This window comes from Schistocerca nitens, chromosome 6 (genome assembly GCF_023898315.1).
Source record: "Schistocerca nitens isolate TAMUIC-IGC-003100 chromosome 6, iqSchNite1.1, whole genome shotgun sequence".
In the NCBI taxonomy this organism is placed as follows: domain Eukaryota; kingdom Metazoa; phylum Arthropoda; class Insecta; order Orthoptera; family Acrididae; genus Schistocerca; species Schistocerca nitens.
This window is the reverse complement of record NC_064619.1, coordinates 315,999,745-316,143,923: the sequence shown is the minus strand read 5'-3', so window position 1 is coordinate 316,143,923 and position 144,179 is coordinate 315,999,745. Positions and strand designations below refer to the sequence as shown.

General features: G+C 40.3%; 1 protein-coding gene across 2 annotated transcripts; it reads right to left on the bottom strand.

The window, feature by feature from the left end:
• Nucleotides 1–44,283: 44,283 nt before the first annotated feature.
• On the bottom strand, nucleotides 44,284–123,471 carry LOC126262449 (aspartate aminotransferase, mitochondrial). Of its 2 annotated transcripts, none has more exons than XR_007546732.1 (10): nucleotides 123,288–123,471; nucleotides 82,055–82,211; nucleotides 81,764–81,892; nucleotides 77,231–77,452; nucleotides 76,862–77,018; nucleotides 68,085–68,183; nucleotides 67,254–67,419; nucleotides 57,926–58,076; nucleotides 45,001–45,182; nucleotides 44,284–44,912 (listed from the first exon to the last, which is right to left on the bottom strand). XR_007546732.1 is itself a non-coding variant. In XM_049959102.1 (10 exons), exons 1-9 carry the CDS (start codon nucleotides 123,374–123,376, stop codon nucleotides 45,060–45,062), a joined length of 1,293 nt encoding a protein of 430 aa, XP_049815059.1. In that variant the 5' UTR covers nucleotides 123,377–123,470; the 3' UTR covers nucleotides 44,284–44,912; nucleotides 45,027–45,059. The 2 variants fall into 2 exon arrangements, 1 of the variants encoding a protein (XP_049815059.1); XM_049959102.1 differs by having other exon boundaries at nucleotides 45,027–45,182; nucleotides 123,288–123,470.
• Nucleotides 123,472–144,179: the final 20,708 nt, after the last annotated feature.

Sequence of the window (144,179 nt, the reverse complement as noted above, 5' to 3'; positions counted from 1 at the left end):
TTACGTGAAATCAGCCTAGTAGAATCTCTGGTGGAGCCCTTCATCTTAATATTCAGCGGCTGGCTTGCTGGAAAAGATCTTTACATTTGTTATTATTATTAAGCGCTGCATTCAGTTGGGAAAATCGATCGTTTGAACAATTCGTTCAGTTTACGACAGATTTAGAATTTCAGATGTGGACGAAGCCTTTTTGGACGATTTATAAAAACTCGGAGATTGCAGGCTCTCTTCGTCACAGCTGAAACTTCCCCACTAATTACAGGGCCAAGACAATCATCAATGATTCAGGCAGAGAACTCATTCGTCATTCACTCTAGAATAAAATGGTCACAAACCTTATTTCTGAGGAAAATTGTATATTGAATCCATCTCCGTACATGTTCCGTTTTCTGTTGATTCCAAGTCTCATGTAATTTGCTTTTACAGTTTTTTTTCTTTCTCTTTACCTATCACACTAGTGGCACAAACGTTAATAGCTCGCTTTAGCGAGAAGAAGGGTAAATATGTCTCTTTTAGCAACCCGACAATCTTCCAACCGATACTTCCGAAGCTGTTCCCTTATCCCTCTATAATAACCATGGAGAATACATCTCTGTATCTCTGTTATTCCAAAGAATAAACGTACTAGAAAAATACCTTGGCGTCGACGAGCTGTCGGCGCATATATTACTAAAAAATCCAATCAGATACTTTTCAAAAGTGAATAATTGTGGATGATTTGATTGACCATTATTAATTATTGCGTGGTAGAGGGTAATTTTCCGTGGGGAGATTACAACTATTTTTGTAATCTGTTTTGTTTCATAAATAAATTGGTTGCTATAGTTTCAAGTTGACTGTTGAAATAATAATTTTAAAACAATTCTTGATCAGTTAAGAAATTAAATTTTAATGAAATGAAAGATACTTTGATAAAATTTGAGACTGAATTGAGAAACTTGAGATGCTTCGATGCACTGAAGAAATTCTGACTTGGTTTCAGATAAGCCATATTGTTGAGAATATGTTATACTGTTTTAAAAAAAGCTTTCCTTGCTAATTGTATGAGAGCCTCCACAAAACAAATTGTGTACATAAAATAAAATAAAATAAAAAGAAAGAAAACAAATGAATGTTTTATAGAATTTATGAAAAACATGAGCCATTGTAAGGCCATCTTCAATGAATTAGACCCCACCCCCTCCCCATTTTGACAAAATCCTGGTAATGTCCTTGATGTGGGAGCAGCCATTTTAATCAGAGAAGGGAAAGGTGAGAATTGGGTAGAGCAATCAGCATATATTTTCAGATGTCACCCTCATTAACCTGTACATTTCTTCGAGAACCTCCAATAAAATGGACAGGTAAAGGCTTTTTAAAGAAGGAATTATTTATTATGGACAATTTCACAACACCTTTTAACTGGGGATGATTTTAACTGTGCTTCAAACAAGAAAGATCAGAGTCCCAATTTAAATGTCTCTAAGGAATTAAAAACATGTAGTTAACAATTTAAAACTTAAAGACAAATTAAATGTCCTACATTTGTTCAGTTCACATCTGTCACTCCACAATCATGTAGCAGAACCAACAGAATCTGCATCTGGGGCAAATCTTTGATCAAAGTTGAAACAGTGCCCACATATTTCACTGACCACTGCAGCATGTTGGCTTACATCAATCTCACGCTACACTCAACTGACAGTTCAAAAACCAGTTGAACTTAAACATATCCTTATTACAAGAAAATGACTTATAAGACAGACTGAAAGAAGTGTGAGCAATGTGTCTTTGCCTACCTGATAGGCAAACAACAGTGATAGACCAAAACTGAGTAAAGTTGTTATTTAGTAGTCAACAATGATCTAGAGACAGGAAAAACAACAGAGAATTTTACTACACAATGTTGAGGAATTTATGTGATCAGGCAGACATGTCCAACATTCACTGGGAAGATATTAAGAAATCAAAACCAAATTACTAAGCACGAAGAGAAAGCAATTGCATCAGGACACATTCAAGGAGTCTTAAGAGAATATCTAAACCTTGATATAAACTATGTTCAGAGAATAAAATTAATTACAATAGCACTCTCTCAGAAGTTGAGTAAATGGTGCAACTGTTTTCACTACCAAAAATGATAGCCAGGAAGATTATGTCAACTGTCACCAACTACCTGTAGGAAGGAAAAGTATTCAGAGTAGACAAGAACAGTCACTCCAGATTTTTAACAAAAAAAAAAAAAAAAAAAAAAAAAAAAACAAGGCTTCTCCATTTTTAAAATAAAGATCCGCTGCTATTCTAGAAGGAAGTGCAGGCTGCTTTACTTATATTTTGAAATTCTTAGACAGAAAGTCTCCAAGTAATGGTAGATGAGCAGAAAATGAATTGCCGGCTATAGAATGTATGGACATTTTCTTGCAGATAAGTTACCTCATTAATGAGATCACTGCTTCATAACAGATAATGGCCAGAGACAATATACTTCCCAGAAAGAAACACGAAGAGAGAAACGAAATAGATAGGAAATACCTAAATATCCAGTGTGATGCTGTAAGGAATAATATCAACATGGGCAAACGGCCATCTTAAATAGTAACAACATGGTATAAAACTGAATAACAAAGTTGGCACAAATGAATGGCTTAACACACATTGCACTCAGTCCAATGAACCTTTGCCTCAGATGTAATTTCACTGGTACAGTAGTACAGAGATTTGCCTGTGGAATCAATACAGAGTGTTACAAAAAGGTACGGCCAAACTTTCAGGAAACATTCCTCACATGCAAAGAAAGAAAATATGTTATGTTGACATGTGTCCGGAAATGCTTAATTTGCATGTTAAAGCTCATTTTATTACTTCTCTTCAAATCACATTAATCATGGAATTGAAACACACAGAAACAGAATGTACCAGCGTGACTTCAAACACTTTGTTACAGGAAATGTTCAAAATGTCCTCCATTAGTGAGGATACATGCATCCACCCTCCATCGCATGGAATCCCTGATGCGCTGATGCAGCCCTGGAGATTGGCGTATTGTATCACAGCCATCCACAATACAAGCACGAAGAGTCTCTACATTTGGTACCGGGGTTGTGTAGACAAGAGCTTTCAAATGCCCCCATAAATGAAAGTCAAGAGGGTTGAGGTCAGGAGAGCATGGAGGCCATGGAATTGGTCCGCCTCTACCAATCCATCGGTCACCAAATCTGTTGTTGAGAAGCATACGAACACTTCGACTGAAATGTGCAGTAGCTCCATCGTGCATGAACCACATGTTGTGTCGTACTTGTAAAGGCACATGTTCTAGCAGCACAGGTAGAGTATCCTGTATGAAATCATGATAAAATCATGATAACGTGCTCCATTGAGCGTAGGTGGAAGAACATGGGGCCCAATCAAGACATTACCAACAATGCCTGCCCAAACGTTCACATAAAATCTGTGTTGATGAAGTGATTGCACAATTGCATGCGGATTCTCGTCAGCCCACACATGTTGATTGTGAAAATTTACAATTTGATCACATTGGAATGAAGCCTCATCCGTAAAGAGAACATTTGCACTGAAATGAGGACTGACATATTGTTGGATGAACCATTCACAGAAGTGTACCCGTGGAGGCCAATCAGCTGCTGATAGTGCCTGCACACACTGTACATGGTATGGAAACAACTGGTTCTCCCATAGCACTCTCCATACAGTGATGTGGTCAACCTTAACTTGTACAGCAGCAACTTCTCTGACGCTGACATTAGGGTTATCGTCAACTGCACGAAGAATTGCCTCATCCATTGCAGGTGTCCTCGCCATTCTAGGTCTTTCCTAGTCACGAGTCATAGGCTGGAATGTTCCGTGCTCCCTAAGACGCCGATCAATTGCTTCGAACGTCTTCCTGTCGGGGCACCTTCGTTCTGGAAATCTATCTCGATACAAACGTACCGCATCACAGCTATTGCTCTGTGCTAATCCATACATCAAATGGGCATCTGCCAACTCCGCATTTGAAAACCTTGCACTGAATGAAAAACCACGTTCGTGATGAACACTATCCTGTTGATGCTACGTACTAATGTGCTTGATGCTAGTACTGTAGAGCAATGAGTCGCATGTCAACATAAGCACCGAAGTCAACATTACCTTCCTTCAATTGAGCCAACTGGTGGCAAATCGAGGAAGTACAGTACATACTGACGAAACTAAAATGAGCTCTAACATGGAAATTAAGCGTTTCCGGACACATGTCCACATAACATCTTTTCTTTATTTGTGTGTGAGGAATGTTTCCTGAAAGTTTGGCCGTACCTTTTTGTAACACCCTGTATATTAAACTGAAAGTGGCCCAGAGATCAATTAGCTATTGTCAGAAGCTCTTCAACAGACAATCTTGTGCCAGTAATATTCTGTAAGCCGCAGGCTCAATACTTTCCTGTATTAAAAAAGCAATGCCAATCTTTTGTTACTGGAAAAGTACGCGATTTACATAACTTTAATGAACTGGAAGCTCACAACACAACCGAATCCTACATGTATATAAAGTGCAAATTACACAAAATTATCATGTACTCAGACCACAAAAGGAAGTACCATAACATAACAACAATAGGGTGAAAAAAATTGTGTAACAAATTTCTGTGGCCATTGTTAAATTTCTGCTCTTGAATTTATATTTAAATATAGCTCAAGCAACACATCAGCACAGCACAGGAGAAATGTTTTGCAAGAATTTACAATCAGTTCATACTGATATTGACTGATATTGCCTCCTTTCTTATCCTTCATTCATTTTTTTTACATTAATTTCTCAAATTAAAGTACTAATTTGAAGAATGGTTTGGCATCAGTCAAGTTTGTATCGAATTTTGTGTAACATCATAATTCATTGAATTACAGTACAACAAGAGATTAAGGGAAAAAAAGAAAAGAAAAAAATTATGGATGGATGTGGCAAACTTGCAATGTCCTATTGGAAGTCAAGTCTTCCTTTCTCAAAATATTTTTTACTAATCTTCTCATTTTATAAAAGAGTCTAGGACTTTCTTATTAATTTAACAGAAATATGTGCTATAATACTAGATGTTATGTACATCAGAGTTCATTCTCCCTCAGAAGTGAGTTCGTTCCATTGTGTAAACATGACAGCGAATATGGACCAACAAATTGCAAGATTACTTTCTACATCACTGCCTGACTCTATCACAGTTCAGTATTTACTTATTTATTCAGCCAAAAATCATTATAACAGCATAAGACCCATGACATCACAGAAACATCACTGTTTTGTCACACAAATTCACAAATAGCACAGATTGAACTCACACAAAACATTAAACTTCTCAAGTTTAGAACTGAAAACCTGGAAACCAAAAAGTATGGAGGGAAGCTAAAATACACAAGATCTCTCCAAAACGTGTCTTTTAGAATGGCCTCTTGTGATGAAGTGTCAGAAATATGATGTTGGTGGATAAATATGCTACCTTTAGATCTTTTCTTGGAGTTAGCTTTTGGGGATGTTCAGTTGTTGATTATGAAACAGAAAGAAGATACAGCACATAAACTCTTCACTAGAATGTGATATACATGGCAGTGTCACTCACCACTGTGTTGCCCTGAGCTGCTCAATTAAATCAGCCACTACATTAAATACATTTCTCTCTTCTTGTAAGCTTTAAGAGCAGCTGTTCACACAAACAACTGTCCATTGTCAGAATCCTTATTTGTTGACACATAGGAGACATTATCTCAAGATTTACTCAAAATTTTATCTCTTAGTTCTTTTTCTGTAAAGAACTGACTTATGGGATTTCCCAGAGTGTGAGGTTTTTGGCTGAGGAACACATTTCTTTATTGCTGCCTTTTTCACCAGAACCCTGCTTTCTGTTCCTTGCTTCACCATCTCAGCCTTACCATTTCTCTCTTGTTTGTTGTAGATTTCTGGTTGCAAACTAATTATTGTTAAAGATTTTATTAAGAAATGTTACAGTAACTAAGGTATCATCATTTGCATGGTAAGATAGTGACAGTGTTCTTTCTTGACACTTGATGTAATACGTTTTGAAATGTCCTCTGCATACAGTGCACTGACAACCGTTGATGTGGTTGTGGTATTGCTTGGTTGAGCATATTCTGTGGTGTAGTCCCAGGGCTGCCACTATTGTGTACTGGTGACTGTGTACTTTGCTTCCTTCCATTTGTAATTTGTCATGATAGGGGTGCTGAGGAATAAATTATCTATGTCTCTTGCTTATTGTCACCTGACTTTCAAGAGTCTTGTGATTTTTGGGGTTGACATGAGGTTATGAGCTTCCATCAGGTCTTCTACGACAAAGGTTGTCTCTGTCAAGATGTACGTTAATCTATTTTGAGTGTATTTTGAGGTGCATAGAATTCTTTTCAGGTAGGCTGACTTGGCTCCCTCTCATCATTTGAGTACATGAGGTGTCTAAATGTAAATCATATGCTGTATTGGGCATGACCTTTATGATGAACAGTGTCAGGGCTGTTTTTATAGATACTATATACAGTTTCTTTATATCAAAAGTTGCCTTCTATTATTAATCTGTCTTTAATGCACTTCCTACCCCCATGAACCATGGACCTTGCCGTTGGTGGGGAGGCTTGCATGCCTCAGCGATACAGATGGCCGTACCGTAGGTGCAACCACAATGGAGGGGTATCTGTTGAGAGGCCAGACAAACGTGTGGTTCCTGAAGAGCCTTTTCGGCAGTTGCAGGGGCAACAGTCTGGATGATTGACTGATCTCGCTTTGTAACACTAACCAAAACAGCCTTGCTGTGCTGGTACTGTGAACGGCTCAAAGCAGGGGGAAACTACAGCCGTAATTTTTACTGTGGCCATGCAGCTTTACTGTATAGTTAAATGATGATGGCGTCCTCTTCGGTAAAATATTCCGGAGGTAAAATAGTCCCCCATTCGGATCTCCGGGCGGGAACTACTCAAGAGGACGTCGTTATCAGGAGAAAGAAAACTGGCGTTCTACGGATCGGAGCGTGGAATGTCAGATCCCTTAATCGGGCTTGTAGGTTAGAAAATTTAAAAAGGGAAATGGATAGGTTAAAGTTAGATATAGTGGGAATTAGTGAAGTTCGGTGGCAGGAGGAACAAGACTTTTGGTCAGGTGAATACAGGGTTATAAATACAAAATGAAATAGGCATAATGCAGGAGTAGGTTTAATAATGAATAAAAAAAATAGGAGTGTGGGTAAGCTACTCCAACAGCATAGTGAACGCATTATTGTGGCCAAGATAGACACGAAGCCGATGCCTACTACAGTAGTACAAGTTTATATGCCAACTAGTGCTGCAGATGATGAAGAAATTGATGTAATGTATGATGAGATAAAAGAAATTATTCAGAGAGTCAAGGGAGACGAAAATTTAATAGTCATGGGTGACTGGAATTCGAGAGTAGGAAAAGGAGAGAAGGAAACATAGTGGGTGAATATGGATTGGGGGTGAGAAATGAAAGAGGAAGCTGTCTGCTAGAAATTTGCACAGAGCATAACTTAATCATAGCTAACACTTGGTTCAAGAATCATAAAAGAAGGTTGTATACATGGAAAAATCTTGGAGGTACTAGAAGGTATCAGATAGATTATATAATAGTAAGACAGAGATTTAGGAACCAGGTTTTAAATTGTAAGACATTTCCAGGGGCACATGTGGGCTCTGACCACAATCTATTGGTTATTAACTGTAGATTAAAACTGAAGAAACTGCAAAAGGTTGGGATCTAAGGAGATGGGACCTGGATAAACTGACTAAACCATAGGTTGTACAGAGTTTCAGAGAGAGCATAAAGGAACAATTGACAGAAATGAGGGAAAGAAATACAGTAGAAGAGGAATGGGTAGCTCTGAGGGATGAAGTATAAAGGCAGCAGAGGATCAAGTAGGTACAAAGATGAGGGCTAGTAGAAATCCTTGGGTAACAGAATAAATATTGAATTTAATTGATGAAAAGAGAAAATATAAAAATGCAGTAAATGAAGCAGGCAAAAAGGAATACAAACGTCTCAAAAATGAGATCGACAGGAAGTGCAAAATGGCTAAGCAGGGATGGCTAGAGGACAAATGTGAGGATGTAGACGCTTATCTCACTAGGGGTAAGATTGATACTGCCTACAGGAAAATTAAAGAGACCATTGGAGAAAAGAGAGCCACTTGTATGAATATCAAGAGCTCAGATGGAAACCCAGTTCTAAGCAAAGAAGGGAAAGCAGAAAGGTGGAAGGAGTATATAGAGGGTCTATACAAGGGTGATGTACTTGAGGACAATATTACAGAAATGTATGTAGATGAAGATGAAATGGGAGATACAATACTGTATGAAGAGTTTGACAGACCACTGAAAGACCTGAGTCGAAACAAGGCCCCGGGAGTAGACAACATTCCATTGGAACTACTGACGGCCTTGGGAGAGCCAGTCCTGACAAAACTCTACCATCTGGTGATCAAGATGTATGAGACAGTCAAAATACCCTCAGACTTCAAGAAGAATATAATAATTCCAATCCCAGAGAAAGCAGGTGTTGACAGATGTGAAAATTACCGAACTATCAGTTTAATAAGTCACAGCTGCAAAATACTACGCGAATTCTTTATAGATGAATGGAAAAACTGGTAGAAGCCGACCTCGGGGAATATCAGTTTGGATTCTGTAGAAATGTTGGAACACGTGAGGCAATACTAACCTTACGACGTATCTTAGAAAATAGATTAAGGAAAGGCAAACCTACATTTCTAGCATTTGTAGACTCAGAGAAAGCTTTTGACAATGTTGACTGGAATACTCTCTTTCCAATTCTAAAGGTGGCAGGGGTAAAATACAGGGAGCGAAAGGCTATTTACAATTTGTACAGAAACCAAATGACAGTTATAAGAGTTGAGGGGCATGAAAGGGAAGCAGCGGCTGGGAAGGGAGTGAGACAGGGTTGCAACCTGTCCCTGATGTTATTCAATCTGTATATTGAGCAAGCAGTAAATGAAACAAAAGAAAAATTCGGAGTAGGTATTAAAATCCATGGAGAAGGAATAAAAACATTGAGGTTCACCGATGACATTGTAATTCTGTCAGAGACAGCAAAGGAGTTGGAAGAGCAGTTGAATGGAATGGACAGTGTCTTGAAAGGAGGATATAAGATGAACATCAACAAAAGCAAAACGAGGATAATGGAATGTAGTCCAATTAAGTCAGGTGATGCTGAGGGAATTAGCTTTGGAAATGAGATACTTAAAGTAGTAAAGGAGTTTTGCTATTTTGGGAGCAAAGTAACTGATGATGGTTGAAGTAGAGAGGATATAAAATGTAGACTGGCAATGGCAGGGAAAGCATTTCTGAAGAAGAGAAATTTGTTAACATCGTGTATAGATTTAAGTGTCAGGAAGTCGTATCTGAAAGAATTTGTATGGAGTGTAGCCATGTATGGAAGTGAAACATGGACAAGAAGAGGATAGAAGCTTTTGAAATGTGGTGGTACAGAAGAATGCTAAAGATTAGATGGGTAGATCACATAACTAATGAGGAGGTATTGAATAGAATTGGGGAGAAGAGAACTTTGTGACACAACTTGACAAGAAGAAGGGACCGGTTGGTACATGTTCTGAGGCATCAAGAATCACCAATTTAGTATTGGAGGGCAGTGTGGAGGGTAAAAATCATAGAGGGAGGCCAAGAGATGAATACACTAAGCAGATTCAGAAGGATGTAGATTGTAGTACGAACTTGGAGATGAAGAAGCTTGCCCAGGATAGAGTAGCATGGAGAGCTGCATCAAACCAGTCTCAGGACTGAAGACCACAACAACAACATTAATGCACTTGGAAAAGGTATGGCCTGTAACCTGCAGTGTCATTCCTAGGTATTTGTAGCTTCTGACCATTTCCAGTTCTTGTTGCCCATAGGTGAATTTGTCATAGTTTGCCAGAGTTCCTCCATTCCTGAATTTCATTGCTTTTGTCTTATCCCTATTTATGACAACATCACTTTCCTGGGACTTCTTGTAGAGGCTCTTTTCTTTCTGACAATATGATCATGTCATTGGCATACATTCATATTTTCATTTCTTCTTATATCCTTTGGATCACATCGGTGGTAAGTACACCAGATATAGAGGGACTTGGGTCTTCCTGCAGTACTCCATTTGTTTGCTGGAAACCCTGGGACTGTGTTAATACATTGCATATTCTGATTGAATTTCTCAGAGGATGCTTGCTACAAATTTTATGATCCCAATTCCTGCATCTAGTATTGGATATAGTTTTTACCAATACTGTATTCCTGTTTACCCCATTGAAAACTTGTTTGTAGTCAATAAAGATTGCATATGCATGATCTTTTGTCTAAGAGAGGGTTTCACTTATGAATCATAGAATATGTCCCACCGCTTGGATGGCTGACCTTCCAGGACTGAAGACATGCTGTTTCCACAGTATCACAATCATTATGCTGTCACGGATCTTTAAATATGATGATGATGAACATTATCTTGAGCAGTGCACATTCCAAGACAATCCCCCTATAGGAATCCGGTGCGTTCTATAATCCTTTATGTTTGTACATCACTAATTGTCAGTTCTCACCATAATTTCAGGGCGTCCACAATTTCTAAGCATTTTTTGAATAGGGCTGTCCAGAGTTTCACAGTATGCAGCATTGCTCCTTTCATTAGTTTCTACAAGATATGTCTGGGCTGTCTGCCTTACTGGGTTTGCTTTTTTCAGTTGCTTACCATAACTCTATTATTCTTCTGTTTTCAGTTAAGGGGGTGCTGGCCTCAGTGCGTTAATGTGAGCTCTCCTCCTGGTGTGGGTTTATGAAATGGTTTTCACATACTGATGTGGAGATGGAGGGTTTAGTCTTTGTTGTCCATGGTTCCATTCTGCTTCCTGAAGTAATTCTTTTTCTTTGATCTGGGTGTATTGTTTGTTTTGTTTTAGAGGTGAGTTATATTTTGTCTTTGTATGCATATATCTGTGTCTCAGATTTTCATAGCTGCATTTGTCTTTTTCAGTGCCTTTAGTTTTTCCATGACCATATATCTTCTTATAAAGAATTCACTCTCAAACCATGGTTTCCTTTTCCTCTTTGTTGGTTGAGGAGACACTGGCTGAATCAGGGATTCAGTTAAGTTCCACAGTGTCATCAATGTTGCCTCTTTCTATTCTGTTTAGTATTTCTTCAGCACTTAACGTTATGCACTAGTAGGTAGGACTGGCTTTAGAATGTGTGACAATTGTTAAATTTTGGAGTTTCATTTCATTTCTGTGATAAAATATAATGTGTTTGGTACTAGAGCTGTTGTGTGAGATATGGATTTTATTCTGAGCTTCATTTATGAGGGTAAAGTCTTCCTCTTCCATGAACTCCACAAGAGACTGTTTTACTGTTTGGCTTATCTGTTCAGCACTTAATATCTTTAGATGAAGGCTTCTACCACTTCAGCTGCTGAGCATTGAAGTCTTGTATAGGTACCAATAATTTACAGTTTTTTTAAACTGTACTATCATAGCATTCTCTCTCGTCTGTGGTTTGTTTGCCCGAGAGCTGACTTGTTGTAACATGTCACCACTCCTGATGATCTTGCTTCTGCCACAACTTCAACCAGTGTGAGTATTGTACAGAAATAATTTGTATATCAGCATTCTTGGAGAAAGATTTCGCAGGAGACAAGAGTGTCACTATTGTGCACTCTTTCATCTGGTAAAATATTGAGTAGGGATTTTAATCCTTGTACATCCCATAGTGAAATTTGAACATTACTCTTTTTTTATGGCAGTCAACTACAAAAAAATAAAGTGATGGAAGACTACTCTCTGTGGCCATAATTCCTCTCTTTCTTTACATTTTTGATGTCTTTGCTGACTACCAGTTTGAAGTATTTGTTTCTCCCCCTAGTGCCTAACTGAGTGAATTTCTATACATCCACAATACTTTCCTCATTTAGGTGCCCCATGATGTCTTCAGGTGTTGTCTTTCCACCCAGGTGGCCCAAAAATAGCCAATACAGTTCTGTCGCTGAATTTAACTTGCTAGTCTTTCCTCCTTTTCCTACTTTCAAGATTGGACAGTGCATTGTGCTGGTGGCTTGTAGGTTTCTGGGATGTGGTTTGTCTGGTTTGGTTGGATTTGTTGGTAATCTGTTCCCTTGTGCTCCCATCCCTCTGCCTTCATGGAGTTTTCATCTGTGAAGCTTATCTTAATATTTTGTATCTTTGGCTCTCTGTGTTATTCCCTTTCAGTTGCATGCGGTCTTCAAGCTATATTGTCATGATTCAGTGGTTTAATTCTAGGCACAAGTGCATTGCATTGTTTAACTTTTTCTTCCTGTCTTTCATTGAATTCAATACCTTTTCCATAATATTTTGCATCTGGATACTTACTTTCTCTGTAATCTGTTCATCAACTTCTGTGCTTGGATATATCTTCTATGTTCGGCCAGCAGGTATAACTAGGCTCAGGCTGCTTTCTCTTCTCTGTTGCATTTCTACTGGTTGGCCAGCAGGTGTTGTGTCTGTCTGCAACTTTCTGTACTGTGTCAACAGACGGTGCCATCTATTCAATGGGACTGCTGAGTCCTTTCTTACCCAGGAGTTCTGTTCTGCCCTTCCTAGCCTTGATCTGAATTTTGTCTTTCCTTGTTTTAATGCCTAATGTGAGCTTTTTTAGTTCTGTAAAGCAGATTCTGATGTCACTCTCCACTTTCTCCATATCTTCTTTCATTTAGCCACCTGTGCCTACAATGATTGTCAGTGCTTTGAGGGCATTCTCTAACCAGTTTTCTATTGTGTCCACCATATCAACTCAGGTCACACTTTAGAAACAATTACTCTCACTGCCTTATATACACTTATGAAGCTGATACGGCGCAACCAAGCCAGCAGCCATTTTCGATTAGGATCAACTCAGAAATTTAGTTTGTGAGTTGTGCTGATTGCATGCTTACCTTAGATGGATGGATGGATAGATGGATTTATCAATTAATGGGTGGATAGATGAAGATGATGAGTGCTTTTCTATTCATCTACATCCACATCACACTCCACAAGACACCTAATGGTGTGTGGCAGAGATTACATTCAGTACCACTAACTGATCCCCCCCTCCCCTGTTGCACTCACAAATGTCCCATGGGAAATGACTGTCAGTAAGGTTCTGTATTAGCTTTCAATTTCTTGAATTCTCTTGTTGTGGTCTTTATGCGGGATGTATGTGAGAGGCAGTAACACGCCCCACTCTTGCCATCAAGCTCTCTCTCAAAATTTCAATAGCAAACCTCTCCATGATGCAGAATATCTGTTTTCTATTTCACGCACACAACACATTTTCGGTAGAAATAAAGGAAATACCAGACAGCCGACAGAATTACAGTGTCATAGGCAAACCTCAAAGTTTTTATTTCTTCTCCATGGATTTTAATTCCTACTCCAAATTTTTCTTCGTTTCCTTTACTGCTTGCTCAATATATAGATTGAATAACATTGGGGATAGGCTACAACCCTGTCTCACTCCCTTCCCAACCACTGCTTCCCTTTCATGCCACTTGACTCTTATAACCGCCATCTTCTTTCTGTACAAATCGCAAACAGCCTTTTGCTCCCTGTATTTTACCCTGCCCCCTTTAGAATTTGAAAGAGAGTACTCCAGTCAACATTGTCAAAAGCTTTCTCTAAGTCTACAAATGCTAGAAACGTAGGTTTGCCTTTCCTTCATCTATCTTCTAAGATAATATGTAGGGTCACTATTGCCTCAGGTGTTCCAACATTTCTAGGGAATCCAAACTGATCTTCCCTGAGGTCAGCTTCTACCAGTTTTTCCATTCATCTGTATAGAATTCATGTCAGTATTTTGCAGCCATGACTTATTAAACTGATAGTTTGGTAATTTTTACACCTGCTTTCTTTGGGATTGGAATTATTATATTTTTCTTGAAGTCTGAAGGTATTTCACCAGTCGCATACATCTTGCTCACCAGATGGTAGAGTTTTGTCAGGGCTGGCTCTCCCAAGGCTATCAGTAGTTCTAATGGAATGTTGTCTACTCCCGGAGCCTTGTTTTGACTTAGGTCTTTCAGTGCTCTGTCAAATTGTTCACACAGTGTCATATCTCCCATTTCATCTTCATCTACTTCCTCGTCCATTTCCATAATATTGCACTCAAGTACATTGCCCTTGTACAGACCCTCTCTCCTTCTGCCTTTCTGTTTTCCCTTCTTTGCTTAGAACTGGGTTTCCATCTGAGCTCTTGATATTCATACAAGTGGTTCTCTTTTCTCCTAAGGTCTCTTTAATTTTCCCATAGACAGTATCTATCTTACCCCTAATGATATATGCCTCTACATCCTTACATTTGTCCTCTAGCCAGCCCTGCTTAGCCATTTTGCACTTCTTGTTGATCTCATTTTTGACATGTTTGTATTCTCTTTTGCCTGCTTCATTTACTGCATTTTTATATTTTCTCCTTTCATCGTTTAAATTCAATATCTCTTCTGTTACCCAAGGATTTCTACTAGCCCTCATCTTTTTACCTACTTGATCCTCTGTTGCCTTCACTATTTCATCTCTCAAAGCTACCCATTCATCTTCTATTGTATTTCTTTCCCCTGTCCTTGTCAATTGTTTCCTAATGCTCTCTGTGAAACTCTCTACAACCTCTGCTTTGTCAGTTTATCTAGGTCCCATACCCTTAAATTCCCACCTTTTTGCAGTTTCTTCAGTTTTAATCTACAGTTCATAACCAATAGATTGTGGTTAGAGTCCACATCTGCCCCTGGAAATTTAAAACCTGGTTCCTAAATCCCTGTCTTACTATTACATAATCTATCTGAAACCTTCCAGTGTCTCCAGGCCTCTTCCAAGTATATAACCTTCTTTCAACAAGGAAGACTGGACATCAGGGACTGATGAATAAAAATTGGGAGGAGGTCCCAAAGACCCCACTTATGGAGTGGAACGAGGAAGTGATGGTGCCCAGCTGTGTTGCAGGCCTTATGAAAATCAAAGAAAACTGTGATAAGATGGAGGCACTGAGAGAAGGCTTGCTAAAGTGTGGTTTCCGATTGAAGCAGATAATCGATCAGAGACTGTAGAGACCGTCCCCCCCAAAATTGCACTGGTAAGGAGATGAAAGGTCCTGATATTCCAGGATCCAATTGATCTTACATGCCACCATCCATTCTAGTAAGAAGGTATGACAGATCCTTACCAGACTTAAGGACAAGAAGCACATTACTGTCCCTCCATTAAGAGAGGAAAATGCCTTGGAGCCAAATACAGTTGAACACCTGGAGGAGATACCATCATCTTGGAGGACTGAGGTCTTGAAGCAATTTGTTATGGATGGAATCAGGATCATGAGCTGAACTGTGGGAAGAAGAGAGGACAAGAAGTAGCTCCCATTCAGTGAAAGATTCATTGTAGGATTCCGCCTGACAAGAAGTAAAACCTGGGTTCATACTGAATTTAAAAATAAAAATTAAGGACTTTTAAGCACCTTTTCTTAACTGGCAGTAGTTTCATGCAATGCTGTAGTGAGGCAAAGAATAAAAGAAACATGCACAAACAGATAACTTCAGTATAGTGTCACTATAATAAAATTCAACAATATCATCTTAATGGAAATAAGGCACATTCTTTTAAAGCTTACCAACAATATCCTTCATTGCATGTCTGCGTGATATTCAAATGTTTTTCTTATAAATGCAGTTAAACTGAGCATGTCACATTCTCTAGTACACTCTGCAATTTCCATCATACAATAACACATACAAGTAATTCCAAATATCTGAATTTTAATTAAATTGGGAATGAATTGTCAAAAAAATTATAAGCACTAAAAAAATTAATTAATTTAAAAAGCCACAGTACAGATAAAAAACAGTAAATCATAATATGTTTTTAAGTCTGCCAGTTTTTTCATTGATCTGGCTGTCTAATGCTTGAACCTTTTCTTTCTTTTCATGAGCCTTTTTTCTTAGTGCATTAGTTTGTGAGCAGAAAGAAATGATCCTTTTCTTTTTCACAATCTCTGGAAGTTCATCAGCTGATTTGTGCAATGAAGAAATGTAGAATCAAGGTGCATTATATTCTGCTTTAAACCTTCCAATTCCTGTTGCAATTTGTGCTTCCTTTCTGATAGTGTCTTGTCTTCAGCACTTGTTTTTCTTCCTCAAGGTAAGCCATGCATTTATTTTCTTGCAGAAGATGCAAATGCCAACAAAGCCTTAGTAATTTGTACATTTTGCTCTCCCACACAAAATTTAAGGTGATCATCAACTTTCCACATAGCAGCAGAGTATCTTTCTTTCAAATTCTCTATTTCCTGAGCCTTGTTGATTGAGAATGCACTCTGTACTGTTGCCTGACCATGTGAACAAATTAAAATCTTCTTGCAAATGTTCCAGAATTCTTTGTAACCTCTTGAATATTTATTCTTGAACAGGAAGTCATCTAATCTTGAAATTCTAACATCAAAATCTCTACATTCTTGATATGGAATGTACTGTACAAAATGTCCAAACTTCAATAGGAGGGAATCAGCATTTTCTGCCAAAACATGGCCACTTTCAACCATACTACGAGGGTTGTTTTTTAAGTAAGGGCCGTTCGCGCGTATAGTCCCGTAGTTCACGCGGACGCCGCAACAAGCCACCGTGCCACTTGCTGGCATGCTTCCCGTTGACACTGATGCAAGTTGCAGCTCTGTAGCTGACATGTACGCATCGCTGTGCTACTTTATAATGTTTACAATTATTGAATCGCCTGCCGCGTGTGAGATACGGTCAGTGATATGTTTTTTGACCGCGAGAAGCCTATCAGCTGCAGAAATTCATCGTCAGTTAACAGAAGTTTATGGCTTGAATGCAATGAGTGAAGGTAAAGTGCATCAATGGGTTAGAGAGTTTAAAAATGGCCGTCAAAACGTCCATGACAAAGAACGCTCAGGCCGGCCCTCTGTGATCACTGATGATTTGGTGGCTGCAGTCGAAACAAAGATTCATGAGGACAGAAGATTCACAATTTCCACTCTTTCTTTGGAATTTCCACAAGTTTCAAGATCGGTTTTGTACAAAATTGTGTCTGAAAACCTAAACTTTAAGAAACTGTGTTCTCGGTGGTTACCCAGACTCCTCACAGAGGACCACAAAGGGAAGAGATTTGCCACTTCATTGGACTTTTTGATTCGTTACGAGGAAGAAGGGGATGACATGTTGAGTCAAATTGTCACTGGAGATGAAACATGGGTATCCCATATCACTCCCGAAAACAAGCGACAATCGATGGAATGGTGACACACAACCTCACCCATCAAGGTCAAAGCCAAACAGGCGCTGTCAAACCGCAAGATTATGGCAACTGTGTTCTGGGACCGGCGCGGTGTTTTGCTAGTGGACTTTATGCCACGAGGAACGACAATCAACTCAGATGCCTACTGTGCAACTCTAAAGAAGCTCCGCAGAGCAATTCAAAACAAAAGGCGCGGCATGCTGACAAAAGGCGTTTTGCTCCTGCACCATAACGCTAGGCCTCACACCTCTCAAAAGACTCGGGATTTGATTGATTCTTTTGGCTGGGAAGTTTTGGACCATGCACCATACAGCCCCGACCTTGCTCCTAGCAATTTTCACCTTTTCTGGTACCTGAAACACCATCTAGGCGGGCAGCGCTTCAATGACGACGATGAAGTGAAAGCGGCCGTGAACTCTTGGCTGTCGGAGCAGGCGGCCGAATTCTTTGAAGAGGGAATTAAAAACTTAGTTGTACGGTATGACAAGTGCTTAAATAAACAAGGCAACTATGTAGAAAATAGGTAAAAGTGTGTAGAATCAGAAAATAAAAGTTTTTTTACAAAAGTATTTGTATCTTTTTTTAAAAAATAAAAACGGCTCTTACTTAAAAGACAACCCTCAAATTTGTATTAATTTCATCTTTTTCTTGCAACCACCTTCATTTTCGAATATAACTTGTGGATCAAGACAGGCTGAACTACGCACAAAGGAATATTGTAATGAAGGTTTTTCAAGAATACTTTTAACCATTTTCATGATAAATGACTTACCTTTGTGTTTTAAGGTTAGAACATCTTTCCTGGTAGCCTTTTCCTCCTTAATCATGCTATACAACATTTTGTCTCCAATAAAGCTTACTTTACTTAATTCATTGAGTGAAGATTGTTCCACTTCACAAGTAACAAGCTTATATGAGGAATCAATTTTCTTATATGTTTGTATCCTGTAGCATTCCAGTTTCAGGTTTGATCTGCTGTTCTCTAGTCACGTGACCCAGCTCCATCCCTATTGGGTCTTGACAGTTGCCAAGAAACAATCCAACATATGCCACACTGAATTTGAATTATTTGGTCTGTAATTTACACTTTTAAGTCAAAATCATCCTGCTATGAGAATTCTACAAAGTCAAAATCATCCTGCTATGAGAATTCTACAGCTTTGTGCCTCCTATATAAGGAAAGTGCTTGCAGAATTAAGAGTTTTGCAATATAATTTGTGGGCGTAGCAACCTGTTCACGGCAGCCAAGTAATTTAGCTTTACCTCTGTTACTTTTACTGTTATTCTTTTGATTGCAAAGTACCTCATCTTTCATAATTTCAAGAAATCATGACTGCACACTAATCTTTTACTGTTTGGTTTATTGTTAATCATTTGTTTCATTTATGTGTCACCCTTCTGATAAATTTTATCACTCTCTTCCTCAAATACTTAACAATAATTATTTACCAAGTCGGTACAGATGAAGTGTATTAATTACTCATTCACAATTTAATACGTAACACACGTAATTTAAGCACATCAAGTCAATTCATTCTAATGCAGTTACACACAACACAAAATAACACTTACGTTCCATATGAGCTTTTAATGCCACTTCTCCCGTCATGACTACATCAACGTCTCTTCGCAAATCTTAAACTTTTCTTCATGAATGTCTTTCAGTGGCACTAGCCATTGTTTATATTGTCACACACACTGTTGGCTAAATGCACACTTTCTGACATTTTAATCACAATTTTAATTATACACCTGTTCTGTAGTGTTTCCATCAAACATGTGTTACAGGTAGGGATGGCCAGTAAATTGCAGGTTGCTACTTTGCCACAGATATTTTCTTGTCACAGGTGTACTATTTAGTTAAGGTCTCTGTACACCTTACCATTTCTGCCAACTACCACTACCGGAACTGCAGTAACGAGATTACATACAGCAAACAGTGTCAGTTACCAACACTACATGTAACCGTACCTCCACTATATTTACGCGGGTTGGAACTTAAATAGGGGCAACTATTTATTCACAACCGATACAAAGGAGTTACATGTCTGCACCTGTTATTGTCCTTCGAAGTAGTCACCGGCGTTGTGTAGAAACCGTTGCCAGTGATGTGGAAGCCATAGTATACCATTAGCAGAACATGTTCTGTTGATGGTGTGAATGGAACGGTCTACAGTTATGGTGATTCTTGTGTAAGACTGTGGTGGTGTTATCCTAATGCATTACATTCTTCCATGGCAGACCATCAATGCACAGCATTACTGTTCATTTTTGGAACATCACCTGCAATCAGCTTTGCGAAAGAAGCAGCGACACTTTCTGCGCAACCCATCCATCATTTTGCATGACAATGTGTGGGCATTGGCCTGGGAAACATGACGTGGGAGGTATACAGAGGCTAATATCATGATGGAAAGCCCAGGATAGTAGCCTGGTCATTGGGAGATAAGCTGTGACTGCTCTGTTTGGTCGATGGGACTGGGAAGTACTGTACCATCCACCACACTCCCCAGACGTAAGTCCTTGTGACTTTGATTTGATTCTGAAGATGAAGGAACCACTTCATGGCATTCACTTCAGAACTGTTTCAGGGATTCGACAGGCAGTAGATTGCTACATTCGCACCATCAGCAGAATAGGCTCTGCTAACGGTATACTACACCTTCCACATCGCTGGCAACAGGTTCTACACAACACTGGTAACTACTTTGAAGGACGGTAACAAGTGCAAATATGTAACTCTTTTGTATCGGTTGTGAATAAATAGTTCCACCCCTCGTACATGCCTGAGACAGGGATAGCTTACCCCTCTCACCCGGCACGTCATGCAGCCGAGTGACCCTCATAACTGCTTTGGCCTTTGACCTATACATTCAGTCTTTTTCCCCCAACTTTTTAACTTCAGCAAGTTGATTGATTTTTAAATTTGAAAATAACTGCCAAGACAACAATAAGAACTTATAAGGGCCATAATTTTAAAAGGACCAAATAAGCACTTATAAGGTCTTTTATCGCACAGGGAATTTAAGGAGATGGGACCTGAATAAAATGAAAGAACCAGAGGTTGTACAGAGTTTCAGGGAGAGCATAAGGGAACAATTGACAAGAATGGGGGAAAGAAATACAGTAGAAGAAGAATGGGTAGCTTTGAGGGATGAAGTAGTGAAGGCAGCAGAGGATCAAGTAGGTAAAAAGACTAGGGCTAGTAGAAATCCTTGGGTAACAGAAGAAATATTGAATTTAATTGATGAAAGGAGAAAATATAAAAATGCAGTAAATGAAGCAGGCAAAAAGGAATACAAACGTCTCAAAAATGAGATCGACAGGAAGTGCAAAATGGTTAAGCAGGGATGGCTAGAGGACAAATGTAAGGATGTAGAGGCTTATCTCACTAGGGGTAAGATAGATACTGCCTACAGGAAAATTAAAGAGACCTTTGGAGATAAGAGAACCACTTGTATGAACATCAAGAGCTCAGATGGAAACCCAGTTCTAAGCAAAGAAGGGAAAGCAGAAAGGTGGAAGGAGTATATAGAGGGTCTATACAAGGGCGATGTACTTGAGGACAATATTATGGAAATGGAAGAGGATGTAGATGAAGATGAAATGGGAGATACGATACTGCGTGAAGAGTTTGACAGAGCACTGAAAGACCTGAATTGAAACAAGGCCCCCGGAGTAGACAACATTCCATTGGAACTACTGGCGGCCTTGGGAGAGCCAGTCCTGACAAAACTCTACCATCTGGGGAGCAAGATGTATGAAACAGGCGAAATACCCTCAGACTTCAAGAAGAATATAATAATTCCAATCCCAAAGAAAGCAGGTGTTGACAGATGTGAAAATTACCGAACTATCAGTTTAATAAGTCACAGCTGCAAAATACTACGCGAATTCTTTATAGATGAATGGAAAAACTGGTAGAAGCCGACCTCGGGGAATATCAGTTTGGATTCTGTAGAAATGTTGGAACACGTGAGGCAATACTAACCTTACGACATATCTTAGAAAATAGATTAAGGAAAGGCAAACCTACATTTCTAGCATTTGTAGACTCAGAGAAAGCTTTTGACAATGTTGACTGGAATACTCTCTTTCCAATTCTAAAGGTGGCAGGGGTAAAATACAGGGAGCGAAAGGCTATTTACAATTTGTACAGAAACCAAATGACAGTTATAAGAGTTGAGGGGCATGAAAGGGAAGCAGCGGCTGGGAAGGGAGTGAGACAGGGTTGCAACCTGTCCCTGATGTTATTCAATCTGTATATTGAGCAAGCAGTAAAGGAAACAAAAGAAAAATTCGGAGTAGGTATTAAAATCCATGGGGAAGAAATAAAAACTTTGAGGTTTGCCGATGACATTGTAATTCTGTCAGAGACAGCAAAGGACTTGGAAGAGCAGTTGAACGGAATGGATGGTGTCTTGAAGGGAGGATATAAGATGAACATCAACAAAAGCAAAACGAGGATAATGGAATGTAGTCGAATTAAGTCGGGTGATGTTGAGGGTATTAGATTAGGAAATGAGACACTTAAAGTAGTAAAGGAGTTTTGCTATTTGGGGAGCAAAATAACTGATGATGGTCGAAGTAGAGAGGATATAAAATGTAGACTGGCAATGGCAAGGAAAGCGTTTCTGAAGAAGAGAAATTTGTTAACATCGAGTATAGATTTAAGTGTCAGGAAGTCGTTTCTGAAAGTATTTGTATGGAGTGTAGCCATGTATGGAAGTGAAACATGGACGGTAAATAGTTTGGACAAGAAGAGAATAGAAGCTTTTGAAATGTGGTGCTACAGAAGAATGCTGAAGATTAGATGGGTAGATCACATAACTAATGAGGAGGTACTGAATAGGATTGGGGAGAAGAGGAGTTTGTGGCACAACTTGACCAGAAGAAGGGATCGGTTGGTAGGACATGTTCTGAGGCATCAAGGGATCACCAATTTAGTATTGGAGGTAGCGTGGAGGTTAAAAATCGTAGGGGGAGACCAAGAGATGAATACACTAAGCAGAGTCAGAAGGATGTAGGTTGCAGTAAGTACTGGGAGATGAAGAAGCTTGCACAGGATAGAGTAGCATGGAGAGCTACATCAAACCAGTCTCAGGACTGAAGACCACAACAACAACAACTTTTAACTACTTTTAAGAAATGTATGAACCCTGTAAAACATATGTGGGAAGCTTCAGCCCTCTGTTTCTGGAGGAGAAAGGTGGCTGGATAGCAGGCTGACACCAATGCCATCACAAAATGGGTCACAAAGTGTTCCACGAGAATTGATGGATTTATACAAAAGTCACCTTGAAGGACAAGGCCCAAAATGAAGACTGCCGATGACAACTTTGGAGGGTGTGGAGTGTGGCCCACACCCATGACAAGGGACAAAAGACCCTAGAAAGAAGATAAAGCATTCTCAACACACCCACTTGCTCCGTTTCATTAAATAACGGCCTTTGGCATAAAGACGTTTAAAGGTAATAGAATGGTGGAGGACAGGTTCCACTTAACATGTTGCAAGGCGTGGCGAGGATCATGGATAGCGGTGGCAATGGCCATGCTATCCCACAGAACTGGCCGATGGAGAACAGGGCATGTCAAGTGGGGAATGGCAATGCCAGCAGTGTTGATTATCTTATCGGACAGATAACAGATGACTTCATCAATACAACCTGACAAAGGAGGTGGAAACAGGACCTGGGAGGTATACAGAGGCTAATATCATGATGGAAAGCCCAGTATAGTAGCCTGGTCATTGGAAGGTAAGAAGGGAATGAGAGAATCAACGGGAAGTGGTCACTACCACAGAGGCCATCATTTGGTGACCAGCATAAGGAAGGAAGAAGGGGAGGGGAAGTGAGTGAAACATCAATGGCAGAGAAAGTGCCATATGCACCATTAAAATGATTCCCCTGCTCATTGTGAAAAAGGAACAGGTCTTGGTCTGCAAGAAATTGGTCAATGAAGAGCCCGACTAGACAAAAAGGTACTGCCCCACAAAAGGCCATGGGCATTAAAATCCCCAAGGAGAAGGAAGGGAGGGGGGAATTGCTGAAGGAGGGCAGTAATGGTGGCAGATGTAGATGGCCTGTCAGGAAGAAGATAGAGATTGCAAACTGTGATAGCAGATTTCAAGTGGACCCAGATGGCAACTCCTTCCAGTGTGGTAGGAAGTGGGATCCTCTTATTAACGATATATGTACAGGCCAATATGCAAATGTCACTAGATGCCGTCAAAGGGTTGACCCAGTTCTGACAGAAAGCATAGAACCCACAAAGGGTCAGGGAGTGAGCAACAGTACGAGGTGTATTCAAGTTCTAAGGCCTCCGATTTTTTTTTCTAATTAACTACTCACCCGAAATCGATGAAACTGGCGTTACTTCTCGACGTAATCGCCCTGCAGATGTACACATTTCTCACAATGCTGACGCCATGATTCCATGGCAGCGGCGAAGGCTTCTTTAGGAGTCTATTTTGACCACTGGAAAATCACTGAGGCAATAGCAGCACGGCTGGTGAATGTGCGGCCACGGAGAGTGTCTTTCATTGTTGGAAAAAGCCAAAAGTCACTAGGAGCCAGGTCAGGTGAGTAGGGAGCATGAGGAATCACTTCAAAGTTGTTATAACGAAGAAACTGTTGCGTAACGTTAGCTCGATGTGCGGGTGCGTTGTCTTGGTGAAACAGCACACGCGCAGACCTTCCCGGACGTTTTTGTTGCAGTGCAGGAAGGAATTTGTTCTTCAAAACATTTTCGTAGGATGCACCTGTTACCGTAGTGCCCTTTGGAATGCAATGGGTAAGGATTACGCCCTCGCTGTCCCAGAACATGGACACCATCATTTATTCAGCACTGCCGGTTACCTGAAATTTTTTTGGTGGCGGTGAATTTGTGTGCTTCCATTGAGCTGACTGGCGCTTTGTTTCTGGATTGAAAAATGGCATCCACGTCTCATCCATTGTCACAACCAACGAAAAGAAAGTCCCATTCATGCTGTCATTGCGCATCAACATTGCTTGGCAACATGCCACACGGGCAGCCATGTGGTCGTTCGTCAGCATTCGTGGCACCCACCTGGATGACACTTTTCGCATTTTCAGGTCGTCATGCAGGATTGTGTGTACAGAACCCACAGAAATGCCAACTCTGGAGGCGATCTGTTCAACAGTCATTCGGCGATCCCCCAAAACAATTCTCTCCACTTTCTCGATCATTTTGTCAGACCGGCTTGTGCGAGCCCGAGGTTGTTTCGGTTTGTTGTCACACGATGTTCTGCCTTCATTAAACTGTCACACCCACGAACGCACTTTCGACACATCCATAACTCCATCACCACATGTCTCCTTCAACTGTCGATGAATTTCAATTCGTTTCACACCACGCAAATTCAGAAAACGGATGATTGCACGCTGTTCAAGTTAGGAAAACGTCGCCATTTTAAGTATTTAAAACAGTTCTCATTCTCGCCACTGGTGGTAAAATTCCATCTGCCATACGGTGCTTCCATCTCTGGGACGTATTGACAATGAATGCGGCCTCATTTTAAAACAATGCGCATGTTTCTATCTCTTTCCAGTCCGGAGAAAAAAAATCGGAGGCCTTACAACTTGAATGCACCTCGTAAAATGAGCTTCCTGGAGAACGACACAAGCTGCTGAGTAAAAGACAATAAGGAATTGCAACTCCGAGAAATGACGATAGTATCTATTACAGTTGTATTTAATAAGCACAGAGCAAGTATCCAAACAGGAGGTGAATGGGTTGGAGCCAATCATGCTGCCGGGTCACCATTCATCACCAATGAGGACCAGGTGACATCCATAAATAAGAGGTCAAATTCAGGTTACAATAGGGGAGATGACACCTCAAGGAGGCACTGGGAATGGAGGTGATCTTGTCCTGGGACTTAAGTTTCTTCTTGTTCTCTTTCACAGGCTGAGAAGAGCAGAGTATGGAGACACAACAGGCTGCTTCAAGATCTGGGACTGAAACAGAGTGGGCAACCTTGGGGTGCACAAATGTGTGTCCTGTGGCCAAGTTTTGGTAGTAGGCCTCCAGCCCGATAGATTCATGGTGGAGGTGTCCCAGGAAGGAGCCCCAAAACCAGTGGGCACCGAAGCAGAAGTACACGTCTTTGGCCAGGGAGGAAGAGTGGCACCAGAAGGGGAGGGCATGGGGAACTGCAGGGGAAGGGGAGAGGAGAGAAGGATGGGACTGGGGTATACAAGAGGAAGGAATGAGAAAGAACCTGAAGCAAAAGTACACTAATCAGCCAGAACATTATGACCACTGACCTACTATCAATATAAAACTTGTCCAGCCGACATCATCATCACCTGGCGAGGAATGACAGTCAGACACATGCACAGTGAAATTAGTATCAGTGAGCATGCTCTAAGTGTGTAGAATGGGGAAGGTGCGCAACCTGTCTCAGTTTGACTGAGTACAGATTGTGATGGTCTGTGATGGCCTCGGCACAAGCACTTTGGAAACTACGCAATGCATTGGGTGATCAAGGAGTCCTGTGGTGCATGTCTTCAACATGTGGTGAAACCATGTCTAGATGTCATGGGTTGGGCACCCACCCTTCATTACAGATGTCCAATGTCGTAGGCTCAACAGACTGGTAAAACAGGGCAGAACTAACATCAGACTTTAATGCTGAACAGAGTACAAGAATGTGTGAACACACAGTGCACCAGACACTCCTAGCGATGGGCCTCCGCAGCAGATGACCCAGGCACATGCCAATGTTAACATCAAGACTATGGCAACTACAGCTGAAATGGGCCTGTTACTATCAGCACTGGTTATTGGTGCAGTAGCAGAGCATTGCATCACCTGGTGAATCCCAATACCTTCTTCTTCATGCCATTAGGAGGGTGCAAATCCGTCGTCATCCAGGGGAGCAGCTCCTTGACAGCTATACTGCGGGATGGAGACAAACTCTGGGGAATATTCACATGTGTATCCACGCATCCGTGCATCCAGTGGAGCTTGTGCAAGGCACCATGATGGCCAAGGACAACAATGGTTACAGATCACCTACACCCTTTCATGAGAATCATGTTTCCCAATGCTACGGCAATTTTCAAGAAAAGTGAGGTGGAGTGGTTCAAGGAACACAGCGGCGAGTTCCAATTGAAGAGCTGGCCCCCGAACTCACCAGATCTGAAACCGAATGAACATATCTAGGATGTGACAGTATGTGGCATCAGACATTGACCCCCCCCTCCTCTGTGTGTTTGGGGGGGGGGGGGATGGCTCACATGCTGATGTGGTGAAAACTACCTCCGGTGACCTACCAAGGCTACGCTGCTTCCATGCCATGACACGTCACTGCTGTTACCTGTGCCAAAGGTGGACAAACCAGCTATCAGGTAGGTGGTGGTCATGTTCTAGCTGATCAGTGTAAAAGTCATGGCCACAGAATGAAGTCAGTAATATTTTTGATGAGCCTCAGTGCAAGGATAAATCATCAAGAGCCTTATACTCGTTGATCTCCTTTTCTTTCATATAAGCTGGACAGTCTTGGGAGTGTGGAGGGCAATTGTCGTGAGAACTAACCCACTTGGGTGATGGAACACAGGGGCTCCCCTCATGGAGTGAGTGTCCACATTCAACACATAGTGTCTCCTCCATACATCAGGAAGACGTGCCCAAATGCAAACACTGAAAGCACTTCATGGACATATGGCTTCATGTCATACCATTAACGCATAACCTTGACCTTCTCCAGGAGGTTATCTCCCTTAAAAGCCAAATAAAGGAGCCAGTATCATTGCAATTGTCCTTATGACCTGTCTGCACACACTAAAGAAAATGAATGTCTCATCATTCCAGGTTGGCTGGGAGTTTCTTGTAAGTTTGAAGGATGAGGTCCCTAAGGAAAATGACTCACTGAACTATATTCAAAGGCTGGTGAGGTGTAACGGACACTGTGACATGACCAAGATGAGCACAAGTCTGAAGGGCTGCAGACTGGATGGTAGAAGTAGTTTTGATCAACAAGGAACCCAACCGCACCTTACTGAGAGATGTCACTTTGCCAAATTTGTCTTTGATATGTCCACAAAAAAATAACGGCTTTGTGGCAGTGAATGTGTCCCCATCTGTCCTGTAGATCAGGTATTGGGGAAAGTGTTTCAGCACAAGCCAGCAAACCTGGCCTTCCTCCCACAGTGTAGCCAGGGAAGGAAAGACCATATGGTCATAAGAAGCAGCATTCAGTTATCCATTACCAACCAAAGAGTTGGCCGTAGAAGAACAGCCAGAGTTTTGCAGCTTGATACATTTCATACACAAAGCATCCGCCCTCATACCACCCGCTCTGATCAAGGGTTCTCCCCATGGGCACCATCCGTCCATAGCTAGGGCTGTCTGGCACGGTCACCTTTCCTGGTAGTTCCGATGCTCCACAGTGACAAGCAACCACTCCTAGGCATACATGGGGAGGCAACAGCTCAGTTATTGGAAGAGTGATCCCTGTGTCGTCAGGGGGCTCAGCTAGATGGGTACACAACAGCCCCACCACATTGACTGGCTACACATGCTCGTGACCTAGTGGAGTGGAGGAGGGCTAAGGTGGGGAAGTAAAAGGGGAGGAAGGGGGGAGGGGAATCCATGCCATAGATGCTAGGGTGGGAATTCTTTCACAAATGGCACACACTAGAGAGAGAAGGTTTAGATGTGGAGGTCAAATCCCGAAGGGGAACCAAAAATACCAAAAAGTAGGATGGAAAAGGCAAGGCAAGGCGAACAAAACTGCAAGGAATACAGGAAAACATGTGGATAGCAAGGTCGGCTCAAGTAAGAACAGTTAGACAGGGGAAAGAGATGACAGTGAGGAAGGAACAAGGACAGGGATATAATCTACACCAGTTGAAAATGTTAAAATTTTTACATGCATTACTTCAAGATCTAACAAAATTGGTAATTTTTTTATATACAAGGCTGTGGATTGCTGTGTTATAAAGGTCAAGTCCAGAAGAGTGTGGGCAAGAAACTTTCTGATGGTAAAACCATAAGAGGCAGGCTGACAGACAAAATGATTGATGACCTACAGCAGTATTATGGAAAGGCCATTAGAAATAATACTGAGGATTTGTTGAAACTGAAGCCGGCAGTATGGGCTACCTTCTTCCACAGTCAAAACCAGTACACCACCTTTGTCCTCCTGGACCTGATTCATGCTGCAATTACTGCAAAGCTGAGTACTCAAACAGTTCATATAGACATAAACATTCCATCCCAGCAGCAGTCATGGATATCAGAAAACTTATTTACAGAGACCTGGCAAATCGTGAATTACTGAAGAAGTGTCTGCATGGTCAGGCTCAAAATCCCAGTGAGTCATTCAGTAATCATATATGGACTCGCTTACCAAAAAATGGGGTTTTGTTGGAATGAAGACACTAAAGTGGGGGTCAGTGATGCTGTTATTGCTTTTGAATGATGGCAATATTGGTAGGGTGAAAGTGCTACAGCATATGGGAATTAATCCTGGAGCAAACTGCATCAGAGAACTTGAACAGATGGACAAGGTTCACATTGATAAAGCAGAATATGCAGCACAGTTGGCCACTAAGGAATCCAGAAAGAAGAAAATAAGAAAAAACTTGGAAAAAGATCAAGAGGATGACCTGCAATATGGTGCAGAGTGCTTCTGAGTGACTAAGAATAAAAAATTAAGCATATATTGAGTTAGAGTCTTTTTGAAAATTTAGAAGCCATTCCTGAAAATTTACATTTTCTGTTGTGTTTTTCCCTAAATCTCAGAAACACTTCGAGTAGAGTATTCAGATTTTCAGGGAGTAATATCACACATAACCTAAGTCTACTGAACTAAAAGAACAACATAATGTTATGTATAATTAAAAATTGTATTTCCACAAGCAGTGGCTGAAATGCAATTATTGTAGTTCAGTAGACTCAGAATATACATTTTAATGTCCTGTAAAAGTTTCATGTCAATGGCTGCAGTGGTTCCTGAAATACAGGGAAGCCAAGTACCTAAATTTAACAGTCGGGATAGGGCATTCCAAATCCCCTTAAGGACACCATTATGTGGCATGTCATATGAAATCACAGCTGTCATGGCTACCGGTTCCATATATCCTAAGTCTTCATATTCCCACATAAATTCTGTGTAGCTTTCCTTAAGAGTTCGTTGTCTCGCTTGTTTCTGTTCTGAAAGAAGCATTTTGCTGCAGTGCAGTTAGAACTGTCTACTGACTCAGCTCTTTGCGAAATGGAAGACAGACAACAAATCTGCCTGTGGAATCTTTAGTCTTGTGTTCCACAGTGTACTTTTCATTTTTCATTGCTTATCTTCTTTTGTCATTACAGCATGGTCTCATTTTTCTGTATCCCAGAATTTCTTCAAGAATGTTTGAACATCAGTGTCAATTTTTATAAACCATGAAACAATCGGCTGCCTTGACGACATGTTCTGCTCTACCGTTTGATACTGCCTTGACATGACCCAACCTAGTTATGCACAGGGTGGTCAGTTCCTATAGAGATAGTCCTTGTTTTCTGAATGTATGGAAAAACTTCTACTCCCAGCATCATGTCGACCTTACCCGGTAACCAAAATTCTGGATCAGTGAGTTGTACACGCAGCAAGTCCCACACACTGGAATCAATTGTTTGTTTATGCAAGATGTCAGTTATCTTCGGCAAAGCTAAACATTCAGCAGATAACATGAAGTTGTTTATATTGGAGCTGACTCAAACAGAGACACTGTGTTCAATTTCTCTGAGAAGGTTATGAGTATTCCTGGAATCGGCACTCTGCTGTGCCATAGTTGAAGTCTGAGGCATTGAGTGCATGCTTCCAATATAAAGCAAGACTGTGACCCGGACTCTAAGACAGCACAACAAGTCTGCGATTTGCCACTGCTATCTTGCAGTCTTATTCTCACTGTTGCAAGCAGCACTCACTTGCCAGGGCTGACTTTCAATGCACAATAACTACGTGTACGTGATAGGTGTATTTCATTGTTCTTGTTTTGCTTGTCACTTGGACAATCCTTCCTTTCTCCATCTTGTGTGTGGTGTATTTCTGCACGTAGCAGCAGATTTGCAATTAGAAGGCCTATGACCACCCTTCAGACAACTGTAAAACAAACTGTTGAGCATCACAATAGCTTTGTATTTGCTACATGTGGCATGATTGAATTTGCTGCACTTGTGTAATGTGTGAGGCAGGTTGCACATTACAAAGCAGCACTAGTGGCAATGTAGATTTGCCTCGAATGGCCATATTGCTTGGCATTGGAGTCATTCTGCTGCTTGTTCCCAAATGTGCTGTGCCAGGTTGGTACTGTTGCCTTGAGGATTTCCAACGATTTGTATTCACTTTTGAGAAAAGCACACGTCTCTTTGAATGTCAGAAAGCTATTGCACTCAGATTGACTTCAAATTCTGTTCTTGCAGACTGGTCAACCTTTTCTGTAAGGAGCTGTGACTCTATGTCTTGCAGGGATATATCTAGTTGTAATGCCATATGCGCATGCACATTGCTTGCATCATTGTTAAGTAGTGCACAAAGTTCGTTTGCACATGTCCTTGTCATTGATGCAGCATTAAGATTTTTTGCAGGTGCGCTGAGGCAGTCAAAGGTTATTGTATATGATGCAAACCATATCAAAAGCTACCTTAAAATTATTGGTAGTTACCGGACGATGATCAATTATATTTTGAGCTTCACCTGTTAATGAACTAAGCAAATTGTGATAATTAGTAATGTCCTCTAATTCCTCATTATGTACTATGAGAAACTCAAATGTGTCACAAGAATGCTTGAATTGTGTTACATCACCGGTGGGCAACTTGATGCTACGTTTTGATGCACTCGAGGCAGGCCCACATCTGAATACACCTTGTCAGCTGTGTTGGCATGATTCGCATGCACTGCTCTCAGTTTTCTCAAAACCTCAAACACCACATTTTTAAAGGTTTCCCTGTCATCAGCATGTATGTCTACATCTTCAAACAATCCAAGCTGTGACTGTGCCTCTGCATACTTCTCCAAGATCTTTGGTGACTGTTCTAGCCTGACAGCAATATCGACAGTGTCCGATTTCCCTGTTATGTCAAATTTGTTTGCAAACTTTAACAGCCATGTGAGGCATGCTTTCAGCATTGAGCATGTGGTAACAAGTTTCTTTCTTAACACTTCATCCATCATGAAAGATGAAAGATTAGCACTAGCATGCAAGTGCAGAAGCGGCAGTTCGGAGAGTGGGTATTTACAGGAAGCAGGATAACCAGACCAAATTTACAGATGTGCTGTGTTGATAACACTGGTTGCATCCCCCCGCTTCTCAATTGAAGCTTGCTGCTGGTGCTGCTGCTGCTGCACACTACCTCATCGAATCCATCACATTCCAGCCCAGAGGACCAAAATGTGAACGTTCACAGATGGGAATTTGCATTGTCAATTTTATTGGAGGACCAGGAATTCAAATGACTGTAGAATAGTTCGGATACATTCGGATTGTGAAGAATGACAACATATGTAGAGAAGCACTTATTATTGAAAACAACCACATACAAAAAACATACATATTCGTCCCTTAGCATACGAGGTGTGCCACCTGACCGTGTGTCCATTTACAATTGCTCTCCCTTTCATCGTGGCATGCTCCGTTGGCCACCCTTGGAGGGATTGTGTCCTGGACATTGCTCCTCAGGTGCAAATAACTCGAGAGAGGGCAGCACTCTCCAGTGACTCATGCAAGTGTAGTGAACGAACACTTGCTCTACTCTGCCTCCACTGCTGTCGCTGCTCTATTGAGCTCAAACACAGGAATATGTTGGAAATGTTCCAATTTCTCCACCTGTAACTGCATTTTCTAGTGTCCACAGCTTCACTCACTATCCCCAAAAGACAAAATGATAATATGTAAACTCAAATAGCAACAGTGAACTACAAATAAAACATGACCATCAATTAACAAACCCATAGCAACCAGAATATAAACATTCAAAACAATAACACCCCTTCCATTTCTTTACAAAATTAGACTTCATAGAGGAGACAAACTTATGGACAAATCAGCTTTCAAATGTGGCTGCTGTTTCTTACAAGCACAAAAAGAAGACAACAGCGTCTCTTAAAACATAAATCATACAGAACACTTACATGAAACGGAGGAATAAAGGCAAGTAGAATTTCAAACACAGGTATTTGTCGTAATGCACTGTTGAGCAAGGAAACTGAATTGCCTGTTTCATACAGTATTCACAGCATTGTAACACAACTGTCAGGTCAACAATGTTGTCTGTACTATTTCCACCAGCAAGTTGCACTACTTCAAGGGTGGGGAGGAAAAAAAAAAGTTGACTAAGCATGGACACCTTATAGTATAATCATCTGCCAATCCCCACCCACTTAGTTCTGCTTTTATTGCACAACTGATGATTTTGAATATCATAGCTGATTTCTCACAAACCTTTCCCATCTACTTGTTAGAATTGCAAATATTTCCTTGTACACAGTCACTTGCAGGTTTTTCATTTTGTCTTTATCTGTCCATTTGTGTTTCTTCTTCAATCCAAATCACCACTTTTCAAGTTCTACAGTTTCCTCTGCTTTAAATTTTTGAAGTTCACACTCCACTGTTACACAAAACTATACATTAGACCACGCAAGGGCTACCTTTGGTGACCTGCAGGCCTGATTCACAGATTAAGCTTGCAGGCTATCTCGTCATGTGGTGTGACATGACAGCAGCATTCATAGCACATCAACTCAAAACTATAGCATCCATGACAAATGTTTTTGTGGTAACAACAATTTGAATGGCTCTTCTTTCCCAACACAGCACACCACCAAATTATGCCTCTAAACGCACACTTTTGATACTACATTCATTTGATGTTCCTCTGATCTTCAGATGTTTACATTTATTGATGTATCATGAACACTGTTTCTATACTTACCTACAATTGTTTACAGCAGCTCTCTTAGAAACTTCCTTTGCAAACTTCTGCAATGTCTTAAATAAAGAAACAATTTTTCATGAGACATAAACAAATGTAAATAGCTGAGGATGGGATGCCAGGCATCGTGAAATGTCTTCATGGAAAAATAAAAACCTATAAAAGCAATTGATTGCAGCAAATTCATTATAAATTACCTTCAATTTCATCTATTGCAGTGTTCTAATGTGTGCATTAGACAGTCCCACAAACTACTTCTCCAGTCTACAGCCAGAACCTCTCTTACTGATGAAAGATTTGTCCATGTGCAGTTTATTTCTGAAGTCCTCCTCACATTAAATACCTTAAGTGATCTTGCTCAATTTTTTCTCCTGTTATCTTCTACATATTTTTTGTATTGGGTATGGATATTTCGATTAGTTGTGTTAATTTCTTCTTTTTATTGGTGAGTATGATGTCAGGTTTGTTATGTGGTGGTGTTTTATCTGTTATAATGGTTCTGTTCCAGTATAATTTGTATTCATCATTCTCCAGTACATTTTGTGGTGCATACTTGTATGTGGGAACGTGTTGTTTTATTAGTTTATGTTGTATGGCAAGTAGTTGATGTATTATTTTTGCTACATTGTCATGTCTTCTGGTGCATTCTGGTGTATTCTGTATTTGCTAGTATTGTACATCCGCTTGTGATGTGATCTACTGTTTCTATTTGTTGTTTACAAAGTCTGCATTTATCTGTTGTGGTATTGGGATCTTTAATAATATGCTTGCTGTAATACCTCGTGTTTATTGTTTGATCCTGTATTGCAATCATGAATCCTTCTGTCTCACTGTATATATTGCCTTTTCTTAGCCATGTGTTGGATGCATCTTGATCGATGTGTAGCTGTGTTAGATGATACAGGTGCTTGCCATGAAGTGTTTTCTTTTTCCAATTTACTTTCTTCGTATCTGTTGATGTTATGTGATCTAAAGGGTTGTAGAAGTGGTTATGAAATTGCAGTGGTGTAGCCGATGTATTTATATGAGTGATTGCTTTGTGTATTTTGCTGATTTCTGCTCGTTCTATAAAGAATTTTCTTAAATTGTCTACCTGTCCATAATGTAGGTTTTTTATGTCGATAAATCCCCTTCCTCCTTCCTTTCTGCTTAATGTGAATCTTTTCTATATTTGTGGCATTGTGATCGTGTAAGTGTATTGAGTGCTTCTAGGTCTGTGTTACTCCATTTCACTACTCCAAATGAGTAGGTCAATATTGGTATGGCATAAGTATTTATAGCTTTTGTCTTGTTTCTTGCTGTCAATTCTGTTTTCAGTATTTTTGTTAGTCTTTGTCTATATTTTTCTTTTAGTTCTTCTTTAATATTTGTATTATCTATTCCTATTTTTTGTCTGTATCCTAGATATTTATAGGCATCCGTTTTTTCCATCGCTTCTATGCAGTCGCTGTGGTTATCCAATATGTAATCTTCTTGTTTGGTGTGTTTTCCTTTGACTATGCTATTTTTCTTACATTTGTCTGTTCCAAAAGCCATATTTATATCATTGCTGAATACTTCTGTTATCTTTAGTAATTGGTTGAGTTTTTGATTTGTTGCTGCCAGTAGTTTTAGATCATCCATGTATAGCAAATGTGTGATTTTGTGTGGGTATGTTCCAGTAATATTGTACCCATAATTTGTATTATTTAGCATGTTGGATAGTGGGTTCAGAGCAAGGCAGAACCAGAAAGGACTTAATGAATCTCCTTGGTATATTCCACGCTTAATCTGTATTGGCTGTGATGTGATATTATTTGAATTTGTTTGGATATTAAGTGTGGTTTTCCAATTTTTCATTACTATGTTTAGGAACTGTATCAATTTAGGATCTACTTTGCATATTTCCAATATTTGTAGTAACCATGAGTGGGGTACACTATCAAAAGCTTTTTGGTAATCAATGTATGCGTAGTGTAGCGACCTTTGTTTAGTTTTAGCTTGATATGTCACCTCTGCATCTATTATCAGTTGCTCTTTACATCCTCATGCTGATTTGCAACAGCCTTTTTGTTCTTCATTTATAATTTTGTTCTGTGTAATATGTGTCAATTTCTGTGTAATGATTAAAGTTAATATTTTGTATATTGTTGGTAGGCATGTTATGGGGCGATATTTAGCTGGGTTTGCTATGTCTGCTTGATCTTTAGGTTTCAGATAAGTTATTCCTTGTGTAAGTGTATCAGGGAATGTGTATGGGTCTGCAATGTAACTGTTAAATAATTCAGTTAGATGTGAATGTGTTGAGGTGAATTTCTTTAGCCAGAAATTTGCTATTTTATCTTTTCCAGGGGCTTTCCAATTGTGAGTAGAATTAATTGCTTGGGTGACTTCATGTTGCAAAATTATCACTTCAGGCATTTGTGGTATCATCTTTTATGTGTCTGTTTCTGCTTGTATCCACCGTGCATGCCTGTTATGTTGTACCGGGTTTGACCATATGTTGCTCCAGAAGTGTTCCATGTCTGATATGTTTGGTGGGTTGTCTATTTTAATGTGTGTGTTATCTATTGTCTGGTAAAATTTCTTTTGGTTTGTGTTGAATGTTTGGTTTTGTTTCCTTCTATTTTCACTTTTTTTGTATCTTCTAAGTCGTTTGGCCAATGCTTGTAATTTCTGCTTCTTTTCATCTAATTGCTCTATCACTTCTTGTTGTGAGATTTTACCTAACCTTTTTCGTTTTTTTCTGACATTTCATTTCTTATAAATTGTGTTAGCTGTCCGATGTCTTTTCTCAGTTTTTCTATTCTGATCTGTAGCCTGTGTTGCCATGCTGGTTTTGTGGGTTTCTTCTGTGTGTTGGTTGGTTCTGATCTCTGCCTAGTGTGTATATTTAGTGTAGTGAGTGCTCCTATATAAACCAGTAGTTGTAACTCCTCCATAGTTGTGTTTTCATTTATTTTGTTGTGTATGATTGTGTTGATAGTTTTTATTGTTGTTTCGACTTGTGGGTTATTTGGCGGTCTATGCAAGAATGGTCTAATGTCTGTATTTATGTCTTTGTATTCTATATATGTCAGCTGAAATTTTTCTTCTATATCTAACATGTGTGTCACTTCGTATTCTATTTGTGCTTGTTCTGGTGGCTGTCTTAAGATTTCGTTTTCCTCATACTGTTTAATTGATGCGTGTTGTTCTTTGTTTGCTCTGGGATGTTTGAGTCCATTACTGTATTTTCTTCTTCTGATTGCACATTATTTTGTTCCAGTATTTGTTGAACTTGTTGTTTGATGTTTTCTAATTCTGACTGGGGTATCCTGTTATTTTTGATTATTACACGGATCTGATCAGCTAGTCGTTGTTCTGTTAAAAATTTTAATTCTGGGTATCTGGTGATAAATGTTGTGTATACTTGTGATCTGTATCCAATTGTGTTGGTTCCTAGATTTGTTGCTTGGTAATAACAGAACATGAGGTGTCGATTAACTTCATCTGACCATCTCATCCTCTGTCTTTGTTTTCCTTCTAGGGTGGTTGCAGGAAGCATATCCTGCAAAACACCTCTATTTGGATTTAAATCATTTTCCGTGTGGCTAGCAGTGTTGTTACCATTGTGGGCGGGCATAGGGTTCAAGCGTCATCCCCGACCATGACGGCGCTTGTCCGAGGCTTCTTTAGTTCTGTCCTGAACCAACTAATCACACTAAGAGGGGGGTTAGCCCTATTAGCGGTTTGTTCTTTTCGTCGCCTTATACGACTGGCAGAACATACCGGAGGCCAATTCTTTTCCCGGGCCTCCACGGGGATTATTATTATTATTATTATTATTATTATTATTATTATTGTATTAATTTTCAGTTGTTCCACTGCAGTTTTCTTCATCCTCAACATCTATGCTGGGTTAAAATATGTTATCAACTCCATCCAACCACCCCCGTCTGACTTCACAGTTTCTTGTCTTAAGAATCAAGTTGTGTGTGCCTTATGATTGGTTTCTCATCTCCTCCTCACTTTTCTGTTTTCGTTTGCTATTTCATTTTTTGTTTCGATATACAGATTAAACAACAGTGGTGGTAAAAAATAACACTAACATGTTTTCACTTATTACTAGGTTTATGTACATATTTTGAATGAATAATCTCTAATTTGCCCCATTCTTTTAGGACTCCGTATACCAAGTCCATGTTAGGCAGTCTTTGTCTTTATCAAACTTGACAAATTCTCTTGTTTATATTATCTTCCCTCAAACAGACACGACTTCTGCTCCTACTGTGTAAAGTTTTCTTTCCAATCTTCTGCATGTTACCCCAGTCAACAGATTCAGCATGCTAGATATCAAGCTGATTGTGCAATAAATCACGTATTTATCCATTTCTTTTGCGGTAGTATGCCAATTTCATTACAATTGGAGACATGTTGGACCTATAATTGTTGCTATATATCTATGACCTCATTAATTCATCTTGATACTAAGTATCACTCAGCCGAGTCTGCTCCGTCAGATGGAAAACCTACTGACACTACCATTCTAGTCATCTGCTCTTTACACTGAGTTGCAAGCCTGAGAACAGCTCATACAGTTGGCGCTCTGCAAGCTTTCCGTACCCTGGTTTGAGCAGACTCCCTCCATTCCCATTGTTTTAATTGTGCTCAAGGTTCCCTTTAGGTTGGACATGCTGGGGGCTGACCTCCACATGGTGTTGCCGTAGTGTGGATGTTTCTGGTGTTATTTCAGCATTTCAAGGACAACCCACGCTTGTCCAAAACCACTGTATTTATGCATGGTACTGTAGTTTTCATGGGTTTCTTGTACTAGCAACACATTATCCAATAAATAGGTCAGACTTTTTGATGAATATTGAAATCATGAAGCATTTAAATGAGCCATTTAAAGTTTGTTCCAAAGGGGATTTTCTTGAAAGTCTATAAATTGTTTTGCTTCTGAATCAAATGCAGAAACAACGACAATCCACTATTACTGTTCCATAGTTCTACATTATTTTGCTTGTGAAATCTGCTAAGTTACATTTCCATTTTGTTCTCAGATGAATTTTCACCTCCAACAGTGCACAATACACTTCCTGACAATGAAGGTGGTACTTCACATGTAGTGCTGCCTTCAGAGCTCCATGAAAGAGATGATGTATTTGTGTTGAAAAAACCTTCAGATGCAGAATTTGGATGAATTACATTAGATGAGCAGCTATAACTGTCTGAATTCAAAGAAGGAAGTGAATGTGTGGCAGAAGTGGATGACAGCAGCAGTCCTGATTTTTCCCAAGCCGCCCCCCCCCCCCCCCCCCAAATCAACAATACAGTAGTACATCAAGGCAGAAACTAAAAACTATGAAAAATCCACTGGAGATAAAATGAGACTAACAAATAACATGGATCCCACAAGCGTATGGAGTACATGAAATGGGGCAAAAGATATGAAATGTATTTGCTCTTCACTGTTACAACCCATATGTATCCAGTACAGAAAACCAGACTGCTTGATTACTGATCTACAAATAACATTGCTTCCACACTGTTTCCAAGCTCAGTTCTGACTAGAAATGGGTTCTTTGCTTGTATTGTCTTTCTGCATGTGAATGACAATACATTTAAAAAAAATAGCCTGGTCATGATCCTATGCATTAAAATAAAAATTAGACCTTTCCTGACTTACCTGCTTTCACAGTTTCCAGCATTGTTTTCATCTGACGAAAACTGTACCTTTGATGAAGGTGCATCTCGATTCGGTTGAAGAGTTATCTTCTATGTCCACAAAAAAACTAAAAAAATAAAAATTAAAACCTGACAAAATGGTATCAAACTGTTTACCTAATGTGATTCAAAGACGGAGCATGTTTTACACACTTAAGTTTCAACAGAAAGCGTGCAAGGACAATTCAGTTGCTGCCATTTTTCATAGACTTTATTTAGCTACCTCAACGAGTGACAAGCCATTTAATAGACAGATCTTACAGTTCACAGCTGTTTTCCATTTTCTATGGGAGAACAAGACCAAGGATGTCGGAACATGTGTATTTGATCTTCGCAAACTTCCTAAACAAAAGTGTAAAGAAAGGTGATGCTAGAAATGAAATGATAATTAAATAGACACCCTAGCTGCAAACAGGCGTTGATGTACTTCATTGGGGACATGTTGAAAATGTGTGCCCCAACCGGGACTCGAACCCGGTATCTCCTGCTTACATGGCAGACGCTCTATCCATCTGAGCCACCGCGGGCACAGAGGATAGTGCATCTGCAGGGACTTATCCCTTGCACGCTCCCCGTGAGATCCACATTCCCAACATGTCCACACCACTACATTTGTAGTGCGCCAATGTACATTTCCTTAAAGACTCTCCCAATAAGAACTTATTTGAGTTAGTAACACTATCATTCAACTTAATTCCCACTGTAAAGTTCCCCACTAGGATAGCCACTTGCTCACAAACAGCCATTGATAATATCTTTATAGAAAAGTCCAATGAACAAAATTATATTACAAAACCAATAGTCAATGGCCTCTCAGACCATGACATGCAGTTCCTTCTGTTAAATGTTAATACTGAACAGGATATAAAATCTGTTAAATCTGAGCTCAAGAGGGTAATCAGTAAGCCAAAAATTGATTATTTTAGGAAACTCCTCAGAGACATTCACTGGACTGATGTTTACAGTGCTCATGGCATGAATGAAAAATATAACATTTTTGCTAATAAAGTGCTTACCTTATTCGAACACTGCTTTCCCCCAAAACTTACCAAGGTTAGAGCAAAGTCTACAAAGAAGCCACAGATTACTCGAGGAATAGGGGTATCTTGTAAAACAAAAAGAAAACTGTATCTGTCAATCCGAAACATTTCCAATGTTGATGCTATAGCACATTATAAGAAATACTGCAAAATATTAAAGACTGTAATATGGATGTCAAAGCAAATATATTACAAGGAAAAGATAGTCATATCAGATAACAAAATAAAGACAATATGGGATATAGTGAAGGAGGAGACCGGTAGAACCAGACATGAAGAGGAACAAATAGCATTTAGAGTAAATGATATATTGGTGACAGATGTGTATAGTGTTGCAGAACTTTTTAACAAACATTTTATAACTGTTACTGAAAAGATGGGGTTGTCAGGTTCGGTAGATGCTGCTATGGATTACCTTAGACCAGACATTTCAAGTAACTTCCATAATATGAATTTGACCCTCACTACCCCAACAGAAATAATGTCCATCATAAAATCTTTAAAATCAAAAACATCTAGTGGGTATGATGAAATATCAACAAAGTTAATTAAAGAATGTGATTCTGAGCTAAGTAACATATTAAGCTATCTGTGTAACCAGTCGTTTATCAGTGGAATATTTCCTGAATGGCTGAAATATGCTGAAGTTAAGCCACTGTTTAAGGAGGGAGATAAAGAAACAGCATCAAATTTCCGTCCAATTTCACCGTTGCCAGCATTCTCAAAAATTTTCGAAAAAGTAATGTACAGTCGTCTTTATAACCATCTTATCTCAAATAACATACTGTCAAAGTCACAGTTTGGATTTCTAAAAGGTTCTGATATTAAGAAGGCTATCTACACATACAGTGAAAATGTGCTTAATTCATTAGACAAAAAATTGCAGGCAACTGGTATATTTTGTAATCTGTCAAAGGCATTTGACTGTGTAAATCACAATATCCTTTTAAGTAAACTAGAATATTATAGTGTAACAGGAAATGTTGCAAAATGGTTCAAATCTTATATCTCTGGCAGGAAACAAAGGGTGTTATTAGGAAAGAGACATGTATCAAGCTATCAGGCATCATCCAACTGGGAACTAATTACATGTGGGGTCCCACAAGGTTCCATTTTGGGGCCCTTACTTTTTCTTGTGTATATCAATGACCTTTCATCAGTAACATTACCAGATGCCAAGTTTGTTTTGTTTGCCGATGATAGAAACATTGCAATAAATAGCAAATCAAGTGTAGTCTTAGAAAGATCAGCCAATAAAATATTTGTGGACATTAATCACTGGTTCCTAGCCAATTCTTTGTCACTAAACTTTGAAAAAACACACTACATGCAGTTCAGAACTTGTAAGGGGTGTCCGAAGAGAATATGTCTAACATACGATGACAAGAAGATAGAAGAAGTGGACAGTGTTAAATTCTTGGGATTACAGCTTGATAATAAATTCAACTGGGAGGAGCACACCACAGAACTGCTGAAGCGTCTTCTGTTTGCAATGCGAATTTTGTCAGACATAGGGAATATAAAAATGAAAAAGCTGGCATACTATGCTTACTTTCATTCCATAATGTCATATGGGATTATTTTTTGGGGTAATTCATCAAGCCAAGCTAAAGTTTTCCGGGCACAAAAACGTGCCGTGAGAGTTATATGTGGTGTGAACTCAAGAACGTCCTGCAGAAGCCTGTTTAGGGAACTAGGGATACTAACTACTGCTTCCCAATATATTTATTCCTTAATGAAATTTGTCATTAAAATATATATCACTTTTTCAAACCAACAGCTCAATTCATGGAATCAATACTAGAAATAAGAATAATCTTCACAAGGATTTAAAGTCACTTAGTCTTGTACAAAAAGGTGTGCATTATTCAGGAATACACATTTTCAATAACTTGCCAGCAGCCATAAAAATCTTAACAACCAATGAAATTCAGTTTAAGAGAAGCCTAAAGGATTTATTGGTGGCCAACTCCTTCTACTCCATTGATGAATTTCTTAGTAAAACCAACTGATTTGTGTATAAGTACAATAAAACTTCTGCACAATTTCAGTGCAGCAATGTGTTCATTGAAAATTTGTGTGTGTGTGTGTGTGTGTGTGTGTGTGTGTGTGTGTGTGTGTGTGTGTGTAAGTATAATCTAACTTCTGCACCATTTCAGTGCAGTAATGTGTTCATTGTAAATAAGTATTACAGTAGTTGTATTACATGTTTATTACCTTATAAATAAATAAAAAACTTTTTTATTTTAAATTCAGTGCATTATTATTATTTGTAAAATGACTCTTAGCGTTCATTAAAAAATGACGATCATTCCTCTTGGGACCTGTGGAATGGTACATTAGCTTATTTGTTTTAGTTGTAAATATTTGTCATGTATTATTGTTTTTCTGACATGTTCCACATCCTGGAGGACCTCCTCACTACGGATCAATTGGAATGAAAGTAAATCTAATCTAATCTAACCTAAAGTAACCTAATAGATGTTTGCCCATCATACTCATTACTCGTGGCAGATTAATCTACCAAGTCCCGGTCGGGGCACACATTTTCAATATGTCCCCAATGAAGTACATCAACGCTTGTTTGCAGCTAGGGTGTCTATTTAATTATCATTTCATTTCTAGCAAAGCTGCATGGTCATCCACGGTAACTGTTCTTTCGGGAACAGATACTACCGTCATATATAGTTAAGGTGATGCTATTTATGAGTAAGAAACATTTGTTGTGTCTGAAGTGGGAAGACACTAAGGATGTTCTGTGTCTGTCAAGTCTTCATAAGACGACAGAAACAGAAGTAGGTGTTTGTAGGAAAACTGGGATAATAAAGAATATAAAACCTGAAGACATTCTGGACCACAATCTCAACAAGAGATGTGCCAACAGGAATGATCAACTCATCTTACTACCATTTCAAGAGACAGCATATGGAATGGTGGAGGAAACTATTTCTTTCTTCTGCAATTAGGTGAGGAATTTGTTAAGAAAGGGGCTATACTTCGTAGTACTGATACTCCCAAAACATGTGTAGGAACATTCTTCTAGGAAGGCATTTTGCCAATTGAATTTCTTCCATGAAAAAGATGCATCCTACAAGAGTGTGTGAAGTTTGCAAAGAAAAATCAAAACTGTCCAATGGAAAGTCTTCAAGAAAGGATGGTAGCCAAATGGAAAGTTAAACTGCACATGCCAGAGTGTTTCAAATTGTACCATAGAAGGGTAAATTATTGTTAATTGCAGTAATAAAATACACACAGAACTTTTTTACACTAAACATGTATTGAAATTTTAAAAGATCATGAGCTGAATTTGTAGTAAATATGCCATAGTTTGTAACTAGATTAAACTGAACCTTTCTACCCAAAAAAATATTCATATTTGTACATAAGATCATATGTACAAAAATGGTAGGCACTTAAGGAGATGCCAAAAATGCCCAGGATTCTATGAGATACATGCTGCAAAGGGCCTGGGACTGAAAGCATTAACAGATGTTTCACATCATCTCTCTAGATAAATTATCTTCCACTTCCTTTATGCAGTGTCACCTTTTTCTTTCTGGTGATCTCTTATCCATTCAAATTATGCTTCACCACACTTCCATAGGTGTGCCCAGGCACACCTATGCTGCAGGATTCACAGTTCACTGTTTTGCACAATTTTATTTTCTTCATTCTTGATTATTCAAATTAGGTGCTGTAACTCTGGTTTCACTATGCTTGTAGTCCATCTTTATTAGTGTATTACAATCTTCCCCTCAAACAATCTACCCCCTTGTGCATGCTAATGGATCTACTCTGTAATCTTTTCAAGTCCTTCATTTTGTCAAGGCACGATGTCCAATAGATACTTTCCTATGCCTTTGTCTTTTGTAAGTATCCCTTCTATTGTGGTTAATGAATGTGTGTTCACTATAATAAGTTGAAACCCGTCCTGAAACTCTAGGAGCTTTTCTCCCCTTATTTCTTTGAAGCATTAATATTCCCCAGTAATTCTTCATTCTTTCGACTCCTCCCTATTATTCCCCCATTCACTAGGACAAGAAGACTGATGGCTATTGGTAGAATGAAGATGACTGCCAGAAGTGTTCAGCTCCCAAAACTTGTTATTTTTTATAATTTGTCAGTGACTGGGATTTGGCCTAGTACTTTTAGGTCAATAATTAAATAAATCACAAAATACATTAAATGTGCAAATGAAAAATATCAGGAGAGCAAAACTTTGGAGGAAGTACTTAAAGTTAAAGGCATTTATGCAGCTGCATGTATCACTCAGAATTTGGGAGACAGAATTTGATACCGCAACAGGAAGCAATAAAACACTGTTTTAATTTGTAACTTAAAAATTTCTATTTCATATAACAACAATAATTACATCTCTGAGCTTCTGATCACATTTTTTGAGGGACTTACATTTATATACATTATACATGTGCAAGATCTGCCAGCGTAACTAATAAGCTAATACAAATATAATAAAATGCTCTAATAAATGCAAAAGCTTACTAATGTTAATGCAACATAGTTCACTGACTGTTTGGAAAAAATAATCTTTTTTCTTCTTAAAAAATCAATGCCTGAAGACACACCTGTAACTGTGGCACTTAATTACTTGAAGCACGTTAACACTAGAAAAAGTCCATAAATAATCAATGCCTAAAGACACGTCTGTAACTGTGGCACTTAAAACAATTATTTGAAGCATGTTAACACTAGAAAAAGTTCATAAAATGCAGTGTAGCAGTCTTGCACATATCTCCTATAATTGCAAATGACTTCTGCTGTAAAAAGTTACACAAGACAATTATAATATCAAACCCACAAGGAAACGCTTTCACAACAAAGTACTAACAAAAATTGCTTGACACCTCCAGTTTGTCATTGAAGAGGTTAATGATAACACGAATACACATCACAATCTCACTGGTTGTCTAAAATATTGGTTTGCACGGACCTGTAATTAAAGACAGTTCATATTATATCTGACGACAAAAATGCAAAGCAAAAAATACATCATTAACAAACATTGTAATGATACTAACTGGTATGTGAATTGAAGCACTGTTACCTGAATTCATCAGCATGAGCAGCATACACCATTTTATTTTGTTACTTGATGTATTCCATGGGCAAGATATTCAACATTTTTCGTTGTGACACCAGCCATTGAAATTCTGCCATCTTTCGTGAGGTAGATACTGAATTCCTTTGTCAGACGTTCTGACTGAAAGATATAAAAAATTGTTAATTATTTGTTTAACAGGCAACCTTCTATAAATTACTGAAGGTGAAACTCTAAATTGTAGCTGCCTCAAGCCAACTCTTCAATAATTCCTTTAGTACCTCATGAAAAAGGTACAGTGTACAATAATTTATCAAACAGCTGTCAGTGTAAAAAATTATTCCTCCAAGTCCATTTAAATGAAGTAAAATATTTACTTCGGCTGCAAATAAACCAACAGCATTTATGGCAATTAATGTTTTTAGAATTCTATATTTATTGCAACAGCAGAACTTCATGTTATGTCCTCAGAACTACTTCAAAATCCGGGAATCTGCAAATTTTGGCCATCCACCAATCTTTTCTCTGATTTCCACAGTTCATTGTTCATATCTGCACTCATACTGTAACCAACTGTAAGTGTAAATGATTTTCTTTCACTGTATTTCACCTTATTTTATTTGTTCTTTTCCAATTTGTATTGTTTTGACAGGAAATGTTTCTTGTCGAGTCCAAAGTACACAAGCCACGACTGTGACTTAAATCGGTTCTTTGGAACAATTGAGGCATGAGGGGCAGCATCAGGTGTACAATTTTTCAAGCAAACTTAAGATTTTTTCTGCAGTTGCACTGTAGTTTTTTACATTTTAGAACATCTATGTGAGGAGATTTTGAAAGGAGCTGTATTAGGCCACTGTCTTACGTGGATTTTTTGTTTGTGTGTTTCAGAGTATCTGTCAAGTTTAACCATGGCCTTATCAGTATGAAGAAGTAAAATTTCAACACAAGGTCTAATGAGCATGAGATAATAAAGTAGAAATAAGAAGTCAAGTAGACAATGAAATATCCCACATTAATCATTTTGCCAGTTTTCTGGCATTCTGCACAAAGTCCCTAGGCAAAACATACCCTACTTACAATACCAGTGACATTTAAATGGGCACAAACCCTGAAATTCAAGGGCTGATACTGTTCTGCACAGTTATGTCAATCACAAAAGTGAAAACTAGACCTGGTAGCATCTACTAGGCCTTTAGAATGACTCCGTTCACAAAATCCACAGGAAGGGGCTCTTATAAAATTTATAAAATATCTGAAAATAGGAGTGTTCCAAAAGAATCCACACTGAATATTACTGAAATGTTTCAGGGTTTTTACGGAAACTAAAGCACCAGAAATATATGAAGCAGAGGAATGAAGAAAATTAAGAAGGTTAGGCAAGGGAATACATGAGTGAGAAAAAGAAGACAAAGTTATAACATTACTGATAACTGCAAATGCTGGAAGTCCAAGAATTATGCAGGATGGTAGAACACAAAAAAAAAAAAAACCAGGAAGAATTAGAGGTCTATGGGAAAACAGAAGCTGAGCATAGATTAGAGACCAAAGAAACACTAGATATAACACTGTTTAACATGTAGAGGAAATCCATTATCAAGTCAAGAGGATGACTGAAATCAACTGGAAAAGCACAGAAAATTGGAAAAACATGTTGAAGGCATTGAGAATAAAAGACAAGAAACTAAAGTTAATCAGTAGCAACTGTTCTACTTTGCAGCAGGTCAAAGCATGGCACATCATTTCTCCATCTTCTGGTTTTCTCTGTAGTTCCATGTTGTTATCGCTTTCCTCCCTGATAATATCCATTACATATTGTATTTTCCCCCCCTCTGTTTCCCTTTATCATCTTCAATTCCTTGTTGGAGTAAGCATAGTTCTCTGAAGATATGGCCTAGCCAATTCTTCTAATTTTTTATTATTAATGCATCTAACATGTTCCTGTTCTTTCCAATTCCTCTGAACTCCATGTCATTTCTCACCCAGTCTTCCCAAGCTACACCCTGCAGTTTCCTCCACACACCCAGTTCCAGTGCCTCCAACCTTCTTTAATTATCTTTTCAGAACGTCCATGTCTTCGCTCTGTTTAAAGCTATGTTGCATATACTGTATTTGGCCTCTCTCTTCCTCGGATTTTTATTCAGTGGCCCACAAAACTTTTTTTTTTGTTTTTTTTGTTTTAGGGCGCAAAACTGCTATGGTCATTAGCGCCCGGTCTGTGACTTAGGAAACAGTAATAAACCGAAAATGGAAATCAGCAGCAATGGGAACGAATCCCAAAAAATTGGAGAAACTAAAAGCAGAAGGAAAGCTTAAAAATCCACTACAGAAAGGGGTTGGTTGTCCCCAAAAAAAGCTTCAAATGACTGACGTCATTTCACTGGCACTAATAAACTCGAGAACACGATCGGCCAAGCGCGTGTCATCTGCCAAAATTGACGATATATCAGGCGACAGCTGTAGACGGGCGCGTAGCGGAGTAATTAAAAGGTGTCTTACCGTCCACAGCTGAGAGCAGTGGGGACAGAGTGGGGGAGGATCACCGCTTAAAAGATGTCGATGGCTAAAAAGACAGTGCCCTATCAGGAGTCTAGTTAAAATTACCTCCTCCTGACAACGCATTCGGGAGGAAGAGGTCCAAGCACAAGGAAGAGCTTTCACGTCCCGCAATTTATTATGGGGAAGTGTCGACCAATGTGCGTGCCATAAAAGAACAACACGACGACATAAAACGCACCGTAGATCGGCGAAGGGAATCGATTGAATAGCTGGCCGAAGAAGAGAGACTGCAGCCTTGGCCGCTATATCGGCCGCCTCATTTCCACAGATACCAACGTGTCCCGGGAGCCAGAGGAACGCCACCGAGACGCCCCCCAGGTGGAGCAAGCGCAGACAGTCCTGAATCTGGTGGACCAGAGGGTGGATAGGGTAAAGAGCTTGGAGACTGAGGAGAGAGCTGAGAGAATCTCAACAGATAACATACTGTATCCGCTGATGGCGGCGGATGTAGTGGACAGCCTGGAGAAAAGTGTAAAGCTCCGCAGTATAAACCGAACACTGGTCGGGAAGCCGAAATTGATTTGGGGTGTCGCCAACAATATAGGCACTCCCTACATCAAACGATGTTTTTGAGCCATCAGTGTAAATAAATGTGGCTTCCTTCATTTGGGCACATAGAGCAGAAAATGCCCAACGATAAACAAGTGAAGGGGTACCATCCTTAGGAAACTGACAAAGGTCACGGAGCAGGCAGATCCGGGAACGGAGCCAAGGCGGTGCTGTACCCCAAGTTGTCAAGAAGGTTTTAAGAAAGCGGAAGGAAAGAGAATGGAGCAGTTGACAGAAGCGGACTCCCCGTGGTAGTAGGGAGGAGGGGCGGCCTGCATACCCTACATCAAAGGAGGTGTCGAAAAAAATGTCATGGGCTGGATTAGCAGGCATGGAAGACAGATGGCTAGCATAACGACTCAGAAGGACTGCTCGCTGATTGGACAGCGGAGGTTCAGCAGTCTCAGCATAAAGGCTTTCCACAGGGCTGGTGTAAAAAGCTCCAGACACTAAACGTAATCCACGGTGGTGGATAGAGTCGAGACGCCGAAGAATAGACGGCCGAGCAGAGGAGTAGACTATGCTTCCATAGTCCAATTTCGAGCGCACCAAGGCGCGATAGAGGCGGAGAAGGACCACTTGGTCCGCTCCCCAGGAGGTACCATTCAAGACACGGAGGGTGTTGAGGGATAGGAAGATAGGAAACATGGGAGGACCAGCACAGTTTTCTGTCAAACATAAGACCCAAGAATTTAGCGACGTCCGAAAATGGAAGGTTGACAGGTCCTAGATGTAAGGAGGGTGGAAGAAACTCCTTACGTCGCCAAAAATTAACACAAACGGTCTTACTGGGAGAAAAACGGAAGCCGGTCTCGATGCTCCAAGAGTGGAGGCGATCGAGACATCCTTGAAGACATCGTTCAAGAAGGCTGGTCCGTTGAGAGCTGTAGTAGAGCGCAAAATCGTCCACAAAGAGGGAGCCCGAGACATCAGGAAGGAGACAGTCCATAATTGGATTTATGGCAATGGCAAACAGTACAACACTCAGCACGGAGCCCTGGGGTACCCCGTTTTCTTGGGAGAAAGTACGGGAGACAGTAGTGTTCACCCGCACTCTAAATGTGCGCTCTGCCATAAATTCGCGAAGAAAAAGGGGCAGCCGACCTCGAAAGCCCCAAGAGAACAGTGTGCGGAGGATGCATGACCTCCAACAGGTATCGTATGCTCTCTCCAGATCAAAAAATATTGCTACTGTTTGGCGTTTCCGGAGAAAATTGTTCATGATATAAGTGGAGAGAGCAACAAGATGGTCAACTGCAGAACGATGCTTTCGGAATCTGCATTGGGCAGGTGTTAAAAGACTGCAGGACCCCAGCCACCAAGCTAAACGGCAATTCACCATACGCTCCAAAACCTTACATACACTACTCGCGAGAGAAATGGGGCGATAGCTAGAGGGGAGATGTTTGTCCTTTCCAGGTTTCGGAACAGGAACGACGATAGCTTCCCGCCATCGTCTGGGAAAAGTACTGTCGGTCCAAATTCGATTATAAAGGCGAAGGAGGTAACGCAGACTATGGGTTGCTAAATGCAGCAACATTTGGACGTGGATACCATCCGGTCCTGGGGCGGAGGAGCGAGAAGAAGAGTGTGCATGTTGGAGTTCCCGCAAGGAGAAAACAGTATTGTAGCTTTCGCAATTTTGATAGGAGAAAGCAAGAGGTTGCACTTCCGCTGCACGTTTCTTTGGGAGAAACGCTGGCGGGTAATTTGAAGAGCTTGAAATCTCAGCAATGTGCTGACCCAATGAGTAAAAAACTGCGACGGGGTCCACTAATGCATCATGCGCGACAGTGAGCCCAGAGATCGGGGAGAAACTAGGCACGCCTGAGAACCGTCGAAGCCGACTCCAAACTTCCGAAGAGGGAGTGAAGGTGTTAAATGAGCTAATAAACAATGTCCAGCTTGCCTTCTTGCTATCGCAAATGACGCGACAGCATCGCGCACGGAACTGCTTATAGAGGATACAGTTGGCCAAAGTAGGATGGTGGTGGAAAACTAAGAGCACGTCTAAGCTCACGTATTGCGTCACGGCACGCCTCGTTCCACCAAGGAACTGGGGGGCGCCGGGGCAATTCGGAGGTGCGTGGTATTGAACACTCCGCAGCTGTAAGAATAACGTCGGTAATATGTGTGACCTCATCGTCGACGCTGGGGAAGTGATGTCATCAAATGTCGCTAGAGACGAAAAAAGTGTCCAATCGGCTTGGGCAAACTTCCAGCGTCGCGGGCGCATATATGGCAGTTGAGGCTGCAGTCTAAGGACACATGGAAAGTGGTCACTCGAGTGTGTATCATCAAGGACGAACCATTCAAAGCGCCGAGCTAGCGGAACAGTACCGACCGAAAGGTCCAAATGAGAGAAATTTGTCGTGGAGGCAGACAAAAATGTAGGGACCCCAGTGTTGAGGCAAACTAGATCCGCTTGGTGGAAGACGTCTAGCAATAGTGAGCCATGTGGACAAGGATGTGGAGATCCCCAAAGCGGGTGGTGAGCATTGAAGTCCCCAACCAGCAAATAGGGGGCTGGAAGCTGACCAAGAAGATGAAGGAGATCAGCTCGTGCCATTGGTGTGGACGATGGAATGTATACAGTACAAAGAGAGAACGTGTATCCAGAAAGGGAAAGACGGACGGCGACAGCTTGGAAAGAAGTGTTTAAGTGGATTGGGTGATAACGGAGAGTATCATGGAGAAGAATCACGAGTCCTCCATGGGCTGGAGTGCCTTCAACAGAGGGGAGATCATATCGGACGGACTGAAAATGAGGGAGAACAGAGCGGTCATGGGGACACAGCTTTGTTTCCTGAAGACAGAAGATGACCGGCGAGTAGGATCGTAAGAGGATCGACAACTCATCCCGATTGGCTCAAATGCCGCGGATATTCCAGTGGATAATGAACATAGGTTGAACAGAAAATGGAGGAACGTGATCAAGGTTGCCGTCAACTCAACGACTGCTCAGAGCTTGCGACCGACAGCATGGAATGGCATTCAGCCGAAGGCAGAAGATCATGATCCATAGGTTGTTCAGGAGCAGCTCCTGCCACCAGCGATCGGCCGGTTGATCGGCCGCCAGCAGTGCGCCTCGGCGACACAGAAGACTGCAGAGGGCGATTTCCGCCAGGTGGTGCTGTAGATGGGACACGCCTTGGCGGAGAAGGAGATGAACTGGGTTTCTTAGTAGTCTTCTTGGAAATATGATGTTTAGATGGAGGAGGAACCGAAGGTTGTGAAGTTGGGGTACGTAAAAAATCTTCATGAGTACGCTCTTTTTTCAAAGTCTTGGTGTCTGACTTTTGGGCTCGAGATTTAGCAGAACCCGATGAAGGGTGAGCCATAGAGTGGGCAGGCGAAAGTGGTGAGGTTGAACGGGCGATCTTTGCACTGGCCAATCTGACGACTGTGGCACTAAAGGTGAGGTTGCAAGTCTGCGTGGCCGCCTCCTTTGTTGGCCAAGGAGAAGCAAGGACAGTGCTGTATTTTCCTGTCTCTCAACTGGTGAATAATTTTCGAGCAGCAAAGGTAGACACCTTTTCCTTCACTCTGATTTCCTGGATAAGCTTTTCGTCTTTAAAAACGGGGCAATCTTGAGAGGAAGCAGCGTGGTCACCCATACAGTTGATGCAGCGAGGGGATGGAGGTGGACAAGTACCCTCATGGGCATCCTTGCCACACTTAACACATTTGGCCGGATTGGAACAGGACTGGCTGGTGTGATTGAACCGCTGACACCGATAGCAACGCGTAGGGTTTGGGACGTAAGGGCGAATGCAAATTATCTCATAGCCTGCTTCGATTTTCGATGGGAGTTGAACTTTGTCAAATGTTAAGAAGACAGTGCGGGTTGGAATTATGTTCATGTCAACCCTTTTCACAACTCTATGAACAGCCGTTACGCCCTGGTCAGACAGGTAGTGCTGAATTTCTTCGTCAGACAATCCATTGAGGGAGCATGTATAAACGACTCCACGCGAGGAATTTAAAGTGCGGTGCGCTTCAGCCCGGACAGGGAAGGTGTGGAGCAGTGAAGTACGCAGCAATTTTTGTGCCTGGAGGGCACTGACTGTTTCTAACAACAAGGTGCCATTCCGTAATCTGGAACAAGACTTTACAGGACCTGCAATTGCGTCAACACCTTTCTGAATAATGAAAGGGTTGACCGTGGAGAAGTCATGACCTTCGTCAGACCGAGAAACAACAAGGAACTGTGGCAACGATGGAAGAACTGTCTGTGGCTGAGACTCAGTGACGTTACGCTTGTGAGCAGACATACTGGAAGGTGAGGAAACCATTGCGGAAGAATCCCCCCATGATTACCGGCGTCTCCGATGGTGCGCTCCTCCCTTGTGGGGGCCCTCTCTGAGGGCACTCCCACCTTAGGTGATTGTTCACACCTCAGGTCACACCTCCCGACAAATGGACGGAGGGACCAATCGGCACTTTCGGAAGGTATCAGCTCGGGTAATCACCCCTCCCTGGGCCTGGCCGTTACCAGGGGGTACGTACGTGTCCTACCCGTCTACCCGGGGCGGGGAATTACGCGTTACCCTGTCACCGGCTACGCACAAAAATGCCAAAAATGCGTGGGTCGGCCTTCAGACACGCACAGGGAGGAAGAAAGAGAAAGGGAAAAAAGGAAGAAAGAGAAAGGGAAAAAAGGAAGAAAGGGAAAAAAGAAAGAAAGGGAAAAAAGAAAGAAAGGGAAAAAAGAAAGAAAGGGAAAAAAGAAAGAAAGGGAAAAAAGAAAGAAAGGGAAAAAGGAAAGAAAGGGAAAAAAGAAAGAAAGGGAAAAAAGAAAGAAAGGGAAAAAAGAAAGAAAGGGAAAAAAGAAAGAAAGGGAAAAAAGAAAGAAAGGGAAAAAAGAAAGAAAGGGAAAAAAGAAAGAAAGGGAAAAAAGAAAGAAAGGGAAAAAAGAAAGAAAGGGAAAAAAGAAAGAAAGGGAAAGGAAAGAAGAGAGGTCTCAAACGCCGCAGCGGAGAAAAGGGTAAAGAGAAGAGGTAACAAAAAGAGAAGGACAAAGGAAGGATGACGACATACAAGCAGAGAAGGCGAAGACTGTGTGACATTTACGAGCGTCCTTCTCCAGACGTAGGCACAAACCATACTCCCAGAGGGGGAGAAAGGGAAGGAAAGAGCCAGAGGTGAGGGGAGGGGAGGGGGGGGGCGAAGATGGGGGATAGGGAAGGATGCGGGAAAGGAAGGTATGCACCCCGGAAAGGAAGGAGGGCCACATTAGCTCGGGGTCCCGTGCTCGCTACACACGTATCCACAAAAGAGTTGTGGACCCCCTGCGGGGAACTTTCTTTTCATTGACAGCCTCCAATGCTTCCTTATTAGTCTCTGCCTTGTGTTTGCATCACATCTTAGGTCTTCTATGAGGGCGAATCAAATATGAATGGGATTTTATTTTTTATTTAAATTCATTTATTGAAAAAACTCTTTCCACAGTCTCCAGCTCTGGAAATGCATTCGTCCCAGGACATGGGCAGCTTTTTGATGCCCTCTCATAAAAAGAACTAGGTCATGTCACCGGACAGTTGTGCACAAAGTCTTCCACATTCTCGTCATCTTCAATCATCGCCCTCTTAGAGCTTCTTTAAGCGGTCCGAATACATGGAAATCGCAGGGCAATAACTTCAGGCTGTAAGGAGGATGATCAAGTTTAGTCCAGTGCATTTCCTGTAGCTTGGAGACAGAGCTGCAGTATGGGGTCGCGCATTGTGGAGGAGGATGACCTGTTGAATCGATTGGTCTCTTCCTTTGCAGCAATATGCAACTTTCACCTTGTTCACAGTAGTCAGCAGCAATGATTGTGCATCGCTCATGCAAAAAATCAACCAGAAAAATGCCTCGCTGATATAAAAAAAAAAAAAGGGGTTGAAAGAACCTTGCCAGCAGACAGTAGAGTCTTGGATTTCACGGGTGCTGCCTGGCCTTTCCTCCGCCACTCCTTACTGGCTTGTTTGGATTCTGGAGTGTAGTGGTGAACCCACGTTTCATCACAGGTTATGATCAGACTCAAAAATGCATCACCTTCTGCAAACCTAGCTGTAAGCCTCCGACAGACCTCCAAACATCTGAACTTCTGATTTTTGGTCGAAAGTTTAGGGACCCCACCTGGAGCTGTAGGTCATTTGTGACTGCTTGACAACTCCTGTGACTGATTCCGACTTTGTGCAATTTCTGATACTATCGCCTGTCAATCGTTGTCAATAATGTTTTTAAGCGCACAATTTTTTTTCTCTGTAATATTGGTCCGAGGACAGTGATCGCGTTGCTGATTTTTCACACGTTCTTGTCCTTCCTTGAACTTTTTATGCCAGGCAAACTTGCGCGTCCTTGATAATGTTTTATTACCAAACTGTACAGTCAATCTTTGGCAAATTTCCACTGCTGTAACTCCTTCACGAGCAAGAAATTTGATGATTATGCATTGCACAATAGAGGGGGTGCACCTGTTGCTCATAAATCTTGAGCGTTACTGATGAAATGGTGGGAAATATCTAAAAGCACGCTCTCCTCACTTCTAACAGTCCCACCCAAACATAGCAGAAGAGCGGGGCCAGTTCTACCAATTACTGATGTTCAGAAACAAAAATCCCTTTCATATTTGGTCCCCCTCATACCATACTTCCCTTGTATTTGGATTTTGCAACCAGCTCTAGTAATTATCCATGTATCATGATTTTGGCATTCTCTCCTTTTCCTTGCAGTATCATGCTTTAGGTCAACATAAGTTGAAACACAAAATATCAAAATATGAGGACTAGCATAGCCAGATTCGCAAAGGGGGGGAGGGGGGGGGGGGGAGAGAGAGAGAGAGAGAGGGGAGAGAGAGAGAGAGAGAGAGAGAGAGAGAGATAGAGAGAGAGAGAGTCATAACCAGTCCAAAAGTGGGAGCAGCCTTGCCTCAAACATGCATAAGAATCATTTTAACAAAAAGGTATCTGCATCCCATTCATTTATAAGGGCTTGCAAAGGTGTACTCACTAGAGTGGTGGTGGTTAGTGTTTAACGTCCCGTCAACAACGGGGTCATTAGAGACTGAGCGCAAGCTCAGGATTGGGAAGGAAATCGGCCGTGCCCTTTCAAAGGAATCATCCCGGCATTTGCCTGAAACGATTTAGGGAAATCACAGAAAACCTAAATCAGGATGGCTGGAGACGGGATTGAACCGTCGTCCTCCCGATTGCGAGTCCAGTGTGCTAGCCACTGCGCCACCTCACTCTGTGTACTCACTAGAATGAGCAGGAAAAAATTCATTTTGTGTAACTATTCAGATGGTGAAACCATAAGCTGGAGTACTGACATGTCTGTGGAAATGAATAGTTATCAGCTATTCAAGCACAAGTTACTACAGTGCAGTGCTGCTCAAAACAAAAATTTAAATACAAATATCATTACTCAGTGTACCTAACTACTAGAAGACTAATGGATAATTAAATCAATCTGTAGGGAAGCAAAATTCCACGATCATATTTAGAATCCCTGATCGATATTTTAGTTCAAACACCTGTACAGGAGACATTTTGAAGCTGAACAATCAACAACTAAAAACGTTTTCAACAGGTTTGAATCAGATAGGGGGAAATAATGGACAGCGATGGGTGAGGTGATCAAGAGGGGTGGCAGAAGCAGGGCCAGTTTAAGGATCTAGTGATGCAAATGGCTGCTTAGAGTGCCAGAGGCATCTGCACTCAAAAATTTGTTGACAAGATGTACCATATTTGTTGTGAAAACCACCTATTCCCACACTAATTACATATAAATTTATTTTTAAATATATTGCCAAAACCAAAGGAAAAGCATGTAATGTTTTAGGGAGGGGGGAAATTGGGAGGGCATGAAAAGATGTTTTGCTTAGGTGGAAGTGACTGTCAAACTGCAGAAGAGATAATCTGGAAGGAAATCTAAGATCTGAAAGAGGACACTGCGACTACAGAAGAGAATGGCCTGGATTTCAAGGTGAGTGATTAGGCACATTTATCCGGAAAATGGACAGCAGAACAACAGATGATATAAAAGTAAAGAACTATGGGAACCAAAAGAACCATGCTGTTGGAATGAAGGAAAGAAGGTTGGAAGGGACAACAAGGTCATTAGAGACAATACAAATTTAGGATTAGGGAAGACTGGGTAAGGGAATCAGTCGTGCTCTTTCAAAGGAACCAACCAAGCATTTGTCTTAAGCGAACTAGGAAAATTCATGTTACATCTAAATCTGGTTGGTCAGATGTGGATTTAAACCATCTTGCTTCCGAATGCAAGACCAGTGTGTTGTTACATCAGAACGAAGAAGTGCTTCCATGCAGAAGATAGAACGAAGAGAAGGAATCAGAGAACTAGAAAAAACCATAGATTCAGCCTGCTCTGGAATAGTAGTAACAAATATGAATAATCAGGAAGGAAGAACTAAGCCTATAACAACATGAACTAGTGGCCAAACTAACTGCAATGAAAAAAAGAACACAGAGTACTAGTCAGATTAACAATAAATAGATTGAAAATTTGAATGCTGCTAATTGTTTACAATAATCAGGTGTACATTTCAATGAAGCTATATGATAATCACCTTGAGGCAAGAGATTAGCTACCCAGTTTTACAACTTGGCCTATTCTCATGGGTTTTCTATTATTTAGTCACAGATTTTTGTATCAAGCTCTGATGCACAAGCTATCCAAGTCAGCTGTTCAAGATCGGCCCAGGAACTTTCATGCCCTAAAATTTGTGGCATGAACAGGTGAATGAATTTTTGAATTGCAGCTACAAGTTTGCTTTCCAGTTCAAATTTCTGCACAGGGAGTGGCAACTGACCCTTGACATAGACAAATGTAATGTGTTGCGAATACATAGAAAAAAGGATCCTTTATTGTATGATAGCGGAACAAACACTGGTAGCAGTTACTTCCGTAAAATATCTGGGAGTACGCATGTGGAACAATTTGAAGTGGAATGATCATATAAAATTAACAGTTGGTAAAGCGGGTGCCAGGTTGAGATTCATTGGGAGAGTCCTTAGAAAATTTAGTCCATCAACAAAGGAGGTGGCTTACAAAACACTCGTTCCACCTATACTTGAGTATTGCTCACCAGTGTGGGATCTGTACCAGGTCAGGTTGACAGAGGGGAGAGAGAAGATCCAAAGAAGGGCGGTGCATTTCATCACAGGGTGATTTGGTAAGCGTGATAGCGTTATGGAGATGTTTAGCAAACTCAAGTGGCTGACTCTGCAAGAGAGGCACTCTGTATCGCGGTGTAGCTTGCTGTCCAGGTTTCGAGAGGGTGCGTTGCTGGATGAGGTACCTAATATATTGCTTCCCCCTGCTTATACCTCCCGAGGAGATCACGAATGTAAAATTAGAGAGAACGAGCGCGCACGGAGGCTTTCCGGCAGTCGTTCTTCCCACGAACCACACGCGACTGGAACAGGTAAGGGAGGTAATGACAGTGGCACGAAAGTGCCTTCCGCCACACACCGTTGGGTGGCTTGTGGAGTATAAATGTAGATTTAATTATAGAAACATTTTCTTTGGCCATTTGCAACAACTTCTAAGGAATATTGTGTAGAGATTTAACTTGTCCGCCTAAAGGTACTTTCATTCAGCCTGCTACAAGTATTTACTTACGTGCTGATACTACGTAACATTTCTTCAGCAGAAACCACAACCCTTCAAAACCCCCATAGTTCAATCAAAGAATGTATAGATTCTAAAGAAAAAGTTATGTACACAGTAAATGTAAAATAGTTAGCATCATCTTAAATTTTGCATGTCTGGAAATGCTAAAATCTTCTCACCTGTTGTGGGTTCATGCCTGTGAAGCAAAACATGCCAATCTGGTCAGTTATGTGTGACCAGTCCCTGGTGGAGCCTTCCTTCTTCAAGTTGTCCCGCAACTGTGCGCGCACAGAAATGATTCTGTCTGCCATTCCTTTTACGTCCTTCAGCCTTTAAAAAATGCCAAAATATTATTGTAAAATGATACACATTTGGTTCTGTATGAAAAAATAATTACATTGAAATGGTACACAAGTCTTTTCTCTGTTCTGTATTGTTCATCTGTGGGTGGAACAAGATGCTTACGGTTCATAAACTTATTTCAGTATGGTGCAACAGCTTCACAGCAGCCTACATAAACTGCTAAGTTACTTAATATTTATTATGTTTATACAACTCAAACATATTCATTACAGGAGGCCAATTACAATAAATATACAAAAAATCAACACAGGACAATGTTGTTAAAATCAACAACAACAAAGAACGAGAAGTGGAAGAGCTAGGGATATCTCATCTTACATGAAACATGAAACTGCAGAAGACATATGAGGAGCACATTTCCCAGCCACAATCTATGAAGAAAACAAGTAGAGAGAGAGAGAGAGAGAGAGAGAGAGAGAGAGAGAGAGAGAGAGAGGGGGGGGGGGGGGGGGAGCAAGGGGATGGCATATGATATTTTGCTTTTTTGATACCAGGACTCTATACTAGCAATTTCTTTCACGCTTCTACTTTGGCTGCTGTTCACTCACATACAAGCTTACCGTAAAACCAAGCCTTCAAATTTCACACAAACAGAAACTATTGAGCCTGCATGTGTGTCATCTCTCTGCAATTTTAATCACTTTTGTGGAACATCATTCTACACATCTGTAAAGTTTGGATTATTTCAGCAGTTTAAGCAGAGTGTTGGAACTTTTAGAATTAATAATGTAAATTCACAAATATTAAAGTGTTTAACAACAGCACTGACACAAACAGGGAGGCAACTGCTTCATCGCAAGATCTCAGATTTCCAGGTTGAAACTCCAAATTTTATTCAATCGATTTTTTCCTTGCAATGTTTGCAGGAACGCTTCTGTAAAGTTTGGAAAATAGGAGACAAGGTACTGGCAGAAGTGAAGCTGTGAGGACGGGGTGTGAGTCGTGCTTGGGTAGCTCAGTTGGTAGAGCACTTGCCCGTGAAAGGCAAAGGTCCCGAGTTCAAGTCTCGGTCCGGCACACAGTTTTAATCTGCCAGGAAGTTTTGTTTCCTAAGCCATTCGCTCCCACTGCGACCGTGTCAGTTGGTCGCCAGATGTTCCATCTTCCATCTGCACCCGCTTCCGCTGTTTTCCCCAGTGGCAGCTGTTTCATAGCGTACCCTAGTAAGTCCTCGCCCGCCAGGCACGCTCCCAGCACCATCGACAGACTGCGTTTGCTGTTGGTGACCGTTCAGACTTTCTCCAGCACCCCTGTCATTCTCCTGGTCTTGTGTTTTCTTCTATTGTTTTTGTAATAGGTCCAAAGCCTGGTTCCACACCGTGCTGAGTTGGTATCCAGCTTCCCGGTTTATCAAGTTCTCTCATCTTGATTTCGATAGATTCAGTTATGACGCTATCCCAAAATTTGGGGGTCTGAGATAAGATCCCGGATTTATCATAATTCATGGTGTGCTCAAGTTCCAAGCAATTTTCTGCTATTGCCAATTTAGTGGCTTGTCATAGCCTGATATGCCTTTGATGCTCTTTACATCTTTTGTCAATGGCCCTGATGGTCTGGCGAAAGTAAGACACACCACATTCACATGGTATATGGTAAGTACTAGGTTTTCTCAACACCAGATCATCCTTAAGTATTCCAAGAAGCGCCCTGATCTTGTTTGATGGGCAGAACACACTCAAGATATTTTGCTTTTTCAGTATTCTGCTAATCTTAGCAGATATTGGTGCTGCATACAGTAGTAAGGCTATCCTCCTGGTCTCCTCTTCTGGTTCTTCTCCCTCAGTATCAGGTCGTCTGGAGGGATGTAATGCCTCTCAGATGTCCCTTGTTGAGTATCTGTTGTCTGCAAACATTTGCTGTAGGTGTTCTAACTCTACTGCCAAGCTGTCTTAGTCTGACAGTGTATTGGCTTGGTGACCAAGTGTTCCAGCACCCCATTCTTCTGTGCTGGATGACGGCAGCTGTCCGCCTGTAGGTATAAGTCAGTGTGTGAAGGTATTCTATACATACTATGACCTAATGTGCAGTCTGTCTTCCTTTTTACCAGGATATCCAGGAAAGGAAGTTGACCATTATTTTCTAGTTCCATTGTGAACTTAATGCTGGGGTATCTCAAGTTCAGGTGGTCAAGAAACTCTGCAGTTTTTCCCGATCCTGTGGCCAGATGACAAACGTCATCAAGGTACCTAAAGAAATAGGTTGGCTAGTAGGCAGCAGTCGTAAGTGCCTCATCCTCAAATCAAAGGTTGGGAAAAACTGCACAGAGTTTCTTGACCATCTGAACTCGAGATACCCCAGCATTAAGTTCACAATTGAACTAGAAAATAATGGTCAACTTCCTTTCCTGGATGTCCTGATGGAAGAAAGACAGACTGCACATTAGGCCATAGTGTGTATAGAACACCTTCACAAACCGAATTTACCTACAGGCTGACAGCTGCCATCATCCGGCACAGAAGACTGGGGTGCTGAAAACACTTTTTCACCAAGCCAAAACATTGTCAGACTAAGACAGCTTGGCAGTAGAGTTATAACAACTACAGCAAGTGTTCGCAGACAACGGATACTCAACAAGGGATATCTGCAAGATGCTACATCTCTCCAGGCAACCTGATACTGAGGAAGAAGAACAAGATGAAGAGACCAGGAGGGTAGCCTTTCTACTGTATGCAGGACCAATATCTCCCAAGATCAGCAGAATACTGAAAAAGCACAATATCAAGAGTGAATTCTGCCCACCAAACATGATCAGGGTGCTTCTTGGAATGGTTAAGGATGATCTGGGATTGAGAAAACCTAGTACCTACCATATACCATGTGAATGTGGTATGTCTTACATTCGCCAGACCATCAGGGCCATTAGCAGAAAATTGCTTGGAACTTGAGCACACCATGAATTATGATAAATCCAGGATCTTATCTCAGACCCCCAAATTTTGGGATAGCGTCATAACTGAATCTATCGAAATCAAGATGAGAGAACTTGATAAACCGGGAAGCTGGATACCAACTCAACACGGTGTGGAACGCGGCTTTGGACCTATTACAAACACAACTGAAGAAAACACAAGACCAGGAGAATGACAGGGGCACTGGAGAAAGTCTGAACGGTCACCAACAGCAAACACAGTCTGTCGACAGTGCTAGGAATGCACCTTGTGGGTGCGGACCTAGTAAGGTACCCCATGAAACAGCCGCCACCTTGGAAAACAGCAGAAGTGGGTGAAGACGGAAGATGGAACATCTAGCGACCAACCGACACGGTCACAACAGGAACAGACGGCTTAGGGAACGTCAGACACCTTTCAGACAAAAATACGGGTCATGGTCAGTCTGTCGTTCAGTCACAGGAAGCACCTGACGAAGATGCCAAGGTACGATCTCGAAATATTGTGTTAGAAAAATGCAGACCACCAGCGGTACACTTGATTCAACGAGATGTCATTTATATTATGTCTAAATGGTCATGATCATTGGCTTTTGAGCCAAGGGTGAAAGCATTTCCAAAACGGATAAGTCTGTAAAATTTGTGTGTCACCATGATTAAAGTGTACCATGCATGCAAAATGGCACTATCCTAAACTAGTGCCAAAGCAACTGTGGTGCACCATGAGCAATAGATGATGTGTGAACGACAGCCGCAGAGATGTTTATGGGCGAATAGACATACAACTGTTGAGGAACTGACTACCCAGACTAAAGCAAAGGACTAACAAATGTGTCCCCTCAATGACCATTCAGCAAAAGTTGTTGGATATGGGTCTTTGCAGCAGGCACCTAGTTCATGCACCCAAGCAGACTGCTGTTCATCAGTGATGAAGGCTGGAATTTGCATGCTTTACTGCAACAAGACATCCACTGAGTGGCGACAGATGGCCTTTTCAGATGAACCACATTTCATGCTCCATCGGACAGATGGGCATTTGTGTATACAGTGTGAAACATCTGAAAGCAAAGGGTCCAGGCCAGAGGAGGAAGTGTTATGGTTTGGGTAATGTTTTCACAGCATTTCAGAGTGATATTTTGGAATGCACAATGGATCAGCACAAGTATGCATCTGTCCTTGGGGACCATGTCCACACCTACATGAAGTTTGTTTTTTTCCTCAAAATGATGGCATCTACCACACAGCTCACAGTGTATGTATGGTCCAAAGAGCACCAAAATGTGTTTACTACACTTCTCTGGTCACTAAGCTGCCCGTATTTAAACGTAATCAAGAACCTGTGGGACCACCTCATTCAGCCTGTTCACGCCATGGATCCTCAAACGAGAAACATGGTGCAGTTGCTCAAAGGCACTGGAGTTGGCATGGCTCCACATCCCTGCCAGTACTTCCCAGAATGTCACCGACTCTCTTCTTGCATGTCTCGCAGTAGTTCATGCAGAAAAATGTGGTGTTTCACACTTCTTCCAGGGGATCACAATTTGATTGCAGAAAGTGTCATCACTTGTGTCTCTATGCTGTTCATTTTTGGAACACAACCTACGACCAGCTTGGAGACAGAAGTGATGACACTTTCTGCAGAACCTGACCATTTTGCAGGACAATGCTCAAGCACGTACAGTACAAGCTGTTATTGATTTGTTTGACTGATGGGGTGCTAAGTGCTCTAACACCTGCTGCACTCCCCTGACCTAAGACCTTGCGAGTTCAACTTTATTTCTAAACTGAAGGAAACACTTCACAGCATTTGCTTCAGAACTGCTACAAATTCATCGGGCAATAGCCGCGCCGCTCAAACTGTCAACACAACTGGCACTGCCAAAAGTATCCTACGACTTCGACATTGCTGGCAGCGGGTTATACACAATGCTGGTGACTACTTTGAAGGTCAGTAAAACTTTGAGATACGTATGTATTTTGCACAAGCTGTAAATAAATAGTTGGCGCGCCGCTCAAACTGTCAACACAACTGGCACTGCCAAAAGTATCCTACGACTTCGACATTGCTGGCAGCGGGTTATACACAATGCTGGTGACTACTTTGAAGGTCAGTAAAACTTTGAGATACGTATGTATTTTGCACAAGCTGTAAATAAATAGTTGGCACTATTAAAGTTCCAACCCTCGTATCTTTTATACAACTGAAAAGCCACCTTTGGTTTTGATTCACAAACTGAATGAATTGTCACCATATGGCACAGTTTACACTGATTTGAAGCATCCCGGCACATTAAAACTGTGTCGGACCGGGACCCTAATTGGGGACCTTTGCCTTTCATGGGCAAGTGCTCTACCGACAGAACTATCTTAAGCAACACTCACAATCTGCCCTCGCAGCTTTACTTCCACCAGTACTTTATGTACCTTCCAAACTTCACTAGAGTTTTCCCATGTACTTTTCTGGACTAGCACTGCTGGAAGAAAGGATACTGTGGAACCATGGCTTAGCTGCAGCCTCGGTAATTATGCCCAGATGACAATGAATTCAAAGCTACAGGACAAACTTTCATGTGAATATTAAGTGTGCCTTTGTAAACTGTGCAAAGGGAAATAGGGAGCCAAAATAAAGATTCCCAAGCTTGGCAAACATGCAGGAGGTAGATGCAACTGAGCAACCAACAGTAAACCAGTTCAATGTCTTTTGACATCTTTCCTTACACAAGTTCATAACTGTGTTTCCAAGGGCAGAATTTCAGAGTGATTTGTAACAAAATATCTCTGATCATTTCTTTTCTTCAATGACTAGTTCAATTGTCTCTCCAGTCTATCAGAGATCCACAAACTTGAGAAGTAAATTCAATTTCCGTGAGTACTCTTAATTCTACAAGTTTTTCAGACAAATTGTTAAACTAAAATGTATATAAAATTGAAATAATGGCCTTTACAAATGTCTGCTTGTGTCTGTGTATGTGCGGATGGATGTGTGTGTGTGAGTGTGTGTGTGGGGGGGGGGGGCAGTGCACGAGTGTATACCTGTCCTTTTTTTCCCCCCTAAGGTAAGTCTTTCCGCTCCCGGGATTGGAATGACTCCTTACCCTCTCCCTTAAAAGCCACATCCTTTCGTCTTTCCCTCTCCTTCCCTCTTTCCTGATGAAGCAACTGTTAGTTGCGAAAGCTTGAATTTTGTATGTATGTTTGTGTGTCTATCAACCTGCCAGCGCTTTCGTTTGGTAAGTCACATCATCTTTGTTTTTTGAAATAATACTTATCAATACATAGTGAAAAATTATGAAGCAGTACAATTATTTTAACTTTTTTCCATTCTCCGTGAGTTTTTATGAACGGATCCTTTCAAATATGATGTGGGAATTCCCCCATGCTTGAAGAAGAAGAAGAAGAAGAAGAAGAAGAAGTAGTAGTAGTAGTAGTAGTAGTAGTAGTAATGTATGGCTCTATGCTACAGGTGCCTAACTTACATAAACAGATTTCTGTATCATCTAACAAACCCATATTATTTCTGAAAGGAACTATAACCGGGCCGCTGAAACATTGCACTTGACGTTTGCGTATGAAGTTGGCAGCGTAACAGAGTAACAAGTGAAGAACGATAGGCGCTAGGCTTTTAGTGTGGGGCGCCAGCCAATCACAGCGCAGTGAGCACTGCTGTTACTCACGTGCTGTGACGTCAAAGTTCCCGCATTGCAGGCTTTGTTTAGTGAATGTGTATACAACGTGAATTGTATGTTGTTTACCGCTTGTTTTCGTTGTACTGTGTGCTATATTGTTGTGACTTTTGTTACGTTGTGAGTGTACATACTTGGAAAATGCCACCGAAAAGACTTCGTTCACCTAGTGACAATCCTTTGCGTCGAGGGGTGCCGCTAAACAGCCAGGCACTGGAGTTACTACGCAGAACTCTTGAGTTTTACGAGCAGGAGAAAAACTACGTAAGCATTCATGGACATCCATCAATTCCTGCCAAAAAAGTGATGGAACGTACGTCGAAAACTCTTGGTATTAGTGCAAGAATCGTAGTAAGTAAGGGAGTATTACTACAAAACTTGGAAGATACTGAAGTGAGCCGTAATGATTCCGAGCTGTCTGGATCAAATAATACATTTTTATCAACCCCGGGACAGAAGAAAAAGCGGCCTAGTCCTATCACAGATTCAGATTCTTTCCAGACTGATGCAATTCGTAGGCATGTTTATGCTTACTACAGCAGAAAAGAGTATCCGACTGTGGCTAAGTTATTAATCTCTTTAAAAGAAAGTGAACTCTTCAGGGGTCGTAAAACATCACTCAGAATTGTGCTAAAAAACATGGGTTTCCGTTACAAAACACTAGATGGACGCAAAGTACTGTTAGAGAGGGCACATATTGTTACCGCTTGTAGCATTTTCTTGCACAAAATTGTGGGCAGAGACATTCATTCCATAATTTGGCTAGACGAAACGTGGGTTAATTCCAGGGAAGCTGTCAGTAAATGTTGGACGGATAACACACCCAGGAGTAGCGGCCATCAGCCGACGGGAAGAGGAGCTAGATTAATTGTGGTCCATGCAGGCTCCTCCAGTGGTTTTGTCCCTGACGCACTTTTAGTTTTTAGATCAAAAAAGACTGGTGATTACCATGAAGATATGGATCACACACGATTTGTTGAATGGTTCAGGAACCTTTTAAAACAATTTCCTGTCCCTACAACAATTGTAAGGGACAATGCTCCATATCATTCGGTGATACAGAACAAAGCCCCAACCACAAATGATCGGAAAGAAGTTATGGTGCAGTGGTTACAGGCTCGAAGTATTGCAGCAGATATGAGTATGACAAAGGTTCTGTTATATTCTCTTGTTAAAGAAAATAAGCCTACGACACCTACATATGTAGTAGATGAAATTGCCAAGGAGCAGGGTCATACTATAATAAGGCTGCCACCATATCACTGCCATTTCAACCCTATTGAGTTAATATGGAGTGATGTAAAAATGTATGTAAGGAAAAACAACAAGTCCTTTACAATAACAGAGGTGGAAAAGCTGTTGCGTGAAGCTCTTGTGACTGCGGATGCAGCCTCATGGAGAAAAAAAGTAGAGCACGTCGAGAAGCTTCTACGAGCAGCACAGACAATAGAAAGCAATATCAGTGGCCATGAACAATTAATGATTTGTCTTGGTTATGACTATGAAGACTGTTTTGACGATGAATCGGACAACAGTGACGATGGCGAGCTGGATGGAATTGCACCATTATCGCTGTAAATTGGTGAGTGAAAAATTACTAATATTGGTTATTTATTGCAATCTCGGTTATTATTTATTTCGTAAACTATGTACATTATTGATTTTAAAGTACCAGTCATCAGATGCTTGTTTTTTGTATTTCTTTGCTCCGTTATTGAAAGGGTGCGCATTGTTAAGCTTTTACATGCATTATTATACGGTTGTTTACTTCCTGTCATTGTAGTACAACTAAAAACGAGTTTTTATATACACTGGAATTGCTCAATCGTTTGCATTTGCGTGACGGGACGGAAAACTGTATCTTCTGCTGTGTGTATAGAGGCTGCTGTTGCAACATCGCTATTACAGTATAGCCAACCTAACTAGACAAAAAGCGAACTGTCAAGTGAAATGTTTCGCCAGCGGGGGTATAGGGGCACCAACACCTAACAGTATAAAAGCAATGTGAGATGCTATATTTCTGTAGCACCAACTTTGGAGATAATGTCTCCTTTCTACATAACAATGAATTACTTCAAAATAGCTTAAAATCATGCAACTTTCAATCTATGAGAACTACCATCCTCTGAAAATTTCATTGAATTGGACCAGCAGCCACTTAAAAGTTAACAGCCATGGCATGTACAATATCATTCTTACAAGCTGTAGAAGGGTATAGTTTGAATTTTAAGATTTAATTCTAGGGAATAGTAACATTTGTTTAGCTATACAATCAAGATCTAAATTAAAATTCAATGTTCAATTACAATTTAACATTAATTTAATAGATGTATCTGGCTAATGGGTTACAAGCTATCTGAAATCTGTTACATTTTATTATGTTTTGGAGATGGAAATCCTTCACCATAACCTTCACAAATTTTATACTTTTAAGTGGTGTTTCTCACATTCAGAGTAAATAAGACAGAATTTAACAGAATGAAACCAATTGATGTTACAGTAATTTATTTCCCTCCAAAAGCATTACAAAGTGGAACTGTCATTCCAATCTTAAATCCATCAAAGTGATCTTACCACTTAGCTTTGAGAGTTGGGTCGGACAGAATTTCTGTAACTATGCGAGCACCATTAATGGGTGGATTGGAGTACATTGGCCTTACTAAGATCTTCAGCTGAGACATCGTTGTATCGGCCTCTTGCTTGCTCCCAGCAATAAGTGAAAACGCACCAGCTCTTTCACCTATCAAAACAAAAGTGAATTTTTAATAAAAGGAACCTTGATAATGTTTTCTTTTGTATTATTGCAGTGTCAACTACTAAGAGGCAAAGGTACCTCGAACAATCATATTGTAGGTTCCATGCAGCAAAGGGAGACCAATCATCGAAATAATATAGGACTGTGACTCAAAACTGAGGATTCAAACTGCTTCTACATTATGAGGACATAATTCTCATTTTTGTGAAGTATTTTTAAATACATCCTCATTCTTCATTAAAGTGTGTCTGGCTGCAGTGTTCCTTTATATATGCACAGCTGATATATTTGGCTCAATATTTGAGAATACTGGTTCCCATTTATAAAAAAGCTGGGAAAATTATTTACTTCAGGAAGGTACATTAACAAACAACATATTGTTATTTGTTGGACAGTAGCCATGTGTAAGTGGGGTGAGCTTTGTTTGCTTTGTGTGTGTGTGTGTGTGGGGGGGGGGGGGGGGTGTCCTATTTTGGAGGGGACTTTTTGTGCTAAAGTTTAAATGTTTAGTAATCTTTTTCATTGTGCCTGTCTCTGCACTAATTTAATTGTTCGTTATTGGACATTTGTTGACAGTAGGAATATTATTACAAAAAGTCAAATGAGATCTTTGAAGTGCAGATGTTACATGCTTAAATAATTATATTTACCATATAATCCCATGTTCTTGGCATATGACTGGGTCAAAATTATTTGATGACCTTCTTGGACAAAGTACCTTACTGCAAAAGCATCACGAGTTACATCACCTGCCAAAAGTAAGTTAGAAATTAGTGAGAATTTGCAGTTGCAACTAAATTATTACTTATGTGTAGTTGAAAAACTGCTGTATTCACATCATCTGCTCCACCTGTGGTCAAATTTTAAGGCTAGTAAATATATCTCATTCATAACTTTCAATAGACAACATACATCAATAACATTCACAGATTTAAAAAAAATGACAAATTGAGAAACCACCAATATGTACATAGTGCAAACAGAGAGAGCATTCCTTGAACACTAATAACTGAATAAAAAGCTGTGCAGGGGACACAAGGTAGTTGATAAACAACACGTGGTTTCGCAAGCTGCTCTGCCTTTGATACTGTAAGACTTATTAGTGAAGGGGCTTCTTCTTTTATATTAATTCTCCCCCCAACATATTCTCTCTCTCTCTCTCTCTCTCTCTCTCTCTCTCTCTCTCTCTCGCACGGGGGGGGGGGGGGGGGGGGGGATATTTCAACTGGCCTGGGAATGTCCAGCAACTCTGAGGTAAACCTACTCCTTGCCATGAAAGGCAATAGGACAGAGTGAGTTGCAACAGATTGCTGCAAGAGATGGCTTTTTGATCAGTGCACGCAATGAAGATTTGAAAACAGAGGAAACAGTCTAAAATTGAGCCTAGGGATGAGCCATTTCTCACATGTCAAGGCCCATATCTGAAGACCTTGTACAGACTGACCATGTAGTGGCAACTGAGAACACACAGATGACATGCCAGCATATGCAAGGACAGAAAATGGCAGTTATGATGCAGGCAAACATATCTTTTGATGTGGAAGAAATGCCTTATCCAAAGCAGCAAAGAACTTTAAATGCACTGCAGTCCATATATTTTTTCAAGCTTCAATAAATACAGATCAGTCATTTTTTTAAAGATATACAAACTTTAAAAAATGATAAAAATATCAAAACAGACAAACAAAGATAACTGTACATTTCTTTACAAAAGTATCACTGTACAATATTTTCCTGTGGCTACCCTGTTGCCAAGCACACTACAAAACAGCAGCAGTGACCAAGTAATGTTTTATGCACTTGTTTTCTTCACTTTTTTTTAACTCTACTCTCACCATTTCTCATTCATCCATTACTAACTGCCCACATCTCTCTCTCATTGCTTTTTTCCTTTTTCTTTTCTTTACTCTATTGGCGAGGCAGCCAACATGCACATCAAACACACTCATTACTCATGACCTTGGCTGTTGCTCTTGAGTGTGGCAGTGAGTATGTCGTGACTCAAGCACATGCAATCACTAGCAAGGTGATTGTCAAAATCTTAGTGGAGGAGATATCAACTAAATGTGATAAATAGCCTGCAAGGAAAATTGCATGCATGACAAGTAAATGTTTAATGAATACATTATTTCATCATTATAATATTTCCATCTTTGTATTTTTCCTTCTCTCTTGCTCAGAAACATCATAGTATCAGAAAATTAGTTACACAATTCACTTGTTCCACATGTGCCTAAAAGAGGAACTCGTGTCTGCTATAATCATATTCAAGTTATGAAGTCATTTCATGACAGTTCAATGAAGAAACAATACTCTCTATGATATTTAATGGAAAGATAAAAGTGGCAAGATAAATGAGACATAAAATAGAATCAGTTATGTTAACACAGTAGAAGTTAAAGAAACCTCAATAGTACATGACAGCTGTGTGTCTAGAACGAAAAAAAAAAAAAAAAAAAAAAAAAAAAAAAAAAAAAAAAAAAAAAAGATTACTTTGAACAATAATTTCAGGATATCAAACTGTATACTACACGAATATTACACAAGTATACACTATTTACACAGATTCTTTGTGGTTCATTTCTTAAGACACTATTGTCTTCATAAAATAATATACTTGTCCTCCTCATTCTTGGGAATTACCTTTCATTGACATGATCTGGACCAATACCACGACACTTCTTTGATATGACTAAGCCTGCTCTGCTAAAATTTCTTTCACTTGCAGTGTTATGGGTGGAAATGCATAGGGCTTCCTTTGCCACTTTGGGAGTTTTGGGAAGTCACAAACATTAGCTTTCAACCAAGACAAAACAATCTTCAAGTCATCACCTGCAACATTTAGGTTCGAATATCTCTCTACTTCATCTTTACATCTTGAAGTTTATGAATGCTTGTTCTACCACTTCTTTACAGGAGAGAAGATGGGACACACTCCTTCTTCCACAACTATGCTAACCTTTGATGAACAGTATGATTTTTTCCTCTCCTTTTCTTTACTAAGGATCACCAGTCCTTTGAAACAAACGAAACAATGAAGCCATCTAATGAGAATCATGTAGCTCATTAATAACCTTCTCTCTATGCAGGTTGTATTGCAATGTCAACTTCATTTGAGCATGAATCTAGTAAACTAAATGCCCATAGCACAACAAAAGGAGGGTTGGTGCAGCTTCATCCTCTAGGTCATGTGTGGCTTTCTTAGAAGATGGAATTTAATTATGTCATCCAAAGATATTGCTTCCACCTTGTTTTTCTCCAACAGCAAATTCTCAAAGTAATTTCATTGCAGATGAAATTAATTCACCATCACACAGATGTCACTCCATCTACCTTTAACATCACCATGCCTCTGAACCTGAACATTTCTTAATTCCTACAGTTCTACACACTATCTAGACAGATTTCTAAATGAAAGGCAATTCTTCACTAAGGAACTTTCGATCCAATGTGTGCCTTAATGCTATGTTTATGTAGTACACTGGCAGACATGTGGTGTTTAAGAATGTTCTTTATCTATCTTTATCTCAGACATTTTATCATATAACTCTGTAGGTATGTTTCCACTTTAATATCTGGAAACATCATTGAAAGAAACAAATTTTCTTTGTTCACACCTGTCCTCAGAGTCCACAATAACATTGTATGTTGCATTATCATAATATAATCTGTAATAATTGTCAGACCATAGATTGTCCTTGTGAATGGCTTCCTATACTTCATGCAACATCTTACTTCATTGGCTATATCTTGATGTTAACACAGAAATAACAATAACTCATGCTTCACATGAAGCTCAAATCATCTCCTCGCTCTCGGCTGAGTTGACAATATTTATTCCATAGTTGGGCAAGAAATGGTATGGTATGCTGGCGAATGTGAAACACAGATAATCTTATACACCTGATGCACCATGAAGAACTATCACTGCATCAAAGAGACTGATTACAAGTCCTGTCCACTCCCAAGACTTGACTAAGGCACTTTGAGATACTGAGTGCTTTCAGGATCCTTGTCTTCAGGGCATTTAGGTGTGGCAGCCAGGATAGTTCTAAATCAAATATGAGACCACAAACATCACTACTAAGTGTTTAAAATTTAGAATGATGGCCCTCATTTATAATAGTAGTAAATTAAAAATATGGTGAGGACAATCACAAAAAAACAAAACACACACACACACACACACACACACACACACAAATCTAAGAAGAAGAAAGATTAAAACCTGTCTTTGCAACCCACTCTTCCACACTCTTAACTCCAAGTTGTGACCAGTAAGATGCTGTTTAAAACCAATTGAATGATGCCATTCCAGCTTATGCCTCTTAGTAGTTTTGTGCCTTGACATTAAACCGATGTTTCAGAGTCCACTGGCATTACTCTAATAATGTACTCAACCACCATGAGATCTTTCCTCCTAGTTTTATATAAAATTTGCATGTCCACTTAAGACAAGCTGCTGTTTGTTGCAAATGGATGTTCTTGTTGTTGTCTTCAGTCCTGAGACTGGTTTGATGCAGCTCTCCATGCTACTCTATCCTGTGCAAGCTGCTTCATCTCTCATTACCTACTGCAACCTACATCCTTCTGAATCTGCTTAGTGTATTCATCTCTTGGTCTCCCTCTGCGATTTTTACCCTCCACGCTGCCCTCCAATACTATACCACATTTCGAAAGCTTCTATTCTTTTATTGTCCAAACTAGTTATCATCCATGTTTCACTTCCATACATGGCTACACTCCATACAAATACTTTCAGAAACAACTTCCTGACACTTAAATCTATACTCTATGTTAACAAATTTCTCTTCTTCAGAAATGCTTTCCTTCCCATTGCCAGTCTACATTTTATATCCTCTCTACTTCGACCATCATCAGTTATTTAGCTCCCCAAATAGCAAAACTCCTTTACTACTGTAAGTGTCTCATTTCCTAATCTAATTCCCTCAGCATCAAACGACTTAATTCGACTACATTCCGCGATGCTCGTTTTGCTTTTGTTGATGTTCATTTTATATCCTCCTTTCAAGACACTGTCCATTCTGTTCAACTGCTCTTCCATGTCCTTTGTTGTCTCTGACAGAATTACAATGTCATCAGCGAACCTCGAAGTTTTTATTTCTTCTCTATGGATTTTAATACCTACTCCGAACTTTTCTTTTGTTTCCTTTATTGCTTGCTCAATACACAGATTGAATAACATCGGGAAGAGGCTACAACCCTGTCTCACTCCCTTCCCAACCACTGCTTCCCTTTCATACACCTCGACTCTTATAACTTCCATCTGGTTGCTGTACAAATTGTAAATAGCCTTTCGCTCCCTGTATTTTACCCCTGCCGCCTTCAGAATTTGAAAGAGTATTCCAATCAACATTGTCAAAAGCTTTCTCTAAGTCTACAAATGCTAGAAACGTAGGTTTGCCTTTCCTTAATCTTTCTTCTAAGATAAGTCGTAGGGTCAGTATTGCCTCACGTGTTCCAACATTTCTACGGAATCCAAACTGATCTCCCTCGAGGTCAGCTTCTATCAGTTTTTCCATTCGTCTGTAAAGAATTCGCGTAGTATTTTGCAGCTGTGACTTATTAAACTGATAGTTCGGTAATTTTCACATCTGTCAACACCTGCTTTCTTTGGGATTGGAATTATTATATTCTTCTTGAAGTCTGAGGGTATTTCGCCTGTTTCATACATCTTGCTCCCCAGATGGTAGAGTTTTGTCAGGACTGGCTCTCCCAAGGCCGCCAGTAGTTCCAATGGAATGTTGTCTACTCCGGGGGCCTTGTTTCAATTCAGGTCTTTCAGTGCTCTGTCAAACTCTTCACGCAGTATCGTATCTCCCATTTCATCTTCATCTACATCCTCTTCCATTTCCATAATATTGTCCTCAAGTACATCGCCCTTGTATAGACCCTCTATATACTCCTTCCACCTTTCTGCTTTCCCTTCTTTGCTTAGAACTGGGTTTCCATCTGAGCTCTTGATGTTCATACAAGTGGTTCTCTTATCTCCAAAGGTCTCTTTAATTTTCCTGTAGGCAGTATCTATCTTACCCCTAGTGAGATAAGCCTCTACATCCTTACATTTGTCCTCTAGCCATCCCTGCTTACCCATTTTGCACTTCCTGTCGATCTCATTTTTGAGACATTTGTATTCCTTTTTGCCTGCTTCATTTACTGCATTTTTATATTTTCTCCTTTCATCAATTAAATTCAGTATATCTTCTGTTGCCCAAGGATTTCTACTAGCCCTCATCTTTTTACCTACTATGTCCTCTGCTGCCTTCACTACTTCATCTCTCAAAGCTACCCTTTCTTCTTCTACTGTATTTCTTTCCCCCATTCCTGTGAATTGTTCCCTTATGCTCTCCCTGAAACTCTGTATAACCTCTGGTTCTTTCAGTTTATCCAGGTCCCATCTCCTTAAATTCCCACCTTTTTGCAATTTCTTCAGTTTTAATCTACAGTTCATAACCAACATATTGTGGTCAGAGTCCACATCTGCCCCTGGAAATGTCCTGCAATTTAAAACCTGGTTCCTAAATCTCTGTCTTACCATTATGTAATCTATCTGATACCTTCTAGTACCTCCAAGATTTTTCCATGTATACAACCTTCTTTTATGATTCTTGAACCAAGTGTTAGCTATGATTAAGTTATGCTCTGTGCAAAATTCTATCAGGCGGCTTCCTATTTCATTTCTTAGCCCCAATCCATATTCACCTACTACGTTTCCTTCTCTCCCTTTTCCTACTACCTAATTCCAGTCACCCATGACTATTAAATTTTCGTCTCCCTTCACTATCTGAATAATTTCTTTTATTTCATCATACATTTCTTCAATTTCATCGTCATCTGCAGAGCTAGTTGGCATATAAACTTGTACTACTGTAGTAGGTGTGGACTTCATGTCTATCTTGGCCACAATAATGCGTTCACTATGCTGTTTGTTGTAGCTTACCCGCACTCATTTTTTTTATTCATTATTAAACCTACTCCTGCATTACCCCTATTTGATTTTGTATTTATAACCCTGTATTCACTTGACCAAATGTCAGGTTCTTCCTGCCACCAAAAGTCACTAATTCCCACTATATCTAACTTTAAACCTATCCATTTCCTTTTTTAAATTTTCTAACCTACCTTCCCGATTAAAGGATCTGACATTCCACACTCCGATCCGTAGAACGCCACCTTTCTCCTGATAACTGCGTCCTCTTGAGTAGTCCCCGCCCGGAGATCCGAATGGGAGACTATTTTACCTCCGGAATATTTTACCCAAGAGGACGCCATCATCATTTAATCATACAGTAAAGCTGCATGTCCTCGGGAAAAGTTACGGCCGTAGTTTCCCCTTGCTTTCAGCCGTTCGCAGTACCAGCACAGCAAGGTTGATTTGGTTAGTGTTACAAGGCCAGATCAGTCACTCATCCAGACTGCTGCCCCTGCAACTACTGAAAAGGCTGCTGCCCCTCTTCAGGAACCACACGTTTGTCTGGCCTCTCAACAGATACCCCTCCTTTGTGGTTGCACCTACGGTACGGCTATCTGTATGCTGAGGCACGCAAACCTCCCCACCAACGGCAAGGTCCATGGTTCTTGGGGAGGTGCAAATGGATACTTTACCTAAATCTTTGTGAATTTAACTGCACTTATTGAATGATCTTTTTTCATACACCACAGAATCCTCAGTAAACCATCTAAGATAGCTGCATCTACCCAGACACTCCACAGACCACCGTAGAGTGTGTGGCGCACGGTACCCTGTACCACTACTTGTCATTTCCTTTCCTATTCCGCTCACAAACACAGTGACGGAAATATGACTGTCCATACGCCTCTGTGTAAGCCCTAATGTCCTGTATCTTATCTTCATGGTCCTTACGTGCAATGTATGTTGGCGGCAGAAGGATCATTCGGCAGTCAGATTCAAATGCTAGTTATCTAAGTTTTCTCAATGGCATTTCTCAAAAAGAATGTTGTCTTCAATCCAGGGATTCTTGTTTCAGTTCCTAAAGCATCTCTGCAACAAATGTTGTTAGAACTTACTGGTAACAAATCGAGCAGCCCACCTCTGAATTGCTTCTATGTCTTCCTTCAATCCGACCTGGTACAGATGCCAAACAACCTAGCAGTACTTAAGAATAGGTTGCACCGGTGTCCTATACGTGGTGCCCTTTACATGTGAACCACTGTTTTCTAAAATTCTCCCAATAAATGTAAGTCTACCATTCACCTTCCCTATCACAGTTCTCACTTACTCATTCCTTATCTTCATATTGCTTTTCAGCGTTACGCCTAGATATTTAAACGACTTGACTGTCTCTAGCAGGACACTAGCAACAGTGTATTCGAACATTTCAGATCTGATCTTCCTACCCATCCACATTAACTTACATTTTTCCACATTCAAGGCTAGCTGCCATTTGTCATGCCAATTGTAAAGTTTGTTTAAGTCATCTTGTATTTTCTTACAATCACTCAGCTTCGACACCTTACCATACACCATGGCATCATCAGCAAACAACCACAGATTTCTGCCCACCCTGTCGGCCAAATCATTTATAAGTGTGGAGAACAACAGTGGCCCTATCACACTTCCCTGGGACACTCCTGATGATGTCCTTGTCTGTGATGATTACTCGCCATGAAGGCAGCATACTGGGTTCTATTATTTACGAAGTCTTTGAGCCATTCACATATCTGAACTTATTCCATATGCTTGTACTTTCATTAACAGCCTGCAATGGGGCACCATGTGAAAGGCTTTCCAGAAATCTAGAAATATGGAATCTGTCCACTGCCCTCCACTCATAGTTCGCAGTGTATCAAGTGAAAAAAGGGAAAGCTGAGTTCCGCACGAGCGATGCTTTCTAAAACAATGCTGATTCATGGACATAAGCTTCTCAGTCGCAAGAAAGTTGTTGATATTCAAACTGAGAATATGTTCAAGGATTCTGCAGCAAACAGAAGTTACAGATATTGGTCTATAATTTTATGGGTCCATTCTTTTACCCTTCTTATATACTGGAGTCAACCGCGCCTTCTTTTCCAGTCTCTTAGGATTTTGTATGCTTATATATGCTAAGAGCAACAGAGATCCTTTCACATTTCCTTTATCATCTCAATTTTGGCATCATTTTTGATGAATACTTTATGTCCAAGACAACAAGCTGGTTTCTTCCAGTCAAGAATCAGTCCGAGCAATCGCACATATTGGAACATATAACAAATCAGGACAGGCATTCTAGCAACATGAAATAACAACACACTTTGCACAACATGTAATCTTGGAACTATTTATAACATCTTCCGTGAGGAGAGGAAGTCAGCTCACACAGGGTGGTGCAAAAGGGAGGTGAGGGGGGGATGGGGGTGGAGGGGGTGCATGAGCATTCGGAATAATATTACGTAGAACTTCACATACCTGAAGCAAATCCTTGATAAGCCATATCAAAAAATGGAAATAGCTTCTTCTGTTTCACAACATTCGCTATTTCTTTCCACTGTTCAGGTTTTGGGTCTACACCAGTGGGATTGTGAGCACACGCATGGAACAGAATTATAGATTTTTCTGGAATTTTCTGGAAATGAAATATGGCATACCATAACTCAATTATGGACATAATGTGACACATTTAGAGCAATCCTACACTCTTAAATATCTTCCTCTAATATAGCAAACATTAAGTAACACATTTTAAGAAAATTATGTCACATGAATAGGATATTTTGCTCATGCCCAATTAAAATAAATTACGAAAATGATGTTAAATGAAGAGAAAATTTTACTCACTGCTATGTCCTGCAAAGCACCTTGGAAATCAAATCCACAAGTTTTTGGATCATAATAACGGTACTGCTTTACATTAAGGCCAGCATGCTTAAAAATTGGTGTATGGTTACCCCATGATGGGGTTGGCAGATACACTTCTTTGTTGCCTGGGAAGAACTTTTCAAGAAATGCTGCACCAATACGTAAGGATCCAGTTCCAGAAATTCCCTGCAAGGTAGCATTCTGGAAGGAAGGAAAAAAAAAATGTATTTATGGATGATACACATTTATCTTACTTTCATTACAGCTAAATGTTCCACAAAACACTATGAAAGTTCTAGAAACAGTTACCTTTTGCTAGCGTGTGACAAACTTACAGCAAACAAACTGGAATGTATAACAAGTGCTATTACAAATTACACATGCCAAATTTACATCAAAATTTGCTGATACAGTCAAGAGATGACATCTCATGCATAACTGCATAACATGAACATTGCGAAGTATTTTCACATTAAAAAAATGAAGTCCGTCTCATGATTGACATTGTCAGTCTGGGGGTGATCTGCAATGTACGATTAATTGAAGAAAACTTCACAAGCCAGTATCACTAAAAAAGCATTTTACTGAATGACCGGTTTGGCAGAACTATGCTGTCATAATTGGATCTTATACACACTACATTTTTTTAGAACATATTGTCCATCAGCATTCCATGTTGCTTCACATTACATATGCACTTCCCACTACCATGTAGAAAACCACCCACTGGCACGCTTATATTTGACATGCCAATGTGCAATGATGTTCATGGATGTGGAAAGTGCATATGCAATGTGAAGCGGCTTTGAACACTGGTGGACAATATGTTGTAAAAATTTTAATGCATATGATCCAACAATGGAAGCTAGTTCCATAAGAAATGGTCATCCAGTAAAATGCTTTTCTAGTGATCTTGGTTTGTGAAGATTTCTTCAGTTAACACACACATACTATACACAGTTAGGCAGAAAAAAGAAATACATTAGCATCTGCACTGTGTGTACATGTTCCACTGTGTGATATCTTACAGAAAATTTGCAAAATTGATACAAACATTTAAAATTTGTCAAAATTGTGCAGGCTGATACATACAAATTTTAGAGCCAGTTTAATTTCAAAGCTTTTAGCCAAGAAACAGTTGTCTCCAACAGAAACATATCCCAAGTGAAAGACAAATTACTACCATGTTTTTTTTAATTTAATTTTTATTCTGCTGTCATCAGTTTTTTGGCTGGTTTAATGCAGCATGCCATGACTTCCTCTCCTGTGGTAACTTCATTCCAGACTAGCTCATGCACCCAGTGTCCTAAATGATTCGTTGGATTTCTTCCAATATCTGCCTTCCCTTGTTTTACCCTCTAAGGCTCCGATCTAGTACTATTGGAAGTTATTCCTCATGTCTTAACAAGTCTTACCATCCCTCCCCCTTTTCTAGTCAGTGTTTTTGGTACGTTTTTTCTCCTTGCAGATTCAGTAGGAACATTTTGTAATTCATCAGTGCACCTAATTTTCAACATCCTTCTACAGCAATACCTATCAAATGCTGATTTTCTTCTTCGTCAATTTTCCCCACAGTCCACAATTCACTTCCACAACCTATAGTGCTCCAAATGTACATTCCCAGAAAGTTCTTCCTCAAAATTTAAGCTGATTTTTTAAACTTGCATGATTCTTCTGGCCTGGTATACCTTATTCATCTGTGGTGGTCTGCTTTTTATGTTCTTCTTGCTTCACATGTCTTATGTTAGTTCCGTAACTTCCTTGTCACCAATTTAGACATATTTATTGCTGATCTCATTTCTGTTAATGCTCATTACTTTCATCTTTCTTCAGTTCACTCTCAATCAAAATTCTGTACTCATTACACTTTTCATTCCACTCAACAAGTTATGCAATTCTTCCTTACTTTAAGTGATGATAGCAATGTCATCAGCAGATCTTAACATTGACATGCTTTCACCCTGAATTTTAACCTCATTCCTGAAGGTTCCTTTATTTCCATCACTACTTCGGTAACATACAGATTGAACAGCAGGGGTAGAAGCCAATATCTGATTAACAACCTTTTTAAGTCAAGCACTTTGTTGTTGTTCTTCATTTTCTTGTTTGCGTAATATCTTTTTATTTTTTATTTTTTCTCACAATATGAATGTTTTCTTTTCCTCATTAGTAATAAGAAACTGGTACATTGCTGCAGAAGACAGCAAAGATACGAATTTAAAATAATCTTTATAACAAAAGAAATTTCAAGAGAATATTCAATTTTTTTTACGACGTTTGTTTCAATCTTGCTTGAGAGTACTTACGTTTTAGATCTCACACAAGGACATGTAATTTTTACTGCTGTGTCAACAATGAGTATTTTAAATACTATGTGTGATAAAAATGCAAAAGGAAAAAATTACTTATTACGAGTTATAATAGACGCAAGAATATTTTTTTATTTCTATGCATGACTTTTGCCTAGAGTGAGTGTGTAAAATAATCAGAACAATTGAGCACAAGTTGCTGCAAAACATGGCTGTGTGACTTCAGTATTGGTAAGTTGCATTGTATTTTTCTTGCATTGTGAGGAAGACCATTCCTGGTGCCAAATTTAGTTTCAACAAGAATTCATGCTTCAATTCCAGTACTGCAAGTAGTATTTCTCATTACATAAATTTCATGCTGATTCATACTCTGAGTTAGCTGTTGGGCTGCCTCCTAGCATGGTTATTCCAAAATCTACCAAGAGCTAACATGTTCTCTTTTTTTATGCATATCATATTAAGCACCTTTCTCTACAACTTACACCTATTTTCAACATCTTACACAAACACTTTTTCTAGTTCCATAATTCATATTAATATATCTTTATTTTTCCCAAGTCTTATATCATCCACTATGAAACCAACATCAGAAATGCCAATTGCTATCTTTGGGATGGTGTGGATGGTATTTTCCCAAAACAAGGATGGTTTGTCTTCAGTCTCATGAATTATACACACCAACTTTAACAGTTGTTTGGTTGCCAATGAAGATTTGCATAATAACTACATGGTAAAGTACTCTTCTATTTGTCTGCTATAATTTTCCAAAATCTCATTTTGACACCACACACTGTTTTGGAAATATGAGGAATGTTGTCGATATGGATATTTCACTCTGGCTTTATTGCTGGCACAGTGCAATTGCAAATCAATGTGTTACATCAGATCAATGCTCTTCAGATTGGAGATAGGTACCTCCATCCAGGTCTAAAGAAAAATTCTATATGTTAGCTAAATTTGATAACAGCAACCTATTATGCAATACGCACCAATCACAAAATAATAGCGACCCCTATATTTCATTGCAAACTTTTTTGAATTTTGCACAGTGTCTTACTTCCATGTAAATATCCCAACAACTATGATCATTAACAAAATGGTGGTCACATCATGAGCCTGACAAAGCTGTAACTACTGCAAAAAATGATATTTTTTACTGAGTATTTTTTATAAAATCATCTGAGAAAGATTGCAGGGAGTGCACCTCGATTGTGTCATTGCCAACCAGCCAAAAGGTGTCTGCCTCCCCTTCCAAACAAACAAATTAACTCTCCCAGCATTTTGGATGAAAACTGATCACTACACATCGGTCATCGTATCCTGTTCAGACGTATCGTATGTCCTAACCAGGCATGGCTGACACTTCTGCCAGCATCTCTCCCTGTTTCTCAGTTGCCCAGAAACTCACCTGTAAGGAACACAAGAGAGCTTTGTGAACTTTGAAAAGTAGGAAAGGGGTACTGGCAGAAGTGAAGCTGTGAGGGCAGGTCATAAGTTGTGTCCAGATAATTCAGTCTGTCAGAGCACTGAACACAAAAAAGACGAGGTTCTGGGTTCGAGTCCCATTCGGGAACACAATTAGAATCCGAAACAAAATTTCAAGATCAGACTAACTGATACCTCAACAGTGAATCATATGTCGCAATCTTTCATGTATTCTAGAAAAATAATGAATTTGTGATACCTCAAATGCATATTTACCTAAAAACTGCAAAGTAACTCCTTAAATAACTAAATGCCAACAGCTTAAATTGTATCTTTTGTTACTGTTTTCCCTTCAGCAGATTTGTTCTTATTCTAACCAGGTCACAAGCATGACACTTCTACCAAACTCAACCCTTGAGACAAACAACATATTAAATCTCTTCTAAATGTGCTTTGCATTAATTGCAAATCAGATAATCTATTGTACTAGACGACGTAGTTCCTCTGGTTCATAAATAGCATTTTTTATGCAAGTAAAAATGCAACAAGCAACTAAAATCATTCTAAAACATGTTTTCTCCGTATGACCATCGGACAATTCTGAAGCAGTCACACATTGTTGACAAAAAATTAATTTATTACTGCAAAAATAAAGAATTTCATGTTTCAAAGTACATTGTTTCCTAAATCAAAGATATGCACTGTTAATATAATCATTTGCAAATAAAAATTAATGCTACACTAACATAAAAGCATGGAGAATTAATTAATTACTCACCAAACCATTTTTTACTATTTCACTATCATCTCCCAGTGCCAAGAGTATGGATAGCTTACAATATTCTGGATTTCCAGCAATTGGTGCATATTCTTTGTCCATATTCTTTGCTCTTATTTTGTCTTCTGCCTGTCAAAAAGATAACAGCCTCCATCAACTTTACGAATTACACTGCATCACACACAACAATATATCCATAAATTTTATTTCTGTTCATGAAATGCAAATGCTGCCACTAGTCAAGTTATGTAACTATCTCTCTTTTGGATTATATATAACCAAGGCAATTACCTCTCTAACACTGGGTAGAACAAATGGTTTCCCATTATCATCTCTGTAAGCACCAACACCTAGGTTAATTTTCTTTGGGTTGGTATCTCTCTTATAAGCCTCTGTTACTCCTAGAATAGCATCTGGTGGTCCCATCTCAACATGAGACCACCATGAACTGAAATTCAAAATTAACAATCATAATAAAGAAGTGAACATCTAGAGCACTAAACAAATGTAGCAAGAGAAATATTCAAAGGCAATATTAAGAAAAACTGAAATAGAAGACAACAGAAAGATGTACTCACTAGTCTGTAAAATCATCTGAAACTTCCTTTGAATGGATTAATATTCACAGCCATAAAACACTGAATTCTAGATAACAAGATATAGGAACAGGTGTATCAAGGCAGTCTGGTGACATTGCCACTCTCAAGACTTAATATGACAAGCAACGCTTCTCAGACTTACGGACGCAGCCCTTTATAAGAATTATTATTATTATTATTTCTTTCCTTTCTCAGACCTTAGGTCTGGTTCGAAATGAAAGTGACACGGACCTTGATCAAGCGTGACTTCCTTTTAACTGTACAGTATATGTTACATTGCGTTTAGGAACTTTCGGGTAATTGAACATGTATCAATAATTACGATTTCTGTAGTTGTATATATGTGTTTGGATGTAGCTGTATTGCATTGATGTACTGGTGGATATTGTGTGGTATGACTCCTGTAGTTGATAGTATAATTGGTATAATGTCAACTTTATCCTGATGCCACATGTCCTTGACTTCCTCAGCCAGTTGGATGTATTTTTCAATTTTTTCTCCTGTTTTCTTTCGTATATTTGTTGTATTGGGTATGGATATTTCGATTAGTTGTGTTAATTTCTTCTTTTTATTGGTGAGTATGTCGTCAGGTTTGTTATGTGGCGTTGTTTTATCTGTTATAATGGTTCTGTTCCAGTATAATTTGTATTCATCATTCTCGTGTACATTTTGTGGTGCATACTTGTATGTAGGAACGTGTTGTTTTATAAGTTTATGTTGTAAGGCAAGCTGTTGATGAATTATTTTTGCAACATTGTCATGTCTTCTGGAGTATTCTGTATTTGCTAGTATTGTACATCCGCTTGTGATGCGATCTACTGTTTCTATTTGTTGTTTGCAAAGTCTGCATTTATCTGTTGTGGTATTGGGATCTTTAATAATATGCTTGGTGTAATATCAGGGTGTTTATTGTTTGATCCTGTATTGCAATCATGAATCCTTCCGTCTCACTGTATATATTGCCTTTTCTTAGCCATGTGTTGGATGCGTCTTTATCGATGTGTGGCTGTGTTAGATGATACGGGTGCTTGCCATGTAGTGTTTTCTTTTTCCAATTTACTTTCTTCGTATCTGTTGATGTTATGTGATCTAAACGGTTGTAGAAGTGGTTATGAAATTGCAGTGGTGTAGCCGATGTATTTATATGAGTGATTGCTTTGTGTATTTTGCTGATTTCTGCTCGTTCTATAAAGAATTTTCTTAAATTGTCTACCTGTCCATAATGTAGGTTTTTTATGTCGATAAATCCCCTTCCTCCTTCCTTTCTGCTTAATGTGAATCTTTCTGTTGCTGAATGTATGTGATGTATTCTATATTTGTGGCACTGCGATCGTGTAAGTGTATTGAGTGCTTCTAGGTCTGTGTCACTCCATTTCACTACTCCAAATGAGTAGGTCAATATTGGTATGGCATAAGTATTTATAGCTTTTGTCTTGTTTCTTGCTGTCAATTCTGTTTTCAGTATTTTTGTTAGTCTTTGTCTATATTTTTCTTTTAGTTCTTCTTTAATATTTGTATTATCTATTCCTATTTTTTGTCTGTATCCTAGATATTTATAGGCATCCGTTTTTTCCATCGCTTCTATGCAGTCACTGTGGTTATCCAATATGTAATCTTCTTGTTTAGTATGTTTTCCCTTGACTATGCTATTTTTCTTACATTTGTCTGTTCCAAAAGCCATATTTATATCATTGCTGAATACTTCTGTTATCTTTAGTAATTGGTTGAGTTGTTGATTTGTTGCTGCGAGTAGTTTTAGATCATCCATGCATAGCAGATGTGTGATTTTGTGTGGGTATGTTCCAGTGATATTGTATCCATAATTTGTATTATTTAGCATGTTGGATAGTGGGTTCAGAGCAAGGCAGAACCAGAAAGGACTTAATGAATCTCCTTGGTATATTCCACGCTTAATCTGTATTGGCTGTGATGTGATATTATTTGAATTTGTTTGGATATTAAGTGTGGTTTTCCAATTTTTCATTACTATGTTTAGGAACTGAATCAATTTAGGATCTACTTTGTATATTTCCAATATTTGTAGTAACCATGAGTGGGGTACACTATCAAAAGCTTTTCAGTAATCAATGTTATGCATAGTGTGACCTTTGTTTAGTTTTAGCTTGATATGTCACCTCTGCATCTGTTAGCAGTTGCTCTTTACAGCCTCATGCTCCTTTGTAACAGCCCTTTTGTTCTGTGTTGTATGTGTCGATAATTTCTGTGTAATGACTGAAGTTAATATTTTGTATATTGTTGGTAGGCATGTTATGGGGTGATATTTAGCTGGGTTTGGTGTGTCTGCTTGATCTTTAGGTTTCAGATAAGTTATTCCATGTGTAAGTGTATCAGGGAATGTGTATGGGTCCGCAATGTAACTGTTAAATAATTTAGTTAGATGTGAATGTGTTGAGGTGAATTTCTTTAGCCAGAAATTTGCTATTTTATCTTTTCCAGGGGCTTTCCAATTGTGAGTAGAATTAATTGCTTGGGTGACTTCATGTTGCAAAATTATCACTTCAGGCATTTGTGGTATCATCTTTTATGTGTCTGCTTCTGCTTGTATCCACCGTGCATGCCTGTTATGTTGTACTGGGTTTGACCATATGTTGCTCCAGAAGTGTTCCATGTATGTTATGTTTGGTGGATTGTCTATTTTAATGTGTGTGTTATCTAATGTCTGGTAAAATTTCTTTTGGTTTGTGTTGAATGTTGTTTCCTTCTATTTTCACTTTTTGTATCTTCTAATTCATTTGGCCAATGCTTGTAATTTATGCTTCTTTTCATCTAATTGCTCTATCGCTTCTTATTGTGAGATTTTACCTAACCTTTTTCGTTTTTTTCTGACATTTCATTTCTTATGAATTGTGTTAGCTGTCCGATGTCCTTTCTCAGTTTTTCTATTCGGATCTGTAGCCTGCGTTGCCATGCTGGTTTTGTGGGTTTCTTCTGTGTGTTGGTTGGTTCTGATCTCTTCCTAGTGTGTATATTTAGTGTAGCGAGTGCTCCTACATAAACCAGTAGTTGTAACTCTTCCATAGCTGTATTTTCATTTATTTTGTTGTGTATGATTGTGTTGATAGTTTTTATTGTTGTTTCGACTTGTGGGTTACTTGGCAGTCTATGCAAGAATGGTCTAATGTCTGTATTTGTGTCTTTGTATTCTATATATGTCAGCTGAAATTTTTCTTCTATATCTAACATGTGTGTCACTTCGTATTCTATTTGTGCTTGTTCTGGTGGCTGTCTTAAGATTTCGTTTTCCTCTGACTGTTTAATTGATGTGTGTTGTTCTTTGTTTGCTCTGGGATGTTTGAGTCCATTACTGTATTTTCTTCTTCTGATTGCACATTATTTTGTTCCAGTATTTGTTGTACTTGTTGTTTGATGTTTTCTAATTCTGACTGGGGTATCCTGTTATTTTTTATTATTACACGGATCTGATCAGCTAGTCGTCGTTCTGTTAAAAATTTTAATTCTGGGTATCCGGCAATAAATGTCATGTATACTTGTGATCTGTATCCAGTTGTGTTGGTTCCTAAGTTTGATGCTTGGTAATAACAGAACTTGAGGTGTCGGTTAACTTCATCTGATCATCTCATCCTCTGTCTGTTTTCCTTCTAGAGTGGTTGCAGGAAGCATATCCTGCGAAACACCTCTATTTGGATTTACGTCATTTTCCGTGTGGCTAGCAGTGTCGTTACCATTGTGGACGGGTATAAGGTTCAAACGTCATCCCCGGCCATGACAGTGCTTGTCCGAGGCTTCATTAGTTCTGTCCTGAACCAACTAATCACACTAAAAGGGGGGTTAGCCCTATTAGTGGTTTGTTCTTTTCGTCGCCTTTTATGACTGGCAGAACATACCGGAGGCCTATTCTTTATTATTGTTCTGGAAGAATGGAGGGATTAAATCCCACTCTTATCACGTAATTATTTCTGTCACCTGCATTACGTCTAAAGTTCCTAACCTAGAAATAAAATGCAACCAATTAAACTTTTTCAGAAGTCCAGGATATCCCTCAAAGAGACATAGAACTGAGTGACTGATGTCATTTTACACATACCCTTTAAAGTTTCCTCATTTTCCCCTCATCATGGTGGGCTTAATCATGCTCAAAACACAAAAACAACAAGCACTGATTGTTGGACTAATAGGGTTGAGGGACTAAACAGAGATAATCAGTCCCTCAATCCTTCGTGTATCAAGACATATCCTGATGAACCCAATTGCAGCAGAGAATCAAAAAGAAAGAGAGACAGAAGCAAACAGAAGTGAGAGGGCTAAAAGGGTGAAAGTGATAGAGTTGCCCTGCACAGAAAGCAGCTGTACGTCCCCGGGATACAACATGAAATGGGAGACATTCTCTGCATCTGACCGGTGCTTCCACACTATTACTGCAAGAAACTAGCAATATGAACAAGTCGTTAAAATATCAGGACAAAACAACAATGACAGTTGTGAAAGAAAAGAGAATTTAGACAGTGGGAAGGGCAGGAGCCAGGTCAGACCATCAAGCAAGGGCAGCCATGGGCCCACTGGGTCGGCATAGGCGATGACACACCCCTCCAATCCCTCAAGCAGCCAGTGAGGCTAATGTGCCCTGCTTTACAGAGAGCAGAAACCACTTTCATAAGTAAAACATAAAAACCAGATCAATCACTTTGGCATCATCCGCTAGCACCAGAAGTAGCATGCCAGCAAGTTTAACATTTTGTTGTAAGGTGGGCAAATTGGGTTAGTCCAGTAGGATGTGGGCCACCGTCAGACAGTGAGGTGAATCTTGCACTGGAGAATGTTGGCATGGGTCAGCAAAGTGCAGCCAATGTGAAGCCAACAGAACAATATACTTCCTGACAGAAGAATGAAGAGAATACTGCCAAAATAGTCATGGACCTTTTCATGATTCGCAGTTTATTTGGAAAAACCAGGGCACACCAACCCATGGGGCCTTGTCTCCAATAACTGACAGTACAGTCAACTGAAGGTCCTGTTCCATTACCCACATTTCAAAGGTCGGCATCCTGGTAGGCAACTTTGCCAACCGGTCAGCATGTTCATTCCCTAGGATCCCAATGCAACCTGAGGTCCATACGATGATGACTGAACATCCAGCTTGGTAGAGATCACAAAGGCGACCCTGGATAGTCACAACCAAATGGGGTTGAGGGTAGCACTGGTCAACAGCCTTAAGACTATTCACTGCTGATTAAGACTGTCTCACCATTGTAGAAATGAATGTGGCAATTGTTGCCAATTCTGCAGCCATTCAGCAATGATCATAATGCACTGAACACAACATGAGTGTAGGCAAAACCAGTTTGTCCTCAACTATTGACCCGCCAGTGTATACCATTTCTAAGCCCAGAAACACGTCAAGGACAGCTAGGATCAGGCGGTAAACAACCATGACATCAACAGCCTTTCTGTACAAAGCATAGATCAAGACAGACTGATGATGGGGTACACACCAGTAGGGCAAATGTGATTGCTTCCTACAAAGAGGCAAAGTGCAGGTAGTTTGAGTTCAGAGGAGAGACACTGTATGTGAAATGCAATCCAGAGTCCAGCCTTGGGCCTCTGTTGAGGTGGGTGGATCTTCCTACCAGGAAAAAGGACATGGTAGTGCACATGCTCAAGGGAGCAGTGAATGTGCATTGCATATTAGTTGATGCCTGATCTGTAGAGGAGGGACCGCAGCCTTCACAAATAGGCTATTCACAGGGCTGGTCTGAAAGGCACCTGTCACAAGTCTGACCCCACAGTGGTGCATGAGAAACAGCATCCACAATGCTGAAGGCAATGCCAAGCCATATGCCAGACTCCCATAATGAAGACAGGACATGATCAGAGCTTTGAAGAACTGCAAGAGTTTAGAGCGTTACGTACCACAGATTGTGCTACTGAGGCAGTGAAGAGTATTAACCCTAGCATTACCAAAGTAATTTTTGTTATAAGTAATACCAGTGGGGGCCCATAAAGAAAGTGGCAATTTAATTTGTCATAGTGTGCACATTAATTTACCTCTGGTATCACTGAGAACACTTAGAACTGTGTAGACATTATTTCTGTATACTGGATAATAAAAAATTAAGTTATAATAGGAACAGAATCGACAAATCTAAAATTCACTTTGTATAATTTTTCCAGTAACATTCATAATTGTGTTCTCTTACAAAAAACAACTAATTTCAGTCCACTTCATGAAGCAAACAGAATTTACTGTCTTGTTCCGAAACACATTTTTCACACAACACTGTCTTCTTGCTGTGTTTTCCACAGACAAGTTTGAGGCACTAAGAGTGGTAACAGTTGATTTTCCCAATTTTTTGTAGTTGATCTTTATAGATGCAGCTTCTTGGTAGCATAGATGGCACAATCTGTGTGTTCATGGCTCTGCTGTTGGTGGTGAAGATTCCATAATGCAGCTAAGCTTCCATTGTGTGATGCTTTCCACTACCATTATTACTGGCTTCTGAAGCCTGTACAAAATTCAGGCCCGTCTATCTACACAGGGCCTTTTAGTACAACTGTCTAAGTTATTGTAAAAAACTCTTATGCAATTTAACTGATTCTTTTTGCATTTTGGAAAGGTGAGAAGGAAGACTGAATATGTGTTTATTGCTGCTATATCAATGAAGGTGCAGACATCACCTTGTTTCTCTCTTCATGCTGTAATGACCTGCCACCTAGAGTCATCTGCATCTCCCTTTGCAGAATTATAAAAAGTTTTACATTAGTCTTTGTTTTGAGTCTTTACTAATCATCCTCTTCTTAGTGATAACTGAAAAGCATCAACAGCAGTCACTTTGATTTCTCACAGACTAGAGTTTTTTTTGTTTGGTTTTAGGGCGCAAAACTGCTATGGTCATTAGCGCCCAGCCCGTAACTTAGGAAACAGTAAAAAAACCGAAATTGAAAACAAGCAGCAATGGGAACAAAGTCATAAAATTGGAGAAACTAAAAGCAGAAGGAAGGCTTAAAAATCCACTACAGAAAGGGGTTTGTTATCCCCAAAAAAAGCTTCAAATGACTGACGTCAGTTCACTGTCACTAATAAACTGGAGAACGTGGTCGGCTGAGCGCGTGTCATCGGCTAAAATCGACGATAGATCAGGCGATAGCTGTAGACGGGCGCGTAACGGATTAAAATAGGGGCATTCAATTAAAAGGTGTCTTACCGTCCACAGCTGAGAGCAGTGGGGACAGATTGGGGGAGGATCGCCGCTTAAAAGATGTCGATGGCTAAAAAGACAGTGCCCTATCCGGAGTCTAGTTAAAATTACCTCCTCCCGACGACGCGTTCGGGAGGAAGAGGTCCAAGCGCAAGGAAGGGCTTTCACTTCCCGCAATTTATTATGGGGAAGTGTGGACCAATGCGCATGCCATAAATGAGTAACTTTGCGACATAAACCGCTCCGTAGATCGGTGAAGGGAAGCGACTGAATAGCTGGCCGAGGAAGAGAGACTGCAGCCTTGGCCGCTATATCGGCCGCCTCTTTCCCACAGATACCAGCGTGTCCCGGGAGCCAGAGGAACGCCACCGAGACGCCCCCCAGGTGGAGCAAGCGCAGACAGTCCTGAATCCGGTGGACCAGAGGGTGCACAGGGTAAAGAGCTTGGAGACTGAGGAGAGAGCTGAGAGAATCCGAGCAGATAACGTACTGTATCCGCTGATGGCGGCGGATGTAGTGGACAGCCTGGAGAACAGCGTAAAGCTCCGCAGTCTACACCGAACACTGGTCGGGAAGCCGAAATTCATTTGGGGTGTCGCCAACAATATAGGCACTCCCTACACCTAACGATGTTTTCGAGCCGTCGGTGTAAATAAATGTGGCGTCCGTCATTTGTGCACGTAGAGCAGCAAATGCCCGACGATAAGCAAGTGTAGGGGTACCATCCTTGGGAAATCGACAAAGGTCACGGAGCAGGCAGATCCGGGGACGGAGCCAAGGCGGTGCTGTACCCCAAGTCGTCAAGAAGGTTTTAGGAAAGCGGAAGGAAAGAGAATGGAGCAGTTGACGGAAGCGGACTCCCGGGGGTAGTAGGGAGGAGGAGCGGCCTGCATACCCTACATCAAATAAGGCGTCGAAAAAAAGGGCATGGGCTGGATTAGCAGGCATGGAAGACAGATGGCTAGCATAACGACTCAGAAGGACTGCTCGCCGATTGGACAACGGAGGTTCAGAACCTCAGCATAAAGGCTCTCCACAGGGCTAGTGTAAAAAGCTCCAGACACTAAACGTAATCCACGGTGGTGGATAGAGTCGAGACGCCGAAGAATAGACGGCCGAGCAGAGGAGTAGACTATGCTTCCATAATCCAATTTCGAGCGCACTAAGGCGCGATAGAGGCGGAGAAGGACCACTCGGTCCGCTCCCCAGGAGGTACCATTCAGGACACGGAGGGTGTTAAGCGATCGCAGACAGCGAGCCGAAAGATAGGAAACGTGGGAGGACCAGCACAGTTTTCTGTCAAACATAAGACCCAAGAATTTAGCGACGTCTGAAAACGGAAGGTTGACAGGTCCTAGATGTAAGGAGGGCGGAAGAAACTCCTTACGTCGCCAAAAATTAACACAAACGGTCTTACTGGGAGAGAAACGGAAGCCGGTTTCGATGCTCCAAGAGTGGAGGCGATCGAGACATCCTTGAAGACGTCGTTCAAGAAGGCTGGTCCGTTGAGAGCTGTAGTAGATCGCAAAATCATCCACAAAGAGGGAGCCCGAGACATCGGGAAGGAGACAATCCATAATTGGATTTATAGCGATGGCAAACAGTACAACACTCAGCACGGAGCCCTGGGGTACCCCGTTTTCTTGGGAGAAAGTGCGGGAGAGAGTAGTGTTCACCCGCACCCTAAATGTGCGCTCTGCCATAAATTCGCGAAGAAAAAGGGGCAGCCGGCCTCGAAAGCCCCATGAGAACAGTGTGCGGAGGATGCCTGTCCTCCAACAGGTATCGTATGCTCTCTCCAGATCAAAAAATATTGCTACCGTTTGGCGTTTCCGGAGAAAATTGTTCATGATATAAGTGGAGAGAGCAACAAGATGGTCAACTGCAGAACGATGCTTTCGGAATCCGCATTGGGCAGGTGTTAAAAGACTGCGGGATTCCAGCCACCACGCTAAACGGTAATTCACCATACGCTCCAAAACCTTACAGACACTACTCGTGAGAGAAATGGGGCGATAGCTAGAGGGGAGATGTTTGTCCTTTCCAGGTTTCGGAACAGGAACGATGATAGCTTCCCGCCATCGTCTGGGAAAAGTACTGTCGGTCCAAATTCGATTATAAAGGCGAAGGAGGTAACGCAGACTATGGGTTGATAAATGTAGCAACATTTGGACGTGGATACCATCTGGTCCTGGGGCGGAGGAGCGAGAAGAAGAGAGTGCATGTTGGAGTTCCCGCAAGGAGAAAACAGTATTGTAGCTTTCGTGATTTTGAGAGGAGAAAGCAAGAGGTCGCACTGCCGCTGCACGTTTCTTCGGGAGAAACGCTGGTGGGTAATTTGAAGAGCTCGAAATCTCGGCAAAGTGCTGACCCAACGAGTTAGAAATTGCGACGGGGTCCACTAATGTGTCATGCGCGACAGTGAGCCCAGAGACCGGGGAGAAACTAGGCGTGCCTGAGAACCGTCGAAGCCGACTCCAAACTTCCGAGGAGGGAGTGAAGGTGTTAAATGAGCTAATAAAGAATTTCCAGCTTGCCTTCTTGCTATCGCGGATGACACGACGGCATCGCGCTGGGAGCTGCTTATAGCGGATACAGTTGGCCAAAGTAGGATGGTGGCGGAAAACGCGGAGAGCACGTCGCCGCTCACGTAGTGCATCACGGCATGCCTCGTTCCACCAAGGAACTGGGGGGCGCCGGGGCAATTCGGAGGTGCGTGGTATTGAATGTTCCGCAGCTGTAAGAATAACGTCGGTAATATGTGTGACCTCATCGTCGGTGCTGGGAAAGTGACGGTCATCGAATGTCGCTAGAGACGAAAAAAGTGTCCAATCGGCTTGAGCAAACTTCCAGCGTCGCGGGCGCATATATGGCCGTTGAGGCTGCAGTCTAAGGACACATGGAAAGTGGTCACTGGAGTGTGCATCATCAAGGGCGAACCATTCGAAGCGCCGAGCTAGCGGAACAGTACCGACCGCAAGGTCCAAATGAGATAAATTTGCCGTGGAGGCAGACAAAAACATAGGGACCCCAGTGTTGAGGCAAACTGGATCTGCTAGGTGGAAGACGTCTAGCAATAGTGAGCCACGTGGACAAGGATGTGGAGATCCCCAAAGCGGGTGGTGGGCATTGAAGTCCCCAACCAGCAAATATGGGGGTGGAAGCTGACCAAGAAGATGAAGGAGATCAGCTCGTGCCATTGGTGTGGACGATGGAATGTATACAGTACAAAGAGAGAACGTGTATCCGGAAAGGGAAAGACGGACGGCGACAGCTTGGAAGGAAGTGTTTAAATGGATTGGGTGATAATGGAGAGTTTCATGGAGAAGAATCATGAGTCCTCCATGTGCTGGAGTGCCTTCAACAGAGGGGAGATCATATCGGACAGACTGAAAATGAGGGAGAACAAAGCTGTCATTGGGACGCAGCTTTGTTTCCTGAAGACAAAAGATGACCGGCGAGTAGTATTTTAAGAGGACCGACAATTCATCCCGATTGGCTCGAATACCGCGGATATTCCAGTGGATAATGGACATAGGGTGAACTGGAAATGGAGGAATGTGACCAAGGTCGCTATCAACTCAACGACTGCTCTGAGCTTGCGACCGACAGCACGGAATGGCATTCAGCCGAAGGCAGAAGATCCTGATCCATAGGTTGTTCAGGAGCAGCTCCTGCCACCAGCGATCGGCCGGTTGATCGGCCGCCAGCAGTGCGCCTCGGCGACACAGAAGACGGCCGAGGGCGACTTCCGCCAGGCGGTGCTGTAGATGGGACACGCCTTGGCGGAGAAGGAGAGGAACTGGGTTTCTTTGTAGCCTTCTTGGAAGTATGATGTTTAGAGGAAGGAGGAACCGATGGTTGCGAAGTTGCCGTACGTAAAAACTCTTCACGAGTATGCTCTTTTTTCGAAGTCTTGGTGTCTGACTTTTGGGCTCGAGATTTAGCAGAACTCGACGAAGGGTGAACCAGAGAGTGGGCAGGCGAAAGTGGTGAGGTTGAACGGGCGATCTTTGCGCTGGCCGATCTGACGACCGTGGCACTAAAGGTGAGGTCGCAAGTCTGCGTGGCCGCCTCCTTTGTTGGCCGAGGAGAAGCAAGGACAGTGCTGTATTTTCCTTTCTGAGGCACGGTGGGCTGTCGACTGGCGAATAATTTTCGAGCAGCAAAGGTCGACACCTTTTCCTTTACTCGAATTTCCTGGGTGAGCTTCTCGTCCTTAAAAACAGGACAATCTCGAGAGGAAGCGGCGTGGTCACCCATACAGTTGATGCAGCGAGGGGATGGAGGTGGACAAGCACCCTCATGGGCATCCCTGCCACACGTAACACATTTGGCCGGATTGGAATAGGACTGGCTGGTGTGATTGAACCGCTGGCACCGATAGCAACGCGTAGGGTTCGGGACGTAAGGGCGAACGGAAATTATCTCATAGCCGGCTTTGATTTTCGATGGTAGTTGAACTTTGTCAAATGTCAAGAAGACAGTGCGGGTTGGAATGATGTTCGTGTCAACCCTTTTCATAACCCTATGAACAGCCGTTACGCCCTGGTCAGACAGGTAGTGCTGAATTTCTTCGTCAGACAGTCCATCGAGGGAGCGTGTATAAACGACTCCACGCGAGGAATTTAAGGTACGGTGCGGTTCCACCTGGACAGGGAAGGTGTGTAGTAGTGACGTTCGCAGCAATTTTTGTGCCTGGAGGGCACTGACTGTTTCTAACAACAGGGTGCCATTCCGTAATCTGGAACAAGACTTTACAGGACCTGCAATTGCGTCGACACCTTTCTGAATAATGAAAGGGTTGACCGTGGAGAAGTCGTGACCTTCGTCAGACCGAGAAACAACAAGGAACTGTGGCAACGATGGAAGAACTGACTGTGGTTGAGACTCAGTGAACTTACGTTTGTGAGCAGACGTAGTGGAAGGTGAGGAAACCATTGCGGAAGAATCCCCCATGATTACCGGCGTCTCCGATGGCGCGCTCCTCCCTTGTGGGGGCCCTCTCTGAGGGCACTCCCGCCTTAGGTGATTGTTCACACCTCAGGTCACACCTCCCGACAAACGGACGGAGGGACCAATCGGCACTTTCGGAAGGTATCAGCTCGGGTAATCACCCCTCCCTGGGCCTGGCCGTTACCAGGGGGTACGTACGTGTCCTACCTGTCTACCCGGGGCGGGGAATTACGCGTTACCCCGTCACCGGCTATGCATGGAAGTGCGTGGGTTGGCCTTCAGACACGCACAGGGAGGAAGAAAGAGAAAGGGAAAGGAAAGAAGAGAGGTCTCAAACGCCGCAGCGGAGAAGGTAGAGAGAAGAGGTAAGGAAAAGAGAAGGACAAAGGAAGGATGAAGACTTACAAGCAAGGAAGGAAGGCGAAGAATGTAGTATATTTACAAGCGTCCGTCTCCGGACGTAGGCACAAACCATAACCCCAGAGAAAGGGAAAGAAAGAGCCAGAGGTGAAGAGGGGGGGCGAAGATGGGGGATGGGGAAGGATGCGGAAAGGGAAGGTATGCAGCCCGGAAAGGAAGGAAGGAAGGCCACATCAGCTCGGGGTCCCGTGCTCGCTACGCACGTATCCACAAAAGAGTTGTGGATCCCCTGGGGGGGCAGACTAGAGTTGATGCAAGAGTAACTGTGTCTGAGCGTCAGTATATGCAAAGGTGGATGACCATACATTGTGGCCAGTTGTCTTCAGCTCTTCAGGTATCATGGACAACAGGGTGCCAACAAGTGTTAGGTGAAAGTCATTCCACAGAGTCTCAGCAAGCTCCACTGAAGTGTAGCACCGATCCATGGTAACATTGTGGCCTGATTTCTCAATGAGTTTTATTAGTCTCTTTACAATATCCAGCGGAATTAGAAGGAAGGTCAGCGTTGGCCGTAATGTTGATGGTTTATTGATAGCAAAATCTATTTTCAATCACATAGTTATCATCTTCAGTGCTGTTGCGTACAAATTAAACTCTTAGGCACTGGGATCAAGTTATTATCAGTAACCAAAACTTTTTCTTCTTTTTCACCCTTAAAAGGCACTGAAGTTTGTGATGGTGAGGAGGGTGGTTGGAGAGTGCAGGTACTATTAAATATCCAACTGCTCTAGTGGGCAATGGTTTAAGAAACATTGGGAACCGCTGATTTAGATGCTGTGCATTTCCAGACTTTCCTGTATAGACATCCATGCTGATCACACATGTGGTCTCAGAATCAGACAGCATTCTAATTAGAATGTCATATTTTCCAGGTTTTTCTTTATGAAATATCCTGAATGGGTAGTGAACATGGAAGAAAGACAACTCATCCAATGTGGTGTGTAGACCAGGTATGAAATACAATGGAAATTAAGAATTCCCACTTTCGGAAACTTCCCTCACTGGAGCAAATTTGTCAGTCTGGCGATGAATCTCTCTTGTATTCTGATCATAATACCTCAATATTTTAGTCAGTTCAAAAAATCGGGTCCAACTCATTGATCCATAGGATACTTGTCAGCCCTGAAGCATACACCATAAATCTTGGACAGGTATCTTATTGTCATGATTTGAACCCATGATTAGCAAGAGCCGTACATGACAAAGTAACTCACCATCAGTGAGATGAATATCTGGTCAACAAGCCTCTCCATTTGGATGTAGTTTCATTGGTTTCATAACATAAGGTGTAAAGCAGAGCCTTTTTCGAAGGCTTAGGTTTTCCTTGTTATCTTATCCTTTTTTTGCTGACTATATTTTGTACAGTACAGAATGTCAATACTGGCCAGATGTCTCTGTAACATACTCGTGCCCACTTCTGGTAATGAATTTATCATAGTTTGTATCATTAGCACCTGGTGGGTTGAGCTGAACCTCATCTTCATTCTCAGATGATGAATTGGTTCCAATTTCTTTCACATCATCCACTTCACTCTCATAAATCTGATAAAATTATTTAATTGCATAAATAAAAAGATCTACTCACCAAGTGGTGGCAAGCTTTCAGACCCAGTGGTTCCTCCTCCAGGCAGAAGGGTTGAAGGGGAAGGGATCCGCAGTTCTACCCCTTTTCCTAGACCTCTCTAGTCCTTTTCCTTCACCCTTCTTCCTTCCCCTTCAACCTTTCTGCTTGAAGAAGGAGTCACTGGCTCCGAAAGCTTTCCAATCACAACAGTCTTATGTGTGTGTTCTGCCACCGCTTGGTGAGTACATTTTTTATCCATCCAATTAAATAATTTCATCTAAATCTGATTCGTTCAAGACTTCAAGCACTCAATAGAACTATCACATAAATGTTGTATATTCATGTTACTTGTTCAACACCAGCAGGAATAATGAAAATAAAAATCGTCGATTTCATGAATATCTGCTTGAAGGATACAATGCAAAAGTTTGTTTTGCTTTAAATATTTAAAACCAAAGTCTCGACCACTGAAAACTTTCCTCGGTAATACCGATGGCGGGGAAGGGGGGCCTTGCCTGCTATGGCCCATGGAGAATAAAATTAAATAAATAAGTTTTAATTAACAAATTCTATTATCACTTAATTGTAAATAACGAGTTAACACACCTATATTGAATCAGTGGTCCTACGAAGCTCTTTTCATTCTGAGCTCACAGTGAGAACGTAAAGATTGCTAGAAATTAGCATCTCACACCAAGTATGAGGGCCGGCGAAAGATTTTGCCTGAAGCTATACAATCCACATAACATATCTGTCATGTGGGTCGTTCTACATGACAATTCTCAGCCACACTTTGCAGGGGCAATGATAATGCTCCTACAGCGTTTTCGGTGGGAAGTGTTTGATCATCCACAATACAGCCCGTAATTGGCTACCCCTGAGGTTCATCTCTGCTCAAATGAACCACTGGCTATGAAGACAATATTTTGACACAGACAACGAGCTGCAGTCCAGAGTAGAAAATTATCGAAATGCCTTGGCGGCTGTCTTCTATAATGAGGTAATTGAAAAGTTGGTACAACGCTACAACAGATGTCTAAGTCTGAGTGGCGACTGTGTAGCTGGAAGGTGTAGCTAACCCTTGCAAATAAAACACTGTGGTTTACATTTCGCGACCTATCATTCCTTACTTTCCGAATAGCCCTTGTAGTAGTCTCAAGGGAGGGTCAAGACAACTGGAAAATGATCACCAGCACAAAGGTAAGGACTCTCATATGGAAGGAGGGGAGAAGACCTGAACTGCAAATGGAAAGATTAATGGCCAAATAAGATTCATATGCTACACTGAAGTGTGTGGAAACACAGTATTCAAGAGGCAAAGATCAAGCTCAGCAGGCCAGTTTTCAATAGCTGTATCATTCCCACTGGTCGAAGTTTTACCCCATGGAGTGTTGCAATCATTGAAGCCACACAATATTAGGAAGGGTTGCGAGCTGACAAAGCAGTGCAAACAACGCATCCTGGCACACTTCAACATCAGGAGAGAGATACACATTACTGACAGTGAATTCCAGAAATGTCCTAAACCAACAGCCACAGCCTCTAAAGTCGTATCGAGCGGCACATGTTATCCGTAGACAAAGTCCACAACCTATGTGCAAACACTGCCCGACACAAGGTCAGTACAATTCTAAAAACAGCCCTGATAGCAGCAGAAGGTATGGATCTGCACTGCTGCGAACCAAGTTTTCTGGAGGGTAATGCCCCATGAACCATGGACCTTGCCGTTGGTGGGGAGGCTTGCGTGCCTCAGCGATACAGATGGCCGTACCGTAGGTGCAACCACAAAGGAGGGGTATCTATTGAGAGGCCAGACAAACATGTGGTTCCTGAAGAGGGGCAGCAGCCTTTTCAGTAGTTGCAGGGGCAACAGTCTGGATGATTGACTGATCTGGCCTTGTAACATTAACCAAAACGGCCTTGCTGTGCTGGTACTGCGAACGGCTGAAAGCAAGGGGAAACTACAGCCGTAATTTTTCCCGAGGACATGCAGCTTTACTGTATGACTAAATGATGATGGCGTCCTCTTGGGCAAAATATTCCGGAGGTAAAATAGTCCCTCATTCGGATCTCCGGGCGGGGACTACTAAAGAGGACGTCGTTATCAGGAGAAAGAAAACTGGCATTCTACGGATCGGAGCGTGGAATGTCAGATCCCTTAATCGGGCAGGTAGGTTAGAAAATTTAAAAAGGGAAATGGATAGGTTAAAGTTCGATATAGTGGGAATTCGTGAAGTTCGGTGGCAAGAGGAACAAGACTTTTGGTCAGGTGATTACAGGGTTATAAATACAAAATCAAATAGGGGTAATGCAGGAGTAGGTTTAACAATGAATAAAAAAATAGGAGTGTGGGTTAGCTACTACAAACAGCATAGTGAACGCATTATTGTGGCCAAGATAGACAAAGCCGATGCCTACTACAGTAGTACAAGTTTATATGCCAACTAGCTCTGCAGATGAAGAAATTGATGAAACGTATGACGAGATAAAAGAAATTATTCAGGTAGTGAAGGGGGACGAAAATATAATAGTCATGGGTGACTGGAATTCGTCAGTAGGAAAAGGGAGAGAAGGAAACATAGTAGGTGAATATGGATTGGGGGGAAGAAATGAAAGAGGAAGCCGCCTTGTAGAATTTTGCACAGAGCATAACTTAATCATAGCTAACACTTGGTTCAAGAATCATAAAAGAAGGTTGTATACCTGGAAGAATCCTGGAGATACTAAAAGGTATCAGATAGATTATATAATGGTAAGACAGAGATTTAGGAACCAGGTTTTAAATTGTAGGACATTTCCAGGGGCAGATGTGGATTCTGACCACAATCTACTGGTTATGAACTGCAGGTTGAAACTGAAGAAACTGCAAAAGGGTGGTAATTTATGGAGATGGGACCTGGATAAACTGAAAGAACCAGAGGTTGTAGAGAGTTTCAGGGAGAGAATAAGGGAACAATTGACAGGAATGGGGGAAAGAAATACAGTAGAAGAAGAATGGGTAGCTCTGAGGGATGAAGTAGTGAAGGCAGCAGAGGATCAAGTAGGTAAAAAGACGAGGGCTAATAGAAATCCTTGGGTAACAGAAGAAATATTGAATTTAATTGATGAAAGGAGAAAATATAAAAATGCAGTAAATGAAGCAGGCAAAAAGGAATACAAACATCTCAAAAATGAGATTGACAGGAAGTGCAAAATGGTTAAGCAGGGATAGCTAGAGGACAAATGTAAGGACGTAGAGGTTTATCTCACTAGGGGTAAGATAGATACTGCCTACAGGAAAATTAAAGAGACCTTTGGAGAGAAGAGAAACACTTGTATGAATATCAAGAGCTCAGATGGCAACCCAGTTCTAAGCAAAGAAGGGAAGGCAGAAAGGTGGAAGGAGTATATAGAGGGTTTATACAAGGGCGATGTACTTGAGGATAATATTATGGAAATGGAAGAGGATGTAGATGAAGATGAAATGGGAGATAAGATACTGGGTGAAGAGTTTGACAGAGCACTGAAAGACCTGAGTCGAAACAAGGCCCCGGGAGTAGACAACATTCCATTAGAACTACCGATGGCCTTGGGAGAGCCAGTCCTGACAAAACTCTACCATCTGGTGAGCAATATGTATGAGACAGGCGAAATACCCACAGACTTCAAGAAGAATATAATAATTCCAATCCCAAAGAAAGCAGGTGTTGACAGATGTGAAAATTACTGAACTATCAGTTTAATAAGTCACAGCTGCAAAATACTAACGCGAATTCTTTACAGACGAATGGAAAATCTGGTAGAAGCGGACCTCGGGGAAGATCAGTTTGGATTCCGTAGAAATGTTGGAACACGTGAGGCAATACTAACCTTACGACTTATCTTAGAAGAAAGATTAAGAAAAGGCAAACCTACGTTTCTAGCATTTGTAGACTTAGAGAAAGTTTTGACAACGTTAACTGGAATACTCTCTTTCAAATTCTGAAGGTGGCAGGGGTAAAATACAGGGAGCGGAAGGCTATTTACAATTTGTACAGAAACCAGATGGAAGTTATAAGAGTCGAGGGGCATGAAAGGGAAGCAGTGGTTGGGAAAGGAGTGAGACAGGGTTGTAGCCTCTCCCCGATGTTATTCAATCTGTATATTGAGCAAGCAGTAAAGGAAACAAAGAAAAATTCGGAGTAGGTATTAAAATCCATGAAGAAGAAGTAAAAACTTTGAGGTTCGCCAATGACATTGTAATTCTGTCAGAGACAGCAAAGGACTTGGAAGAGCAGTTGAACGGAATGGACAGTGTCTTGAAAGGAGGATATAAGATGAACATCAACAAAAGCAAAACGAGCATCGCGGAATGTAGTCGAATTAAGTCGGGTGATGCTGAGGGTATTAGATTAGGAAATGAGACACTTAAAGTAGTAAAGGAGTTTTGCTATTTGGGGAGCAAAATAACTGATGATGGTCGAAGTAGAGAGGATATAAAATGTAGACTGGCAATGGCAAGGAAAGCGTTTCTGAAGAAGAGAAATTTGTTAACATCGAGTATAGATTTAAGTGTCGGGAAGTCGTTTCTGAAAGTATTTGTATGGAGTGTAGCCATGTATGGAAGTGAAACATGGACGATAACCAGTTTGGACAAGAAGAGAATAGATGCTTTCGAAATGTGGTGCTACAGAAGAATGCTGAAGTTAAGGTGGGTAGATCACGTAACTAATGAGGAGGTATTGAATAGGATTGGGGAGAAGAGAAGTTTGTGGCACAACTAGACTAGAAGAAGGGATCAGTTGGTAAGACATATTTTGAGGCATCAAGGGATCACAAATTTAGCATTGGAGGGCAGCGGGGAGGGTAAAAATCGTAGAGGGAGACCAAGAGATGAATACACTAAGCAGATTCAGAAGGATGTAGGTTGCAGTAGGTCCTGGGAGATGATGAAGCTTCACAGGATAGAGTAGCATGGAGAGCTGCATCAAACCAGTCTCAGGACTGAAGACCACAACAACAACAACAACAACAACAATGCCAAATCAGGGGAAACATAGAAGAGACATTGTGGCTCAGCCAGGTGACAGAAAACCACTTCAGTTCCACTGGAGAATCACACTATCAGTACCCCGCAGGGGCATGGAGGGACCGAGAGGGAAGGTCACACCTCGGGGCCAATATATATTGGTTCTGAACCCAGGTTTGTGCATATGGGGGATGGGGGTTACAGGACCACAGTAGCCACCAGGGATGCCATCTATGACAAAGGCAAAACAGGCCGAGCTTGGTGGCACAGGGCCCCACCAGGCTCATTACCACCTCCTCAGATGATACCACTGTCAGAGAGGACTTCTTTGCCCCAGATTCTGGGACAGGAGAAGGAATGCTAAGGCCTGCAGCCCATAGCCTGTGGCCATTTATTCCACTGGCTGGTACCTGGCTGCAGATCAGTAGATTCCTGGGAAGGGAGCATCCCATGGGACCCATTCCTCCCATTCCTGGCAACAAGCCAGAGGGGGCACTGTGTCTGGTGGGGCTTGGGACCTGATGTCCTGAAAGGAGTTGTGGGGAAAGCAATAGGAGGGCAGTGGGTGTAGTTCAGTGTCCTTATGTAGAATACACAAAGGACAACAGTACAGTCAGTACAGAGAATTTCATCATACACATAGCATACATCATCATGCAACTAAGATGTAGATGAACGGATCTTTGCCTCTTGATACATGGTTTGGGGAAGAGCCTTGTATTCTTTGATTTTCTTTTCACTTTGGCAGAAAGTGCAGTCCAGTGAACAGGGAGTGCTTCTCCCCAAAGATGATACAGACAGGAAGGGTGGGGGGTGGGGGGCACAAATTGAGTTAATGTGCATCTGAAGTCAGTAGTCCCTACAGATGGGACTGGCATTTCAACATGATATGTATGCAAAACTCATGCATTTGAAGCACCTCATTTGAGGGTGAACATAAGGCTTACATCGCATCAATACACCATCACCTTGAGCTTCTCAGGCAACATGTCCTCTTCAAAGACCAAGATGAAGATTCTAGCATTAACCCTATTGTCCTTTGGCATCCACTGATGCATCAGACAAAAATGCACACCCCCCTCAATACAAACTGGCACACAAGTCAGTCTGTAAAAGGAGATTATTGTTAAAAATGACACCATGTACCCAACAGCCTGTTATTGGAAATTATAGTTACAGGAATGTCAACCTCACTTGTCACAGGCGAGCAGTGCCAGTGGCTGGGCATGGGAGACCATTTTAATCAGAACAGGGCTGCTTTTCATTTTTTAAATTGTTGCAGCATCCCCAAATCTGTCCTTGAGGTATTCAACGAATAAAAGTGGCTTTGTAATCAATAAGAAAACCCCGACAGTCTTAGAACAAACTACGTATTGGAGGGAGTACTTCTCTCCTTGTCTCTGGACCCTATATTCCTCCCACAGGGCAGCCAGAGAAGAAAACATTTTGGGGTCATATCGCTCCATTTTGTAATACGTCTTACCTTGAGGAGTGACTGCTGAGGCCATGCAGCCAACAGCAGAAGGAAGTTTAATTCACTTCATATGCACGTCTCCCACCATGGTGCCAACCACTATGAACAAGGGCTCTTTCCACGGGCAGCACCCAGCCCAGCAAGTGTGCCCACGACCCAGTCACAGTGGGCACATACTCCACTGCACATGTGGGGAATTTCCAGCTCAGGCACTGGCAGTGCTATCTCTGTGTGGTCAGAGGGCTTCCACCACACATGTACTGACAACCCTGGCCACAACAGAATGGCTACCATGCTGGATTTTGGGCATAGTACCTTCCCATGAAAGTAAAGGAGCAAAGAGAAAAAGGAACAAAAGAAGGAATATATGCTGCATTGGAGGTGTCCTTGTCGGCATGATACATACTCCAGTAAAATTTGGAAAAAAGTATTAGGTCAAACCAACAATGGGGATCATATGGTGAAGAGTGAAAATTTGTTGAATACCAGAAAGGAAGAAAATGAGTGTCCAAAATCACAAATAAAACCCAAGCACAATCGGCACCAAGAAGACTGTCCAATGGAAAGGCAGAGAGGAAAATAGAATAGTAGCAGGACAGACTTGCAGCACACAAAGGGAAGTAGTACTGCAAGCCCCATGGAGGCCAAGCATGTACTCACAAGACATGTGAGCCTCTAAGAAGACATCATGCTTGCATACACATCTCATTACGCAATGTGTCCTATGTGACAGGTGTAATAGAGTGAGTGTGTGCGCGCGCACTTTTACATAACTTACAGATTCTCTGAAGGAGGACTATTTTCAAAGTCACATTTAGTGACGTGCCCTTCTGCTGTTTAACATATTTCCATTCTGTGAGTAATGATCTGTCCCATACACATGTAAAGGGAAAGTTCCAGGAACTAAAATGACCATCCCTGCAAAAAAAACAAACATTCTTTTCCCGAAAAACTATTGAAAAAGTTTAGAGAACCCACATTTGGAACCAACTGCAGAATGATTCAACTGCAATGAAGTTACATCTTGTGTTACAATCGTAAAGACAAGATAAACAAAATCAGGACTCGTACAGAAGCACGTAGGCAATCGCTTTCCTTCACTCCACTTATGCATCTGACAGGGAAGAGCATGACTAGGCCATGGTAAAATGTAGCCTCCGCCATGCACTGTATGGTGGCTTGCAGAGTATGTGAGTAGATGTAGAACTAGAGGGCACTACATGCACCAAACAGGAAGCGCAAACAGTCATGAAGGCAAAGCAAGTGAAAAGCATTTGAGAGTTGCAGAAGAAGTGTAAATCTCTTCTCTATGAGCCATGCAACCTCCGTCTCCTCCTCTTAAAAACATCTCAAGAACTTAGAAGCAGGTTGGATACTTCTGACAGAATCTCAAAATTCTTACAACATTCATTGTGTCATTTGATCAAATGGGTAACTCATGGACAGCTAAACTAGTCTGTCCTCTTATCAGGATAAGAAACACAACCAATTATAATGCTCTGTATTGAAACCTGTTGAACGGCCAAAATTGATTGGGGAACTTTAAGCAGAAGTCAGAGTCCTGAGCTGCAATAAGGCCACTGCCACCCAGCAGGTGTTGGTCACTGAACTGCATGATCAGCACTGTATGGTCTGACTATGAGTACCAGAACCAGGCCACCAGTCCAAAGTCGTGTTCTCTATGCATCTTGGCCGACCTACTGTCAGTTAAGCCACACTTTCTGGTCAACATGCTACAGACACTTTGACACAACCCAGAAACACTACTGTTCCTATGGAATCAGCAGGGGGAATCTGTATTTAACCACATCTGAACCAGGTTGCCACCGTTCAGCCAGATGGGCAGTAAGTGACACCCAGTCAATGTCTGCCTGCACCACTGTCTTAACTCTGCCACCATCAGGTCATTAAGGAGGGTCCTCTGCCTGTCTGCGCAGACGGCTAACAATGCTCCGTCAACCCGCTCCTGCTATTCGGCTTCATCCAGACTTCGACTCTGGGCTACGCCATCACTGTGCCACAGCGACAACGCAATCTTCCACAGTAAAGAAGACTTGGGGCTGCTCGTGACTGCATTGCAGCTGTCTCCTGCTCACCTCCCATACCAGAGATGCCAGCATAGCACTGTCTCCCAGGCAGAGATTTACAGGTCAAGCCAGAGAATAAAGCACACACAGAATAATGTCTGAACTTTATGAATTAGTAAAGAAGTAATAAAGAGGAGTTTTATCTTCACCAGGATCTGCCTCTGCTGCTTTCCTAACCATAGACATGTGGGAGATGAATTGTTCACTTCACCACTAACTGCTGTATATTGTCTATCATCCCCAGCCACTCATCTTCCCATTGACATGATTGTGCTCTTCCAGTGAGGAGAGTGTAAGGAGAGAAATATTACACAACAGAATTTTCAGTACATGCTTCCTTGCCAACACATTCTCTTGATTTCCATGTTTCTTGGCACATAGACTTAACTCCTCCACACCCCAACCTTTCATGTGGAACAGATTATCAGGGATGTTCTGGACTGTTATCAGTTGGACACAAGACTTTGTAGATTGAAGGGCACTAAGGAGCTTGAGCAAATAACAGATCCCTCCTCACATATAAGGTATAAGTTTCATCTGCACCAGAACCCTCAAGATCATACATCATCGAACTTGGAAAATTCTGTTTTGAAAAAAGATTTTTGTGACACTTTGGTACCAACAGAGAGCTGCCAGGGCACTACTCTGCTCGCACCCATTTGTGAAAACTGCCACATGGTAAAGCACTCATAAAATTTTTAAAGGACTTTGATTTACTAACAAATTTATGAGTGAAGTCCCTCCAGTACTTCAGCAAAACAAATAGTTTTGGGCATCTGCATGAACTGCTCCAATCCCGGATTGCATTTTGTATTCATTCCACACAACATGCAACTGAAGATTAAAGAGTCACATATCATGATAATGAATGGTTAACAAATGATGATTATTTAATATTCTGAAAGATTTGTATAATAGATGAGACTGACATAGTTCACTAAAGCTCAAGTCATAACACCCACATTACACAAAATGAGTGTTCACAATTCCTATATATGTACCATACTGGCACTAGATGATGTCCAAAGTTTAAACAGATTGTAAATCACACTCTGGAGAAGAATGCGATGAGTAAGCTTATTAAGGGTAGAAAATACTGTGGTTTACTAACAAATTTTAGAATATTCTGAGGAAGTAGAAACTGTTGCACCTTTGGTATAAAAAAAAAAAAAAAAAAAAAAAAAAGCTGAAATGTTGACAAGCAAAATATAGTACATGGTGAGGCAGAAAGGACAGACAAAAATTTTGAACAGATAGTATTCAGGCTCAGTTAATAGAAGTGGGGAGGAATGATGTGATCACATGATTGGTAGGCTCCTGCCATTTTGTTTAGTCAAGGTCATGAAGCCATAGACTGTGCAACATCGTGTGTGTGCTTACAATGGTTTTGTGCATAATACTGAGTCTATCTTAACTCAGCATGTGTTTTGTCACCATTTCAATCTTGCAAGACATGATAGTGTTCTCACTCCTAACACCATTTCATGTTGTGCTGAATCATTCCATTTATGAGAAACAGCGACAAATAGAAAACTGCCAGGGGCTCCTCGCTCAGTAAGCAATGCAGAAAATGTTGAAAAGAGTTCAGCCAACCATACTCCATAGGCCTAGACAATCTGCTAGGAGACATTCTGCTGAACTAGTCTCAATAATCATTCAGTAAGGTGTATTTGCATACTGATCTAGGATTTCATCCCTACAAAATAGCCATGGTGTAACAATTGAACTCTACAGATTATGTACAGCGGCTAAATTTTACTTGAGAAATTGAGACCATACTTTAGCAAAATGACAACGTTATTTTGTTTATAAATGATGCTCATTTTCATTTGAAAGGCATGATAAATCAACAGAACTGTCCTTATTGGGCCAGTGAAAATCCGAAACTAATGCACGAGAGACCATTACATAGTCCCAAGGTCACTGGTGTGCTGCATCTGGTACAGATGTTATTGCTTCATCCTTTTTCCAAGACAATAATGGGAAAACTGTAACTGTAAACTTGGAATGTTATAGACAGATGATCACTGAATTCTTCCTAACTGAACTAAGAAGAAAACTTATTCCCAACCAGCGAGTTTGGTTTTTCAGTAGGATGGGGCCTCAGCTCACACAGCAAGAATATCAATGGAAGCTATTCTGACTGGTTTTCATGGTCATGTCATTTCCTGGTTTGGTGGCAGTTGGCCTCTTCATTCCCAGACTTGTCCATATGCAACTACTTTTTGTGGAGTTACCTCAAGTCACATGTATACGAGCATAAACCATGTACACTTGAAGAAATGAAGGACACAATTCATGTGGAAGTCTTCAAATTGACAGAGCGATGTTGGAGAGAGTGGAAGCCAACTTCCAAGAGCGGCTTGAGAAGTGAAAACGGCCGTCACCTGGAAGATGTTGCTTTCCAGCGTTAATTCTGTAAAATTGTAACATTATTTGAGTATTATTCTGTAACTAAATAATTTTCTGAAGCACAGGTAACTACTTTTTAATGTCTGTCCTTTATGCCTCACCCTGTACAACTTTGTTCGACTATAGAAAGGTTAACGAATGAGAGATAACTTCCAGTCATGTTAGCAACAGAACTTGCTGAGAACGAGAAAATTCTGGTCCTACATACAAATCATTACACTTGTTGACCAGTCTTGTGTCAGAAGGTAGCAGAGAGAAGGCTGAAGTTTTAAATTTCAGCATGTGGAAAAATCATTCAAACAGGAGGATCCTACAGACATACAATAATTTGACCATTGCACACACTCCTATATGGAGGACATATAAATAGGCATTCCTGGCATTGAGAAGCAACTAAAAATGTTGAAAACAAGTACATCAAGTCTAGATGGAACCCAAAATTGGTTTCACACTCTTTGGCATTAGTTCCTTGCTTAGTTGAAATTTATCGCAAATTGCTTTCCCAGAGCTAAGTTCCAAATGACTGAATAAAAGTGCAAGTGTCTCCTGTACTTAAGATGGGTAAAAGAAAGGACCCGCAAAATTGCCGACCAACATCCTTAACATCGGTTCGCTGCCGAATTCTTTAACACATTCAAAATTCAAACAGGATAAATTTCCTTGAGGTAGGAAAGCTTCCATCTACAAATCAGGAAGGATTTAGAAAGCATCGCTCACACAAAATTCAGCTTGTCCTTTTATCACACAATATCCGGCGAAACGCGGATGGAGGACAACAGGCAGATCGCATATTCCTCGATTTACAGAACGCATTTTCACGGTGCCTCATTGCAGACTGTTAAAGGTCCAATAATACAGATTAGATTCCAAAGTGTGTGAGTGGATCTAAGACTTCTTAAGTAACAGAACTCTGAACACTGTCCTCATTCAGAGACAAGCGTATCATTAGGACTGCCTGACATAAGTGTGGTAAAACAACTCTTGTTCTCTATATACATAAATGATCTGACATAGTGTAAGCAGCAATCTGCGACTGTTTGCTGATGATGCTGTAGTGTACAGAAAGTGTCACCATTGTCTGACTAGGAGAACACAAGATGACTGACATGCTTTCTATTTGGTGTGATGAATGACACTTGATTTAAACAAAGAAAGATTTAAATTAATGCTGATGAGTAGGAAAAATATCCAAATACAATATTGATAGTGTGTTTCTTGACACAGCCAGGAAAATTAATTATCTGCGTGTAATGTTGTAAAGCAGTACAACACGGAATGAGCACATGTCAGCCATAGGGAAGACAAATGGTAGACTTTCGTTTATTTAGAGAATTTCTGAGTGCTGCTTGAGTGTTTGGTATTTCCATCAGGTAGGATTAAATGAAGACATCGAAGCAATTCAGAGGCGTGCAGCTAGTTTTGCAACCAGCAGGTTCGATCAACATATGAATATTACAAAGATACTTAGTGAACTCAAATGGGAATCTCTGGAGTTCCACAAACTTCTTTCTACAAAACACTAATGACAAAGTTTAGGGAGTCAGCATTTGCAGCTGACTGCAGAACTATTCTACCAACATACATTCCCCTTAAGACCTGCAAAGATCAGATACATTAGGGCTCATACAGGGGCATGCAGACAGTCTTTTTCCCCTTGCTCAATTTCTGAGTAGAACAGGAAAGGGAATGACAAAGTACCCTTCACCTTGTTGAGTATGTACGTAGATGAAGAAATAGACCAGTAGTGCACATGGCTTGATATTGTGTAACAGTACTGACCCATGAACCTCACCGAGTGTTTTATGGAGACAACTATTTTGAGTGGAACAGATGATACCATCAGAATTTATACTGCTTACAAACAGCAATGGTTATAGAAACTAAGTAAATCTGCAATGAATTAAAGAATCTGTAGGACCACCTGAACTTAAAATTTTAGTAGTATTTCTCACTCAAGGAAACAACTCTGTCAAATTCATAATGGCCTAGTTTTACAAAAATTAACCATGATGGGACAGGAAATAAAGTGACAGACCTGCACAAACATTGAGAACATTTGCAGGTTATTTTCACCATGTTTACAGTTGGCACATTCCAGACATGTGTGTCACGGCCTGTTGGCACAATAAATCAATTATGAAAGTGTTTCTACTAGCAGAGATTATGATAGATCTTGTGCAAATCGCTCAGACTAATCACAGAAAAATGTGAAAGTTCCATAAGCAATTTTAAGTGTGTGATGATGATAAACAGAGGTAAGTCATGACAAACAGCTTTGGGCTGAGACCCTTTGGATTTAAATTATATAAGACTCTTTCCAATTAAGTGGCACAGAAGGATGGGAATATTAAGATATCATTTATCAGCTGTGCATGTACAAACTAGTAAGAGATGCATAATTAAAGCAACATGCAGTAGTTGGATGACTATCAACTACTGCAGCCAGGCATTTCTGGCATCAGTTGTGACTAAAGCCAAAGAATTATGTCCGTATCACTTTCTCCTATATTCCTACAGAAAATAATACAGCCAGTAAACTGCAAAGTTCACCAAAATGAAGGACCAGATAATATGAAAAACTGGCCTGCTATTTCATTGAAAATGATAATTTTCCTCTCAGTTTCAGAACAAAGATTGCTTAGTGCGTGGGTTTTTTGTATACGATAAGAAGCTATCTTAAAGATAAGAGAAAACTCAAGTAAGCATTATGTAATAACAAGATACACAGGTGCAAGGACATAAGTGATCCAAGTTCAATTATTAACAGAAGTAAAATTTCCTGCAATAAACACCCTCTTAGAACTAACAATATCAGAAACTGAGTCCACCTTGACGCAAAACACCTTGTTGTTTGTTTACTTGTTTTATTTTTCCAACCTAGTTTCGGCGACAAATACCACCACCGTCAGTGGATTTTTTAAATCTAAAACATGCAGAAAATAGCATAGTTGTACAAACACAGTGACACAGTATTACATTTTTACTATTTGTTTTTTGAAATATAATTTTCTATGGATACTTTAATGTTACCTTATTTATTGTATGTTATAGCATGTTTTTGAGAATTATTGTCACTGCTTCTGACATTTTTCTGTGCTTTTTTTCTGTTGCAGTTTTTTCTCAGCAAACATCTGCAACTATGTGAGTGGCTGTTAGTAAACAAAATACTAGAGGGTGAACTTCGTAAGTTACTGTCTTAGAACCGAAACACCAAAAATTTCAACAAAAAGAAGTGTTTTGCTGGTTCACATGTATTAAGTGTCCTAGGTGAAACTGAGCTATCCAACAGTCCTAATAAACCCACTTCAACATTTTATCTTATAATGAAAATACAAAAAGCTTTTAGTTTGAGCTAAGTTCTCCCTTCCCAATGATATACAGTTGACACAACTGAACAGTTTCTTGAATAGGTGGCCTATGTCCTCTAAAATGTCACTAAAATTAAAATGGCAGGTATTTGTGACATCATATGAACTAGGTAACGAAAAATAAAAGGATGTAGCAGATAGGTAGAAGCAATAGCCTGCTAATAGTCTTCTGCCTTGGGGGTACGATGTGCTATGAGTGGAAAAATCAACAGCATAGGATGGAGAAGGTAATGGAAATTAAGGACAAAAATGTGTGATCACAGGATAAACCATTTAACAGCAGACTGGAAGAAAAAGCGTAAAAGTAAATGAAATACTGACAGGTCAGGAATGTATGGAATATGTTGGAAATTTTGTGAGGCAGGGACCATGGAGCAATATAAAAGAACCACAGTATGGAATACAACAAAGGAAATAAGGCTCGGCATAGAGAGAGAGAGAGAGAGAGAGAGAGAGAGAGAGAGAGAGAGAGAGAGAGAGAGAGAGAGAACAGCCATCAACAATAAGGAATGAATTGAAGTCACTGGTAAATGTCACAAGGGGACCTTATGGCCTGACCCTCTGATTTTCTCAAAAGTTATAAGATTTGAAGATTGGTGCCCACACATCAATTACCTAATGCAGTACAGTGTATTTATCAAAAACACTTTTAAAAATTACCTTTGAAGATCAGATCCAAGTGCAATATACTCAATAGCAGGTAAGAGTGTTATGTAATAGGAATTTAACTATAATGTAGTTAGTAGTGTTAATTTTTCTACTTTTATTTAAATTCCATGTTTATTAACACACACAATTCTTACTTGACGAATACTGAATTCTATTTTTTAATATATTTTATTTGTATTAGTAGTGGCATGAAAATGAAAGTATTGAGAGGAAATTAAAATTTGTTATGAAAATGTGAAACATCAAACAAAAATAAAGTATAATTTTATTTCTGAAGACTGAAAAGCATTATTGAGGACATAATTTTTATTCATTTAACAAAAATGTATTTAACATGACTTATCAAATATTAATTTATTTTAATATGACCAATAATAAATAGTGAAATGTTTTAACTTAAAATTATGATACAATATTTGTTAATTAACATTTCCATTTGTTCATAAATGATGTTGTTGTTGTGGTCTTCAGTCCTGAGACTGGTTTGATGCAGCTCTCCATGCTACTCTATCCTGTGCAAGCTGCTTCATCTCCCAGTACCTACTGCAACCTACATCCTTCTCAATCTGCTTAGTGTATTGATCTCTTGGTCTCCCTCTACGATTTTTACCCTCCACGCTGCCCTCCAATACTAAATTGGTGATCCCTTCATGCCTCAAAACATGTCCTACCAACCGATCCCTTCTTCTAGTTAAGTTGTGCCACAAACTTCTTCTCCCCAATCCTATTCAATACCGCCTCATTAGTTATGTGATCTACCCATCTAATCTTCAGCATTCTTCTGGAGCACCACATTTCAAAGGCATCTATTCTCTTCTTGTCCAAACTATTTATTGTCCACGTTTCGCTTCCATACATGGCTACGCTCCATACAAATACTTTCAGAAACGACTTCCTGACACTTAAATCTATACTCAATGTTAAGAAATTTATCTTCTTCAGAACAGCTTTCCTTGCCATTGCCAGTCTACACTTTATACCCCCCTCTACTTCAACCACCATCAGTCATTTTGCTCCCCAAATAGCAAAACTCCTTTCTAGCCTACTTTAAGTGTCTCATTTCCTAATCTAATTCCCTCCACATCACCTGACTTAATTTAACTACATTCCATTATCCTCATTTTGCTTTTGTTGATGTTCATCTTATATCCTCCTTTCAAGACACTGTCCATTCCGTTCAACTGCTCTTCCAAGTCCTTTGCTGTCTCTGACAGAATTACAATGTCATCGGCGAACCTCAAAGTTTTTACTTCTTCTCCATGGATTTTAATACATACTCCGAATTTTTCTTTTGTTTCCTTTATTGCTTGCTCAATATACAGATTGAATAACATCGGGAATAGGCTACAACCCTGTCTCACTCCCTTCCCAACCACTGCTTCCCTTTCATGCCCCTCGACTCTTATAACTGCCATCTGGTTTCTGTACAAATTGTAAATAGCCTTTTGCTCCCTGTATTTTACCCTTGCCACCTTCAGAATTTGAAAGAGAGTATTCCAGTCAACACTATCAAAAGCTTTCTCTAAGCCTACAAATGCTAGAAACGTAGGTTTGCCTTTCCTTAATCTATTTTCTAAGATACGTCGTATGGTCAGTATTGCCTCACATGTTCCAATATTTCTACGGAATCCAAACTGATCTTCCCCAAGGTCGGCTTCTACCAGTTTTTCCATTTGTCTGTAAAGAATTCGCGTTAGTATTTTGCATCCGTGACTTATTAAACTAATAGTTCGGTAATTTTCACATCTGTCAGCACCTGCTTTCTTTGGGATTCGAATTATTATATTCTTCTTGAAGTCTGAGGGCATTTTGCCTGTCTCACACAGCTTGCTCACCAGAAGGTAGAGTTTTGTCAGGACTGGCTCTCCCAAGGCTGTCAGTAGTTCTAATGGAATGTTGTCTACTCCCGGGGCCATGTTTCGACTCAGGTCTTTTACTGCTCTATCAAACTCTTCATGCAGTATCATATCTCCCATTTCATCTTCATCTACATTCTCTTCGATTTCCATAATATTGTCCTCAAGTACATCGCCCTTGTATAGACCCTATATATACTCCTTCCACCTTTCTACTTTCCTTTCTTTGCTTAGAACTGGGTTTCCATCGAAGCTCTTGATATTCATACAAGTGGTTCTCTTTTCTCCAAAGGTCTCTCTAATTTTCCTGTAGGCAGTATCTATCTTACCCCTAGTGAGATAAACCTCTACATCCTTACATTTGTCCTCTAGCCATCCCTGCTTAACCATTTTGCACTTCCTGTCAATCTCATTTTTGAGACGTTTGTATTCCTTTTTGCCTGCTTCATTTACTGCATTTTTATATTTTCTCCTTTCATCAATTAAATTCAATATTTCTTCTGTTATCCAAGGATTTCTACTAGCCCTCGTCTTTTTGACTACTTGATCCTCTGCTGCCTTTACTACTTCATCTCTCAAAGCTACCCATTCTTCTTCTACTGTACTTATTTCCCCCATTCCTGTCAATTGTCCCCTTATGCTCTCCCTGAAACACTGTTAGTCAGTTTATCCAGGTCTCATAATTCCCACCTTTTTGCAGTTTCTTCAGTTTTAATCTACAGTTCATAACCAACATATTGTGGTCAGAGTCCACATCTGCCCCTGGAAATATCTTACAATTTAAAACATAGTTCCTAAATCTCTGTCTTAACATTATATAATCTATCTGAAACCTGTCAGTATCTCCAGGCTTCTGCCATGTATACAACCTTCTTTTATGATTCTTGAACCAAGTGTTAGCTATGATTAAGTTGTGCTCTGTGCAAAATTCTATCAGGCGGCTTCCTCTTTCATTTCTTATCCCCAATTCATATTTACCTACTACATTTCCTTCTTTCCCTTTTCCTACTACCGAATTCCAGTCACCCAAGAGTATTAAATTTTCGTCTCCCTTCACTATATGAATAATTTCTTTTATTTCATCATACATTTCAATTTCTTTGTCATCTGCAGAGCTAGTTAGCATATAAACTTGTACTATTGTTGTAGGTGTGGGCTTCGTATCTATCTTGGCCACAATAATGCGTTCACTATGCTGTTTGTAGCAGCTTACCCACACTCCAATTTTTTTATTCATTATTAAACCTACTCCTGCATTACCTCTATTTGATTTTGTATTTAAAACCCTGTATTCACCTGACAAAAAGTCTTGTTCCTCCAGCCAGTGAACTTCACTAATTCCTACTATATCTAACTTTAACCTATCCATTTCCCTTTTTAAATTTTCTAACATACCTGCTTGATTAAGGGATCTGACATTCCAAGCTCCAATCTGTTGAACGCCAGTTTTCTTTCTCCTGATAACGGCATCCTCCTGAATACTCCCCGCCCAGATATCTGAATGGGGGACTATTTTATCTCCGGAATATTTTAACCAATCATGCCCATAATAAGGATGAAACAGAACTCAGCATGTTGGGTTTATTGTAACTTATGGGTACAGTGAGATCATCTGGCAACAACACTCATCAAATGTGGGAAAATTCCAAAGGCAATAGCCTATAACCATGTTACTTAGCAGTGAGAAAACAAATATTCCACTGTCTCTTATGATGCTTATGTTTTGATGATGTGTGAGAGAGAAACATGAGAACCAAAACTGGTAAGTTAGCTTCCATATAAACAACATTTGATATGATAGGACATAATTTCCAGAAATAGTTCTCATGAAGTGATTATGTTACTGTGCAACTTTTAGCATTTAGGGGTACAATAACAGTACTTTTCAGCAGCTCATACTTATCAAACCTAAGTACAAGCTGAAAGTATTTGCAGCTCATGCTAAAACAGTATATACAAAAATTTAGAAAATTATACTGGTTTGCTGTCTGATGGACCTTATAAACAAAGCAATACCCCATATGATTTAATAACAAGAATATTGGAGAAAATTGTGGGAGCTAACAGAAATGGTTTTCAGCATATTCCCTTACTGAAAGCCTCAAATCAATGATCTAATTGATGTGGGAGCACTTAAAGAAAAAACAGGAAATACCTTTAGAGTTTCTTTCAAATAAATGAAAGAGCAGAAAAAATCTTCAATCTTTGGCTTTCAAAAGGACAAGACCCTTATTTCATACTGTCTCAAGGAGACTAAAGCTGTCAATTTCTGCACTCTACCATGATGATTATGTAGACAGTCATACAGGGGATGCACAAATATCTGAGATTATAATATTTTACAGCATGATAAAGGCTGCCCAGCTGTCACAAAAAAATGTCAAGACTAAATGCAGCAAGTCCCTGGCCGATGGTAGTGTTCTACGAGCCACTAAATTTAGTTGTAATAAATGCATTTTGTATTTATAAAACAAATAAAAATTAAGATAAAGCAGTGAAGAAAAATAAATCCCTAACAAAACTCATATGGGAACTTATAAATCCCCTAACAGAAAGGAGATGTCAAGCACTGCATGTTCCTTAGGAGATCAGGATGTGTGGTCTTTCATTGCTTAGAATGGAACAGACTAAACTAGCCACAAGAGGGGGGAGAGGGTGAAAGAGGAACATGTTAAGAGTGTTGTAGATCAAGGGGCAAATCAGCTGGGAAGTGGTGTATCAGACGCAATAAATGTACCCACACTGGTCATTTGAAGGAAGTTTGTATCAATTGTTTGGACAGTCAGACTGAATTAACACTTCTGTCAAACACTAATTTTGAAAATACTGATTTAATTGCTGTATTAGTGAGGTTAGTATTCATTTTTACTGTAATACAGGCCCACTTTTTTTTGTCCATTATAATAGGTTTTGCATGGATATTAGTATAAATACGGTGCATTCAAGCTGAGTTGAGTGAAGTAATTAACTAAATCCTCTGAAGTACTATGTATGTGGTATTTTGTTTCGTCATTAACAATGAAAACAATTCTGGGTGGCATCTGTCACAAACAGAACCAATAATGTAACAGAGCTTCACGTGACTACGGCAGGGTTCTGGGTGGCATCTGTCACCAACAGAACCAATAATGTAACAGAGCTTCACGTGACTACGGCAGGGTTAAAGAAACCTACAGAGAAATGAGAAGCAGCTGCATGAATATCAATAGCTCAAATGACAAGCCAGTATTGTCTCAATCACATCAAATGACGAGCTGCAGTCACTCAAAGCCGCTATGGCATTTAAATCTTATGATGAGCGTAGCTCGCAAATGTGCAGTTCACTGTATGAATACATGGAGTTCAATTTCTAGCTACAAGATTGCTCCCAAATTTATTTATGCTGAAATCAGCACACCCACCTGTGTCACGTGGTAGATTACAATAATAAACAACCAATACAGAAATGATAGTAGTTCATTGTGATGAGAATTGTTTACAGACTCTCGCTGATAGTGTTTCAACAGTGATGGGGAAGTAAGTGATTCGTACAAATAAACACAGTATTTAGCTACACTTGGTTGTAGCTAAATACTGTGTGTGTGTGTGTGTGTGTGTGTGTGTGTGTATACACACATAACTTAATAATGCACGTTATAAGAAGCAATCTGATGTGGATACCACAAGGCAGTGCCCTCACCAGCAATGCATCTAGCTAAACTTGGTCCACAACATAATGTTCTTGTAACACCTCCATCTGATGATGAGCCTGCAGTGGCTCTAAAACATGTTTATGGTTGAATAAATCAAAAAAAGTGACTGGTTGCATATTTATTACCAGATAAATGCCAGTTTAAATCACAGTTGCAGTTAGTCATCCACAATGGATATATTGAAATAAGTGATCTGTATTTCAGTGATTCAGATTCTGAAGAACCACAAGCAGTAGTTCAATGTGCCCATCAATATCAGAAGGGAGTGGATGGCGTACATTTTTCAAGACCAGATAATAGCTCCCTTTCCTAACATGAAACACCCTGTGAAGGAGTACAGCAAGATAGTTTATCTTACTGATCTACATATTTTCCAATTTCTTCATTGTTTATCACACGCTCAGTGGAAATAAAAAACAGCTACACCGACTTCAGAATCAATACTACACAGCAAATGCTAGAGTGCAGAACTACCTGAGTATTCTGACTGCAGACAAGTATCAGCAAGAACTATTCTATGAGGTTTCATAAAACCTAAGTTGACTTCCCTCCCACATAGAAGAAAAAATTTCACAAAAAGTTGTATTTTATGCTATGCAAGACAAAAAATAAGTGAAACTGTATATGGATTAGCAAAAAGTGTGTGGTGTTATACATTTAGAAGGCCGTTTTCAGGTCTACCCAACCCAACACCACAATAGACATGTAAATCAAGCATACTAGCAGATACCTGTTAAATCTGATTTCATGACAAAAGTAGGGTATTTAAATATGATGCCATGGGCAAAAAAAGCTGAGAGCTGGGAGGAATATATACAAGGGCTATAAAAAGGAAATTAACTTTAGAGATTACTGTGGTGAGGGAAGAGGAATTAAATAGGAGATTTGATACTGCAAGAAAAATTTGATAAAGCTGTGAAAGACCAAAGCAAAGACACCAGGAGTAGACAAAATTCAGTAAGAATTATGAGAGAACCAATCTTCACAAAAATGCAATATATATTAGACAAGTGAATAACATCAACTTCAAGAAGAATGTTAATTCCAATTTCAAAGAAAACAGGCACTGATATGTAAATATTTTTAAGTTGTCAGTTTATTAACTAATGGTTGCAAAATAGATACATAAATTACTGATATTTATAAGAAGAGGACTGCTTGAAGTCTAGCTCACATAATTTGGGTTTCAGAAAAAAAAAAAAAAAATTCAAGTAACATGCACAGTAATATTGACCTCACTACTTACCATAGAAGACAGCCTGATGAAAGGGAAACCTATTTCCAGCATTCATAGATTCACGTGGGGCATTTTCTCTTTGAAATTATTAATGTAGTAGAACTAAAATACAGGAAGTGAAATGCCTAACTCTTACAGAAAGGTGAATGCTGATACAAGGGTGGAAGTGCATGAAAGGGAAACTAGTTAACGAAAATAGTAGCCTGTCCTATTTCCTCGTCTATACAGATCAAGAAGTAAAGGAAACCTAAGAGCAATTTGGAAAAAAAAAAAATTAAATGTCGGAAAAATTGCAGTCTGTCAATGGCACTGCAATTCCGTCGCAGATGCCAACAGACTTTGAAGACTGATTAAATGGAATGGGATCATGTCTTGAAAAGACATAACAACATGAATGTCAACAAAAGTAAACAAGGGTTTATAGTCTAATTTTATTAGGTGATATTGAGGGGATTGTATTATAAAATAAGATACTGAAACTAGATGAGTTTTGATATTTTACAGTACTGGCCGAAGTAGAGAGGATATAAAATGCAGACTATAGGAAGTAGAGGTTTTCTGGAAAAGAAAAATATGAAAATATCAAATATAAAATTAAATGTTTGGATATATTTTCCAAAAGCATTTGTTTGGAGTGTAGCTTTGTACAGAAGTGAAATGTGGACAAATATTAGTGCAGACAAGAAAAGAACAGAAGCTTTTTCAAATGTGGAGCTGAAGAAGAATGCTAGAAATTAGCTGGGGAGATTAGGTAAGAAATAAAGAGATACGGAACTGAATGGGAGGAGGGAGGGACGGATGGAATAAATTTATGGAAGAAGTTGACTAGCAGAACATTCTGTGGTTCAAGGAATCTTCAATTTTGTAATTGAGGGAAGTGTGTGGATGAAAACTGTACAGGGAGATCAAAAGCTGAACTATAATAAGCATGTTCAGATGGATATAGGTTGCAGTAGTTATGGAGATATGAAGAGGCTTGCACAAGCTAAAACAGTATTTAGAGCAGCATCAAACCAGTCTGTCCATACAAAAAATATAATAAACACACACACACACACACACACACACACACACACACACTGAAGAAATTACTGATAAATGCCTTAAATTTGTAGAGAAAGATTTGAGAACAAAAGATGCGAATTCTTGTTTGTTTATGTTTATGACCACATACCCGTCAAGTACTGCCACTAGCACAACATATCTTTGTGAAACATGAATTTTTTGACACAGTAGTGATTTTTTTTACCCAAACAGTTATTTTTTTTGTGACACACGAGGTAGAAGCGTTACAGTGTTGCTGCCTGTAAAAATCTTTACTAATTAAAACAAACAGAACGTAGTGTTAACTGCCCCACAGACACAAGAGGTGCACTTTTCACTTTATGAGCTTGTAAAGGCACAACTGCAACCAGCACTGTGCCATTATACAAATTATAAACTGAATTGAAGTGAAATTTATTTACATAAAATTTAACTATTTTGTTAGTAGCAAGTGCATTTCTGTAAAAATCCTATCACATTACTTTCACAACACTATTTCCTGCTGAAATGAGTCCGGCAAAAGTAGCAATCGGCAGGTGTCAGTGAAGTATTGAGAGAAGTGGAATGACTACCACCAGTCATTCAAGCCTTTCTTCCTTATCCATTGACCAATCAGAAAATAGTAAAAGTCTGATAGTGTATCACATACATCATAGTTTACATTCAACATATGCACATTAATATGCATCAGAATACTCAGATTTGTCTGTTACCTTATCCAATGAAGCAGGTTTCAATACAGTGCTGACAAACATTCAGCTACACTGCATCTACATCCATGCTCCACAAGGCATCTTACAGTGCACGTCGGAGGATAATTTGTGTATCACTGGCACTTCCTCCTTTCCTGTTCCAGTCGCGAATAGTTCAAAGGAAGAACAAGCCACTGTGTCAGCTCTAACCTCTAATTTTATCGTCAAGCTTTTTTTGCAAGATATGTTTCGGAGGAGGCAATATATTGGTTGCCCTTCCTAGAAACATTGGCTCTCAGAGTTTTAAAAGTAATCACTTTGATACACAATGCCTCTCTCGAAGCACCCATACTGGAGTTGGCTGATGCATCTCCATTACAGTTTTGCACTTACTAAACAAACATGTAATGAAACACACTGCTCTTCGTTGAATCTTTTCTTTTTCCACTGGTACAGAATTCCACCTTATACAAACCCCAAATGATGAGCAACAGTCAAGTACTGGCCAAATGAGGGTTCTGTAAGCTATCTTCTTTGGAGATGAACACTATTTCTTGGGGGTGAATCACAGTCTGGCATCTGCCTTACCTTTGACAAGTTTTATGTGGCCCTTCCACTTTAAATCACACCAAAAGCATACTCCAACATATTTTATGCATTTTACTGAGTTGTAGTGACTGCTCTGCAATTGTGTAATCATGCAATAATGGGTCTTTCTGTCTGTTTATGTACAATGCATGAAATTTGTCCATGTTGAGGGTGAAATGCCAATCCCTGCACCAAGTGTCAATCCTCTGCATGTCTTCCTACATATCACTACAATTTCCTACCACTGTGATTACTCTGTTTACAACAGCATTACCCGCAAAAAGCCTTATGGAACTGGCAACATTATCCACTGGGTCCCATACAAAGATGATGTGACTTACCAAATGAAAGTGTTGGCAGGTCGACAGACACACACACACACACATATATATACATACATACATACATATATATATATATATATATATATATATATATATATATATATATATATATATATATATATATCAGGTTCAGTTCAATTTCCTCTGCTCAGTGATTCCACTTGGTTTTCTATCCCACTATCACTTATTTCAAAATCTGTCATTCTGACATATATATATAGTGTAAAGCAATGGTACTATAACACTCCCTTGGAGGACACCCAAAGTTACTTTTACATCTGAAGACTTTTCTCCATTGGGAATAACACACTGTGTTCTGTTTGCTTGAAACTCATCAATCACACAACTGGTCTGTATTACTTACACCTGTATCTTGTTCATTAGGCAGCAGTCCTGAACTGCACCTAGTGCATTTCACAAGGTGTGGGACACGCCATCTAGTTGAGCACTGATATCTACAGATTTCTGGGTATCATGGACGAAGAGAACGAGCTGTGCGTTAGTTACATGGTCTTAGTTTTTGGAATCCTTGTTAACTTCGAAAAAGGAGATTCCCGGTCTCCAGAAATGGCACAATATGCAAGCATACAACATGTTCCTAAATTAGTAACAGTGTGACGACATTTCTTGAAAATGGGAATCACCTACATAACACCCCCACCCACTCAACTGCAAATGCTTTGCTCCTTGAGAGACCAAAGGTACACTGCTGGTTGAAAAGGAGCAAGTTCTTTCACATACACTATGTACAATCATGCTGGTATTTCATCAGGTTCAGTTCAATTTCCTCTGCTCAGTGATTCCACTTGGTTTTCTATCCCACTATCACTTATTTCAAAATCTGTCATTCTGACATTTGTCTGATGATTTAAAGAAGGAACTAAAATGTGATATTCCTCAGTGAAACTGAGAAGAGTCAGTGTTTCACCCTTGTGTGCAGGCCTCCAATTTGATGCCATTATGATCACAATGTGTCTGTGCTGATGGCTTTGGCCTGCTAACAGTTTAATATAACACCTGAAATTAAGATTTTCTGTCAAGCCAGTGTATGTAATTTTACTATTGAGTTATTGTGCATTAACATTCATTGGTTCTACTGAAGAGCACTGTCACCACAGCCAAGATTTCACGATGGCGGTTATTATCACACCCTAACTAAGAGCAATAACACCTATAGAGCAATGTTATATAGTCAGGAGGTTACCCTAGAGGAAAACAGTTGCACTAAACTAACATTACAGAAAATTTTTTGTGGCTCATTACAAATAAAAACTTATCAGTTTCGAACTACATTCACAAGTCTGCAAAGCATACAGACTTAACTGTATATTTCAGAAGGGACCATTCTTTCCATTTGTAACTGAAATTGTCCCCACAGACTCTTCTTTGTCACTAACCACGTTTTGTTTAAACAAAGCAGGCACCATACTGCTAATTTTCCTTCTACAGACTGCTGGTTTTAATAATATTAAATGGAAAGTATGTTCCACACTCCATTTCAACATCTTGGTTCATGGTGAAACCCTGAACTGACAGCATGTCAATACCTTCAGTAAGCATCAGGTTTTAATGGTCCAGATTACTAATTCGTTTCTGTGCTTTCGTTGCATACATTTAATATCTGATACACGGACATTAAAAGCCTCCCAATTGTTTCTCAAATGACACGAATTTTATGTTTATATAAAGGTAATTTGGAAAGTCTTAATTCGCGAAAATTGTACATTATGGTAACAGTTTCCTTGTGCACACATGTCTGGTAATGTTGGGAAACCTTTAAACTGTGGCTATAAAAATGTAACTGGAGATACAGGCATAGTCAATCCGCAGAATATATTTTTAATTATTAAGAGCATGGCAGCTACATACGAACTGATCTCTACTGAAATGGTACGGAAAGAACCGAATTCTTTCTATTCCTGTTTCGTTTACAGATAACCTACTGGTGGCCTCTAAAAAAACTTCCTCCATCCCAACTGCCAGCTTATACACACACGAATGCATTTCGTAACATACAGGGCTGACTACCGGCTGTACACAATTACTGACTCGAAATCGGATGCAGTACACCGGCCAACGTTTGCTGGCGAAGTCTCAAATCTTCCGCTGCATTACTAGAGGTACTTCAGCCGTGACCTCTAAAGGTCACATGGGATAAAAACTGTAAATTTCTGTATACATAACACTGGTAGTGTATAAATTAAAATACGAGACTGTCATCCGGTATTTCAGTATCTGCGCAGAGTAACTATGACTACTAGGTCACAGGTCCTTAACAGGAAACTGTACGCAGGTGTTTGGCTAGTGCACCAAGATAATGTTATAGTTATCTGCACGGGCGAAAAACACTATATACTTGCCTGGCTCTCGTAGCAACCGCTGAAATAACATTCTGATTACTTTTCAATAACGAACTCGACGCCAACGCTACTCTTGCTGTAGGTGCCATATCCAAGATGTAAAAACGAATCACTCTTCCACAGTTGTCACACACCCCCTACCGGCAAGTACCCAGAGCTCCAGCTGTTTTTAGCTATTGGGTTGGCACGCAATGGAACCAGAGATGTTACGTTGAAAGTGTCGATAATTCTCTTTAGATCGAGATACGAAGTCGATTTATACGGCACGTAAACAGAGTAGTACCACAGTCTAACATAACAGTCGCGACACTTCGCCTCGATTTTGTTGCCTTCAGCGCCAGCAGCGCTCCAAGACAGGCGTCTAAAGCTAGCGAAATGAGGGATGCTCAACTACCGGAACTACCGATAGATGGCTCTATCGCGTGCCGGCCAAAGTTCATATCGTTGAGTGTCCGCCAGAGATCACTGGTGTCCGCCATATCTGAATTTGGCAAGAAACGAAGTGTCGAAACACGGATTAAAATGTTTTTCGTTCTGCGCCCTCATAAGTCTTTTATATTGGATGTTCTAGATATCTACACATCAACATAATAAAGTGTCTCTAATCTAGCGAGAAAAAAACAGTGACAGTTCTGCTATGAAATTCCTAAATTCGAGTGTGTTTTGGAAGTTTGACAAGCTGCCCTATAAATCATTTACTATTAATTTTATTAGTGCTTTACTTATTTGCCCGTTTTAAAACACTATTTAAGATTCAATGGAGGTCAACAAATTACCTTACTTGCCAAAGCTATTAACTACAGGTATAATTCGAAAAATCTAGTGTGCAAAACAGTGAAGACGTCTCTTCAAATAAAAAGTTGACATCGTTTGCGTTTGCTTAGGGGTATCTTTACTGACAACAGAAATTACAACTGAACTGTCAAAGTATTACTTACGTATAAACGTAAAAATTTATTATTTTCTTTATCTGAAGTGATGCATTACTGATATACATATATGCTTACACTGTAATTGCAACATGTACTTACGAATTTGGCTCTCTCTTTGATCAGAAATTTAAATGCCATGATTTTATTAACTGCTGTACGAGATTGGTGTATTTTAACTAAGTGATAAAGTAGAAGCGCCAGTTTTTGACAGTGCTTCAGTCTTGATACGAGACAAGAAATACATTTAAGTGAGACAAACACAAAGGCCAACGTTAAGGCGTCACTTAAATGCATGAATTGTATCATTTGGAAGTTAAGTCTAGTACTAATATTATATTGGACTGATCCATGATGATGTAGGAAGTGAAGGAACTTGCTGAAAATAACATCGATCACAGCTGTTAATTTTATGGTTGGGGTGTCTTAAAACCTATTTTCCAGTCTGACACCCAAACAATAACTGGTACCATGGTTTTATTTTAAAATGGAATTCAAAACATGTGAGTGAGCAAAATTAATTACACTATGAATTATAACCATGGAATTTTATTTCTGTGAATTTTGGTTCCAGTCTTTGAGATGGTGTCTGTCACTGGAATGACTGGTTGTCAGTATAGGGCCCAAGCAAACACCAAACCTGAAAGCGAAAGCTGCAGAAGCTGGCCAGACAGGCACCCCAATGGCTGCTACAATCTGTGTGAGACAAGGGTGTCATTATATTGCAAATTTAGTGTAAAAAGTTCCATATTGTCTGAATTTGTTCTATACTGACAGGACATTCTAGTCCAGCCGAGTTTCTTATCTGCAAAAGTACACTAGCCAATACCAGTGGCACAAAGGTAGTGCCAAATTACAAACTATCCGGTAACAACAGAAGTATTGCTGGACAATGTACAGTAAATAATATGTAATAACCTGAGAAATTCAGAATTGGTTTGAAGAAATAGAACAGTATCTGGAAAGAGAGTAACATTCTCTACATTCTCTCTCTCTCTCTCTCTCTCTCTCTCTCTCTCTCTCTCTCTCTCTCTCTCTCTCTCTCTCCCCCCTCCCTCCTCCATGTTTAGAGTATTCCTGTAATAAATAGCTAATAGCATACCAAGAACATAAGGGTGTGACAGTGGAGATTTGTTTTCTGGTACAGACGTCTGATACAACTATTCCACAGCAAAACTTATTTTCAATAGGTGTGGTACCAGTGCACTCTCATAGGATAACAGAATATTATATCCTCCAGGAATCACATTGGGTACACCACTTCCAGCATTAACTGTACAGCAACTACAATGTTCTGTGAGCAAGTAATACCAGTCAGTATCTTTAATTTTGACATAACTCTTTACTCCCATAATTACCTGCTTCTGTGTGTGCTTTTACTACAGGTTATTGGTAAAGCAAATACTAATTGAATAGGTCTTCACACTTTTAATACTTACCAGAAATTCTGAAAAAAGTAAATTGTTTTATTACTGTATAATTAAGAGGTGTTTACTGGTTTCTTTGAACATTTAATAGAAGCCTTCTTTTTACCTGCTATTGATAGAGAGCCATTCCAAGTTCTCTACAGAACAATCTCTCCCATTTTTCATGAGGTTTGTTATCCTGTACACTAATATTGCTTCTTCTAAATGGTAAATAATGCATTCAGACATTGTTGGTATTAAAGGTAATTCATGAAATAAATTATATTTAAACCAGAAAATTAAAGATTCCACATGGCACATGAAAAGTACTTTGCTACACACATGTATGTACAGATTCCAAATTGTCTGGTAATTTGAGTTACAAACTTTTTTAAATAGAAATATGAAGAGCACAATACTTTGGGCCTGCAACAACTCAAACGTAAAATACTTTAGTTCCCTATGGGTACCTTTGTTCTACACGTGACTCGTGCAACTGCTTTCACTCTTAATGGAAAACTAAATGGTTTATGTTAACGTTAACTAGCAAAAAGTGTAACCATTGTTACATAATTTCTGTGAAGTAAGATTCCTTAATGTTAATTCCTTCCTTTGTCGTCATAACTTCAGTTCCATGTGGGACATATGAACTAACAAAATGAAATGCTTTTCTTCTTCTTCTTTCGATTTCGGCCATCTTTGGACCACGTTCAACAATTCACTTGCCCGGCTTTTTGATCTTTTTTCTCTCTTCCCAATATTTCCTCATCATTTTCGAATGGTTCCTCCTCCGCTCTTCTGACCATTTCCTGTTATTATTCTTTAGTTTCGTTTCTTCTGGAAAACACTTAATTTCGTTCACTATTTGTCTAAACTTTTTCCTGTCCCTGATTGACTCACGGGTGACATTAAAATAGGCCAAATCCTTTTTCACCATCTGTATCCATTTATTGTTGGTTTTTTCGTTCCTGTTACTATGTTCAAACACTTTTCTTGTTAGTCTGTTTCCATCCATCCTCGACAGGTGACCATAAAACGTTAGTCTGCGTTTACGCATTGCGTCATTCACTTTCTCAATAGTTTTGTATATTTCCTTATTACTCTTTAGCTTGTACTCTTCTCCAATCTTTCTCGGTCCTAATATTTTTCTCAAAATTTTCCTTTCTTTCCTTTCCATGTTTTCTATTTCCCCCTTTTTGTTAAGAGTTAGGCACTCCGATGCATACAGGCATTCTGGTCTAATGACAGTTTTATAATGTCTTAATTTACCTTGAATCGAAATGTTTTTTTGTTATATATGTCTTTGGATTTTTGAAAAGCAAATTCCATTTTCCTTGCTCTCGCCTGGTTTGCACTCTTGTCTAAACCATTTACTTGGATTATTTCACCTAAATACTTAAATTTTTCTACTCTCTTAATATTGCCGTATTTAGTAATAAGATTTTTCTTGTTATTTCTATGATTAGACATATACACGGTTTTTTCAAATGAAATCTGCAGTCCAGCTCTGGCCGAAACTTCTTGTAGTTTCTCCAAGTAATTCTGAGCTATTTCTTCGTTTTCTGTAATTATTGCCAGATCGTCTGCAAAAGCTAAACAGTCCACTTCTATTTTTTCTTTTTTTGTTCCAATTCTGATGTCATTCTTGGTGCCTTTGAGTTCTTCTTTCCATACTCTCAATATCTTTTCCAGTACGCAGTTGAAGAGGATTGGGGATAAACCATCACCTTGTCTAACACCTGTTTTAATTTCGAACTTCCTTGAAATTTCACCCATAAATTTAACTTCGGCCTTACTGTTTGTTAGCATCTGTTTGATAATTTGAATTGTTTTCTTATCGACCCCAAATTCTTCCAATACTTTCAGTAGTGTTTCTCTATCTACCGAGTCGTATGCTTTTTTGAAATCTACAAATACTATTGCAAATCTCGGGCCTCTTGAGATTCTGTAACGAATTAGTGTTTTCAGGTTAAATATTTGTTCAACACAGGCTCTACCTTGTCTAAAACCTGCTTGATATTCACCTATTTTTTTATCCAGAACTGGCTCCACGATTTGAAGTAATTTCCTTGACAATGAAATGCTTTTATTACTATGACCAAACAAAATATTTTTAACATTTAGTACACAGTTCAAATCAGCAAAAAGTGCAACCATATAATTAAGGTAAATGATGAAAATTAGGCATGTAACAAGTACTGAAATTTCCTAGATTGCCAAGTGCAACTGCAATCACTGTATTCTGTACTTTGTAGTGCTAGAAAGATAATTCTATTTGCATTATCTCCCCCCCCCCTCCAACACAGGAAAATATAATAGAAAGACCTCCTAGCAAAATAAAGACAAAATTCAGAGAATTAGGTTTCACCTGACTCAGGCTCCCTTATTCTAGAATGGTTCTAAAGTAAAAAGAATGCTTATGATCAATTGGAACATTGTGTTCATTCTAGTTAGTATTAAAACAAGAATTGACAGAGTAACAATTTTATTGCTCTTATGTTGCAGAGTATCCACAAACATTACTGTGTGAAACATAGGGCCACTGCATACTCCATTAGATCAAATTCAAGTTAACATGGTTATTGAGGGAAATATTTTCTCACACTGAAAGCCATCTGTCAAATAAGTCTCAGAACTTTTTTTTCCATTAATTTCACACAAATCACCTGTTTTTAATGCAAGTGCATATTTTGTAACACCAAACATCTTAAAATAAGCTTATATAATAAACAATTACAATTTTGTTACAATATCTACACAGGACGTAAAGAGTTAATTTTACTTCAATGTGATTCGTCCTTTGAAGTTCATCATTACACAACAACAAATCTATGGACAAAGTTTTAAAAAAGCTGTCAAAATGTCACACCCGTCTGCATGGAATGTTCCATTACATAATCTTTTCCAATTTGCGCACTATACATGATTAAACAATATGAGTTTATTTAACTTCTGCCTTATACTTGATTTGTTGTTTAAAATTTTCTCAGCAGACATTTTTTCCCGTATGTTTTTAAGCGTATGCAGGAGTACAGGGATGCAATCTTACAAACAAGTTGAGTCTGATGTAAGTCCTCAATCCCAATTTCATAACGGTAATCATGACCAAGAGCAGGAAATGGGTAATCTACAAAATTATTTTTAACAGAATGCAAAATCTTGGCCTGTATATATTTCCGTCGCATATCCCCAGCAATCACAAACATCTGAAACAGTTTATCTGAGTATTCTACAACAGAGTATACACAGCCATTTGTTTTAACCAGTTCTCCCCGGTTAACAAAATTTACAAATGCATTTTTACTGGCCATATTGGGAAAAGCATAGAGAGCATCACATTCTAAAGCAGATTTAACTACTGGTGGCTTCAGTATGTGAAGACAGTCTTTGCATGTGATCTGCGCAGATTTAACTACTGGTGGCTTCAGTATGTGAAGACAGTCTTTGCATGTGATCTGCCTTGACAAGCGCAATGACACATATTCTGCAATATAATAGACTATGTTTTGCTTGTAAAATGAGAACTTAATCTTATCATCAAGAAGTGCACACCACTTCTCTATTTCATTTTCTGCAACACTTTCATCACTTTCTACTACATGCTTTCTTGCATGAAAATCATAAACAGGTGGCACACAACACACATTAAAATTTGATCAATTCTCATTCATTACAGTGACACTGTTACCCAAGAGAAACTTTCTCATGGCACATTTGAACTGGTATGCATTTGGATTGTTGTTCCAACCACCTCTGGGCCGAAAGCAGGAAAAAAAAGCCCTATGTGATCTTGTGACAGTTTATATGTCAGCAAATACTTCAGAGGAGATTCGACACGAAGCATACTTGACAGAGCTATGTGCCTGACTGATTGCATATCGAAAATTATCCCAAAAGCAAAAGTACTTCTTGCATGGAGCAGCAACGGAACACCAATAATTTTTAAGCTTTTGATATAATTTTTAGTGTCTGAAAATACCAAGCCAATAAGATTTGTTGTCAAGTCTCAGGGGGCTCTTATACCCTTTACCTAATGGATTTCTGGAGTTCAGAATATCAAAAATCCTATCAATATAATACAAAAATTCTACTGTTGCTTCACTTCCTTTAAAATTTGGTTCACCAACCCTCCTCAAAAACTCTATACTATCTGCCACACTAGAATTCAAAGTCTGTGTAGCTAATGAAACATTCATTTTTCTATTTACATAACTTATATGTTGCTCTGATAGTTTGTTGGCAAATGTCATACCTTCTTCTTGTTGTACCTTCTTCAATTGCTCAATGAAATGCCATCTAATAATGCCAGTTGGAGACTCGATAGATACTTCTGCTACAGCATTTATGGCTAACTTAATCATATGACACATGTCAAAGATACAATAAACATTGTATTTTTCCACAGGATGAGGAAAGTGGCTTTTAAAATCACCCTTGGAAAAATTTAAAGTACAGCCAAGTGCTTATATTTACCTTGCAGCCATCACATGTAACACACCAAACCCTAATGCCAGAACTATGCAGCCTCTCAAAGCAGATTTTATCAGTGTGGCCTGATTATTTGCCTGTACACCGTTGATAAAGAAATATGCAATTGGGCATTTAAATTTGCCTTTAATAGAGCCAAGCATGAAAGTCAGAGCCTTAGATGCCTCTATTACTTCTTTTGACTGAGAAACTTCCCCACCAAAGTCTAAAAAAAAAACTGTGTATTGCTTAGTTCCTCGGTCCCAAACTACTTGCTTCCTAATTGCCATACTGTCTACAATTAGACATGAATCGCTGAACTGGTCCCTTACAATTGGGTTCAAATCAATGTACTTAAAAAAATCTTTTAAGAAGCCAGGTTCACAGTCTACACTTGCCATCCATTTGGAAATCAATGATTTATGGGGCAGAGGCATTAATTTTTGCAGGTAATCACATGCTGCTGGTGAATAAAAGTACACAGTCATCACAAACATTTTCACATTTGTTGTGTATCTATTACCCTTTGACGAGAGAGAGTTGTTCACTAAATTGCACACTAATTCCACTTGTGTTCCTTTCTGATGATTGAGGAAATTATGTAACTTCTTAGGAAGATGCCCATTCTCCTTCAATGAACTTATGACGTCATCCATGGAACATACTTTCTTCTCTCTTCTTCGAAGTTTTTCACAGACGCACTTCAGTTTACGTTTTAATTCGTGCACAATGTCTGAAAAAAATTGCAAGTTTCGGTCGCCTTGTCTTCCATTTCTACTTTCGACTGTATACCACAATCAATTACTGAAGAACCAACTGCACTCTGAAACAAAGAAATAATTTCGTTATATATGATTGAAATATCTCAAGGCTTGATGAAAAAATATTATAAGAAAACTTTGGGCGTGTGAAAACATCCTTATACTAACGTTTTTGACACAATTCGCAGCTTCTACATTGGATAATTGGGACATGCTTTCCACGGAAGAATTCTCATTGACAACATTCTCCACGCAATCAGTAGGTTCTGCAGCTGGCAAATCGAGCACAGATTCTATGACAGAACGCTAAAAACAAAAATATGGACCTGTATTACAACATTGCTTAGACCTATGTAGCTCATTTGTGTTCGTACGAAATAAATTCACAAAAGTAAAAAGCACACACATAGCAAGGACATTAATTAGCTACCTCAAATGGAGAAGCATTCGTTGTCACTCAAAATCCTAACAACATGTCATCGTCGCTGTTTATTTGGTGGCATCAAATGAGTCGGAAAGTCAAAAACTGATGGCACTGCTTCGTGTTTGAGACGTTTCTTCCACGTTCTAGGGCTCACTACGTAATCATCTTGTCGCAAATGGTTTCCGCAAAGAGAACTGCAGGACGTAGGATTAAAACCTTTCCGCTTCACGGAAGTAATACACTTCTTTAGCAGCTCTGGGTGCTTTAGGAGAAACCTGTTCAAAAACATCGCATTAGCAAACGCACTAAGTCTGTATTTTTATCGTATTGTATCGGTAGTCCTATTACCTGTGAAATGGTAAGTCACTTTCCTTACTCCATCGCTTCGTACAATTGAAAGCGGAACAAGAAATCACCATTTCGATAATACTTAATTCCTTATACACCGTACAGACCGAGAGAAACTTCTTGCCAAATTCGAATATGGCGGTCAATACAGACGACAGTACTCAGCTGGTAGAGCCATCTATCGGTAAGTCCGGTAGTTGAGCATCCCTCATTTCGCTAGCTTTAGACGCCTGTCGCTCCAAGCGGCCGGTAGGTTGAACTGTGAGTTCGGCGCGATCGTGAAAGCGAATAGTGATTGTTTATTTTGATTTCTACAATGGTTGTTACCATCGGGAGCGTTTGTAGCGCAATAAATTGCAGCAGCAATACGAAGAAGACACCACAGCTGCCTTTTTTAGGTTTCCTAAGGATCATGAGAGGTATACACCATCATGTTACTAAACTGTATCGTCAGGATTCACTTGCAAACCGTATGTGTATAAATGATGAATGTTTCATTTTAGGAGCAAAAAATGGCTAGTTTATAGCAGTCGAGAAGACCTTATGAAGAAAGACCCGGTTTAACTGTATAATAATATTAGGTTTTGTTCGCTACATTTCGAACAAAACCAGTTCATGAACGCAGACAATAACAAACTCGTGTGGAATGCAGTACCCACACTGTTTGACATTCCAAATACGCCAACTGACGATGAAGAGGAAACTGCCACAAAGATTCGACAGTCAGTCTAAAGCTGTAAAACAGTAGTGATGGGGAGCTCGTGAATGAGTCGTTCAAATGAACGCTTCACTCCAGTGAAGTGTGAACTAACTACTCAATTTCAATGAACTGGCACTTCAAACTCTTCAAGATAGCACACTCCACATTTTTGTCTAGTTCACTCACTCTCTTCCACTCTCCCTTTTCCACTACATCGGCGCTACGTCACTCATTCTCCCTTCACTTCAGTCCTCCCTCTACTGCCTGTCGACGAATCGCGCGGTGAAATACACTTAGAGCAACAGTTGCACTTTGCTTTCCCATCACCTAAACCGGCGAAGAAACCCCAGATTTCACTAATTTTAGGCGATCGTGAGTTGCTAGCCGTTGTATAAGCGTGAACAGAAACAAAAACTGCTTTCTGAATAAAATAATGAGGGATTTTACCTGAAATCGTACCAATGACTACGGGTGACAGTTTACGTTTTGAATTTAGAGGGTTATTATTCTCAACAAAAATAAAATATACAGGAAAACTTCTGAATAATTACGTAACGTAGGTATATAGACTTTGTGACAGTGGTAAACATACTCATTCCATTTTGGATTAAATTTTAAAAGGAACATAAAATTGGACGGCATTTCGTTGGTAGCCCTAGTTTTCAGTCCATGAATAAAACAAGATTTCACTTGGCAGATGAAGACTTATTTTGGCGCTTCATGAGAAAATGTCGAGCAAGATTAAACGTAATACCTTCTTTATATGTGACATGCTTCTCTGTTTATCTTTCCTTTGTCCCCTTCGACCATGCTCTATTTAAGTTAACTCACGTCAGACGCTGTAAGACGCAAAACGTTGCGTGCACGTTACTGCATAGTTCGGCCATCTGTTGGTAAAATTATGAAGTATTACGAAGCTTTCTTGTACGAGCTAGGCGAAGCGAGCGTAGCCGCAGCTGAGCGGCGAACTGGGCAACTTCGCCAGGCTTCCGTACTTCATGAATGAACTACTTCATTTGAATGCTTCACGGCGAAGAGTGAAATGAATGAAGTAGTTCACGGGAATGAACGAGTTCGACCCATCTCTATAAAACAGTCCTATGACACAGAAGCAGCCAGTTCAACTCTCCATGTATTAGTGCCAGATTCGTGAGAATCATCAACACAGACCTGCTTTGACGATGAAGTTGTTAGATTAAGTGCAGCTGTTCGTGTCTTACAAAAGCGTGTGAAGTGTCAGAATGTGCAGATCGCTAGACTTCGAGCGAAACTATTGTGGGACAAGGAAAGTGCCTACAGGCAGATTGTTTGAAAATTATTCAAATATTTGGTTTTTCGTAAAATGTAATGTAATCAGCTCATTATAATGTTTTCAGCATATTTCACCCACTATTTGGCAGTTGCTTGTCCCACTTAGAATAATATAAAGATGAAGGTCGTACTTGGGGCAACAGGCGACAATGACAAACACAGTAGGCCTACAGAACGATAAACGAGCTGTTCATCGCTGTTGCATGTAGAGGTACATGTCTGTGCTTCTTACATGTGAATCTGTGTGTTTATATTCTTTTGATATCAACGTGGTAAGCTGCAATTCTGTCCAATGTCACAAGTGTTTCTTCACGAATGTGTTGTAGCTTGCCACTCTATTCATGGTTTTTGTCCATACTTGAGCTTATTTTAGAATCATTTTTAGAAACATATATGCCTTCTGATACTACACAAACTCTTGGAGGCAAGAAACTAACTCGAATAATTCGGAAATTACGTAGGAAATGGATGTAAACAAACATTATGCTTACGACGCGTCTCACGTTCACCTTACCTGCGGCTTGAAGCGCTAGTGTCGCTCCATCTGTCAAACGGCAACAACTTTTACAGCAGTGAGTGTCGCGACTGTTATGTTTGACAGATGGAGCGACACCAGCGCTTCAAGCGGCAGGTAAGGTGAACGTGAGACGCGTCGAAAGCATAATGTTTGTTTACATCCATTTCCTACGTAATTTCCGAATTATTCGAGTTAGTTTCTTGCCTCCAAGAGTTTGTGTAGTATCAGAAGGCATATATGTTTCTAAAAATGATTCTAAAATAAGCTCAAGTATGGACAAAAACCATGAATAGAGTGGCAAGCTACAACACATTCGTGAAGAAACACTTGTGACATTGGACAGAATTGCAGCTTACCACGTTGATATCAAAAGAATATAAACACACAGATTCACATGTAAGAAGCACAGACATGTACCTCTACATGCAACAGCGATGAACAGCTCGTTTATCGTTCTGTAGGCCTACTGTGTTTGTCATTGTCGCCTGTTGCCCCAAGTACGACCTTCATCTTTATATTATTCTAAGTGGGACAAGCAACTGCCAAATAGTGGGAGAAATATGCTGAAAACATTATAATGAGCTGATTACATTACATTTTACGAAAAACCAAATATTTGAATAATTTTCAAACAATCTGCCTGTAGGCACTTTCCTTGTCCCACAATAGTTTCGCTCGAAGTCTAGCGATCTGCACATTCTGACACTTCACACGCTTTTGTAAGACACGAACAGCTGCACTTAATCTAACAACTTCATCGTCAAAGCAGGTCTGTGTTGATGATTCTCACGAATCTGGCACTAATACATGGAGAGTTGAACTGGCTGCTTCTGTGTCATAGGACTGTTTTACAGCTTTAGACTGACTGTCGAATCTTTGTGGCAGTTTCCTCTTCATCGTCAGTTGGCGTATTTGGAATGTCAAACAGTGTGGGTACTGCATTCCACACGAGTTTGTTATTGTCTGCGTTCATGAACTGGTTTTGTTCGAAATGTAGCGAACAAAACCTAATATTATTATACAGTTAAACCGGGTCTTTCTTCATAAGGTCTTCTCGACTGCTATAAACTAGCCATTTTTTGCTCCTAAAATGAAACATTCATCATTTATACACATACGGTTTGCAAGTGAATCCTGACGATACAGTTTAGTAACATGATGGTGTATACCTCTCATGATCCTTAGGAAACCTAAAAAAGGCAGCTGTGGTGTCTTCTTCGTATTGCTGCTGCAATTTATTGCGCTACAAACGCTCCCGATGGTAACAACCATTGTAGAAATCAAAATAAACAATCACTATTCGCTTTCACGATCGCGCCGAACTCACAGTTCAACCTACCGGCCGCTTGGGGCGCTGCTGGCGCTGAAGGCAACAAAATCAAAGCGAAGTGTCGCGACTGTTATGTTAGACTGTGGTGGTACTGTCAAGTGGAGATGTGCTCACACAAACAGAGCGTCAACACAATGTCATTCCACTTAGTACAACACTAGAAATGAAAGTAATGTTATGGCGTGTGCAACGATGCAGCATTTAATCAACGTTCGACATAGGACGAATTAGTAACTTGTACTTTATATGTGTCATATCTTTGAACATAGTTCAGTGCTTCATACCTACTTTTGTTGCGATGTTTGCTGTATATGTGCTGCTCTTCAGTGTGTTGAATTTCTCTCGAGGTCCTTACCTACAATCCGACGTAATGAACATGACACCTACCCCAGTCATGACAGAGCAGCAAGGACTACCAGGGACAGGTTCTCTACACAGGCCTACTGTACCTGAGCCATCTCCTGCCTCTCCTGGCGAAACGCTATCAAGACAGGGTAACGTAAGTCTACCGTCTTTTGCGTCTACGAAGCCTCAATTGTGGTTTGCACTGACTATAAGGACTCAGTTATGGATTGCAGAAATGGACGCCATTTTTTAATTGCGTAACATTGCTGCAGATGTGGACTAATCCACCATCGTCGTTTCACAGCTGGGCTTGAATATCATCGAGCAAATGAAGGTCATTCTGCCTCATCGCTCTTTTGTCGTGTTTATGGAGATTATCTTGCGGAAATTTCTTGTCCCTCCAGAATCTCTCTTGAGAAAGATTATGGATAGTATTTTGGTATAAGGATACCTCCATCTCAGTTACTATGATCGCTCCATGTTTTGGCAGCTTTGGAACTCCTTTCAGACCAGTCCAAGAAATTATTTTGGTCGTGGTGGCTCCCATAGGAATTTCATCTACATTTCCTGAACTGTCTGAGGACGAACTGGCTTTGAAAGCAGATACTGTGACACTTATATGTGGCGCAAATGTTAGTTTGTGTTCACCAATAAATGAAGATATGGGTCCCGACCCTGAAGCATGCATATCTTTCCCAGTAAGTTATGTTTCACACACTGAGCATTCAGCTGAGCACTGGCAGAGCCATCTATGGAGTGAATCCTCACTGAACTGGCAAGATTCTACATCAGGGTGGTAACCACAGTAGCATATGGCGCGTTGGTGATTGACCTCCATGGCATCTCAACTCGTGCTGGTTTCATAGACACTTAGAGCCTGATGCTAGATAATGTTCACAACCTTGCGAGTTCCCAAACAACAACAGATGCATATAGGTATGCAAGTCTGTTCCAAAGCTGTCAAGCACCTTCCTGAGTTACATAATACTACAGTTGCTGCCAGACGCCAGATTCACGATTATTTGTCTTGGATGAAAGATCTGGAATGGAATGTCTGGTCGGGACCAAATCAGAAATAAGCATCATTCGATGGGACATGAAGGATAAGCCTCTCTCTTATGGTATTCCTATATTAATGGAACTCAATCTACAATTAAGTCTATGGATGGAGACTCTGCAGGATGGTTTTTTTCTCCCTCATGGCGTTCCTTAGTGGCCGACATTACTGGCTCCATACTAGACGCTGACTTTCTTAAATTCTTCTCCTTACCTACAGACATCCATAATCATCTTCTTGTACAGTCTCCTCTGTAGCAACACTACCATCCGCCTTGGACACCAGATTCCTTTCCATCAGCATGGAAGATATGAAGATTTCCGTGTCTTCCACATCACAGCAACTTCTCTCCATCCCATGCTTGTCCCACTGCAGAACACACTCACATGGGTCATGCAAGAAGACGATGTTATATGATTCACCCAAGTACAGGAAGCTGGCTTCACTTTGGCAGCATTGTGCTACATTATAGCAAGAGATTGAACATTTTACTGAGCTTGTCTGAATAGGAGTTTGTAAGAGTCTTGACTGACAGCAATTATTGTCTGAATTAGCGGATCGCTGATATAGAGAAGGCTCTTCACAATACCCAGGCAGAAGTACTAAGTTTAACAACAACTTCCAATGGGCCTCCAGATGGTGCCCAAAGCTTTCCTTAATCTTTCTCTTCTTCTCGCCATCGGGCCAACGACGTTGCACAGCTGTTGCTTCAAGAATTTCCTGCCAATATGGATCTGGTATCGGCGCAGTACCAGTGGAAACGTACTACCATGCATCACATTTAAACAATGCCTGGACAATCATCACATACCATCCATAGCGACTACCACTGGAAAAGTTAACAGCAGCAAAAGCCACTTTCGAAGAAATGCTGGCTGATGGAACAATGTCTTGCTTTGACAGTGACCTGGGAAACCCTGTTACAAACAGTTCGTAAAAAAGGTGACTCTTGTCGTTTGTTTGGCGATTATAAAGGACTAAACTCCCGCACCTTGCCAGACTGTTCGGAGAGTGACTCTGTATTCAGCGTTATTGACTGTACTAAAGCTTTTGTGCAAATCCCAATGGCAGAAGTAGATATCTATAAGGCTGCCTTCATAATGCCTTTCACGTTATTACAACATAATGTCATGCCTTTTGGTCTCCGCAATGCTGTTCAGAAGTAGCAGCGTTTCATGGACGATGTTCTGCAAGACTTAAATCACTTTTTTTGGCAGGTGTACAATGTGTTGGATTTTTCTGACAATATTATTTGTGACGTGTCCCACTTGCATGCTGTTTTCTCCCGCCTGAACGCATACAGCGTCAAAATAAATAAAGACAAATATGTATTTGCTCAAGGCAGAGTGCATTTCTCAGGTTACCTTGTACCCAAAGACAGTATTTCTCATAACCCACAGAAAATGGAAGCCATTTTGCATATACCCCTTCCCACCAAATACAAAGCTTACACTGGTGCACTGTGAAATTGTTATTGGCAACACCTGCCAACGCTTGCAGGAACTATAGAATCTATCAACAACGTGATGAAAGGCAAACACACTTCTAGTGTCAGGGAGGTTCTGTGGCTGAGTGCTGTGAGGGAGGCCATTGAAACATTGAAGCTGACCATAGTAAATGCTGTATTATTGGTTCATCCCATCCCTTGCACACAGGGCAGTTTTTGTCGATGCTATCCTGTCTACTGTAGGCACAGCACTTACAGCAGTGGGCATCACGACCTTGGCGGCCACTAAGCTTCTCTTCAAAAGATCTGTCTCCACAGCAAAAGACTTGAATTGCGTTTGACAGAGAGCTGCTTGCTATATACCTCTCTGCCAAACATTTTTGTAGCGCTTGGAAGGCGTGGAGTTCAAAAGCTACACAGATCACAAACCCTTAACTTCGCTTTTCAGTGGGTTCCTGATTTAAATTCCCCACATCAGGCACATTATGTAGAATTTATTGCCCAGTATTCTACTGATGTCAACCATACGTCAGAGTTTGACAATGATGTTGTGGAGGTTTGATGTGTGTCGATTGAGCAGCTATAGCAACAGACCAAGAATCTGATGCTTTTTTGGCAACCATGCTGCTTCGATCCTGCAACTAACAGTTTGAAACTTAAACATGTGCAATTGCAGGGTTCTCAATGGCATTTATGGTGTGACACATCTCACAGTATGCTGCTACCTCCAATTCGCGGGCGAAAGGCCATCTTTGGTGTTTTACACATCTTGTCATATCTTTGCATTAATGTTTCGTCCAAGTTAGTAGCCTCTAAAGTGATATGGCTGGGAGTATGAAAGGACTGTCAGCGAATTCCATATAAAAAAAATGAAGTAGGTTATCATACGACTTCTTCTATGGGCTTTTTCCTACCACCTACAGGTCTCTTTGCTCACATTCTTAAGGACATTGTAGGACCTGTCCCATGTCTGGAGGGATTCCATTACGTCGTCCCCCTAACTGACAGATTTATGAGGTTGTCGAAGACTTGGCGAGTATTTGACATTTCTGCTTGTTTCGTTGCTAGTTCTGTCATATCCATACGGTTCTCCCAGTTCGGTATTCCAAAGACGATTGCTTCTGATAGAGGCCATCAGTTTGATTCTCAATTATTTCATGAATTAGAGTGTCTGACAGGTTGTAAGCATCTAAAAATTACGAGCTACAATCCCTGTAGTAATGGGATGGCAGAAAGTATGCACTGTACCCTTAAGGTGCACTAGCCTGTCAGGGCAGAGCATGGATGGCAGCCAGACTGATGGTTTTGTTGCGACTACACAGTAGGTTAAAAGAGGATATTAGATACACGATGGCACAGTTAGTCTATAGTGAAGTCTTAAAGATCCCAGGTGAATTTTTTGCCTCATCCCCTCTGCGTGATTGGGGAATGGGTGAATATGGCCAGTTTCTGCAAAAATTGCAAACTTCCAAGAGCTTGCTGCCGCCTCCTCCCCCACTGCAGCATGGATCTCGACCATTCATTTACCTCAAGGACCTTTTCACCTCTACTAAGATTTGGATCTGCGATGATGCTTTTGGGCCTCCACTGGCTCCTCTTTATTCAGGGCCATTCACTGCAATCTCCCACAACCACAAGACCTTCGCCTTTGATAAAAACGGAAAAAAAGTCACAGTCTCTGTCCACCACCTGAAGCTACCACTTACTAAGATGCAGCAGCTGCCTCGCCTCTTGGAATCTCCAGCTAACCCACCCCACCCACCCTTGCCAGTTACCCCTACACCCTCTGCACCCCATACACATTCTGGTAAGAATGTCAAGTGCGTTTTCGCCGAGGTCACGGCTGCTCCAGACTTCCATCATGATAACGTGACTTAAAGGTGTGTTCAAGCATGATTCTCCCAAATGGAGGAAGGGGGTGCCTAATGTGGTGTCTACTAGTGCAAAATCAACAACCAAGATAGGTCTAATTAGTAACGAGTACATTATATGTCTTCCCCCACATGATCCATGGACCTTGCCGTTGGTGGGGAGGCTTGTGTCTCTCAGCGATACACATGGCCGTACCGTAGGTGCAACCACAATGGAGGGGTATCTGTTGAGAGGCCAGACAAACGTATGGTTCCTGAAGAGGGGCAGCAGCCTTTTCAGTAGTTGCAGGGGCAACAGTCTGGATGATTGACTGATCTGGCCTTGTAACCCTAACCAAAACGGCCATGCTGTGCTGGTACTGCGAGTGGCTGAAAGCAAGGAGAAACTACAGCTGTAATTTTTCCCGAGGGCATGAAGCTTTACTGTATGATTAAATGATGATGGCGTTCTCTTGGCTAAAATACTCCAGAGGTAAAATAGTCCCCCATTCGGATCTCCGGGCGGGGACTACTCAAGAATACGTCGTTATCAGGAGAAAGAAAACTGGCATACTATGGATCGGAGCATGGAATGTCAGATCCCTTAATTGGGCAAGTAGGTTAGAAAACTTAAAAAGGGAAATGGATAGGTTAAAGTTAGATATAGTGGAAATTAGTGAAGTTCGGTGGCAGGAGGAACAAGCCTTTTGGTCAGGTGAATACAGGGTTTTAAATACAAAATCAAATAGGGGTAATGCAGGAGTAGGTTTAATAATGAATAAAAAAAAAATTGGAGTGTGGGTAAGCTGCTACAAACAGCATAGTGAACGCATTATTGTGGCCAAAATAGATACGAATCCCACACCTACTATTATAGTACAAGTTTATATGCCAACTAGCTCTGCAGATGATGAAGAAATTGATGAAATGTATGATGAAATAAAAGAAATTATTCAGGTAGTAAAGGGAGACGAAAATTTAATAGTCATGGGAGACTGGAACTCGAGAGTAGGAAAAGGGAGAGAAGGAAACATAGTAGGTGAATATGGATTGGGGGAAAGAAATGAAAGAGGAAGCCATCTGGTAGAATTTTGCACAGAGCACAACTTAATCATAGCTAACACTTGGTTCAAGAATCATAAAAGAAGGTTGTACACATGGAAGAACCCTGGAAATACTAGAAGGTATCAGATAGATTACACAGCTCTACAAAATAAAATTTTTTTTTCGTTGCCAGGGAAGTTTGAACGAAAATGGGATATTGTTATGATACTCGTTCCGAGTATATTTGTACTTTTTCCAAATTGGCTCTGGTTTTTGAGATATAGGTTATTTGTGGAAATGAGAGTTTCATGTGGATAATATCGACTGCAGGGTCCATATATGGTGTAATGTATTTGCTACCTGTTTTTTAATTAGTGATATTGTACTATCTTTATTAAACAATTGTGCTCAGGGAGTGCATCTGTGTGTTTGAGGATTACATCATGCAAACATCACACTGTCAGTATGTGTTCAGTCCTGTTGTGCGGTGCGTGTGTTGAAGATATTGAGGGTTGTGCAGATTTGAATTCGGCGGTACTCGACATTCATTTGTTGGCCGAGGTAATCCCCGCAACAGCCGATAGGTAGCGTTCAGTGTAAACAAGAAAAATGGCGATGGTCGAAAGTCACACGCATGTGCAGTGCAGCTTCAAGGAGATAGAACCTTTTCATCCTGACGTAGCAAATAAGAGGTGAGTATTCATTTCACACAAAACAATTAATGATGTTTGTTGGATGTGACTGACATGCAAATACAAGAAAGTTCTGCATAATATGTAGTATTTGTGCAATTTTGTTTTAGGAAAACATGAGTTCTTCACGCCGTCTTTGCGTGAACCATCCAGATGAGTTCTGCTACATTTGTGGTGAATACGTTCTTCAAAAGAACAGGAAGAATATCACTCCTTTTGTGAAGGAAGCGTATCTGGCATATTTCGGAATTAAACTTGGAGATCAAGACAAGGCGTGGGCACACCATAAAGTTTGTAAATGCTGTGTGGAGTGCTTACGGCAGTGGACAAAACGAAAAAGGAAAAGCTTAAACTTCGGAGTGCCTATGGTATGGCGAGAGCTGAAGAACCATACAGATGATTGCTATTTTTGCATTGTTAATGTGAAAGGTTTTAATAGGTTCAAAAAACGAAAGTGGGAATATCCCGATTTGGGGTCAGCAAGAAGACCGGTGGTGTACAGCAACGATGTTCCTGTACCAACCTTCACAACATTACCCACGCTAACATCATCAGATGACGATGTGCACGGCGAGGAATGTACAAGTAGTGGTTCGGAATACGAAGGACGTGAGACACAACCCCAGCAGTTCGACCAGAAGGAGCTCAGTGACTTGATACGAGAACTCAATCTTTCAAAGCAAGCATCAGAACTCTTAGCATCCAGGCTTAAGGAAAAGAACTGTCTTCATCCAAGTGTTAAAATAACAGCTTACCGGACGAGAGAAGAAAACCTTCTTCCATACTTCAACCAAGAAGAGGTTATAGTGTATTGCAGCAATATACCTGGACTTTTACTTGAATTGGGGCTGCCGGAATATAGACCAGAGGACTGGCGTCTCTTCATAGACAGTTCCACTAGAAGTTTAAAATGTGTTCTCCTACACAATGGCAATCGTTACGCATCTATTCCAATTGCCCACTCAACAAAACTTTGTGAAGCATATGCTAACATCAAGATGGTTCTGCAGAAAATTCAGTATATGCGGCACCAGTGGTTGATTTGTGTTGATTTGAAAATGGTGAACTTCTTGCTTGGACAACAAAGTGGATACACAAAGCACCCATGTTTTATCTGCATGTGGGATAGTAGGGCAAAGCACGAACATTGGAAGCAGAAAACATGGCCTCCAAGGGAACATATGGCTGTTGGTGAAGCAAACATCATTAATGAACCTCTGGTTAGTAGGGACAAGATTGTTCTTCCACCATTACATATTAAGTTAGGACTAATGAAGCAATTCACCAAAGCTTTAGACAGAAATGGTAATTGCTTCACATACATCTGCAATACGTTCCCTGGACTCAATAGTGAAAAACTTAAGGCAGGAATATTTGATGGTCCTCAAATTCGCAGGCTCATCAACGATACCAATTTTACAAGTGTCATGACTGTCACTGAAGCATCGGCCTGAAACAGTTTTGTCGCTGTTGTAAAATGTTTTTTGGGCAATCATAAAGCTCCCAATTACGAGGAACTGGTCAAAAACATGCTCACTAACTTTCAAAACTTGGGAGCTAACATGAGCATAAAATTGTACTTCCTTCACAGCCACTTGGATCGATTTCCTCGTAATCTAGGTGATTTCAGTGAGGAACAAGGAGAGCGGTTCCATCAAGATATGAAAGGAATAGAGGAAAGATATAAAGGAAGATGGGACAGGCATATGATGGCAGATTATTGCTGGAATCTGCAACGTGACTGTTCTGAAGAGACCTATAAAAGGAAAGCGTGCAGGAAGCGGTTCGTCATGGACGGAAAATGATATACTTACAGAGAAACTTTTCAATTATGTTTTATACGTGGACAAATGCCTATCAGGTTTTCATAGAAGCTATTTATAAAGATTATTTTCTTTTTTCATTGTAGTTTGTAGCGCTCGAGTTCAGTATTAGCAATTTTTTCTAATTTTTTGAATAAATCATGCATTATCTCAAAAACTAGAGCCAAACTGCATGAATGGTTGCTATATTCGTCCTCAGCACCACTAACCCATCCTGAAGCCACTCTAATATCCTTGGCAAGAAAATGAGTGTTGACCAGTGTTATATAATGGTAAGACAGAGATTTAGGAACCAGGTTTTAAATTGTAAGACATTTCCAGGGGCAGATGTGAACTCTGACCAGAATCTATTGGTTATGAGCTGTAGATTAAAACTGAAGAAACTGCAAAAAGGTGGGAATTTAAGGAGGTGGGATCCGGACAAACTGATTAAACCAGAGG

Bases quoted from the DNA above. Each gene is read 5' to 3' on its own strand.
- LOC126262449 (XM_049959102.1), bottom strand. From the start codon at position 123,376: ATGGCACCTACAGCAAGAGTAGCGTTGGCGTCGAGTTCGTTATTGAAA. The intron at 81,893-82,054 runs GTAATTGCCTTG...TCTTTTTGACAG, and splicing joins TTCTACCCAGTGTTAGAGAG to GCAGAAGACAAAATAAGAGC. The intron at 58,077-67,253 runs GTAAGATCACTT...CATTTTTTAAAG, and splicing joins CCAACTCTCAAAGCTAAGTG to GCTGAAGGACGTAAAAGGAA.